The sequence below is a fragment of the Xenopus laevis genome, chromosome 4L (genome assembly GCF_017654675.1).
Source record: "Xenopus laevis strain J_2021 chromosome 4L, Xenopus_laevis_v10.1, whole genome shotgun sequence".
Lineage (NCBI taxonomy): Eukaryota > Metazoa > Chordata > Amphibia > Anura > Pipidae > Xenopus > Xenopus laevis.
Window position 1 is genome coordinate 153,761,117 of NC_054377.1, and position 144,179 is coordinate 153,905,295.

A 144,179-nucleotide genomic window follows, 5' to 3' on the forward strand; every position below is an offset into this window, starting at 1 on the left:
TAATATAGGTTCACAGCTTGATGGAATATTAGCTGTTTTATCTGTGCTGATCCTTTATGGGAAAGGCTCCTAATGGCAAGGAGTCTGGTGCACTAATTGCCTCTGGAATGTAAATGAGCTTTCGGGAGCGTTGCAGGTGTATGAGCTGATGGAGCAAATTGACAGCTATACCAACAAAAGCATTTAGAACTGTTGCGGGTAGGGTTATTTAACCAAACCCATGGGATATACAAAGTATTGTTACTTTTTCAACACAGTGTTTCCCAACAATATGGCTACTAAACCGGTTACTTGTTGTGGTTAGTAGGAAATGGTTGGTAAATTACCACATGAGACTCAGATTTCACCATGAAGGAGTGAGTATTTCAGGAATCATTCAATTCTCAGGCGGAGGTTCTTGCCTGCAAATTTATCTTGTGTTTAAAATGTTTGTTCATTCCTGAATTACAATGTCTACCATTCAGCAAAAAGCAAAAGCTGCCGAGTGAGTAACTTTGCACTTTGAAAAAATAAGAACCTCCAGGGTGTTCTGCTTATTATACATTCTCTTACACGTTTAAGTGTCTCTGCTCCTTCTGAAGAGCCCAGTAAAAGTGGGTAAGTGAGATTCAGAAGCATTTCTGCAATGAAGGGCATAGGATTTCTAATACCTTTTCATTGAATATCTTTCTAAGAAGGTGAATTGTTTCACATTATGCAGCCATTCCTTCCACCTCCTTGCCAGATCAGGAGTCTTTAATTAAGAGAGCAGTATTCCAAACTCTTAAAGAGACAGTGCTTCTGCTAAAGATCTCTCTGTGGGGCAAATTCACTAAGCGCCGAACGCTAGCGTTAGTTCGCTAGTGTTACTTCGCTAGTGTTATTTCGCTAGTGTTACTTCGCACCCTTACGCCAGGCGAATTTTCGCTAGCGACGTAACTACACAAATTCACTAACTTGCGCAGTGTACTGAACGCTACCTTTTACGCCAGATTTCCTTCGCTACCTCGGACCTGGCGAAGCGCAATAGAGTAGATAGGGATTGTTTATATAAAGTCAAAATTTTTTCTAAGTCCCAAAAAACGCTGGCGTGTTTTCTACATGATGGGTGATAGGCTGAAAAAGATCGAAAATTTTTTTGGGGCTCCCCTCCTTCCCCCCTACATTTCCTGACTCATGGCAACTTACCTAGACAGTGGGCACATGTGTAGGGCAAAATAAAAAATTTTATTTGCTGATTTGAAGGTTTTCTAGGCATTTGTAGTGCTGATACGTATTCCTCCATTGAAATTTGAATTTGGCGCCGTATGCAAATTAGCCTTCGCTAGCGTAACTTCGCTTTACATAGCGAATCAACGCTAGCGCAACTTCGCAACCTTACGCTACCCCTGAGCGGAACTTCGGATTTTAGTGAATTTGCGGAGCGCTGGCGAAACTACGCCTGGCGAAGTGCGGCGAAGTTGCGCCTGGCGCAACTTTGCATCTTAGTGAATTTGCCCCTGTGCCTATCAAGGTTTTCTCTTATCTAGGAAATTTCCATTAATAAAGGGCCAGCGGCTAAGCTCAGTGACATGGTCAGCTATTCAAGAAACCTACAGCTGTAACTCATTTGCCTTGTAGAAAAATCAAAGAAGCACCTTTTATACAGCTTAAGAAGGGGGGCTGAGAGAGAGATCTCGCTATTTGACCAAAAGCTTTTAATCCCCTTATTAAGACTATTAGATGTACCCTCAACCTGGAGGAGTTTGACCAACTAACCACTTCTCTTCTTTTTCCAAGGGCTCAGACCTTGTGGCACAGCGCCTGGTTTACGGCTGTGGAGCTTTGAGATCGAATACCGGCTGTGATCCTTTGATGAATACTTAAGTGCCAGATTTTATTCAGGCAGAGTAGTTTAAAATCTCCAAAAGAGTTCTGGTTGAGAGATAAGTGTAAGAGCTGTATCATTTTTTTCAGATGAGACGAGTGGATCTGATGGCAGACTCCAATGGTTAGATTAGCTAAGAAGGCGGCTTTGCCAATAGATGACATTTCAGCACTGAAACATCCCAGGAATTAAAGAAATGTTATATGTCTTCTGGATGGCCTGTAAGCCTACTATAGCTCTGGTGGCAGCTACAAAGGCCCTTTCTATGTGGGCAAAGAATCTGGAACAAGCCGTTGAGGATAAAGTTCCCAGAAAAAAAAAAAATTAAAAAGGTCTGGATGATTTCAGAATAAGTCTCTCTAGAGCTTGTCCAACTGTCAGCTTGCTCTTTGTCATTGAAGTTGCAGCGCAGAGCCCTTTGGGTTAAAACATGGTTTTGCAGATACTGGCTCCAGGAATTTCTTTGCAAGATGCCTTTTGAAGGGAAAGGATTATTTGGGAAATACTTAGATGACATGGTCTCCAAGTCTTCAGGGGGAAGAGTACTTTTTTTTCCCAAGCAAGGCAGTTCCATGACAATTCCAGGAACGTTTGTAGGTCTTCTCCAGAAGAAGGCAGGACTCCAGAAATTTCCAATCTGGGGAATAATTTAGATTTTCATCTTGGCGATCAGGACAAGGTTCTTTCAGGTCCAGAGTTGGAGTCCCAAGATCTCCCAAACCTTCCTCAAAAGCTCACCTACGGTCACTCCGTCCAGCCTACCCCAGGTTGTTTACCTTTCAGGAAGTCTCGGCCAGAAAGGCTCAAGATTCATGGGTGAAAACTTTCAATTATATGTTCCCAGTGTCCCGCTGGCCCAGTCGGACACTGATTCTCTACTATTTGCTCCTGGAGACTTATGTCCCATATTAGACCTTGAGGAATAACAGATTCCCGAAGAGCCAAACTTTTAATGGAGACCCTTGCTACTATAAAGTTTGTAGTTTGTCCAAGAGATTGGCTAGCCTCTTTAGATTAAAGATGTTTATTTGCATGTGTCCATTGCTTTAGAACTTCACAGATTTCTACAATTTTGTCTCCAAGACCAACATTACCAATTTTGCTGTCTTCCCATTGATCTTGCTACTTCTCCCAGGACTTTTACCTAAGTTCTTGTAATAATAGCCAAGCTAAAAGGCAGGAGAAAATAGAGATCTACCATTACCTGGATGATTTACTTTACGGGGTGAGTGATCCAGCCACATCATCATCCAATCTCATACAAATGAGGTTTTAGAGAAGTTTGGCTGGATCATAAGGATAGCCAAAAGTCAGATGATACCATGCCAGAAAATGGCATACCCTGGAGCTCAAATTGACACCATTTTGGTAAAAATTTTCTTATTGTCCTTCAGGTAACGCAATTTTGGGAGAGGTCATTCACATCTGCGAAGCAATTTGTGATTATTCTGGGCCTTCTTATTTCAACTATAAACTTGGTGAAATTGACCAAATGGAGGATGAGGCCTATTCAGTTATTTTTCTCAGGCAGTAGGAACCTATATCTTGAAAACAACACATAGTGCAAGAGACATCTAGCCTGGTGGAAAATACCCAGCAATCCCTCTGCATTGGAGAAGAGAAGGTTGAGAGATCCATTAATGTATACGTTTTTCCAATCAAAAATCAAAATTCGTCCACCGACTAGGTCTATTTGTCCAACCTGGGGTTCTCCTCTTCTGAGACCCCTCTCTACTGCACGACTGAGCATTTAGATCAAGTTCTTTGTGGTTGCTTACTCTGAAAACTTGTTGACGTCAGCCCTTTGAGGGCCAGGCCCATCAATAGATGCTCCTTACAGGATGTTCCATGAGGAGAAAGTATTTCTCAGACCAATCAGTATCCTGTCTTAAGTTGTTTCTAAGTTCCACATTAATTAACCAATTGTATTGCTGTACTTGGAGCCTCCAGCATTCTCTCGGGAGGAGGATTCAAATATAGATATAGTCATACAATGTTTTGAGATTTATTTCAGAAGAAGAGAAGACTTCAGAAAGTCTAGAATACTGTTTGCTGTGCCAGCAGGAAGGAGAAAAGGGGAACCTGCCTCCAAGTCTACTCTTTCTTGGATAGTCAAGACCATATTGAGGGCTTGTAAATAGCAGGGCAACTATTTGCCTAGGGAGTAAGGTACATTAGACACTTGGTGTGGCAGCCTCATGGGCATCAGAGGCAGGAGTGTCTTCCGAAATGATCTGCAGTTACTCTACAGATTCAAGGTTATGTCTTCATCTCAGGTCCAGTTTGGACAATCAGTTAACAGACTGATGTGAGCCAGGAGGGGGTGGGCTTTATGGGTTCTTAAAATTAACTTCTGTCCAGGCTGGGAGTAGCAGATTAACCCATTAGTGAATTTTCATGTTGACGGGGAGGATGGCCAGGAAAAGAAAATTCCGGTAAGTATGATATTCATTTTCTTTTATCTTGACTAAGCTCAATAGCCAAGTATATCAACACTAAGGGGCACATTTACTAAGCTCGAGTGAAGGATTCGAAGTAAAAAAAAGTTTTTTTTGGGGTACTTCGACCATCGAATAGGCTACTACGACCTTCGACTATGACTTCGTCTCGAACGATTCGAACTAAAAATCGTTCTACTATTCGATAGTCGAAGTACTGTCTCTTTAAAAAAAACTTAGACTACCTACTTCGCCACTTTAAACCTACCGAGCTACAATGTTAGTCTATGGGGACCCCATAAGCTTTCTATGCTTTTTTTGATGGAAGGAAAATCGTTCGATCGAGGGATTAAAATCCTTTGAATCGTTCGAACGATTTTTCCTTCGATCTAAGTATTTGCGGTAAATCCTTCGACTTCGATATTTGAAGGATTTTACTTCGAGGGTCGAATATCGAGGGTTAATTAACCCTTGATATTCGACCCATAGTAAATGTGCCCCTAACTGTACTATGGATGCAGGTTTTGGCAGGTTATCTGTTAATAACAAAATATATGGATACTAGATAGATTGTGCTGTGTCTTATTCTAATGATACAACTACCCAGTTGTACGTGACTAGCTTTAAGTGACTTTAAGTGACATATACTGTACTTTTAATAATGTTCTAGATAATCGGTTATTAATATAATGTAGTTATAATCCCTATAATGGGGCTTCTCAGCATGCGAGGTATAGGGTGTAGAGTCGCAGCTAGTGGTACCTTGTCCATTACGCAGTATTCATTTTATACGACACTGTGTCCACCATCATTATATTATGACCTTGCAGAGAACTAAGGCTGATGTATTCAGGAAACTTTGAATTATCATCTATATTACAAAGGTATAGGGGTTGCAAATATATTTATATTTTGACGGTATTGCATCTGCAGTCACCATTTCAAATGAGTGCTTAGAACTCTATTATAACGTGCTATTCAAATGATTGCAATTCATTATTGGGGCTACAATTCCTAGGCTGTCCTGCATTCTATTATCTCTACCAGTATAAGACTAGTACTAGCCAGGGAGTATCACTGATACCACATGACAGCAATGCAGCATTTAAATGCGGGCATGCAAAATATGGTGAGTATGAGGAGTTTAAGCAATTTCCAGGAAACTCGGAGATGCAGAAAGCTATTCATGTAGCAAATATGTTTCATCGCGTTAATACGTATAAAAATAATGCATTCTGGGTAGGGATGGTCGAATTTTTTCGCCTCGTTTCGCCAAAAAAATGACACCCATAGACTTGTATGGTGGTGTGCGTCAAAAAAAAAAGACGCGCGTCAAAACAATTTCGCCCATAGACTTCAATGGCTGTCTGCGACATTTCGCCGGCGGCGAATTTTTGGCGAAACGAAACGGGTCAAATTCGCCCATCCCTAATTCTGGGGCATTCTGGCAGGATCTCCACCACAGGTACCCGTGTCCATTCTCTGCTTGGTCTCCTTCCATGTGCAATGTCTAACATATATTCAGCAGATTTATCAAAGGTTGAAGTTAAAAAAACGTTGAACTTCGAATTCAAAAAGACCAACCAAATGGCGGTCGAAGTTTCTTGGGGTCGAAGTGGGAATACTTCGAATCGTACGATTCGAAGTAGCGCTACTTCGATACAAAGATTTTTTTAACTTCGACCTTTGAAACTCCCTCAATTGCCTCCATACTGGTTCTAGGAGGTCCCCCATAGGCTAAAACAACACTTCGGCAGCTTTTAGGTGGCGAATAGTCGAAGTTTTAAAGAGACAGTAGATAATAAATTCCGATATTCGAATTTCGAAGTTTTTTTTCAACTTCGAATCGAAGTTGGACTATTCGATGGTCGAAGTACCCAAAAATTACTTCGAAATTCAACGTTTTTAACTTCGAACCTTCGATAAATCTGCCCCTAAGTTTTTCAATTTGCAATGTCATTCTCCAGCGATAACTGTAATATCAGTATGGTACTATTGCTTTACTTTGGGGTAACTCTGCCTACTATAGAGACGTTTGTATATTAATAAATTATAGAGATAGTGCATTACTGTTATTGGATGACTTAATCTAAGGCTCATACTACATAATCCTGCCATAGGATTTATCCGTTACATATTGGGCTTCTGCATGAACTTATTAGACTATTGAACTAATAATCAATCTTTATAACAGGTTTAACCTCTCAAACTGTAAGTATATAAATGTATTATCCATAAGACGGAGCCCTATAGTACTACAAATATAAGTGGAGAGTATGCTACAAGGTGGAGTGACGCTCTATGGCAGGGATCCCCAACCTTTTTTTTACCTGCAAACACAAATATATCAAGGGTTGGGGAGCAACACAAGCATGAAAAAGTCCCTTGGGGTGCCAAATAAGTTCTTTGATTGGCTATTTGGTAGCCCCTATGTCGACTGGCAGCTACAGGAGTCTCTACTTAGCACTATACTTAGTTTTTATGCAATGAAAACTTGCTTCCAAGCCTGGAATTAAAAAATATGCACCTACTTTGAGGCCACTGGGAGCAACATCCAAGGGGTTGGAGAGCAACATGTTGCTCACGAGCTACTGGTTGGGGATCACTGCTCTATGTGTCATCATATCATGTAACTGTATTGCTATGTCACTTTTCCATGTTTAATTTCTCATAGGGAAAACTTCTATTAATGCTTCTGCAACTGCATGGTGGTCTCTATTCTAGGGAATATTGTTGTATTAATTGCCTTCGGTCAATATATTATTTACCTGCAGTCACAGCTATCCACCGTACCAAAGCTGCTCTATGAAATAAATACTCTAGTTGGAGGGAGCAGCGGCCTGTATATCCGGAGCTCTCTAGGTTATACCCTCCCTATCTATGATGCTTTTGTACGTCCCATTATTACCCACTGCCATGCGACGGAACATGTGAAAATCATATACTTACCAACATTTTCCTGGACTGTAACATGGCAGTGGGTATGGCTCCCCAACACAATTGGGGAGAGCTCTCTGTTTAAGTCAATGAGATGGATGCTTGGGGGTGGGGAGCCTAATTTATTGATTGCTAATTTAGGTCACGTGACAGGGACGTAACCCATTGTTGCCCACTGCCATGCTACAGTCCAGAAAAGGAAACTCTCGTTAAGTATTTGATATTCACTTATTCTATGTGCCACTTCTGTGCCCAGTCCATTCCAGTGTCGCACAAGCCTATACTCCCTGTAGGCAGAGATGTTTCTGGGTCAGTCTTACAACAGAGCTCAAAGTAACCCTTTAGTGGCAGTTCTATAAAGCATAATGTATAAAGAGCAGAAGGAACTCCCCAAACGTGATTAAGATACACACGGGCTTTGTATGTTCAGCGTAATGAAGAGGATAACTAGGAATAGAAAGACATGGTTACCCGTTTTGGATTGGGCAGAATAAATGGTTACCTGGCATAAGCCTACTGTTCCACAATATTTTGGCTTTGGAATATAAAGTATTCTGCTTTAGTGTTAAAACTCTAGTTTACTGCTGCAAAGTTTTATTTCTTCTATAGAAGTCAAAAATCTCTTTAAGACATAATACATCTGGTATTGGCACGTTTGAGAAACATGGATTTCAAATTCCACCGCTCCAGTATTCAATACCAGCAGCAGTGATATTGTCCTGATTAGATCTATGGAGTCCCAGTCCTGCTTGTGTGATCATCTCTCCTGTATTGGACTTAAAGCTTTATCAGCCTTTACATATGGGAGAGGTGGGGTGTTTAAATATCAGCCGTTACATATGGGAGAGGTGGGGAGTTTAAATATCAGCCGTTACATATGGGAGGTGGGGTGTTTAAATATCAGCCGTTACATATGGGAGGTGGGGTGTTTAAATATCAGCCGTTACATATGGGGTTGGGTGTATGTGCCAGCTTAAGTCTTTACTTTGCTTATTAAAACCCAAACACAGGGCCCCACACTTACAGTCCAGGTGCATAGTACAGAGGTAGTAGCTACATTAGCCATTTAGTACCGGTAGCATTTCCAAACAGGAAGTGCAGCAGGAGGCAGTTTGCAATTGGTCCTATTCTAATACAGGGTTTTTACTATTGGGCCACGCAATGTCCTATGTTTAGCACCAGCCAATCCCACACAGACTAGGCTAGAACTGGATTCTTTCTATTTGGTCTCACATTTAAACTTCCAATCAATCATTCAGCCCCCACTGCCTGGTTTGTAGGGTAAGCCGAACCCTAGCAACCAGATCCATTCAGAAATAAATATCCGGGTTTGCCGGATATTACAGTAAAGGAAAGAATTTCAGGCGGATTCCCCTTCCTCCTCCAGCTTTATTGATAGTTTAAAATTACATTTCTATGTTCTAGGACTTAAGTTTCTTTTACCTCCCGACTTTAAAAACTGATTACAAGCAAAGTAAACTCAAACAGTTGCCTAAAGTGATATCGTATACAAAAATAACATCTTGATTCTGTGAAAACATCATTTCTCTGCAGCTCCCGAACAGCTTCTACGTTTGGCTTCACTCTCTCCGTGATGCACCTTCCGCCTTTTCCATCTCACTCCCACGAAAGAAAAAAAAAAAAAATCTCGTTCAGATTCTTCCACCCGAATCTCAAATACTAACCCAGTGGCCAAATTTCTGCTTCGGCAGAGTGAGCTGCGATGGGGCCACTGGCTGATGTTGACGTGTTGCCCCCCCATACACTTATGAAGAGCCGAGGTCGGCCAATGAGACCGGCTAAAAAGATCAATTGGTGGAAGTTGTGCAGAAACTTCCAGCCACTTTTCCATGTGGAGCAGGTGCTCTGCCAAATTCCTGCTCCCCTTGGGGGGTCCTACTGACCTGACTCTTCCCATTGAAATCCCTAGTACCAGTGGTCCGGAAAGGGGGTTCTTGAACAAAGCATTATACATTACACCTCTACCAAACTAAACATAAACATTTTTTTTTGTTAAATGCAGAAAGTCATTTTTTTGTTTCCACCCCTTTCCTCCTTTTACACGTCAAGTAAAGCTCACGGCCTGGGAATAGCTCTATCTGCCAACCTTTGGCAAGTGAAGAGGACTCAGAGAAAAGAATACAACCATCAATCAGAAAAAGGAGGGGCGACGAAGGATATTTAAGCGGTGGCTTCAATGGTGCATTCCCGTGCCAGGTGGCCCGACTCTCCGCAGCGGTAACAGTTGACTTCACTGGTTTTGCTGCAGTTGATGGCCACGTGGCCAGTATCCCCACACCTGAAAATGGAAAGCAGGATTAGTGACTGCTCACACTGGGGGCTCAGCCAAGCTTTACTGTTGTATATACCTGTGCAAGACCCGCCCACAGCTCACCTGTAACATTTCACTTTGGTGCAGTCCTTCTGGATGTGTCCAAACTCTCCACAAGAATAGCACTTCTGTTCATCAGCGTGCTCACAGTCACGGGCAAGGTGGCCCGGCTTCCCACAGTTATAGCAGCACTGCTCCCTCTCTTTCCTGGGCTCCTTACAGTCCTTGGCAATATGCCCGCCTCTGCCACAGTTATAGCAAGCTGGGGGAACACACAGGCAACAACACAATTCAACAATTTCCTCCAATGGGCAGCTACATACAGTTATACATGGGCAATTCATCTACCTTTCATAGTACCCCCTACTCTAAAAGATAAGATATAAAGGCACAAGACTGCAGGCTGGTTGTTCTGTGACCATATAAAGACACAAGGCTGCAGGCTGAGTTATACAGGGAACTCTGAGTATCACTCATGTATTATAAGGGATAATGTACCCCCTACTGTAAATGATAAGGATATTAGAAGTCACTGAGGGGTTGTTCTGTGACCATATAAAGACACAAGGCTGCAGGCTGAGTTATACAGGGAATTCTGAGTATCACTCATGTATTATAAGGGATAATGTACCCCCTACTGTAAATGATAAGGATATTAGAAGTCACTGAGGGGTTGTTCTGTGACCATATAAAGACACAAGGCTGCAGGCTGAGTTATACAGGGAACTCTGAGTATCACTCATGTATTATAAGGGATAATGTACCCCCTACTGTAAATGATAAGGATATTAGAAGTCACTGAGGGGTTGTTCTGTGACCATATAAAGACACAAGGCTGCAGGCTGAGTTATACAGGGAACTCTGAGTATCACTCATGTATTATAAGGGATAATGTACCCCCTACTGTAAATGATAAGGATATTAGAAGTCACTGAGGGGTTGTTCTGTGACCATATAAAGGCACAAGGCTGCAGGCTGAGTTATACAGGGAACTCTGAGTATCACTCATGTATTATAAGGGATAATGTACCCCCTACTGTAAATGATAAGGATATTAGAAGTCACTGAGGGGTTGTTCTGTGACCATATAAAGGCACAAGGCTGCAGGCTGAGTTATACAGGGAACTCCGAGTATCACTTGTGTATTATAAGGGATAATGTACCCCCTACTGTAAATGATAAGGATAATAGATATGAACACCCATTCTCACAGCATCCGTGAGTGGGCTTCTATTGTATTACCATAAGAAACAAGGCGGCTGGGAAATGTTATGCAGTGTGGGTGCAAATCGTGGCCCCTGCCGTTGGTCCTTCAACCTCTTCTGGCCGCTATAGCCCCTACTGAGTGTATGAAGGGCTGTAGGAACAAGCTTGCCTCTCACCCACCTTGGCTGATATTGGTGAAAGATTGCTATGGGGCAGTAACCCTAAGCAACCAATAAGCTTTTAAACAGGGGACCAGAAAATATTTCCTGCTGATTGGTTGCTATGGGTTATTGCACCTGGGCAAACTAAGTGTCTTTGATTACATAAGCTCAAGTACATCTAGAATCCCCACCCATGGCAATTTATTAAGTTTCTGTTGAAGAAAGTCACTTAAATGAGAATTCAACCTGTGGGGGGAAAAAACCTGATCGGCAATTTCCGTGTAATTCCAGTAAGCTTACAGAGGACGCAGAAGATGGATGCGTGAAACTCTGCTGGAAGAATCTGTGCCATGGGGTAAGTATGGGGCATTTCCCGGAGGGGTAGGGGTTTTCCCCCCACAGGTTGAATTCTCCTTTAAAACCAAAGCCTAGTTTCCATTATTTACAGGGTCTGGGGCAGATCCTGAAGCTTAGATATCTAACCCCCTGCACTCACCATCCTCCTGCAGATCACAATCCTTAGCAAGGTGGCCAGACTCCCCACAGCGGTAGCAGATGTCTGGAAGAGATGAAGAAATGAATTGGAAACCTAATTTGTAGGAACGAAAAAAAGGAACGAAAAAAAAAAAAAAAAAAAAAGAAAAACGGTGCATTAATGACATGGTCAGAACATGGTGTGTGCGTTTGTGTGTGTGTGTTAGTGTGTGCTGCTGAATAACCATGAGCTGCTCTTACCTCTAGACGAGCTGAAGCCCCCACGACCTCTGCCTCTCCCCCCCCCACGGCCACGTCCTCCTCCAGTTGGGCACTCTCTTGCCCAATGACCAGTGCGGCCGCACTTGAAGCACTCGTTGCTGCTCATGGTTTCAGAGAAGTTTTCTAGAAGAAAAGAAAAGACTTTAATGAAGCAGTGAAGTCAGAGATCATGTGGCCCTGGTATATGTATCAGCAGGATTACGAGTGGCTATAACTATTATATAACTATAGTTGCCTGCTGAGCAGTATAAACCCCAGTGCTACTGTACACAAGCCTGTGCTGAGGAGCTGCTTATATAATAATAATAATAATAATAATAATAAAGAAGCACAAAACTGGAAATACAGCGACTCTTGGGTGGTGCCACCAAGCTGTAAATTTAGCCTGTACTATTAACCGGAGCTTGGGGAGGTGCCACCCGCTTATAGGCTGAGTATTGTGTGTGTCTGTGTACAGCAGAAGGCTTGACAAATGGTTACACGAGTCCTACTGGGGCTTTGGCTGGACCCAGTTCTGTATCGGGGGTCTCCTCAATAAGCAGAGGGGCCACAAGTACAATAATGCACTATTACCCTGAATATAACTGTAATGCATATAGCGCACACACACACATATATATATATATATATATATATATATATATATATATATATATATATATATATATATATATATATATATATATATATATATATATATATTCAGGGTAATAGTGCATTATTGTACATTGTGTATGTATGTATGTATATATATATATATATATATATATATATATATATATATATATATATATATATATATATATATATATATATATATATATATATATATATATATATATATATATATATATATGTTATAAATGGTGAGTAGTGAAGTAATTTCTGTCACATGACTCACTGAAACTTGTGTATTATAATAAATAAAGTACCCCCTGTTATAAAATATGAGGATATTAGAAGTTACCTCGGAGTTCCATGACCTGTATAAAAACACTCGAACTTTTATATGGTCATGAAACTCCTCGGCAACTTATAATATCCTTATATTTTACAAAAGGGGGCACTTTATTCATATATATATTTGAGCCATTGTAAATACTAATACATAGCTCTGCACCAGTATACGTGCTGTGCCGGCATTTCTAGAAACATGTCAGGTGTGTATGTATGTATGTATGTATGTATGTATGTATGTATGTATGTATGTATGTATGTATGTATGTATGTATGTATGTATGTATGTATATATATATATATATATATATATATATATATATAGTAGCACGCACACCGTATCTTCTTTACTCCAAAGGATTTATTTAGAATACAAAAAGCATTTACATCGGTTATACATCGACGTTTTGGTTGTGTTCTGCAATCTTTATCAAGATGTGTTACTTAATCAATGTATAATTTAAAATGAGCAGTAAAATTTAAAGACTGTGAAGCCCTGCCCAATCTGTGACATCACTACCTCTACGTGTACCTAACTTACACAGGTGAATTGGTTCAAGTTACACAGGATTAGCTGAAAAGATTAGTACTCCTGTGCTACAAAAAATTGTATCACTATATGTATACATTGTATCATGACAATAAAGATAGTTACAAAAATTCAAAATGAAAAGATACATATAAAACAAAAGTAGCAGTCTATCGCAGTTCAAGGAAGCAGCTGTAGGAACAATGTTCATTTAACCCTGCGGGTGTCAAAGTGCCTAAAGTTTTTATCCAAAAAGTTTCCAGCTGTAGTAAAAGACATGATCTGTCACCGCCTCGTTTGGGCATTGGGATATGATCAATTGCCACATATTTGAACATAGGTAACCTATGTCCAGCTTCCAAGAAGTGCTTTGCAACAGGTTTAGTACTCTTTAGATCCCTGTATGCTGTATTGATAGCTGAACGGTGGGCGTCCATACGTAATCTTAACATAAGATCTGTCTTGCCGACATATGACAAGCCACACTGGCAAGTAATTAGATAAATAACATGGGTAGTTGTACAAGTAATGTGATGACGAATCTTAAATCTATGTCCTGTTCTCGGGTGTACAAAGCTGTCTGTGGGAGTCATATATTGGCAAGACAGACAGGATGGACATTTAAAGCATCCCAACTTTTTAGTTGCAGATAGCCAAGACGTCTCCTGTTTTTCTTTCTTATAAGCTTTAACGGGATCAGTATGGACAAGGAGATCCCTAAGATTAGAGCCCCTTGGATACCCAACCATTGCCGGTCTAGGGCATAGCTGTCTCAAACGGTCATCAGCCATAATTATATTCCAATTTGATCTAAGGCAGAGGTCCCCAACCTTTTTTACCTGTGAGCCACATTCAAATGTAAAAAGAGTTGGAGAGTAACACAAGCATAAAAAAGTCCCTTGGGGTGCCAAATAAGGGCTGTGATTGGCTATTTGGTAGCCCCTATGTGGACTGGTAGCCTACAGGAGTCTCTACTTGGCACTATACTCAGTTTTTATGCTACCAAAACTTGCTTTCAAGCTTGGAATTCAAAAATACGCACCTGCTTTAAGGACCCTGAGAGCAACATCCAAGGGGTTGGAGAGCAACATGTTACTTGCGGGCTACTGGTTGGGGACCACTGATCTAAGGGCTCTAGCAATAGGTTTTGAAAGACTGTTGAAGCAGGTTGATAAAATTAGGGGGTTCGTGGATCTATCCACTGTGGTAGGGGATTGAACCTTCTGTTTAGCTTTCTCTAATGTAGCGTCAAGTAAATCAGCCTTATAACCTCTCTGTAAAAAGCGTTCCCTCATTTGGGACAATTGTGTTTCACAGGTGGATATGTGAGTTGTTCCTCAACACCCTGCAGAACTGTGACATTGGAAGAGAATTTTTTAACATCGGAGCATGGCAACTATTGGCATGTAACAATGTGATACGATCAGTCGTCTTACGATATAAGGAAAAATCTAATTTTGTATTAGCCAATTTAAGATGAAGATCCAAAAAATCTATTTCGATGCAACAGTTAAATGTGAACTTAATATGATCAGAGCATTGATTCAATGACCCCACCATATATGTAAAGCTTGTTTCATCCCCACACCAAACCAGGATGACATCATCGATGAACCGTTTGTAGAGAATTATATTTTGTGAATATTGGGACAGAATGTGTTGCCTCATATATATGCTGTGTGGCCAAGGGAGCAGCCAATTAAAGAGAAATAGGCAGATAAAAGACATGTAGGATACAATGGGTTTAGTTCTTACACTGACAGATATATATCTATACTGGACTATAGAATGAAACCCTCTTACAAAGCACCTGCTGCTAAGAATGTTTATCTGTAGGTGCTGGATAATCATTTACAAACTTTACATGTAAATATATATATATTTATGTTTTTGAAGGGTCAGCACACTCTAATTTGTGAATATATGCTCTTATTATCGGCACTCTCCATATTATAAATCAAATCCCGGGTGCTCCTCATTGTTGCAGGTAATATACAATATTAGGAGGACTTTACATTTCAGTACTAGAAAAAGTTATAAATGGAGAAAATAGAGAATAGTAATTAGGAAATGTTTATTTCTGGTGAAGTATCTGAAAGCAAGTGAAAGAAGTGTTATTAATAAGCCACTATCAGGCATTACTGGGACAGCAGAGAAATAAAAGTAGAGTTAAAGTGACGGCAGCGCAGGACTTGGGGAAACAAGAGAAACACAGGCAGGTCCCGACAACAACTGATAAAATCCCATAATAAAGTACAGGGGAAACTTGCCATACAGCAATTCCATTATGAATAAATATTAACGAAACACTAGTAAATAAATATTAACGAAACACTAGTAAATAAAAATAATAATTAAATATAAAGAAACACTAGTGAAGCTGTTGGGTTTGTGAGAGAGCAGCAGAGGAATGTAACGAGACCTAAAAAGGAAGAGATTGGGGCAGAGACACGTGCCCAGACCTCACACACGGGGGCAGCAATGTTATTAATAGGACAGTAATGTGGCCCAGCCATGAATAGATCAGGAGGTGCAGGATCCCTGGTCACAATATCAACCCCAAACACAAGACAGGGATTCAGCGACACTGACGTAACATCTGTACAAACACACTATCCCCCTGGCACTATACAGACTGGCTGTACAATTGTATAGTCAATAGTAGAGGATACAGGGAGTTCTACAGGAGAATGTATATATAAGACACAGGGAGTTATACAGGAGTATATATAAGATACAGGAGAATATAGGAGTACAGATAAGATACAGGAGTATATACAGAAGTATATAAGATACAGGGAGATATACAGACGTATATATAGGAGTATATATAAGATAAAGGAGTGTATACAGGAATATATGAGTATACAAGATACAAGGCATTATACAGGAATATAGAAGAGTATAAATAGGAATATACAGGAGTATATAAGATACAGGAGTATATACAGAAGTATATAGGAGTACAGATACAGATATATAGGAGTATATATATAAGATACAGGAGTATATATATATGTACTTTCCCTTGTTTGTTATATATATATATATATATATATATATATATATATATATATATATATATATATATATATAAACCATAGAATTCTTAATGAATCAAATGAAAATTGAGCATAGGACTGGCCAGATATGGGATGACTTTGACGTAGTTGGCCAGCTTAAATATATTGCAATATATGGACAAACAATCCCTGTTTTGTTTAAAGGGTAAGGCATTTTTCAGTAGCAGTAGCACAAAATGTCTCTGTCTTAAATATATTGATAATGGGTTGAGTGCAGAGGACCTCTTGTAGTTGACTATATGTATTTTGTGGTCACACCCTCATTGCCCCCCCGCCTAATGGTTTTTAAAAAATAGTGGTGAGCACAACTTTCCCTTGTTTGTTATAGTTATACAGGAGCAGTGACCAGCTCTATGTTGTAGCTCCCACCCCTCCCAGCTATAGTCAGGTGATCCCACTGGTGTCTAATAAAAGGGCAGCCAAGTATGGGAGTTTTACTTTGAAAGCAGCTAGTATGTTGCAGGTAAAACTTAGTCCCTTTGTAAAATGTATAAGCAATTGAATTCTTAATGAATCAGATGAAAATTAAGCGTAGGACTGGCCAGATATGGGATGACTTTGACGTAGTTGTTCAGCTTAAATATATTGCAATATATGGACAAACAATCCCTGTGTTATTTAAAGGGTAAGGCATTTTTCAGTAGCAGTAGCACAAAATGTCTCTGTCTTAAATATATTGATAATGGGTTGAGTGCAGAGGACTCTTGTAGTTGTCTATATGTATTTTGTGGTCACAGCCTCATTGCCCCCCCGCCTAATGGTTTTATAAATTAGTGGTGAGTACAACTTTCCCTTGTTTGTTATATATATATATATATATATATATATATATATATACACACACACACACACAGGAGTATATAAGAGTATATAAAAGATAAAGTAATATACATATATATATAGGAGTATATATATAAGATACAGGAGTATATAAGATACAAATAAATAAATACACACACACACACACAGGAGAACAGAGAAGAGATTTTAGGCTGAAAGTGAAGGAGGAATAATAAGGGGCGCGTGTGGGATTGGGGGGGGGAGGCTCAGGCCTGTGTTTAGGAGTTGGGGCCCAGGAGGAGTGAGAAGACAAGAGAGGGGGGTCGGCAGTAGCAGAAGGGGTCGGCAGTTGTGAGTAAGCGGGTGGGTTGGTCTCCAGTCCCTCACACAAGTATCAGTCCGAGGCCTAAGGGAAGACCAGTGAATAACACGAGGAGCCGCCAATAATCGCCGCTCGGTCCCAGAATGAGACGAGGGCCCCACGCGCTCCAGAGTCCGGCCGCGCCCCCCACGTGGCCCAGAGACATTTGGAGGAACAGTCGGTGGAGGAGGCGGATTGGGATCACCCACGTGTCCACTATTTACTAATCCCGCTCCCAGACATGTACGAGTTCTCCCCCTGCACCCAAAGCCCAAGTCTCACCGTCCCGGTCTCCGTTCTCCTGCGCTGCGCCACACGCGGTTTGCACACGGCCTCAACGCACTCGACTGTATGCGCACGGCGCCTCGACGGGTCACCCAATCAGATCAGTAACCCAGCGTCCCGCCTCACGGTGAGCCAATAAGCACGCGCGCTTTCACTAGCTTAGGCTGCCCCTGTCAATCACGCAGATACTGCACGAAAACGAGGCACGTGCAGAGTTATTTCCGGCGCCTGACGCCACTATATCACGTGACCAAGCAGGATAGAAAACGGAAGTGAGGTTCATTACGCAGGAAGTGAAGACTGGCGGTTTTTTTTTTTTTAACAAATGCTTACGGATATTGTTTCTGGGTTAACTCTGTGTGTCACGGACAGCCCATGCAGGCTCCACTGACTCTTTCAGGGTGTATATGCTGCCAGGCGCCACGAAATAGGTACGAGAAGCCGCTTGCAGCTGTAACTAGAACCGTCCCTTCATAAAATAATCCATTAACTGTGGAAACGTGTCCTGAGCCCCCTGTGAATCCAATGCTGCTTGGTTGCTATGGCAACATCACTGGTAATGTTTCACTGTACTGGGAGAAACCACTAAGAGGAGAGGGGGGATAATGAGGGAGACAGGTTTGTTATAATGAGGGGGAGGGGCAGCATGTAATGTAGTGAGGCAAATCCATAATAGGGAATTACTTGTCAATGGTGACGACTTGCCGGGTCTTGAATTAAAAGAAAAAGTTGTGAGGTTTGTAAAAAGTGTCACAGGGATAATGCGAACACTGCAAACCCTTGTTTATTTATTGTGTGATGTGTCACGTGTCCTGTGTCAGTCTATTGCTTTCTTACTGCCCATGTAACAAATTCCTCCTTCACTGTCGTCCACCGAGGAGCGACTCTTTCCTATTCCCTTCACATGGCAGTGGACACTTTAGGGTTAATCCCTCCTGTCTGTGGACGGAACAGGAATTAGTAGCAAATAAAAGGAGGCCCCTCCCCTCTGCCGCCATCTTTTTTTCTTCCTGCAAACTCCCCCCTTACGTGCCAGTGCAGAAAGCATCTCATGTACTGAAGCTCCGGGACCGAGCTGTCGCTTGTGGGAGTCTCCGGAGGGACTGGCGAGTCCTTGGCCATCCGTTGCCTATCAGCGTGGTAAGCCGCAATGCCGGACACAACCGGCGCATGCGCAGTAAATTCGCTGACGGACCCTTCCAAAATGGCGGAAAGGTAATGCGCATGCGCAAGATTCAAATAAATGCGGAAGCGGGGAAAAAACGCCTGCGATTCTTCGCTCAGCGTTCGTTCTCCCCTCGTTTTGCTGCCACACAGTGTTAGTGCCTGCTGTTCTGTGAGAGGGTGCAATCTGTAAGTATTATACTTCTATTCTATACACGCTGAGCCTAAAGGACGGAACCTTTTCTAAAAGCTTCACTTTTTTTTGCAGTGACTGGTGTAATGAGCTTAAGACGCTCTCATTCAGGCTCCAGGGGGTGAGTCCTGTATCATTTTTTCTTCAATCTGCAATGAGGAAAAGAGAGATGCATTTACAAATGGAAACTTTTTCTTTTTCTACAGAAGTTCCCCAAATAGACTGGAGCAAAGGAGGAAATCTCACAGAACGGAATGCATCTACTGTGAAGATCCTGTTGTGCCAAACAAGAAAGTATGCAGAAAATGCATGGATGAAGCAACAGGTGTCAATTCTAAACAATTCACAGACCTAATGGATTGGATGAAGGAATCCTTTAACAACTCCATGTCCAACATGGTTTCCGAAGTAACCAACAAAGTCCTTACCAACATCAACTCTGAACAAGACAGTGCCAGTGGGAGAGTCAGCTCCAAACAGACCAGAGAAAGAGAACATTCCACATCAGAAGGTGAACTCTCGGATACGGAAACGGAGGAAGAGGAATGTGAAATGCCTTTGGATATGGTTGAACCACTTATCAAAGCAATCAGGAAGACTTTAAACCTTAGAGATGATCCCATTCCCTCTAATAAAGACAAGATGTTTAAATCCTCATCGAAAAGAAACCACCTTTTTCCCATACATGAAGTCATCAAAAACAGTATGGAATCTGAATGGGAAACGCCAGACAAAAAACTGACACTCCCAAGGAAAATTAAGAAGTTATTCCCCTTCGCGGAACAAGATTCAAAAATATGGGACAATGTCCCGAAAGTAGACGCAGCCATCACCAGAGTTGCAAGAAGAACCACTCTACCAGTGGACGAGGGGGTGTCTCTAAAAGACACTATGGAAAGGCGTCAGGACTCCACACTCAAAAAACTTTACCTGGCTAATGGAACCATCTGCAAAGCGGAAGTAGCTAATACTACGGTTGCCAGAGCCAATAAAATCTGGATAAACGAATTGGAACATGCCATAAAATCGGGTGTGGAAAGAAACAAACTCTTAGAAATGATCCACGACATAAAAGTGGCCAACGATTACTCCGCTGAAGTTTCCTTAACAAATGTGAAACTAGCAGCCAGAACTATGGGTTTGGCCGTCTCAGCAAGAAGATCCCTGTGGCTCAGACACTGGAATGCAGACTCGCAGTCAAAACACAACTTGTGTTCATTGCCCTTCAAAGGAGATCTACTATTCGGTACCAAACTGGATCAAATCATCTCCAAAGCCTCGGCGGGGAAATCTGCCTTTCTTCCACAAGAGAGAAGAGAGAGAAAATTTCAAAACAGGAATCAAAAAAATTCCTTTCGGGACGCCAGACAATACAGACCGGGGAAATATAATACCAGACAATGGAAAACCAGGAGCCAAAACTTCCAAAACCCCCAAGGTTTCAAAAGAGACCTCAAAACTGATAAAAATAAAGCATGAAGGTGCGAGAGTCCAACTGTCTTATATAGGCGGGAGACTAAAAGATTTCAAGGCAGTTTGGGCTCAAGAAATCCAAGACGAATGGGCAAAAGATATAGTATCAAAAGGATACCTTCTAGAATTTGCAAAAAAACCCAAGTCCTCTTTCACCTCATCAGACAGACCAAGATCAAAGGAGGCAACTACACAACTAAAATCCATCATAAAAAAGTTACTACAAAACAAAATAATCTCCAAAGTACCACCAAACCAAAGATTCAAAGGTATTTACTCCCACCTTTTCCTCAAAAGAAAGGCGAATGGGGAGTTCAGAGTAATTCTAAACCTAAAACATCTAAACAAACATCTCAAAGTCCCAACTTTCAGGATGGAAACCTTAAAGTCAATTGCACTATCCCTTTCCACAAAGGATTGGATGATAAAACTAGACCTACAAGATGCCTACCTACACATCCCCATCCACTCAGATCACACAAAATACTTCAGATTCAAGACCTTGGGGGAACATTTCCAATATACAGCCATGCCATTCGGACTGGCCACAGCCCCAAGGATATTTACAAAAATCCTAGCACCTGTCTTGGCGAATCTAAGAATAATGGGGATACAAATCTACGCCTATCTAGACGACATCCTCCTGAAAGCTCAATCAAAACCTCTATTGCTGGCTCACCTCACCACTACAACCCATTACCTGTCAAAATTAGGCTGGATCATAAACTGGGGAAAATCCATGATAATCCCATGTCAGAGGATAGAATACCTGGGCACGATCTTAGACACCAGGGAAATGACCCTCAGCTTGCCAAAGACAAGGGCAAAGGACTTAAAGAAAAATATACAACAACTCATTCTTCATCCCATTACGACAGTCAAGATCTGCCAAAGCACAATAGGGAAAATGGTCTCCACCATAGATTGTGTCAGATGGTCGAGGATACACACTCGGAGTCTCCACTTCAATTTCCTATCTCAATGGAACAAGAACCCCAAAACACAAAACCAACTAATATTTCTCACAGAAAAGACCCTACAAAGCTTGAGATGGTGGTTACAAGAGAAGAACCTTCGAATACCTATGCCACTACAGATAGACTCATGGACCACAATCACCACAGACGCCAGCAGTCTGGGATGGGGAGCTCACATGGGGGTCCACAAAACCCTAGGGTGGTGGAACACAGAAGAGAGTCAAAGATCCTCAAACTGGAGAGAATTAAAGGCAATTCACCTAAGCTTACTGGCATTCAGCCCTCTCATTCAGGGAAAAGCGGTCTGGATCAAATCAGACAACACTACAGCAGTGAGGTACATCATGAAACAAGGGGGCACAAGATTTTGGAATCTGTTAGCCTTGACCACAACTATTCTAACTTGGGCAGAAACAACCTCTTTCTCCTCAAAGCTTCCCACATAGCGGGAAAAGACAATGTGATCGCAGACAAACTAAGCAGAACTCTCCCCAAGGGAGGGGAATGGGAACTGAGCCAAAAAATCTTCAAAATGATTTGGAAAAAATGGGGACCCTTCAAAATAGACCTAATGGCCTCCAGATCCAACACAAAGATGGAGAATTTCTGCTCTTGGAAAAGAGACCCGAAAGCCTCACTGACAGACGCTTTTTCAATAAAATGGAATTGGGGCCCCCTTTACATCTTTCCCCCGTTCGCATTGATTCAGAAGGTAATTACAAAAATCACTCAAGACCAAGCAAATGTGATCCTGATTGCCCCTTGGTGGCCGAGACGAGTTTGGTTCCCTCAACTTCTCCACCTATCCAAGGGGAATTATTGGAAACTTCCAAACCATCAAGACCTTCTAACACTGAAATCTGTGAACTACCCTCATCAGGAGAAGCTAGCTCTAACGGCATGGCGCTTGAAAGGGACAAACTAAAATCCCTAGGACTGTCAGAAGGTGCCATAAACACCCTACTAGCTGCCAAAAAATCAGCTACCACAGAAAAATATTTCAAAACCTGGGAAAAGTTCTCAGAATGGTGCAGGAACAACAATTCTTCTCCCATGTCCAACTCAGAAACTCAAGTGGTAGAGTTCCTTCAAAAGGGTGTAGACCTAAGCCTAAGCAATTCCACCCTTAAAGGACAAATTACTGCAATCTCCCACTTCTCGGGAATCCGCTGGAGTTCCAATCCTCTCATCAAAAGATACTTCCAAGCGCTTAAAAGAATCAGGCCGGCAACTAAAACAAGAGTTCCCCCTTGGGACCTCAATCTAGTACTAAAGGCCTTGACCTCTACTCCATTTGAACCCATGGACAAAGCACCCCTAAAAATTGTCAATTTAAAAATGACATTTCTGATAGCTATCGCTTCAGCCAGAAGAGTCAGTGAGATACATGCTCTCTCAATGGGAGAGGACAAAATCACATTCTCTCAAGATAAGGTCATACTAAGAACTCGTGAAGGATTCACCCCAAAGGTAATTTCCAAATTCCACACGACTCAGGATATTATCCTGCCAACATTCTTTGAGAATCCTAACTCAGAGGAAGAAGAAAAATGGCATACGCTAGATGTGGTGAGATGTTTAAAAATCTATCTCGACAGAACCAAAGAGATAAGAAAAACTGACTCTTTACTGGTTATAACTCAAGGCACGAGAATCGGTAACCAACCTTCCAAAAACACTGTGGCCAATTGGATAAAAGAATGTATCCATATGACATACTCAAACCAGTCATCTTCAGTACCCTCTAAAGTTAAGGCACACTCAACCAGAGGTACAGCGACATCCTGGGCACTCAGGGCCCAGGTACCATCAGAGGACATATGCAAAGCAGCAGTATGGAGTTCTTGGAACACATTCGTCAAACACTACAAATTTGACCTTTACTCAAAAAGTCTTTCCAACTTTGGATCCTCAGTACTTAACAGTGTATTAAATGAGTAAAATTGCATTCCCACCCTCATTGTTGTTTGCTTTTTTACGTCCCTAAAGTGTCCACTGCCATGTGAAGGGAATAGGAAAACGGAAAATCAAATCATACTTACCGAGATTTTCTTTTCCTAGACCTGAACATGGCAGTGGACAAGGCTTCCCAACCCTCTATGGGGGAGTTACAGAAAAGTCCAAAAGATGGCGGCAGAGGGGAGGGGCCTCCTTTTATTTGCTACTAATTCCTGTTCCGTCCACAGACAGGAGGGATTAACCCTAAAGTGTCCACTGCCATGTTCAGGTCTAGGAAAAGAAAATCTCGGTAAGTATGATTTGATTTTCCGTTTTCTTCCTACTCTACTACACCTGCCATGTATTTATGTATTCATGTATTTATGTATTCATGTCTCAGGACTGGTTTTGGCAAAGTGAAACAGGACAGATTCAACCATCACTATGTGTAGATAATAAACTTGTCTGTAGCAAGTAATGCCAGTCAGCAGCATCAAGGGCAAATAAGGTCTTGACTTGTATTAAATGGGGCAGAGAGTCACGGGAGGAGGGGGTCCACTGTATAGAGCACTGGTAAGGCCCCATCTAGAATATGCCCTACAGTTTGGTCTCCATCACTCAAAACAGGACATTATTGTATTAGAGAGGGGACAGAGAAGGGCAACTAAGCTGGTAAAGGGAAAATCTTAGCTATGAGGAAAGACTGGCCAAATTGGGGATGTTCACGCTGGAGAAGAGGCGCTTAAGGGGAGATATGATCACTATGTATAAATATATAAGGGGGATATGATCACTATATATAAATATATAAGGGGAATATGATCACTATATATAAATATATAAGGGGATATGATCACTATATATAAATATATAAGGGGATATGATCACTATATATAAATATATAAGGGGGATATGATCACTATATATAAATATATAAGGGGATATGATCACTATATATAAATATATAAGGGGATATGATCACTATATATAAATATATAAGGGGAATATGATCACTATATATAAATATATAAGGGGGATATGATCACTATATATAAATATATAAGGGGATATGATCACTATATATAAATATATAAGGGGATATGATCACTATATATAAATATATAAGGGGGATATGATCACTATATATAAATATATAAGGGGGATATGATCACTATATATAAATATATAAGGGGATATGATCACTATATATAAATATATAAGGGGGATATGATCACTATATATAATATATAAGGGGATATGATCACTATATATAAATATATAAGGGGATATGATCACTATATAAAATATATAAGGGGATATGATCACTATATATAAATATATAAGGGGGATATGATCACTATATATAAATATATAAGGGGGATATGATCACTATATATAAATATATAAGGGGATATGATCACTATATATAAATATATAAGGGGGATATAAATATATAAGGGATATGATCACTATATATAATATATAAGGGGATATGATCACTATATATAAATATATAAGGGGGATATGATCACTATATATAATATATAGGGGATATGATCACTATATATAAATATATAGGGGGATATGATGACTATATATAAATATATAAGGGGAATATGATCACTATATATAAATATATAAGGGGAATATGATCACTATATATACTGCACACTATCTGTCTATTCTTTGCAGTCTCTGTGTCACACATAGGGTTGCCTCCTTTTCTGGAAAAAAAGACACAGCTGCCTACTACACAGAATTAGTCCTGAATGTGACTTTTTGAAAGCTGCCACACTGATTGCTTTGAGATCTCGGTGTAAAAAATGTTTGTCATCAACTTCATTAAACCTGGCATCAAGTGGGTAAAAATCATTGCCTTCTGGGCTGTATTAATCACTTACAGTTGAACAATGAACCAGTAAAACATGAGCATAGCATGGTTTTTCTCAATAAGAAAATATTTTAGGGTTGTGGCTGGTGGACTCTTGGTGTCCTGGTCTGACACTGATTGCAGTGTTGAAACCCAGAAAAACAAGATTTCTGGCACTGATACCAACATCTCAGAGGCAGATTCTATGAGCTGTGGCAGCAGTGAAAGGGTTAATGGGCTAATCTGTGCAGTTACTAATGTTACTTAATCTCCCTTTCGTTCCTCTGTTACTCCCTTTTAATGGCATTTACTCATGAAACATTCCAGTACAGAGAGAGGGAAAGGCAGAATATACTTTATTCCAATATGTACATTGAGTGGATTCATCACTCTGTGATAAAGTTACAGTTCCTCGTGATCCATCCTTTCACGAGAGGAGACCCAGCGGCTCACAATTAATTCCTATAATGAAAATAGAACATAGTGTTACTATGGCATAAACATTAACCTAATGACAGGACTGCAAAAACACGTTTGTGTGGTGTGACACAATAATAAGGAAGAAACCCACCCCCAAAAAGAAAAATATTGTGGCTTTTGTGTTTTATATTAATGTCACCATTACATGGTTTATATAATATGGATGCATATATGATGGAATTGCTGTAAGTATATATCAAGTCAAAAATTATGCTATCACTCGTGCATAAAGATCCACATACTGCAAATAAGAATGCATAAATACATAACATTTCTTTTGTATCCAACTGAGGATACGGAATTATCATTTTTAATATGCTTAATTTACAGTAGGGGGGTACATTATCCCTTATAATAAATGAGTGATACTCAGAGTTCCCTGTATAACTCAGCCTGCAGCCTTGTGTCTTTATATGGTCACAGAACAACCCCTCACTGACTTCTAATATCCTTATCATTTACAGTAGGGGGTACATTATTCTAAATGATATCTACTGCTCATTGAGTAGAAAACAAAGCACAGTGCCACTATGAGAACTTACTTGAACCTTTATCCTGTGTATACAAGCTGGAGATATGAAGTCAGAGTCAGTGAAGCCGGCAGGTTTTATTAAATAGCAGAAAAGAAGTTCCTGTTGGAGAATGATCTGATGTTACTATCAGACTGACAGCTGGTACAGTGGAGTTACATTTCTTACTGCCACAGAGCAAAAGGATCCAACCAATAGAATCCATAATTGTTCTATGGGCAGTTTTGGCAGGACAGAGGCTTTCCCTCCTGTATGTGCATTATAGGCACAAATGCATTTGCCTCAGTTATAAGTAGAGATGCACTGAATGCTCCACAAAGGACTCAGCAGAATAATGAATACAAACCCTAATTTAGTTATTCAGATTTGAGAAAACTTAAAAAGCATGTATAATTTAGCCTTTAGTCACCCAAAGATTTAAAGTGATTTAGTGTACAGCCGAGCCATTTATTTTTGTCAGGTCAGAAAGTGTTTATGCACCTTTTCTATGTAAACCGCAACTGAATGAGCTCATGTCAGAGAGGGGGAATAGTTTCCCTTGAAATCTTTTATACAGTGTTGCCACCTGATGGACACGTCATACTGTTCCACTCCATAAATTATCTATAGAATCCAGCAATATGTTTTGTAAATGGACTGGTTGTATGGATTGTCAATAGAAAAATTATACAGGCTGGCACAAGACTGGAAGAACAAAGAAGTGGTGTATTTAAAAAAAACGTGTTTATTTAAAGGAAAACCATTAAGAAGTAGCCTTACGCATTTCCTGCCTAAAGGGCACTAAATCATAGGCTAGAGAAAATCAGAGTTGGCACAATATTTAATGGGGTTGTTCACCTTCCAAACACTTTTTTTCAATTGTTTAAAGATTGTTCCCCAGAAATAAAAACTTTAAATTATTTTCCATTTTTTTTATTTTTGACAGTTTTTCCAAAATCCAAGTTTAATGTCCCTGTCTCTGGTGTTTGAGTCTGACAGCTCTGTTACAATTTCGCAACATTTAGTCGATCCATTTCTCATCTCTGGAGTATTAGTAACTATTGTATCAAGTCTAACAGCTGCCTGTAATGAAACTCAGGGATTCTGCTCAGCAGGGACAAAGATAACAAAGGTATCAACTAAACGTATCAACTTAGAACAGTTTACAGGGTCAGCGACCCCCCCTCCCAGAGCTGCTTTAGAAGGTGAAAAATTAAACTTGAACTGTCTGAAACCAACTGAACCAAAAGAAGTGTTGAAAAGTGAACAACCTCTTTAAAGGTAAAATTAGCAATCACTTTACAGACACACACATCCAATGAAATGTAGTTAACCAATCATCTAACAGAATAAACACAATTAAAGCATCTTAACACTTCTTCAGAAAAAAATGGAGTGTGTGTGTGTGTGTGTTCGTTCGTTCGTTCCATGGAGTCCTACCCTTATTATGATTACATATGAATACATTCTACCTTTACATATTGTGCCAGCTCTGATTTTCTGTAGCCTATGATTAAGTGCCCTTTAGGCATGAAACGCGTAGGGCCACTTTTTGTTTAATTCTTTTCTTTAAATAAACACTTTTTAAATACACCACTTCTTTGTTAGTCCAGTCTTGTGCCAGCCTGTATCATTTTTCTAAAGACATTTCACTAAACCTTTCTCTGGCTAAGGGTCTCAAGGTGCTCCTGGCCATTACATTTTTTTTTGAGAAGTTCTGTTCGCCTTATTTACCGATTTTTGGAAATCTTTGCTTTAAATTTGGTTGTGTGGAACCCTAAAAGGGAATGTAATAAGGAGTGCAAAGTTGCAGATCTGTTCCATGTAGCCATCGGATGTTGTAAATGCAGTAAATGTTGACTGGTTAGAGTAATGGTGGCCATACACAGGCAGATCCACTCGTTTGGCGATGTCGCCAAACGAGTGTATCTCTCCCCGATATGCCCACATTGAAGTGGGCGATATTGGGCTGATCTAATCGTGGGCCCAACGATTGGATCAGAACGGAGGCCGAACGGGCGGTCGGATCGCAGGACCTCATCAACAAAAAGATGCAGCTGCGGGGGCTCTACACACGGGCCATTAAGTCGGCAGCTTTTATCGGCCTTTACACACGGGCCTTTAGCCTGTTATTTCCCTGACTGTCACTTTAAGACTTTTACTTACCTTGGAGACATTAGCAGTTGTCCTGTGCAGCCCAGCCAGGGATCTCCAGCTCAGGGGTCTCAGTGGGGTGCCCTCACCCTTGTCATTGACTAATTCCACAATGACAGAATAGCTACAGATAAAGCAGCAAAGAGAGAGAGGGGGTAAAACTGTGGTCCTGTTAGCTTCAATCCAGCAGTGACACCCAGTTTCCATTCAAACCAATGACTGCACTGCGGGGTACCATTTCATACAAATACAAAATCACAGCCCTATGAGTGCTGGTATCAGCTTCACTGGGGTCATTGAAACCAAGGCACAAGGTCACTTACCTTGCATGGTAGAAAGGGGGGCCTTTACGATACAGTACTGGAAGAAAGAAATGTGAATAAATATATAGCACACACACACACTATACCCATTTCATCAGGATTTTAGGCTGGTTAATAAATTCTATATCAATAGCAGGAGATCTATGCAGAGGCCTCTGTAGTTAAGGTACAACTTGGCAGCCATGCCTGGGATGCTGGGGTTTGTAGTACAGAGCAGACGTGTGATTACTTCAGTATTTGGTGCTTATTCAAATCTTAGTGGCACCAGAAATTTCTACTTACAGAGGTCAGTGCCGTATTTCAGGCCCACTTTGGGCACCCAGCCTTTGCTGCGGAAGTGATGGTAGGCCAGATACTTGGTGCTGAAACTTGGCTGCGCAGCGCAGAACACTTCCCACAGCTTCTGGATTGTCAGCGGCTCCTGTTGAAATGAAATGTTTCATTGGTTGTAATGCTGCGCTGCAGGGTTCCCTCACTTTACACGCAGCCCCTTCAACTAGAGCTTTAGAGAACTCTACCCCAAAACGATGCGACACCTGGGCAGTATCTATGTGAGAAGGGTGGATTATATATGGGAGGATTGTACACCACAGGGGTAAATATACTCAGTAGAATAGGTTCTGCTTGGCTGAGCAGCGGGAAGGGATACACCGAATGCACTATTTTGGATTGGGCCGAACCCCCGAATCCTTCACAAAAGATTTGGCCGAATACTGAACCAAATCTGCATATGGAAATTAGGGTTGGAAGGGGAAAACATTTTTTACTTCTTTGTTTTGTGACAAAAAGTCACACGATTTCCCTCTCCGCCTCTTTGCATATGCAAATTAGGATTCGGTTCTGCCGGGAGAAGGATTCGGTAGAATCTGAACAACTGAAAAAGGCCAAATCCCAAATTCGGTGCATCCCTATTAGTGGCTAAGTGCAGTATGGTAGAAGGCTGGGGTAAATAATATAAGCGGGGGGGGGGGGGGGGGGGGGGGGGGTGTGTGGGGGGGGGGGGGGGTGTGTGTGTGTGTGTGTGTGTGTGTGTGTGTGTGTGTGTGTGTGTGTGTGTGTGTGTGTGTGTGTGTGTGTGTGTGTGTGTGTGTGTGTGTGTGTGTGTGTGTGTGTGTGTGTGTGTGTGTGTGTGTGTGTGTGTGTGTGTGTGTGTGTGTGTGTGTGTGTGTGTGTGTGTGTGTGTGTAGTCCCATCACGTGTACTTGTCTCAGAACTAGAACCCAAATGAATTCTCATATGGGGCTAAATCCATTAGTATCCAGTTAGTGCTCCAGAAAGAGACACTTACCTTCTTATAACTGATGGTGAGGCAGCCCAGAGCATACACCAAGAAAAAAGCCTAATAGCACAAGAGAAAGGGTTAATACATTACTGAGAAAGTGAAACCGTATCCAATTATAAAGGCGCACAGGCAGATTAGGACTGAGACCGAGTTTATATAATTGCCTATGGGCAGCTTTACTCCCAGTCCCAATAATTAAGGGCCACTGCTAAAACCTCTGTACACTTTTCCCCTTAGATTTGTGCCTGTATGTTATCCACCCGCTTAGATTGTAAGCTCTTCTGGGCAGGGACTTCCCTTCCAATTGTGTCTTTAGCGCACAGCACTTAATCTCTGTATATTTATACTTATTCTATGCTTCTCCTCCATGTTGCACTTAATAAATAAAGCTATACACACATGAACTCAGCAAGGGTCCCGTTTATATCACAAGAGATGGGGGGTGCTAGGAGTACATGCAATTCCCAGAGACACTTACCTCTTCTCGACTCAGTTGCAAATATTCAAAGATTCTAAAAGGATTCCGGCGACAGACTAACCTTCCTCTCCCCCTGGCCTGAAAGAGACATCTCAGTAATCAAGGGCAACAGCAATATTATAAACCCCAAGATATAAACCAATCACATGCATCTGTGTGCCCCTCCCCCTGCAAGCAGCCATGATATAAACCAATCACATGCGTCTGGGTGCCCCTCCCCCTGCAAGCAGCCATGATATAAACCAATCACATGCGTCTGTGTGCCCCTCCCCTTGCAAGCAGCCATGATATAAACCAATCACTTTCATGTCTTTGGCAGATCATCTGTCTGATACATTAGGAGGGGCATCACTGCACAGAGACATTATATAAAATCAGACCTCCTGCCCCTTCCACTGTAAACGGACATCATTATTCTAGTCCCACCCACTGCCCAGGTTACAGACCTGCCCCAAACACTACAAGCAGCCATTAAAGCGATCTAGTTCCACCCACTGCTTAAGTCACAGACTCCCTACTTCAGGCTAAAGAGAAATAAGAGAGGAAATGGTCCTTACTCCTTTATTCTCTTCTGTTCCTTCTGGGCCCAAATCCACATTCTCTTGCACTTCTTCCACCAGCAAATACTCCATGTGAGGCCTGGCCGGGGAATCCAATTCATTCTGTAGGGTCTCCCTCCTGGGTTTGCAGCCGCAGTGTAGAATGAAATCATCGTGTTTGGGACAATGAACTTTTTCCAGTTTATTTCTGTCCGGCTCTTCCTCGGCTCTTTCCTCCTGCAGAACCTCGGGTCCATATTTAGCCAGAGGATCATACTCTGGGTTTCCTTCCAGAAACACTTTACCTTCACTTTCTTTCCCAGGGTTGGAATCTGAGCTCTGTGATTTAGTTCCATTTTCTGGATCCAAGTCCATTCTGGATTCTGCAGGGGGATTTTCTTCTACTACATCACCTTCTGCTGAAATATCAACTTCCCTTGTGTAATCTGCCAGGATCTTATTAATGGACTCGGTGCCTAAACCTTGTTCTTCAAGGAGATTCTTTGCCCATTCCAGATGGAGCTTATATCTGTGATTTTGGAAAAGAATGTGTATACAGAACCAGAACATGCAACATGAAAGGTGCTAGATCACTTGTGGGAGAGCTGTAAATGGAATTCCAGCAATCGAAAAGGGAAAACTAGCTCTGCCTGCAAAATACAGACCTGTAAGTCTGACTGCTACAGCAAGTGCCATATCTGGAGGTTTGCAAAGCTATCATATTCAGGGATAGGATATTTATACTAATAAGGCAGATATATCAAACACAGTGGGGATCATTTATAAACACTGGGCACATTTGCACCAGGGCAGTAACCCATGGCAACAAATGATTGTTTTCAGTGATCATCCTGCAACTGGCTGAAAAAAAGCTAACCACTGATTGGTTGCTATGACCCAGTCCCTTTACAATGGCAAAGCTGTAAGCAACTACTTAGAAGGGGTGAAATGTTTCTCTTAAAGGAACAGAAACATCAAAAAATGCAAGTGTTTTTAAGTAATGAATAACGTAGAGTTGCCCTGCACTGGTAAAACTGATGTGTTTGCGTCAGAAACACTACTATAGTTTATATAAATAAGCTGCTGTGTTGCCATGGGGGGCAGCCATTCAAGCACAGGATACACAGTAGATAACAGATAAGTACTACTATAGTTTATATAAACAAGCTGCTGTGTAGCCATGGGGGCAGCCATTCAAGCACAGGATACACAGTAGATAACAGATAAGTACTACTATAGTTTATATAAAGAAGCTGCTGTGTAGCCATGGGGGCAGCCATTCAAGCACAGGATACACAGTAGATAACAGATAAGTACTACTATAGTTTATATAAACAAGCTGCTGTGTAGTCATGGGGTCAGTCATTCAAGCACTGGACACACAGTAGGTAACAGATAAGTACTACTATAGTTTATATAAAGAAGCTGCTGTGTAGCCATGGGGGCAGCCATTCAAGCACAGGATACACAGTAGATAACAGATAAGTACTACTATAGTTTATATAAACAAGCTGCTGTGTAGTCATGGGGTCAGTCATTCAAGCACTGGACACACAGTAGGTAACCTGTGTCTTTTCTCCTTTTTCAGCCTTGAATGGCTGCCCCCACGAATACACAGCAGCTTGTTTATATAAAACTAAATTATAATTTTGGAAGCAAACACACCAGTTTTACCAGTGTATGGCAACAGTACATTATATTTTAATTACTTTAAAACACGTTAATTTTCTGGTGTTCCTTTAAGAGAAACTACAGACCTGTAAGTCTGACACTGGTAGGGAGGAGTATACATGTGGGTTTGCTGAGAAAACATGGAAACTAATGAAATAAGAGGGAAATGCACAGGAATAGAGGAAGAAAAAGCAGGACCCCCATTTGTAGGGGGGGGGGACAGGTGGGAGCATCAGGGGCCCAGTCCATGTGAGGGCCTAAACTGCACTGAAAGTTAGGGGAGACTTGGTGAGTAATGGGTGGGATTTCAGTGTGATCAGCGCAGATAGGACTCTGTGATTACTGACGGCAGCTGTGATGGTATGGGAATGCTAGAAGGGTTAATGAAGAATAAATTAGGGGCAGCTGCAGTGAGTAATAAAGTGCAAGTAATAGTAAGGGTATCGCGTGTGTGTGTTGCACTGAAATGAAGTATAAAACCTGGGACCGGAGTTCAGCCAAACAGTGAGACTGTTACAAGCCTGTGCCATTGTTATAGGCATAATAGAGGGATTAGCAGGGTTTAACTGTGCTGGGTGTTCCCCCAAAATATTAACTCTTGTGCTTTCCAGAAATGGAGCAATGAGAGCCAACAACAAGAACGCCTGTCCTGTTCCAAGTAATCTGACTATATCCAGCACTTGTACTTACCTCCTGGAGGAAATGATTGGCAGGTTCACTTTTATGTCTGGAAAATAAAGCAAATTCAGTGGTGGGTGCAAAGACCACAGACTGCTCTAAATATTTCTCTTTTTAGTGATAAAGTGCCCAATAATAAATACCTGGGCTTTAGTATTTACCTGGACAGCACATGCCATTCACAACTCTCTACAGAACTGGATTAAATCATACAGACAATAGGACACGTGTTACATTTGTTATTTAATTCTACTTTATACCTACACCGGATACAGAACTTACCTTTCCATTTGGACTGGAGCTGCTGCTCGGCGATACTGTGCTGGGGGCGACTCCGGGACAAAATGCCCTTCCCAAAGTATCCCTGGGGGGGGGGGAATAAAGCAGACAAAGCTCACAGGCCCCCGCCTGATTCAAATATATCATCACAGGAGCAGTTGTATGTACTGCAGATACATTACCCAGCTTCAAGGAAGGGACGGATGCCCTCAGAGCAGGGAGAAAGTTACTGATATTCATAGTAAATAGGCTGATCCAGCGACTGTTCCAATTGCTGCTTTGACCTCTTTATTATAACCCCTTTTGGGACAGAGTCACACAGAAATGACTGCTATTAGTATCCGTAGCAACTGTCAGGAAAGTGGGAATGTTAGGAAACTGGCCCCCGAGTGTCTGTGACTGGTGCATTATATCAGATTATAGTTTTAATCCCTAGTGCTAATCATCTGTAATAATCTCAGGAGACAAAACACAGGATTCTTTAAAGGACAAGGGGTCGGTGGAATTATCAAGCAGAAAGTGGGGTCAGACCGGACACTGATGTTACAGGGCTGATGATGAATACATTCTGATGCAGACTGCACTGATTTATATGCTGCCATGTCATGTGAATCTGAATTAATTATTAATCAGCTTTGTATTATGTTTGTTATATTGCACAGAATACACAAGAGCCATGAATATACTGTAAATTATATCTTTATAAATGGTGCTAAGTGAGGCCATCAGCTTAGTGATGTAATTTGTCACATGACTCAATGAAATGTGTGTAATATAATAATAAAACACCTAATAATAAGGCATTCTTCTTTGTACTTTTATATGGTCACTGAACTCCTGAGTGACTCTGTATACTTCTATTTTACAATAATGGGTACGTTATTTGCTATATATACTGTATATTTTGAGTGGCTCCCTAAGCTCAGTAAGTGACAGCAGCACAGAGCATGTGAATCAGTGAATCAGCAGAAAAGAAGATGGGGAGCTACTGGGGCATCTTTGGAGACACAGATCTTTACTGATAAAGGGCTGTGGTTGCCTTGGGCTGGGACAGAAGTTTCGAGCTGCTACTTTAGTTAGGCTTTAGTTCTCCTTTAAGAATGAAATAAAGAGGTTCCGCAGAGACCTGATGGTGAGCTTCAGAGAGTGGCACAAGTCACTGGCACACACAGCTCTAATAATTAGGGTACATAAGAGAAAGGGGAAATACAAAATATGGGCATATGAGTTGGGAACAAAGACTCACAAACAATTCCCCCATTAGCTGATCCAGAGGAAGGTAAAAAAAAACACGAATCCAACTCCAATTTGCCTCAGATGGAGAAATAAACCCCTCCTGACTTCAAAATGGCATTTGTACCAGTCCCTGGACTAACTTTGTACCAGGAGTATTTATCCCAGTAACCCTGTATTTACTTTATCTGCTGTAACACCGCTTTCCTTCCTCTAATCTGATTGTATGGCCCTTTATATATTTATAATACACAAAAGCCATGAATATCCTGTAAATTATATCCTTATAAACGGTGAGTAGTGATGTCATCAGTTATAAACGGTGAGTAGTGATGTCATCAGTTATAAACGGTGAGTAGTGATGTAATTTCTGTCACATGACTCACTAAAATTTGTGTATTATAATTAATAAACTACCCCCAGTTGTAAAATATGAGGATATTAGAAGTTACCTCGGAGTTCCATGACCTGTATAAAAACACTCGGCCTTCGGCCTCGTACTTTTATATGGTCATGTAACTCCTCGGTAACTTATAATATCCTTATATTTTACAAGAGGGGGTACTTTATTCACTATATATTTCCCTTTATCAGCTTAGTCTGTACTTTCTCTATTTCATTACTGTCCCTTATATATTTATATATAGTGATCATATCCCCTTATATATTTATATATAGTGATCATATCCCCTTATATATTTATACATAGTGATCATATCCCCTTATATATTTATATATAGTGATCATATCCCCTTATATATTTATATATAGTGATCATATCCCCCTTATATATTTACATATATTGATCATATCGCCTTATATATTTACATATATTGATCATATCCCCTTATATATTTATATATAGTGATCATATCCCCCTTATATATTTATATATAGTGATCATATCCCTCTTATATATTTATATATAGTGATCATATCCCCCTTATATATTTACATATAGTGATCATATCCCCCTTATATATTTACATATAGTGATCATATCCCTCTTATATATTTATATACAGTGATCATATCCCTCTTATATATTTATATATAGTGATCATATCCCTCATATATTTATATATAGTGATCATACCCCCTTATATATTTATATATAGTGATCATACCCCCTTATAAATTTATATATAGTGATCATACCCCCTTATATATTTATATATAGAGATCATATCCCCATATATATTTATATATAGAGATCATATCCCCTTATATATTTTATATAGTGATCATATCCCCTTATATATTTATATATAGTGATCATATCCCCCTTATATATTTATATATAGTGATCATATCCCCTTATATATTTATATATAGTGATCATATCCCCTTATATATTTATAGATAGTGATCATATCCCCTTATATATTTATAGATAGTGATCATATCCCCTTATATATTTATAGATCGTGATCATATCCCCTTATATATTTATATATAGTGATCATATCCCCTTATATAGTGACCATATCCCCCTTATATATTTATATATAGTGATCATATCCCCTTATATATGTATATATAGTGATCATATCCCCTTATATATGTATATATAGTGATCATATCCCCTTATATATTTATAGATAATGATCATATCCCCTTATATATTTATATATAGTGATCATATCCCCTTATATATTTATATATAGTGACCATATCCCCCTTATATATTTATATATAGTGATCATATCCCCTTATATATTTATAGATAGTGATCATATCCCCTTATATATTTATAGATAGTGATCATATCCCCTTATATATTTATATATACTGATCATATTCCCCTTATATATTTATATATAGTGATCATATCCCCCTTATATATTTATATAGTGATCATATCCCCCTTATATATTTATATTTAGTGATCATATCCCCTTATATATTTATATATAGTGATCATATCCCTCTTATATATTTATATATAGTGATCATAATTAACTGTCTCTTCTCCAGTGTAACCAATGACAACGTGCCCAGCCAGCAGACTTACCTTCCCATACAGCAGTTCGATGTCCTCAGTGGATCTCACAATCACATGATTATTCAGAATCTCAGCCTGGCAGATGTGGAAATCCCTAGAGGAATGATCGTGGGCCAGTGGAATAGGAAACGGGGACTCGTAGGATTCGTAGACTTTTCTTTTCCGCTTTGGGGCATGAAATGTGGCCTTGGACATGATCTCTGTCTTCTATTGACTGCAGAAAAGTAAAAACGTGTTACAGAGTAACCAACAGGGGCAATTGTTACGTCTCGGAGGGGATTTTGTCTGGCTTCTCCCTGCGTGACTAATTCACTGCCAGTCTGATAGGCTTATTCTCAATTCATTCTCACTGATAATAAAACTTGCTCACATTCCAATTGGCTCGTTATAATAAGTGCACAGGAAACAGTTGTGTTGAAAGGATAGTTCCCCTTTAAATTAACTGTTAGTAGGATGTAGAGAGGAACATTCTGAGACAATTTGCAATTGGTTTTCATTTTTTATTATTTGTGGTTTTTGACTTATTTAGTTTTTTTATTCAGCAACTCTCCAGTTTGTAATTTCAGACATCTGGTTGCTAGGGTCCAAATTCCCCTAGCAACCATGTACTGATGTGAATAAGAGACTGGAATATGAATAGGAGAGGCCTGAATAGAAAGAGGAGGAATAAAAAGTAACAATAACAATACATTTGTAGCCTTACAGAGCGTTTGTACTTTAGATGGGGTCAGTGATCCTCATTTGAAAGACTCAGAAGAAAAAGGGAAATCATGTAAAAAGTATAAAAAAGAAATAAAGAAGACCAATAAAAAAGTTGCTGAGAACGAGCCATTGTGTAATACAGTAAAAGCTTAATTACAATTCAGCAGATCTCTGGGGACTCCCCACAACACGCTGTTCCCACACTCCCAGACTCATTATTACCCAGCAGTCAGTGCGGCGCACAGCGCTCAGGTCACACTGTCACGTGTCAGCTCAGTACCGTAACGCGCGGCATTCACAACTAGTGCCGCTCAGTCCTACCGTAATGCTTACAAGAAAGCAGCCATTTTCCGTACAGCCCATAGAGAAAATACAAGTTATTACCGTGCGGCTCGAAGAGAGGCAGAAGCCTGTGCGACGGGGCTCCTATCCATCACATTGGACCGCCCACCACAAACCCTCCTTCTCTCGTCTAATTGGGTAGATGCAGTTCGATCAAGACACCACGTGACATTTAAAAGTAGGAAAAGCCTTAACAGTGGAACTAAACAGTTTCCTAGGTAACAGCATGCACTGATTGGTCACATGGTTGCACATCACTTCCTGTTATTCCTGTTTAGTATTTCCTCTGCCACTACTTAGGGTTTGACGTCATCAAAATCACTGATCGCTGAAGGCGTCATCACTCGTTGTCTTCCCTGTCACAGACCAGCGGAGAATGCAGCCCCCCGGCCCCACAGCTCAAGCCAGCCCCCCGGGAGACTTCACCTTCGTCTCTTCCTCTGGGGCTGAAGGTGAGAACTGGCACTTGTCTTATATTTATACTTATATACTGTATACAGGGAACTCTGAGTATCACTCATGTATTATAAGGGATAATGTACCCCCTACTGTAAATGATAAGGATATTAGAAGTCACTGAGGGGTTGTTCTGTGACCATATAAAGGCACAAGGCTGCAGGCTGAGTTATACAGGGAACTCTGAGTATCACTCATGTATTATAAGGATAATGTACCCCCTACTGTAAATGATAAGGATATTAGAAGTCACTGAGGGGTTGTTCTGTGACCATATAAAGGCACAAGGCTGCAGGCTGAGTTATACAGGGAACTCTGAGTATCACTCATGTATTATAAGGGATAATGTACCCCCTACTGTAAATGATAAGGATATTAGAAGTCACTGAGGGCTTGTTCTGTGACCATATAAAGACACAAGGCTGCAGGCTGACTTATACAGGGAACTCTGAGTATCACTCATGTATTATAAGGGATAATGTACCCCCTACTGTAAATGATAAGGATATTAGAAGTCACTGAGGGGTTGTTCTGTGACCATATAAAGGCACAAGGCTGCAGGCTGAGTTATACAGGGAACTCTGAGTATCACTCATGTATTATAAGGGATAATGTACCCCCTACTGTAAATGATAAGGATATTAGAAGTCACTGAGGGGGTGTGACCATATAAAGGCTCAAGGCTGCATTTATAACTTTGAGTTCCCCCTACTGTAGCAATGTATTATTATTTGTAAATAAGTCTCTGGTTGCAGATGTTTATGGTTGGCACTACATATAGACAGTGGTAATTACTGGCACCACACTGGTACTTAGGATTCCCAATATTAATTAGTATTTGTACTGTAAGGGATTTTTCAGGCACAGTGTGGAAAGTTCTGCATCATTGGGTGATAATAAATATTGGGGCAATGCAGAATTGTATCACAGTTTTGTGTACGAGTTGGTTGCGACTGCTTTAAATTTGAAGAGCACAAAACAGCTTGAAGTGAAGCCCCAAATATTGTTTTTGCCTCAAGCGAAAATCGACCTGTCGGGCCGTAACGGCTCAGATGTGGAAGTCGGGACCAAGGAGGGAGCCAAAAGGTTAACAAATCCAAATGAGGTATTTGAAGGGTTTAACAAAACGTGTGGTCTTTATCCAGACAGAGGGTTAATACAGGCAGCAAGACTCGTAGTCAGAAGAAAAGCCGAGGGCAAGATCAGGAAACAGTCTGAAAATAGTCAAATAAACCCACCCAGGAACGTACAGATCCTATTCACACGCAGTCATTCTAGTCTGTGCCGGCTTTTAAGATTTGAATTTGGCGACACTGAGATGCATGTTGATGTGTGCGTTGCGTGCCGGCATAATGACGTCACCGTGCTGTGGCGTCTTCTTTCCCTGGGTGCCGCCATCTTGCGAGAAGCACAGAAGAGAAGAGCCATCGGACGCTCCTCGCACTACCCCTCCTTCAACTTTATATTCATTCCTCAGTCTCACTGGGTTTATAGGAACTGTTGTAACAGAAGTCAGTTCCCTTCTGGGACAGTTTATTGGTTGACATCTGCTACATTGTTTCAGGAGTCAGAGCTGGCAGTGCAGAGAATACAAATAGTGGAGAATTATAAAAAGTGGATATGGTTATCAGTAGTAATTACATCTCTTACATCTTGGGTGACTGCAAATTCCCTGAGTTAATGCAGTTTTTCATTCTTTTTCATTACTTTGAGTGTGACTTGTTTTCTTGCTCATGTATGTCACTGTGTATATATCATACGTGTGTCAGTGTGTAAATGTCAGTACATGTGTGTGTTGGTGTCAGACCTCCTGCTCCCCCACCTCTGTGCTGGCAGTTGCTGAGCTGGCAGTTGTGGCTCATGGCATGAAAGAAGCTTTTAGTAAATTCACATTGTTGCAGCTACCGAGCAGTCCGTGTGTCCTATCCCTCAGCATGTCAGTCCTGCTGCTTTTGTTTAGGTTAAGCTGCTCACACGCACACATTATATATACACATACATACATACATACATACATATATATACAACTGACCGCACTCAAAAAGGAGTATGGGTATATATATATATATATATGTATGTATGTATGTATATATAGATAGATATCTCTTCAGGCCCTGGCACAGTTTTCAGCACAGAGAATGGAGACTGACATCACCTTTAAGTTAAATGCAGCTTTGCTGACTTTTATGTGGCACAAACACAAATCTTCAGCCCACAGGCTTCACATTGGGGATAACATTCGCGTCACATAAGGATTAACAGTCCTAATTCACTCCCTCGCTGGTGTTAACTGTAACTCATGGTTTACTTAGCCCTCACTGGCTTTTGGTGAACTGAAAAACCCAAACATACTTGTCTCCTGGGAGGGGGGTCTCTCTCTCTCTCCTTTAACTACATCTCACCTGTAGCTTAATTAGTTAACTGACTCTATCTTGGCAGCTGAAAACCCTTAGATCAGTGATCCCCAACCAGTAGCTCGTGAGTAACATGTTGCTCTCCAACCCCTTGGATGTTGCTCCCAGTGGCCTCAAAGCAGGAGCTTATTTTTGAATTCCAGGCTTGGAAGCAAGTTTTAATTGCATAAAAACTAAGTATAGTGCCAAGTAGAGCCTCTGGTAGGCTGCCAGTCCACATAGGGGCTACCAAATAGCCAATCACAGCCCTTATTTGGCACCCTAAGGGACCTTTTCCTGCTTGTGTTGCTCCCCCAACTCTTTTTACATTTGAATGTGGCTCACGGGTAAAAAAAGGTTGGGGACCCCTGCCTTAGATGAAGCAAGGAATGAAGCCCACCCTGCTCTCTTCCATTCACTCCAGGGACCCATAATCCAGTTTTTCCCCAAGCCAGAATAGTATTAAACAGCGTTACTTGCTGCAGCCACACAGACTTTTCCCTGGAGTTTATCCTTCACCAGCCTAATGCTGCTAAAATACACACAATATTGGGCCCTTTTGACACCCATATCCTACATAATAAATATATATATACATATAGACAAATACAAGAGTCCTCTGCACTCAACCCATTATCAATATATTTAAGACAGGGACTGGCCAGATATGGGATGACTTTGACGTAGTTGTTCAGCTTAAATATATTGTAATATATGGACAAACAATCCCTGTTTTGTTTAAAGGGTAAGGCATTTTTCAGTAGCAGTCTGTCTTAAGGGATCCTGTCATAGGAAAAAATGTATTTTCAAAATGAATCTGTTAATAGTGCTGCTCCAGCAGAATTCTGCACTGAAATCCATTTCTCAAAAGAGCAAACAGATTCTTTGATATTCAATTTTGAAATCTGACATGGGGCTAGACATTTTGTCAATTTCCCAGCTGCCCCCGGTCATGTGACTTGTGCCTGCACTTTAGGAGAGAAATGCTTTCTGGCAGGCTGCTGTTTTTCCTTCTCAATGTAACTGAATGTGTCTCATTGGGACCTGGATTTTACTATTGAGTGTTGTTCTTAGATCTACCAGGCAGCTGTTATCTTGTGTTAGGGAGCTGCTATCTGGTTACCTTCCCATTGTTCTTTTGTTTGGCTGCTGGGGGGGAAAGGGAGGGGGTGATATTACTCCAACTTGCAGTACAGCAGTAAAGAGTGATTGAAGTTTATCAGAGCACAAGTCACATGACTTGGGGCAGCTGGGAAATTGACAAAATGTCTAGCCCCATGTCAGATTTCAAAATTGAATATAAAAAAATCTGTTTGCTCTTTTGAGAAATGGATTTCAGGCAATGTATTAAAAAAGAGCTTAATTGGTCCATAATTGCAACGACGCGTTTTTGATCGTCATCAGGATCCTTCCCTCTGGAATTCTATCCTTGAATTCCTCCGTAAGGAATCCTCTCTTAACGTCTATTTAACTCCCACATCACCAATCCCTGTGTGTTGCTAATTAATGCATCATCAATTCAGTGCCCGTGCTAATCCACCATGATATTAACACTCTTAGAATATAAAATAGAAATAGAAAACTGTGTCCTGCAATTTAAAACAAACTAAACACACACTGCTTCATATAAAACCAACCAAGATGGTAGTGAATGTTTATATGTCAGAAAGTGTCTAGCTAAGGGAATTTCAGTTTTACCCGTTGAGAACACCAGGCGTATTGAGGATCTATGATTTATTCATCCGGATACGAAAATGGGTTACACATTTCTCCACGTAATATATAAGCCTCATGTACAAACTATACAATATATCACATTGTCTCATGTGCAAGTTAGTCTATGGCGGATCTCCAGTCTCCTACCATTGTGAGAGTGGGGGAAAGTCCCACCTGTCAATAATATATATATAATACACAAAAGCCATGAATATCCTGTAAATTATATCCTTATAAACGGTGAGTTCTGATGTCATCAGTTCTGCTTGGGGTTTGACCTTATAACAAATGGGCTGGATGGGTTTATTCTCATGGTTATGTCCCCAAAATGGTGCAGGCTACTGGTGCCGGACTCAAGTGGAAACCCACAGCTCCCACATTTTCCTGCATTTAATGGTATTTCCTCCACCAGTACAAGTCCCGTAGGCACAACAAGTCCCGTAGGCACAACAAGTCCCGTAGGCACAACAAGTCCCGTAGGCACAACAAGTCCCGTAGGCACAACAAGTCCCGTAGGCACAACAAGTCCCGTAGGCACAACAAGTCCCGTAGGCACAACAAGTCCCGTAGGCACAACTACTATAAGCTGCCGCCCATCAGAGTCCTGGACTACTTTATACAGCCTCTGACCCTTCTGTGTTGGACCAAGTAAAATGGCACGGGGTATCTTAAAGGGGAAGCATCTGGTTTTAATTCTGCTTCCTGTTCTCTTCCCTAGATCTGAGCGGCTCTATAGCGCCCCCCGATGTCAAGTTAAATCTTGGGGGCGACTTCACCAAGGAATCGACAGCGACCACCTTCCTGCGGCAGAGAGGCTACGGGTGGCTCCTGGAGGTTGAAGAGAACGACCCCGAGGACAACAAGCCCCTATTGTAGGTCCCTGTACAACATATAAGGCTTCTTTCTAAAAGGGGCAGCGTCCTATTTTTTTGTATTGGTGCCCGATGCGAATATAGCCCCAAAACTTTTCCACATGAATATCTTACTATCCCTATAATCCTTGCCTCTTATTCTTTATTTGTATGCCGGGTATAAGGCACAGTCAGTGAGACCTCTGAATGGGGCACCTCATCTGTGCAATCCCAAATAATCAGTTACTGGTTTATCTTTTTCATTTGTGTACCTTTATTCAGCTTGGGCAGTGACTGCTACTGCCTATCCTGTTGCTGGGCTCAGGACCCCTTAGCAACCAGTTTGCAACAGCCCCTTTCTCTCTCAGTGTGTGTGTATCATTCTTCCATATTTACAAAAGTGCCTTCTGTTCCTGCTTACTCCTGGGAGTGGCCCAATTGAAAAGTTGCTCAGAACTGGCCATTCTATAACATACTAAACATAAAGGCGAAGCACCCCTTTAATAATGCACTGGGAATATTTGCACCTGGGATGTAGGGTGTTTGGAGCACCCAATCTGAGATGTAAACAAAGTGAATGACACAGGCTTGGGGTACACTGGGGTTCATGATATTTCATTTACTCTGTTCTTATTCTCAGTGTATTACAAGAATAGGCAGTGGCTTTTATTATTATTATTAACATGTATTTATATAGCGCCAACATATTGCGTAGCACTGTAGATTAAATGTGATTATACAACTAAATCACATGAATTCTATACATAGAACATATGGAGTTACATACATCACAATCAATACAGGTACAAGAAGGTGAGGAAGGCCCTATGCAAAAGAGCTTACACTCTAAAGGGAAGGTAATACACATACACAAGGTGTGGGAGTGGGCAAGATCGAATTAAGTGGGTGAGAAATGTGGTACTGTATGTGGTGTTGCGTTTGGTAGTTAAGCAGAGTGAGGGGAGGCTTCTCGAAAGAAGTGCGTTTTCAGAGATTTTTTGAAAGCAGAAAGGTTGGGAGAAAGTCGGACAGACCCTGGGAGAGAGTTCCAGAGGAGGGAGCAGCCCTTGCAAAGTCTTGAATGTGAGCATGTGAGGAGGTAATGAGAGAAGAGTTGAGGAGCAGGTCAGTAGAGGAGAGTAGTAAGCGAGTGGGTGAGTATATAGAGATGAGTTCAGAGATGTAGGGTGGGGCAGAGTTATGAAGTGCTTTGAAAGTGAGTGTCATTAATTTGAATTTGATTCTGAAAGGTAGTGGAAGCCAGTGCAGGGATTGACAGAATGGCGAGGCAGAGGAGGAGCGGTTGCTGAGGTGTATGAGCCTCGCAGCAGTGTTCATTATGGACTGGAGAGGTGATAGAAAACGGCTTCAGCTGTTTTCACTGCAGGTCCCTGCGCAGGGGGAGTTATAGTTCTGCAGTGCCTTAACTACTACACACAGTGTATCTATTCTAAGGTTGTCGTCACAATTGATATTTCTGAGCTGTAGAAAATATATTGACCATGATTTGGTGTGATTTGTGCTAATTAAGGGTTAATTGCAAGGGAGGGGCCCTCCTGTTTCTCACTTGTGCATTTATATCTGTAAAAATGACATCCCCCCATTCAAGTTATTTGGTTTATCCCTTAAATATATTGACTTACTGCACAGAAGCTGACATTCGGTGCTCTCACGCTGGCAGACTGTAAGACAAGTAATCTCAGCATCTTAAAGGGGCAGCTCACCTTCTGGTGGTATTATCATGACAGAGCAAGGTGCATGCTGGGAGCAGCTTTGAGCAGGGACTGAGCATGTGCAGTGGTTTTTTTCTGTGCTGAATGCAAGTGTATCTGTTTTACATGAGCAGTGGCCAGACCCAGTGGATACTCTGTCACTCACTATAGGTGGGAATGTGGGTGAGATGATTGACAGGCCGGCTCCTCCCCTGACAGTCTCCTTTTGCCCAATCACAGGGAGGAACTGGACATCGACCTTAAAGACATTTACTATAAAATCCGCTGCGTTCTGATGCCCATGCCGTCCCTCGGGTTCAACAGACAGGTGGTACGAGACAACCCTGATTTCTGGGGACCCCTAGCGGTCGTTCTCTTCTTCTCCATGATTTCCTTGTACGGGCAGTTCAGAGTAAGTACAACTACAATGTGGCACTAGGGTCAGTATATTACACATGAACAGCCGGTTCTCCTACAGACTTGTTCTGAGCTGTGTGTTTCTGGTCAGGTGGTGTCCTGGATCATCACTATTTGGATTTTCGGATCACTCACCATTTTCCTGCTGGCGAGGGTGTTGTCTGGAGAGGTAAGTGGCTCACAATATCATTTCTATGTGCATTAGTCATGCACAGCAGTGCACTCCTTGTATAAGCCCCTCCCATTTCATTCAACTCTCACTGCAACTCACTTATTTCAGATGATTTTCGGTTTGTTACTTTATTGCTGTTTCTTTAGGTCTCGTATGGGCAGGTGCTGGGAGTTATAGGCTACTCCCTGCTACCTTTGATTGTCGTTGCGCCTGCACTGCTGCTGCTTCGCCCCTTTGAAATTGTCTCCACTGTAATTAAGGTGAGTATTTTTAGTAATCTTATACAGTGTGTACCCCCATAAATCCTATACATAAATCACATATATAAATCCTATAGAGAAATCCTATAGAGAAATCCTATGCAGAAATCACATGCAGAAATCACATGCAGAAATCACATGCAGAAATCCTATACATACAGTCATATGAAAACGTTTGGGAATCCCTCTTAATTCTTTGGAGTTTTGTTTCTCATTGGCTGAGCTTTTAAAGTAGCAACTTCCTTTTAATATATAACTTTCCTTATGGAAACAGTAGTATTTCAGCAGTGACAAAGTTTATTGTATTAACAGAAAATATACAATATGCATCATAACGAAATTAGACAGGTGCATAAATTTGGGCACCCCAACAGAGATATTCCATCAATACTTAGTTACAAATGTAACAGCCTCTAGACGCCTCCTATAGCCTTTGATGAGTGTCTGGATTGTGGATGTGGCTATTTGTGACCATTGGTCCATATAAAATCTCTCCAGTTCAATTAAATGTGATGGCTGCCGAGCATGGACAGTCTGCTTCAGATCATCCCATAGATTTTCCATGATATTCAAGTCGGGGGACTCCAGAATATTGGACTTGTCCCTCTGCATAAATGTCTTTGTAGATTTCCAACTGTGTTAAAGGAACAGTTCAGTGTGAAAATAAAAACTGGGTAAATAGACTGTACAAAATAAAACATGTATCTAATATAGTTAGTGAGGCAAAAATGTAATGTATAAAGGCTGGAGTGAGTGGATGTGTAACATAATAGCCAGAACACTACTTCCTGCTTTTCAGCTCTCTAACTCTGAGTTAGTCAGTGACTATAAGGGGGGCCACATGGGACATAACTGTTCAGTGAGTTTGTAATTGATCCTCAGCATTCAGCTCAGATTCAAAAGCAACAGTTATGTCCCATGTGCCCCCCCTCAAGTCTCTGATTGGTTACTGCCTGGTAACCAATCAGTGTAAAGCAAGAGCTGAAAAGCAGGAAGTAGTGTTCTGGCTATTATGTTACACATCCACTCACTCCAGTCTTTATACATTACAATGCCTTTAAGGGTCATTGTCTTGTTGGAATATCCAACCCCTGCAGCGTAACTTCAACTTTGTGACTGATGCCTGAACATTATCCTGAAGAATTTGTTGATATTGGGTTGAATTAATCCAACCCTGGACTTTAACAAGGGCCCCAGTAGTCCCTGAACTAGCCACACAGCCCCACAGCATGATGGGACCTCCACCAAATGTGACAGTCGGTAGCAGGTGTTTTTCTTGGAATGTCGTGTTCTTCTTCCACCATGTAAAGCGCTTTTTGTTATGAGCAAATAAGTCAATTTGTGTCTCCTCAGTCCAAAGCTCTTTGTTCCCAAATGACTGTGTCTTGTGTAAATGATCTTTTCCATACAACAAGCGAGTGTGTTTGTGTGAGTGCAGAAAGGGCTTCTCATCCCCCTGCCATACACATGTTCTTTGTGCAAATTGTGCTGAATTGTAGAACGATGTACAGATACACCTGCATCTGCAGCAAGATCTTCTTGCAGGTCTTTGGAGATGATCTTTGGCTTGTCTGTAACATTCTCACAATCCTCCGCATATGTCGCTCCTGGATTTTTCTTGGCCTGTCAGACCTGGGTTTTACAGCAACTGTGCCTGTGGCCTTCCATTTCCTCATTCCATTCCTTACAGTTGGAACTGACAGTTTAAACCTCTGAGATGCTTTTTGTAGCCTTCCCCTAAACCCTGATACTGAACAATCTTTGTTTTCAGATCTTTTGAGAGTTGCTTTGAGGATCCCACGCTGTCACTCTTCAGAGGAGAGTCAAACAGAAACTTGCAATTGGTCACCTTAAATACCTTTTCTCATGATTGGACACACCTGCCTATGAAGTTCAAGGCTTAATGAGCTAATCCAACCAATTAGGTGTTGCCAGTAATCAGTATTGAGCAGTTACCTGCATTCAAATGAGCACAATTACAAGGGTACCCACATTTTTGCACAGCCAGTTTTTCACATTTGATTTAATTTCATACAACTGAATACTGATTCACTAAATAGCTTTGTTCAGAAAACACCCCAGTACTCCTGGGAAATGAAAGACATACCACTGTTCTCTTTTTTGTTGAAAGTGGAGTAAATTCTTATGCAGGCTGAGAGGGGTTCCCAAACTTTTTCATATGACTGTAAATCCTATACATAATTCCTATACACCAACTCATTTTATTCAGAACTCTGAAAGTGTTTAATGTATTTGTTTGTCACTTAAAGGTAAAGATCTCCATTAAGCAAATGTTTGTGTGTGTTCTACTAATGGCCTACTCTTAGCAGCTTTTCAGTTGGTCTTCTGTTTCTTTTCAATTGTGTTTATTAGCATTTTCAAATAAACAGCATCAGCAAAAAGAACAACAAAAATTACGTTACTAACGTTTTCTTTTTGTCTTTAGCTCTTCGGAGTGTTCTGGGCTGCGTATAGCGCCGCTTCTTTATTGGTGGGGGAGGAGTTTAAGAGCAAGAAGCCGCTGCTGATTTACCCCATCTTCCTGTTGTACATCTACTTCCTGTCTCTCTACACCGGCGTGTGATTGGCTGAGCTGCTGAAATCCTTTGTATATGTCACATGACTCCTGGATAAAACTCACTTGTGGGTGACACAGACGTGTAAATAATGTTTAACCCCCAATTGATGTCTCGGGGGGCCCTACTGCATATTGTGCTCCTGGGATTTTAAAGGGATCTACAGCTTGAAAGTTTTTATATGAAAAGAAATGGAAAAAGTCACTTTGTCTTGTGTTCAGCAGCTGATCAGTATAATGTTAGGGTTGAGCCTTATAGAGAAGTGCTGCGTATAAATGCAGCCAGTGCAGGAGGGCCGCTAATTCATGTAAATAATAAATGTATAATTCTATTCCTGTCTTGCTGCTTCCTCCTGCATTTTCACTCTCGCCTTAGTGACCATTGTCTCTGCCTCCTATTGTTTTATAATGGCAAGAATATCTCACACCAAGGACAGACTTATTGCAGGGGCGCCTGATTGTGAGCCGTGGCCCCACGTGTGCCCAGCATTTCATCCCATGCACTAAGCACAAGTCACTACAGTGGAATAAATATTAGAAAGCAGAATATAAGTGTAAGTGATATGGCAGCACCCGTGTGTCTGAGACTAGTGACGTGTGCTGCTGTGATACAATGTGTGTATATCACTAACGAGCATCTCTGGAATAAAAGTGCAATTCACGGGGTTAAGGAACGAGATTACTTTATTTAATATTAAACCTTTCCTGTAGAAATGGTACATCCCCTATTTATGTCACTCTCTCTCTCTCTGTAGTCAGAACCCACTGTTTCCGGTCTCAGGATTTGGGGGTTTGATCTTTATCTGTTCTTTCTGATCTAATGGAAATAATAATAATAAACTACAGGAAACCAGGATTTGTGTGTCTCTTCATTAACATGTTAGTTGCCTTATCAGTATGAGGTTGGGTGCCAGGGACTGACGGTAGAGTGGGATGGCTGGGTGATTGGCAGCAGGGTGGGGTGGCTGGGTGCAAGGGACTGGCAGTAGGGTGGGGTGGCTGGGTGACTGGTAGTAGGGTGGGATGGTTGGGTGACTGGCAGCAGGGTGGGGTGGCTGAGGGACTGGCAGTAGGGTGGGATGGCTGGGTGACTGCAGTAGGTTGGGATGGTTGGGTGACTGGCAGCAGGGTGCCATACCTCCCAACTGTCCCATTTTGAGCAGGACAGTCCCGATTTTGACAACTCAACCCGCAGTCCCGGATTTGTACTATGTCCCGAGTTTCTCTTTGATCTGCTGCACTGAACAGCCAGAAAAAGATACAAAGTGTGTAACTTAATTGGCTCTTGGCAGAGAGCCCAGAATAGATACGCAACATACTTGTGTAACAGTTTTAGATAAGAATTTACACAGCTTAAAGGGCAATTCATCTTCATTAGCAAAACTGTCATAACACATAAAAACCACAGAAATGAGTTCAAACTTTTATAACCTGCCAAATTTTGTAAAATATGTATAGAAAACGGATCCGCACACACACTGGTTAATGCAGTCGGGGAGTATCCCCTTTTATTCAGCCACCAAACATTCAACGTTTCGGGGGGGAACACCCACGACTGCATTAACCAGTGTGTGTGCGGATCCGTTTTCTATACACATTGGTTGCTAAGGGACCCGGCCGGGTCAACGGAAGGAACGCACCACCAGTTGCAGGATTGGTGAACTACAGGTGCGCGGTAGAAACTACATTGTAAATTTTCTAAAATGAACATTAGGGGTAACTAGGGGGTGTGGCCACAAACATGGGCGTGGTCAAAACATTTCAGCGTGCTGCAAATCTTTTTGTCCCTCTTTGTGTTTCCCACATGTTGGGAGGTTAATCCTAAACCTGAACTCTCTCTTCTCTGTATTCCCAGCATTCCAGTGTCGCAGCAGCCACTAGGGGAAGCACTGTTACTGACTGGCCACTAGGGGGCAGTGTCACAATACGAGTAGTGAGGGAAGCAGTGTTACTGACTGGCCACTAGGGGGCAGTCACAATACGAGTAGTGAGGGAAGCAGTGTTACTGACTGGCCACTAGGGGGCAGTGTCTCAATACAAGTAGTGAGGGAAGCAGTGTTACTGACTGGCCACTAGGGGGCAGTCACAATACGAGTAGTGAGGGAAGCAGTGTTACTGACTGGCCACTAGGGGGCAGTGTCTCAATACAAGTAGTGTGGGGAAGCAATGTTAGACTGGCCACTAGGGGGCAGTGTCACAATACGAGTAGTGGGGGAAACGGAAGAGCAAGAGGGCGGGGACGAGCTCGGCCGCACAGATGACGATCCGCCTCTCTTCTTATCTGAGCCTACAAATTCCCGCCTTCTGTCCCAGAGCACGTATGGCTCCGCCCCCAGGCTGCCGCTGGCCCCTCCCCCTCTCGGAATGAAGCACATGGCGCGAACAGGCTGACGGGAAGGGACGGAGAGAGAGCGGCAGAGCGAGCGCTGGAGCGGAAGTGGTTTCTGTAGCGGAGAGAATGGCCGCACCTGTCAGCAGAGTCTGGGGGGCCCCAGTGGCCCCGGGAGCTGTTTGGCTCCTCCTCGTGTCATTACTGAGTCTCTCAGCGGCTTCTAAACTGAATATCCCCAAAGTGCTTCTCCCCTACACCCGCGCCGCCCGAATTAACTTCACTCTGGGGGTCACTGAGGGCTGTTACACCTGGTGAGTAACGGGGACTGGTCACGTGCTCTCAGACTGGCACCTCATTGGCTCGTGTGTGTGTGTGGGGACAGACTTATACGGGGTGCAGGGGGGATACGGACTGTTACTCCTGTTTGTGGGTACAGGGGCCTCATCACTGGCTATGGGGGGCTGGGCAGAGACTAAAGGGGACAGAGTGTATAAGGGCCCATGTCTGGGGGGCTCAGTTTTAGAGGGTACATTTCAGGGCTGCTGGGAGTTGTAGGTGTGTGAGGAGGGGATGCTGGGAGTTGTAGTTCTCTGCGAGGAGGGGCTGTGGGGAGTTGTAGTTCTCTGCGAGGAGGGGCTGTGGGGAGTTGTAGTTCTCTGCGAGGAGGGGCTGCGGGGAGTTGTAGTTCTCTGTGAGAAGGGGCTGCGGGGAGTTGTAGTTCTCTGAGGAGGGGCTGCGGGGAGTTGTAGCTGTGTGTGGAGGGGCTGCGGGGAGTTGTAGCTGTGTGTGGAGGGGCTGCGGGGAGTTTAGTTAGCAGGGGCTGCTGTATAAATGTTACATAGAGAAGTGATTGTGAATTTAAAGGGGAAGTTTACTCGTAGTTCTTTTTGCTTGTCCCAAAGACAGTTTTGAGTGAGTGGAATCGGTAACTGTTGGGGGGGATTGTTGTGTTTCCATGACGACGGTGAGTGAGACACAAGTGCAAGAAGCCACTTCCTGTTGGCGACACAGAAGCGCCGCCCCCGAGTGACTTTAGGAAACACTTTGTTCTGATGAATCTGTTTTATGTGCCGCGTGGTTTGGGGGGAACGGATTCTATTCGAGGGAATCTGCACCCCAATACTTTTTCTGACTCCTTTTTTGCATGACTGAAGCCACAGGTTAAAGGGCAAGTAAAGGCCCTAGTGAATGTAATACTGCTTAGAGAAAGATCAGAGAAGTTACCCAGCATGCTTTGTGCCGCACCCCACACTTACTCATGGGTCAGCACCACTGGAACATGATGGGTCCATTGTTACTTAGCTCTAGGGTGTTGACTTCTATATACAGTGGGTCCTGGCTCCCAAGCCCTACCCAGAGCCTGGCCAGAATGGTGCTGGAAATCAGCATTGACATGGACTTACTTGCCCTTTAAATGCCCCTGCACCTAACTGGATTGAGGTCCAACTGTATAGGCATAATCCATTGTAATAATATCATTTATATTAAGAGCTGTGTAGTATTAAAGGGGAAATTAACAGCTTTATACTGTAATCTCATGCATTTGCCATAGACTGCCCCCTGCTGATATCAGTCCTTCCACTAAAATCTGAAATTACTGACGCAGGAGGCGTCTCTTGACGTTTCTCTGCTGGACTGGAGCAATAGAACCAACCAAAGACCCTTCCTGCATCAGTAACATGTTTTGAGTGCAGAATTAAAATGTTTTGTCCCCTTTTTATATATAGGAAATGTGTCCCTTTAATTTCACAAGAAATAACATTTAATATTTGGTTAAAGAGCTGTCACTCATTCACTTGCTTCATGGCAGTTGTGCCTGTTGCTCCAGTCCATGGCGCTGCCCGTGGTACTGAAATGAGTGGAACATAAATCGTGTGGATAATGAGCTGCCCGGGCACAGACAATGCTGCGCCCCAAATGACTCAGGCTCCTCCCCCCTAATAATCCTCTGCGTTGCTGTTTGGCAGCTCCCCAACTCTCACTCTTCTATGAGCTGCTTTCGTTTTTCCATTTTGGCGCTTTTGTGTAGTTGCGGCTAAATGTCAGTTTAACCATTGATGCACCCGAGTGGAAGTTGGCGCAGATTCTGGAGGTGTCTCACTCCCATGTGCAGAAGATACGATGAGTTTTGTGCTCCTATAGAAATGTATGGGGGCTGCCATATCACTTGCCTTGCTGCTTCCTATACAGAGAGATTGTACATGAGCGGAGGCTGCCATACTGCATCATACAGCAATAGAATATTCTATGTATGCAGACTGTCCCATGATCGTTTGTTGCAGTTGGTCAGGGCAAGATGCCATCCTGCTGATACGAATGTACTACAACTCCCAGCACCCTCACTGACAGAATAAAGATTTAGCATGACACAGCCCTGGCTAAGAACGAGGTGCATGGAGTTAATATATATGAAGTTATTTAGTGTCGCCTATAGACATTAATCTACATGCAGCTCTGCTGGGGAGGAATAAAGACTCACACCCGCAAGTTTAACCCTTTACTCACATCCTTCCTTACGAAAATTTAGCAGGAGAAAAGGGAAAAATTCATAACATTTTTTCCATCTGCTCCAAAAGGGGAAAAGTTCCCACCTGACTGTAGAAAAGTAGTTGGACCAGTCCAAGGGGTACTCACTGCATGCAGTTCCTTTCAAAAACGGAATTAAAAGTTTATTTTGCCAAAATCACATCAATGTGTTTTGATCCACAAGGGAAAGTCATCAGGAAAGTGAAACCCCCATTTATAGTGTTTATTACCAATCGGCTCACTGCACTAATTATTACATTATACACTTTCTACTGTCGGGCATATTGGTACTTTTGGTATTTTCCTCTGTTTCCCAGGCATTTCTGAGGTTAATTTGATTGTTTTAGAAGATTGTAAACTTTCTATGAATTGCGAATACATTGGCTTTGCTTTTAAAGGGGAAGTTCATCCTCCAAACACTTTTTTCAGTTGTTTTCAGTCTGTTCCCCAGAAATAAAGACTTTTTTCATTTACTTTCCATTATTTATTTTTTATTGTTTTTCCCAAATCTAAGTGTAAAGTTGAATGTTCCTGTGTCTGGTGTTTGAGTGACAGCTCAGTAATTCAGGTGCAGATTCTGTTACAATTTTACAACGTTGAGTTGATACATTTCTCATCTCTGGAGTTTCAGTGAAACTATTGTATCAAGTCTCACAGCCGCCTGTAATGAAACTCAGGGATTCTGCTCAGCAGGGACAACAATAACAAATGTATCAGTTTAGAACAGTTTACAGGGTCGGTGACCCCCCCTTCCCAGAGCTGCTTTAGAAGCTGAAAAATGACACTTCGCGCTTCACTAGTAGAAAATGAGTGCAGTGAGCTGATGGTAATAAGGGCTATAAATGGGTGTTTCACTTTTCCTACACTATCCTGATGACGATCGTTTGTGGATCGAAACGCATTGATGTGATTTTGCCAAAATAAACTTCTAGTTACATTTTTACAAATACAAGAGTCCTGTGCACTCAACCCATTATCAATATATTTAAGACAGAGACATTTTGTGCTACTGCTACTGAAAAATGCCTTACCCTTTAAATAACACAGGGATTGTTTGTCCATATATTGCAATATATTTAAGCTGAACAACTACGTCACAGTCATCCCATATCTGGCCAGTCCTACGCTCAATTTTCATCTGATTCATTAAGAATTCCATTGCTTCATTATACATTTTACACAGGGACTAAGTTTTACCTGCAACTTACTTGCTGCTTTCAAAGTAAAACTCCCAAACTTGGCTGCCCTTTTATTAGACACCAGTGAGATCACCTGACTATAGTTGGAGGGGTGAGAGCTACAACATGGAGCTGGTCACTGCTCCTGTAGAACTAGAACAAACAAGGGAAACTTGTGCTCACCACTAATTAAACTTTGAAAGCAGCAAGTAAGTTGCAGGTAAAACTTAGTCCCTGTGTAAAATGTATAATGAAGCAATAGAATTCTTAATGAATCAGATGAAAATTGAGCGTAGGACTGGCCAGATATGGGATGACGTAGTTGTTCAGCTTAAATATATTGCAATATATGGACAAACAATCCCTGTGTTGTTTAAAGGGTAAGGCATTTTTCAGTAGCAGTAGCAAAAAAATGTCTCTGTCTTAAATATATTGATAATGGGTTGAGTGCAGGTTTGTCTATATGTATTTTGTGGTCACAGCCTCATTGCACCCCCACCTAATGGTTTTAAAAATTAGTGGTGAGTACAACTTTCCCTTGTTTTTTATATATAGATATATAGATATATATATATCTATCTATATAGATATATATATATCTATCTATATAGATATCTATATCTATATATATCTATATCTATATATATATATATATATATATATATATATATATATATATATATATATATATATATATATCTAGCTATATATCTATATATCTATAAATAAATAAATCTATTACAAAGTGAGAAAGGCCTTGGAGTAGGCTGAAACGTTAGTCCTAAGCTGTTTCAACAATAAAACTTTTGCATAGTTTTAAGACCTGAGAGTGCTGATCTTTATTGGATGGAGATAATTTGTTGAACGTGCACCCAGGCAAACGAACAATTTTTTTTCGAGATGGTGCTATATATGCTGGATGGTTTGGGTGGTTCTGGTTCTATGAATGGTTCTGGTTAGTTATGGGATGTGATACTTTCTTTCAGGTCGTCGTCGAGGCCAGAAGTGGCCAGTATAGAGCCAGTGGTAGTGGACGAGCGTCAGTGCTCACAGAAGGCAGTGGTACAAGCACGTGCAACACACCCCACTCGGCTCACCAGTATCATCTTTGCTGAGGACGTCTGTGAGTAGCAGCATGGCTGTGCATGGGTTAATGGGAAAACAAATCTTCTCTATATTATTGCTCCGGTCCCAACAAACTGGTTCTGTTATAAAGAGAAATGATAACGGGGGGTTAGTTCAGCCTGTGTATGATGAACCATCAGCAGCGTCTCACGGGTTTCTATGCTCTTCCCTTAGTTACGGGGCAGGTGCTTCGATGTGATGCGATTGTCGATTTAATTCATGACATTCAGATTGTCTCCACCACGAGGGAACTGTACCTGGAGGACTCCCCCCTGGAACTGAAGATCCAAGCCCTCGACTCTGAAGGTAAAAGAGGCCCATTCCGCTCTACGGTCTACCCCGTGTCCCTTAACTGGTCCTTATTTAGGAGCCCCCCCCCCACTCCATCAATTGACTGTTATAAATCCTGTATAGGCCTGCATGGGGTCGCCAAACTAGAGACTCTTTACTGTTCATTTCTTAAAGTTTGGTTAAAGGGGTGGTTCACCTTTAAATTAGCTTTTAGCATGTTATAGAATGGCTAATTCTAAGCAACTTTTCAGTCGGTCTTCATTTTTACTTAGTTTTTGAATTATTTGCCTTCTTCTGACTCCAGCTTTCAAATGGGGGTCACTGACCCCATCTAAAAAACCCTAGCAACCAGATGGCTGAAATTACTAACTGGAGAGCTGCTGAATTAAAAGCTAAATAAGTCAAAAATCACAAATAATATAAAATGAAAACCAATTGCAAATTGTTTCAGAACATCCCTCTCTACATCATACTAACAGTTAATTTCAAGGTGAACAACCCCTTTAATATGTCACAGAATGTTCTATCCCTATCAACTTTGCAATTGGTTTTTATTATTTATTTCTTATAGGTTTTTAATGATTTGCCTTCCCCTTCTACATCTTTTCAGCTTAAAAATGTGGGTCTCTGACCCCAACAGGTAACAAATGATTGCGCTGTCAGCTTACCATTTTATTATTATTATTTTTATTATCTTTTATTCCTTAGCTTTAAATTCAGACCCTCTGCTATTCATATTCCAGTCTCTCATTCCAACTACTGCCTGGTTACTAAGGCACACAACACCCTAGCAACCAGATGGCTGGAATTGCAATCTGGAGAGCTGCTAAATAACTGAAAATCCACACATAATAAAAAATGAAATCCAATTGCAAATTGTCTCAGAATGTCCGTATCTGATTGCTCGGATTCTTAAAGGAATGAGCTGCTGGCTGTGTGGTGCTTTATATTACATGCACAAAAGTGAGGGGACTCTGCACCCCAAGAACTAACATTGCTTATGTCCAATCAGGAAACACGTTCAGCACGTTAGCCGGATTGACTTTTGACTGGGCGGTGGTTAAAGACTCTGACTCGGATGGATTCTCTGATTCCCATAATACACTGCGGTAAGGAGACACTGCTACTCTCTGGTTTTGTCTTAATTTATGCCCGGTCCCTTTAAATATATTGTTCATTGGGTGACTGTACTGGATGAAGCTCCATAATATGTGATGATATTTATTAAAATATGCGTCAACCAATCCTGTGCCTTGTTTTGTGTCCTCCAAATTCTGAGCAACTCTGCACTGTACATTCATTACAAATACTCTCTGGTTTATAAGTTATGCGTATATTTATTGCTACTGAAAGCACGGTCTACCCATTTCTATGCACTGCTGGTTCAGACAAAGCAGCTGATTAACAGACCTGGCTTTGCTGCTGGGGAACCAAGACTTTTGCAACATTGTATAAAAAGTAACAATCAGGAGTTAAGTAAATGCTGCTTTCAATAGCAATCGTTTTTATTAATAACTTTAAAAGCACCGACATGTTAAATAAATATATATTGGAAAGTTGCTTAGAATTAGGTTTTTTTTTTATTAGGCAGTTTTATTTTGGGCTTCACTTGCCCTTTAAAAAAAACTTTTAGTAGCTTATATAATAGCTAATTTTACACGTTGTCTCAGAATATCACTACTAGTGATGTGTTGGCCTGAAACTTGTGGCACCTGGGTGGGTCTTGGTTGAGCTCTTTTCCTGCTCTCCCCACCCCTAACCTAGCAATGCCAGTCTCCGGCCCCTAAATTTATAGACTTGCCCCGCCCCTTTTTTGACATCAAAAACAAAATGTTGCATGTATTCTGACCTGCGCACACAAGTTTAAAATGTGCGCACAAAAGAATTCAAAGCCGAGAAGGAATTATAAGGAACATTGTTTTGCATGGATTTGGACATTGCCCCCCCCCATTCAATGAATGTGTCACGTTATTATTTGTATTTATTCTCTATTAGCCGTTTGCTAGGAAGATTTATTGCCCAGTATTTGCCTTTATAGCAGAGGTTGAAATTTGTGCAAAATGAGTGTATTTTTCCAGAATTCTCAAGTTTCTGGAGTCCACGTATGTGCCGCCGGCCTACATTACAGAGATGGAGAAGGTGGCCAAACAGGGAGATACCGTTCTGGTTTCCGGGCTGAAAACAGGAAGTTCCAAACTTAGAGCTAAAATGCTGGAGCCTGTGTATGAGGTGAGTCCTGGTCTCACGCGCTGATCCATTGGATACATGTCCAGAGAGTTTTTTTTAACCCCTTATGTGATCTACATTGCTGCTGTTCTGCCATTTTGCAGCCTTTCCATTATGCTTGACCTCCCCAACCAATTCATTTTCAAAATGTGCATTTTGTTTTTTTACATTTATACTGGACTGAGCATTTCACTCAGAGCCATTACCCAATTGTTTCTAAAGACCTGCCGACCCACTGCTTGGATTAGACTCTTAGCCCCTCCCACTGTAAGATTCCATAATAGTAGTCTAGTCCCACCCACAGCGTAAGTCGCAGACTTTCGGCCCTTCCTCCTGTAAGTTGCTGTGTTCTAGTCCCACCCACTGTTTGAGTCACGGACTCCCTGACCCTCCTACTGTAAGCCGCCATCGTATTGTTCTAGTCGGGCTTATTTCTTACTCGGGCTCCCTGCCCTTTCCATTGGAGGCTGACATTGTTAGCCCCACCCACTGCCTGAGTTTCAGCCCTAATTACTAATCTACGGGTTCCAAATCTTTGTTCCCAGAAAGTGACCCCGGCTCAGGTGCGGCTGCTGATTTTGGAGAACATCCTTCTCAATCCGGCATCGGATATTTACCTGCTGGTGGGATCCTCCATACACTACCGGGTGCAGAAGATCAAACAGGGAAAGATCACTGGTGAGTTGTGGGGAATATGTTGTGCCCCCCATTCCTACCCCACACTGGATACCATCATGCCACTGCTGGGAAAGGGAAACCTTCCTCATTTAAGTTTAGGTCTTTATATTCTATAGCCAGAAATGAATGAATCAAGGGATAGTGTAATTGCTCCTGAAGTGACCCCATTGTAGTAAGGAACATGAGGAGGGACAAGAATAAATATAAATGAAGAGAAGTGGAAATGAATGAGAAGAAAAAGCCCAAAAGATGAGAATATCACTGTGCATGCCTCTCCCACTATTTCCTTCTCGCTCTTCTCCAGATCTCGTGATGCCCTCGGATCAATACGCCTTCCAGCTTCAGAACCATGTGGTGGTACAGGGAGGAGTCCAACATGAACCCGTCACTAGACTGGAGCAAAGAACTTCCACTGTCACTGCCCTACAGTTGGGCCACTCCAACATTGTGCTGCTCCATAAAAATATCCTTTGTCTGTGGGGGGCAATCAAGGTTCATCTCAATTATGTTCTTTGTATTTGGGATTTTTTTTTGCTTCCCTCTTCTTTTTCAGATTTCCCAGAACTTTAATTCCTTAACAAGAGCATCAGATCTCCGCATCCAGGGCGCTTCTCGCTTGCCAAATGGTACCATCTATGTGGTGGAGCCAGGATATTTAGGTGGGTAGTGGTTTGTTCCTGTAGAGGGTGTTGCATGGAGTTGCATTTATACCCGGGGAACCCATATTAGTCTTCTGTGGCCTAGATACACGGTGCATGGCAAGCACCACAATTGTATAGTCACCCTGATAAGCTGCAAAGTAGCAGATCTTTCATGTGCAGCCATGGGCATCACTTTCTAAGTCTGTTAAACCTCTGCAGCCAGAAAACCGGAATCTCAATGATTTGAGCCAGGACCGACTCCAGCCCATTGTGCTTTGGTATTTTTGGTGTCTTGGGGGGGCAACCGGAACAATTTATCAGCACCTTCAATTCCTTTTACTCTTTGTTCCCCGAGGCAGTGCGACTGCTGAATCTCTATTGGCATGTGATAACCATCAGTGACTGAGCAGCAGGGCGTGTTCGTATTGCTTTGTTCTGCGCTGCATGGGGACTGACAGCAACTATTTATTATCTGTATTTATTATCTGTCTCACTTCTTGCTGCTTTCTGACTCCCGAGGCGGTGCACTTGTACTCGGCGAGTGTGCGTTTGGCTTTTCAATATTCCCACAGAGGAAAGAAGGGTGGTGCAATCTTCATTGCTGTGTGGGTGTGGCCTAAACCTGTTCTGAACTTTCCAATCCGTGCACAGTGCAGTGCAAGGGTTAACAATGGCTTATTGGCCCTATTCCCTCCCAGTTTGGTAATTTAATTAGCCCCCCTAGAAATATACCATGCAGCAAATCTATAATCCCCCCCCCTTAAGAAGCATACAGTGAATGTGATAGGGCTCTTAGATTGTAAACTCACTGGCATAGGGACTAATGGGAATGTCATAGGGCCCCTAGATTGTAAGCTCAATGGAACAGGGACTGATGGGAATGTGATAAGGACCTTAGATTGAAAGCTCAATGGGACAATGACTGATGGGAATGTGATAAGGACATTAGATTGTAAGCTCAATAGGACAGGGACTGATGGAAATGATGTATACATTCTGTATAGTGCTATATATCAATAAAGTACAATAGTAACTACACCTTGGACGTGGGTCACATGTCGAACAATGCAGACTTCTAGTGCAATTGTTCCCTAATTATAGGGCTGCATCATTAGTGGGGATGAAATCAGGGGAACTGGGGGAAGGATCCAGCCTGAAGGTTATTTAGGGTAAGATTTAGGGTAAATTCCTCTGTCCTGTTCCAACAGACCCAGTGTGAGGGGCAGTTAGTGAGACTGGGGTTGACTCTCCTGCTACCAGATCACATCATGTACATGTATAACCTTGTTATTCCTAATGTTGGAGGGCAGAGTGGCGGCACAGGAAAGCATGAATCCCACTGTTGGGAAGCGGCACCAGAGCAATGGTCTCCAATGAGGAATGGTTTGAATTTCAAAACATAGGGGTCCATCTATCTGTCTGTGACTCCCAGCACCACTGTTGTACTAATGTGAGGAATATATTTCTCTATATTTCTTGCTACATGTCTCCCTCTGCAGGATTCACTGTTCATCCTGGGGACAGGTGGGTGCTGGAGACGGGGAGACTCTATGACATCACCATCGATGTGTACGACAAATCCAGCAACAAAGTCTATTTATCTGATGTAAGTTCTTGGCTTCCAGTTTTTGGTCAGTTGAAATGAGCCCAGGTTCTGCTGAGACTCACAAGCGGGTCCCTATCCTGCAAAACCATCAGCCCTTCTCTTGTTCCTTTCAGAACATTCGCATCGAAGCCAAGATTCCCAAAGACTACTTTGAGGTTCTGGAGACGTCTCTGAATGGCTCTTATCACAAAGTGAAAGCCATAAAAAGCGGCCAGACCATTATAGATGCCGCCTTAACCTGCATGGTGGACCAGGTAGTGACACTTTAATGGCACTTTGTGTTGGGAGTTGCAGTTCATCCGTGTGAGCTGCTGATGTCTTGGGAAAGGGGTTGCAATCAGATTAGGTGTTACTGTTGGGACTCTCTTCTTTTCCCTTCTGCAGGATGGTGGGGTACATGTTCTGCCGAATCCCATCAGGAACCAACAGGAAGTGGAAATTTATACTCCAATCACTCTCTCCCCAAAAATTCTCACCTTCCCATGGCAGCCGAAACCCGGCGCCTATCAGTACACCATCCAGGTAAGTGTGTTCTCTCTCTTCCTATAAATATTAACTGTACGGCAAAGAAAGAAACGCCGGGCACCTTCCAATAAGTGATCCTCAATCTCTGGTGACTCTCAATAACCATCATTCCAGTCTCGCTTTATGGCAGGGATTCTAGATATACACTGCTGCTCAACAGTCTTGAAGAGACATGGCAGGGTAATTTCTCTGATCTGATAGGTTCATTTACAGGACTTCTAAATGGAGGCGCCTGTGACTGATATATCTGGGAGAAGTGGGATGAATAAATTTAGCAGAGAAAAAGCAAACAAACCACTTTTAAAATACAAAGCAATTAAATCTGAATTTCCAGGAACTGTTAAATCATGTGCAAAAGATTAAATGGAATAAGGAATAGGGGTGATCCTATGATACTGCGTCATAGGGTCACAGAGCAAAAATCCATCAACAATGTGTTACTGGGTGCAGATACTGTGCATCTGGGAGGTGGAAGCTTGTAGCACAAATGGCTTATTGTGCAATCTGGGACAATTCTGCTATAGACAAATATTTGTTGCTGTTTTCAAGGTACAAGGGGGGAGCGGTAACTTTACTTGGTCGTCATCCAACAACCCAGTGGCTACAGTGACCGTGAAGGGGTTAATGACCACTGGCGATGATATTGGTGTGAGTGTTATCCGCGCCCGGGATGTGCAGAATCGCCTGCATTTTGGAGATATGAAGGTGAGAAACATAAAAAAAAGCTTCATTTTCATATTTGTAACCTTCTGTAACCCACCTAAACAGCCCCCACATGAGCATTACCCCCATCCCACTGAAACTTCCCTCTCCCTACAGACAGGCATCGCTAATCTGCCTCTTTATTCTTTAACCTATTTTAGGGACAGATATCTGTGAGTATGGGGTTGTTTGTACAGGGCTCATTGCCTTTGTTGCATTTCATAGGGACGTCTTTTAAAGGGGTTGTTCACCTTCAAACAACTAGTTGGTTTCAGATAGATCACCAGAAATAACGACTTTTTCCAATGACTTTCTATTTTCTATGTGTGACGGTTTTTTGAATATTGAAGTGTAAATTGTTATTTCTCTCCTTCTGAAGCAGCTCTGGGAGGGGGGGTCGCAGATCCTGTAAACTGTTCTAAATTGATACATTTAGTTGATCCATTTCTTATGTTTGTCCCTGCTGAGCAGAATCTCTGGGTGTCATTACAGGCAGCTGTTAGACTTGATACAATAGTTGCTGATACTCAAGAGATGCTGCTGAGAAATGGATCAACTAAATGTTGCAAAATTGTAACAGTTCAGAGTCTGCACCTGAATTACTGAGCTGTCACTCAAACACCAGAGACACCAACATTCAACTTTACATTTAGATTTTGGAAAAAACGTAGAAAATAAATAATGGAAAGTATTTGAAAAAAGTCTTTATTTCTGGGGAACAATCTAAAAACAACTGAATTGAAAAAACTGTTTGGAAGGTGAACAACCCCTTTAAGTTCTAACTTTTACTGATAAATCCCCATCTCAAACTGTCCATTAATTAACTTAGATTAGAAAGGGGGAAACTGTTACTTGTCGGCTCAGAAATGTCATTTGGAACCGTCTGCCCCCCAACTGCTACATTTGTCTGTTACAGTTAGAGATGTGTATTCAAAATAGGATATAGAGCCTCCCCCTGCTGCCCAATCCCTGGTGCTTCTCTTACTTATCTGCCAATGACTCTGCTCAGGTGTATGTGATCGAGCCCCATGGCATGGAGTTTATCCCGTCGGCGGTGGAGACACGAGTTGGAAACAGACTGGAGCTGCCCCTGCGGATATTCGGAATCATGAATGCCGACGATAATGAAGTCGTTACCCTGAGCGATTGCTCCAACTTTGATTTGGCTGTTGAAATGGAAACTCTGAATATATTCAAGCTCCTGCCAGGTAAGAAAGGACTGATGGGTGATGTATGTGCTGTCATCTAGTGGAGCAATACAGTAATGCACAGGCTGTATCATGTATAACAAAAACACATTCTGTTGTTAAATACACAACTTCCTGAAAATGATTATTAAAATGAAAGTGCAAGATTAGGGGGGCATCAAAATCATATATATATATATATATATATATATATCTCCATTTATCGGCACGCACCACTCTATGCAATAATTACCGGGTGCTCACCAAAATCCTCATACTCCACCAGATGAAAGCACTCACGGGTCAGTCATATGAGTACAAGTAGCAAAACTTTATTCCAACAACCACATATCTACGCGTTTCGATCCCACTGGATCGTCATCAGGACAGCCAAGTCTCAATGTTTATGCTTTATGCCAGTAAACTCTATATAGATAATGGGACCCTAATATTGGCTTTGCTCATATAAGAGCATTAATAATAAATTTTACCCAACTACACTTTACAAAAAGTCACCATCATCATGCAGATGTATAATCATAGAAATCAATATATGTAAAATATACGGCTAAGGATTTTCACCCTTCCCTTGTTTGTTCTCTGCCCCCTCCACCCAGGACGACTCCCTCCCGGCAGGGATTACTGCAGTGGAATCACGGTACAAGCGGAAGCTCCAGGCTACACCACTGTATATGTCAGCTACACTCATGGCCACGTTCATCTCAAATCCAAAATCGTCATAGCCGCTTATCTGCCATTGAGGGTGAGTGCAAACCCTGTCCCCTTAACTTAATTTGTCTGCATTTAAGGCCGGTTGTGACTAAAGTGGGGTCTCTGTAAGAGGAAGAAGCTTGTAGGTCTGGGGAGGGGGGGGGGGGCTAGCTCAGAATTCAATACTAGCAAAGACAAGCACCCACTGGCTAATCTCTTGTATCTGTAGAATAACTTCCATTTTCTACTTGTTTTCTGAAGTCCTTATAACCCTTAAATGACTGTCCCTGTGCCCTTTCTCATTCTATGAGGAGGGGGAGGAACACAAGGACTAAAATTTCCCACTGATTATTAACCCCTTTGAATAAAATAATCATTCTTGTTTCTGACCAAGGCTTCACTTAGGAACTTCAACATTTAAATTTGTCTGAATATCTCTTTTTCTAGACCATCGACCCATCTTCCCTTGCACTGGTCACGCTGGGATCCTCTAAAGACATGTTGTTTGAAGGGGGGCCCAAGCCGTGGGTGCTGGAGCCGGCCAAGTTCTTCAGGAATCTTTCATCAGACAAGGAGGAGAGCAGCAGCCTGGCTCTGGTGGAACCGGCCATTTCCCGTGGTCACTTTCAGCACTGGGTCCGAGCCACGTGCCGAGACCTTGGGGAGCAGGTGAGTGGAATGTCTGCCCCTTAAAGGAATTGTTCAGTGTAAAAATAAAAACTGGGTAAATAAACAGTCTGTGCTAAATAAAAAATGTATCTAATTTAATATAGTTAGTTAGGCAAAAATATAATGTATAAACGCTGGAGTGACTGGATGTGTAACATAATAACCAGAACACTACTTCCTGCTTTTCAGCTCTCTTGCTTTCCACTGACTGGTTACCAGACAGTAACCAATCAGAGACTTGAGGGGAGGCCACATAGGTCATATACAGTATGTTGCTTTTGAATCTGAGCTGAATGCTGAGGATCAATTGCAAACTCACTGAACAGTTATGTCCCATGTGGGTCCCCTTAGTCACTGACTAACTCAGAGTTAGAGAGCTGAAAAGCAGGAAGTAGTGTTTTGGCTATTATGTTACACATCCACTTACTCCAGCCTTTATACATTACATTTTTGGCTAACTAACTAATTATATAAGAAACATGTTTTCTCTGTCGTCTTTAGGGGGAAACAGGGAACGATGGGGTTAAACTCCATCCTCCATGAGGCAGGACACTTGAAGTAATTAAGGGGCGTGCCAGGTTAGGCTTAACCCCACACACTGTATACTGAATTCAGTTTTTCAAGTGTCCTGCTACCGGGAGGATGGACAACTACCTCTTAGAGAAATCTACGGTCGCCTAATAGGCTGACACCAGGGGTGAAACCAAAAGCAGGACTACCTGCCTTTTATGTGGTTAGCCCCCTACGAGGTGAATTCCACCGGGGTCAAATTCTGGCTTGGCAGCTACAGTATAATGATCACCCAGACGTCTACCTGTCCTATGGTCTAGTACTGAGGGTCTGGCCGGTGTGTGGGGGGTAAGTGGCATTTTAATTCTTATGCCCCATATGTCTGCAGTATTCCCTATGTCACTGGGTTTCAAGACATGCCATACCCCTCTGTCCTCAGTCACTCCCTCCCCCACAGTCAGGTGAGGACACAGTACAAGGTACTTCTCAGGACCCCAAAGAAGTAAAGGGACCGGGGCCATCAGCAGAACCACCCCCTCTCTGGGCAGTCCAATTATCACAGTTGCTGGCTTCACTACAGGGCCTGCCGGCCATTGCAGATAACTTAGGTGAATCATTAGCTAAGTTTCATCTCAAGTCCAGCACTAAGCGAAGATGCTTAGAGGATGATAAAGGGGACTCTGTCGCTCAGGCACTATCTGAGGAGTCGGTATCTGAACAAGTATCGTCTCATTCAGAGGGGGAAATTCCCTCATCTGATGCGTCCTCTGAGGACGAGGAACAAGAGCAGAGTGAGGCTAGGGAGAAGGACACCCTGCACGATGTGGAAGGCATCATAAAAGGAGTACTTGAGGTCCTAAACGTGTCATCAAAGACAAAGAAGCAAGGGGAAGCACAAAGTCTCTTCAAGAGACAGGATAAGACTGCAGTATTTTTTCCAGAGCATGAACAGCTATTTGGTATTCAAGAGAAGTGGGACTTTCCTGAACAGAAATTTCAAGCAACAAAGAAATTCACAAAGTCTTATCCCTTCCCTAAAGAGCTTGTCGATAAATGGTCAAATCTCCCGGCGGTTGAAGCCCTGGTGTCCAGACTCTCTAAATCTACCACACTGACGCAGCAGCATTTAAGGACCCCTCAGACAGAAATTCCAATTTATTCATCTGCGGGATCTACACTTCGGCCTTGCCTAGCCTCAGCATGGGTGTTGAGAGCCATTCAGGCTTGGTCCGAGTTGCTTATCAAGGACATCCAGGAGGGTGTCCCTTGAACAGAGCTACTATCTTCTGCACAAGCTATTGCAGAGGCATCAAGCTATCTCTGACACCTCATTAGACACTTCTCAACTTACCTCACATACTTCTGCTCTATCTGTAGCAGCTCGAAGAACAATGTGGCTTAAAAATTGGTCGGCTCTTAGCTCCAAGAAATCCTTAAAGGGGACTAGGTTTCCTTCCCCTTTAACCTCCCTCCCGTTCAAAGGCCAACGGTTATTCTGTGAGGAATTATCTCTCAAGCAACAGGTAGAAAAAGCACCTTTCTCCCACAGGCCAAGAGTAGAGCAGCTTCCGCCAACAGACGGGGGATCAAATTTTTGCTCCAAAACGAATGACAAGAACCACCCTCCATGGAAAAGCAACAGAACCCACAACAAACCATCAGCTGACAAACCCATGTCCGCATGACGGGGCACTCCCTCAGGAATCGTTATATTGGATCGGGTGGAAAAATACTAAGATTCCGGAAGGAATGGATCCATCAATCCTTCAGATGCCTGGGTCAAAGAGAGAGTGTCGGAGGGTTACCATTATCTAGCTGCAAATCCACCAAGGAGATTTATCATGTCCAGGGTGCCCTCCAATCCCTCAAAAGAAAAAGCCTTCTTAGAGTGCATAGAAAAGATGGAGCAATCTGGAGTGATCACACCAGTGCCACGGCCAGAGAGATTTTACGGTTTTTACTCAAACCTCTTTACAGTCCCAAAGAAGGATGGCACCATCAGACCAGTACTCGACCTCAAACGAATGAACAAATACATTCGACCAGTGCGCTTCAGGATGAAGACACTGCGGTCTGTGATACGCGGCATGGAACAAAGCCAGCTAATGCCAATATGGCCCCCCTCACCATCGCTACCTCCACTTTTCCTTCATGAACAGGCATTACCAGTTTGTAGCCCTACCCTTCGGCCTATCATCAGCCCCCAGGGTATTTACCAAGCTAATGGCAGTAACGGCGGCCACTCTGAGGTAACAAGAAATTTCTGTGACACCCTATCTGGATGACCTTCTCCTTAGGACCGGATCACACGAAAAGGCCAAGTAGGATCTCCACAAAGCAATTTCACTCCTCCAGAACTTTGGATGGACCATCAACTGGTCGAAATCCAACCTTATTCCGAACCATCAGATGACATTCCTGGGTCTGGAATTCAATACCCTAACAGCGACTGTAAGTCTGCCCTGGGACAAGCAGACCAGAATCGGGGAACAAGTACAGTCACTACTATCCAGTGAGATAATAGTCCACAGGGCAATGCAAGTGCTGGGAACAATGGTATCTGCCAAAGAAGCAGTCCCATTTGCACAAATCCATCTTCGCCCCCTTCAGACCAGTATCCTTTCCACCTGAAAAGGGGACTCGTTGATGCGACCGCTCCGTTTGACACCAGCAACGATAGAGGCTCTTGAGTGGTGGCTGGTCCCAAAGAACTTAGCACTCGGACAGTCCTGGGCGACACCGGAATGGAAGGTGATCGCCATGGATGCCAGTCTTCAGGGCTGGGGAGCAACATGGGAGAACCATTCTGCACAGGGTCGTTGGTCTCCAGTGGAGTCCAGACTACCCAACAACATTCTAGAACAGAGCAGTCAAGTTAGCACTCAGCCAGTAGTCACTTACTTCAGCAACAGTCAGTACTAGGGATGCTCCGAATCCACTATTTTGGATTCGGCCGAATCCTTTGTGAAAGATTCGGCCGAATACCGAAATGAATTCGAACCCTATTTTGCACATGCAAATTAAGGGTGGGAAGGGGGGAAAAATTACTTCCTTGTTTTGTGACAAACAGTCACTCAATTTCCCTCCCCACCACTAATTTGCATATTCAAATTAGGGTTCTTATTCAGTTCGGCCGGCAGAGGGATTCAGCCGAATCCGGCTGAAAAGGCCGAATCCTGTATTCAGTGTATCCCTAGTCGGTACGTTTCCAAAGCGACAACGTCACCACAGTGGCCTACATCAACAGACAGGGAGGAACTGGCAGAAGCCAAAGAGATCTTACATTGGGCAGAACACAACTCTGTCAAGCTGTCAGCCATTCACATTACGGGTGTGATCAATACAAAGGCGGACTTCCTTAGCCGAAACCACCTCGACCCAGGGGAGTGGGAACTTCACCCAGAGGCGTTCGATCAACTCGTATCAAACTGGGGAAGGCCAAGCATAGACCTCATGGCGTCCAGAATAAATTGCAAAGTTCCAACATTCTTTGCACCTTACGGAGACCCCTTAGCGGTGGGGGTAGATGCCATGACTCAGCGCTGGCAGTTCAAACTGGCATATGTATTCCCTCCACTTCCAATGCTGCCACGTGTGCTCAAAAAGATCAACCAGTCCAGAATCACAGTGATAGTAGTAGCTCCCTTCTGGCTGAGGAGAACTTGGTTCTCCGACCTTCTGGAGATGTCAGGGGCACGGCCAGTCCGGCTGGAATGCAGACCAGACCTTCTACAGCAAGGATCAATGGTTCATCACAAACCGGGTCTGTTCGCTTTGATGGGATGGCTGTTGAAGCATCCATCTGGCGGGATTATTTCCACAATGCTCAAAGCTCGAAAACCATCATCATCCAAGTCTTATCATAGAGTTTGGCACTCTTCCTTCAAGTCTTGCAACGATTCAGGTTTTCCATTCATAGAACTCAACATCCCACGAATCCTATCATTTCTCCAACGAGTCCTACAAGGCCTTAAACTCAGTTCTCTAAAAGTTCAAGTATCTGCTCTTTCTATTCTATTTCAAAGTCGGTTGGCGAATGTAGAGACATTACGCACCTTTCTTCAGGGAGTCGCTCACATAGCCCCTCCATACCGACCTCCTACGGCTGGTTGGGATCTCAATATAGTGCTGGAAGCCTTACTGGATCCTCCTTTCGAACCGCTGGGTTCAATTTCAGACACATGGATGACCTGGAAAGTAGTCTTTTTGATGGCAATATCTTCTACCAGAAGAGTATGAGCTCTGTCTTGTGAGTCTCCATTCTTAATTTTCACAGAGACAAGCCATCTTGGATTTCACTGGCTCCTCCTACCTATATCTTCCCAGCCAACTGTAGCTCTGAAATCTCTCACATGCTCAGTTGAAATTCCTTCTAAACTATTTTCAAATCAGCCAAACCTGTGTGTCAGCTGCTGTTCAGTAGTGCTGCCTCCTGCTGGAAGTTAGTGTGTACCCATCACCAGCAGGGGACAAGATAGGGAAATCTCGTGATACTTCTAGTGGAGGAGTTTACTAAAACAAGGCATTCTGGGTAGAATACTCAAGGCAATGCTACAATCTGAGCATGCTCCTGATATTTGCATGTTATGGTCACTGTTATAGTCTTAGTATGGACTCCCTCCGTGAAAGAACCCATTTGACAAAGTAAGGGATTATTTAAAACTTGCAGTTTTTCCCAAAAAAATATATATGTAGGTTGATTAAACGTGTTTAGCTTGTACTGGTCAGATTGTTAATATGTGGTAGGTGCCCTTTAAGGGTAAATAAAGTGTATTTGTTATTTTTATTCAGCGGTTACAGTGATGCAGATTAGCCCCAGGCGTGTGCAGGGGATTCACATAGAGATCTTCCCACCCATTTGCCTTTGTGATCGCACAGGCCTGTCTCTCACACAGTTCTTTTTCTTTCTGCAGGTGATTTCAGTAACTGTGGGAAACAAACCCACCGAGACCAATCCCTTTCCTGCCGTGGAACCCATCTCTGTGCGGCTGATCTGCGCTCCCCCCTCCAGATTTGCCTTGATCCCTGTGTATAAACACTCCCATCTGGATCTCGTGTGCCCCCTCATGCAGCAGAACAAGCAAGTGGTACGTATGGGATTAGTGCACATGTAAATAAGCCGTGTCCTCGTGCTGTTTAGGGAAACAATATGGCACCTCCTATTTATATTTGTGAATGCAAGGGTTTACCCTTTATTGCTCCCAGTGTTTCAAGTAAGAATTCGGATTAAACCATCCCTCTGTCTGTCTGTTCGTCACTTACAGATCCCGGTTTCCAACTATCGCGACCAGTTACTGGAGCTAGCAGCCTTCGACCACCAGGGGCGCAAGTTTGATAATTTTAGCTCCCTCGCTGTTACCTGGGAATCCTCACGGTCGGCCTTGGCAAGTTTCGATTTGGCGCAACCAATGGAACTGGTTCAGAAGGAGGATGGGAGTGGCCAGAGGAAAGTGCACGGTGTGTGACTATAACACTCTCCGTTTTGAGTCCACTTTGTGTCTCTAGTGCACTAGTTCTGGTTCTTGTCAGTTCTATATGTTTGGTGCTACTTCTACCAGTCTTCATTCTTTCTTTCTGGTTCTTGCTGTTCTGCTCATCATTTCTTAATACACCGTATTGGGGGGGGATGAGTCTCAGTGCATTTTGGGGTTACAGTTGTATGTTTGGTGTGTTGGCTTTCATTATATTGCATGGCCGGGGAGTCCTTTGTGAGTCTTTTAGAGAAACATTAAAGGGATTCTCAGAGTTTGGGCGGATATACCCGAGAGTATGCCTTTAACAGACTGAACAGACCCATAGCTTCATAGGCTTTTCTTGCGCTCAGGGACGCTGCACTTGGTGACAACCTACATTAAACAATACAATTCAGACCCAGTATGCTGTTGCTTTAATTGGTATTGAGCACACGCTAATTACATAGGAACACACACAAACCTACAGCCGCAGGGAACCAAATACATATATGTGCCACGGGATGTTCTGTATTTTTGTCTAATTCTCAATGTTTTCTGTTAGGGTTAAACACAGTTTATGTTCACCAAGTATCTGGGACGACGGTGATTACTGCTAAGGCAGAGCAGTACCAGGAGACCCATCTCCAGGCTGCTAAAGTGACAACACGGGTATGTAAGAAAGTGAATCCCTGCTCATATGTGTAACACCATGCTCATGAGACATAAATCACTGTTAGTGTGTCATCCAATCAAAAGCTCTGCAGAACCATAACCAAGAATCTCTGGAGATTGAAAGGATTCAAATCAATATCTGTGTGTGTGGCACAAATCCAGCAATCCCCACACCTCCTTGGCCCATTGCCACCCCTTCTTGGCCTGTGGCCACCCCTCCTTGGCTCTTTGGCCCATTGCCTCCCCCTCTTTGGCCCATTTTTGACCCATTGTCTCCCCCCTCCTTGGCCCATTGTCGCCTCTCCAGGTCCAACACATTCATATTCCATATTGTGTGTTTTTTGTTTTTTTTCTAATGTGAAACCATTAATTAAAGAGAATTAATTTGTGTTTGTTTTGAAATGCTCATTGCCTCCTTCAATCTGCCCCATTCCAGTATGAAGCGTTTGCCCCGGTCTCTACGAGTCTTGACCTGCTGCTGGTGGAAGACGTGCAAGTGAATCCCAGAGCCATTTCTGTGTATAATCACCCGGACGTTAGAGTAAGGAATTCCTACTCACTACCTCGTGCTCATTTAGTTGTCTGTAACCACAAATAAATAAAACTCACAGCTCTCTGTGTATAAGGGTGAGGGTACAAAAAAATTATACCCCTATGTCTGTTTATCTGCACCCCCAGTGAATCGAGTGGCACAATAATCCTTCTGAATTCCAGAGCGCCCCCAAGTGGTTATTCCTGTGTGCAACCTCATGTTGTATCTGTTCCTTTATATTCACCAGTGTCTCATTTCAGGCTGAATTCACCATCTCAGAAGGGTCCGGCTATTTCTTCATTAATAAGAGCGCAGCACATATTGCCAGTACAAAGTTTGAGGAGTCCAGCGGAGTTGTAGTGGTGAGTGAGTTGCAGTTGTCACTAGGCTGTTACGTCCTTGTGTATACTTGTTCCTTAATCCTGCAATGTTCTACAGGTGTCACCCCTGCACCCTGGGGCATTAACTGTCACGGTTTATGATCTGTGTTTGACCTTCCCGGCTCCTGCGACTGTCGGCGTCCATGTGTCGGACATTTATCAAGTGGATGTCAGAGTTGTGGATAAGGTTGGTCTGTTCAGAGTCATAGACACCAATTTGCTGTAAGAATTGCATTGACACAGTGGTTCTGACTAAATACAAACAATACACTCGGGGTGGGTGTTGCAGCAATCTGCCTGTCTCAAGGTGGAATCAGGGCAGCCAACAGGGGGGGGACAGGGTGGGAGAGTTGTAGGGGGCCTGAGGGTAAGGGGGGCCCGGCCACGCAACACGTACTTGATTAGCTGGACCCCCCTGCTTTCTGAGAGCTGCTGACTTCGTCAAGGCATGGATGTTTAAGGGGGCCCTGGCTACCAGTTTTTTCATAATGTGTGTGGGGTAGGCCTGGCCACCAATGTTTTTTTATGGGGGGCCCTGACCACCAATATCTTTTTATTTTTACTAACATGTGGGAACCCTAGCCACCAATTTTTTTTTTTTTTTTAACTGTGGGGTGGGGAGGGCGGGCCTGTAGGTGGGGCTTGTGGTGGGTGCAGCCCAGGGCGCCCAGGAAATTTTGTCTTATCAGGCCCTGCGATTTCTGATGGCGGCCCTGTCAGGAATGATCCATGTTAGCTAGGGGTAAGCACTGGAGCAATCCATGTTAGCTAGGGTTGTGTGTTAGAGTAGCTTGCGGTACTCAGGGAGGAGCTTTGGAGCAGTTCATAGTAACCAAAGAATTTGTTTTGCAGGTAGAAATTGGGAAATCTGTAAAAGCCTATGTTCGGGTTCTGGATTCTTCCAAGAAGCCATTTCTTGCTAAATACTTGGAATATATGGATCTGGAATTGGGCTCATCATCTCAAATTGTCTCCATAAAGTAAGTTTGGGCTGGGGGGCGGGGTTCGAGGTCAGTGTTATGGGGTTAAAAGGTAAAAGGCGGTCTCCCATCCAGGTACTAACACATAAAATTTTATGTGAAAGTGGGCAGGGGTGTGTGTGTATGGGGCTGGGTTTTCATTTGGAGGGGTTCAACTTGATGGACTTTGTCTTTTTTCAACCCGATTTAACTATGTAACTATGTACTAACTATGTAACTATGTATATAACTGAGGGGGGGTAAGTTTACCGGATTGTCTCCATACAGTGGTAGTTGACTGGGGTTGATACTAGTGGATGGAGGGTAACTGCAATTTCTCAGTGTTTTTTAACACTCTGATTGTGTAACCGCTCCCAGAAACAATGGAATTAATCCCATAACTGGCTATATAAATAAATATAATTCTTTAACCAGTTAAATATGACTTTCAGGATCCTTTAAGTACTCCACTCATGAGACTGGGCAGTTATGCCAGAGCTGATCATGCACAGGGCAATTACTGCTCACAGTGATAAAGGGCCATTATGTTTGCTCTGATTTTGATTGGTTTCCCTCAGACCCCTGCGGCAGAAGGTGGATGACTTCACGGTTGTATTCTCCGTACACGGCATTGCCATTGGCCAGACCAGTCTCGTGGCTGCGACCACTGACCGAGCCGGGAGCAGGATTGACTCAGTACCACGGGCCCTTGAGGTACAAGACTACTATTTGTAACCCCCAAACCACAGCAGCACCCAGATACTGCTCCACAATTAGCGCTGTTTGTATGTTGCACCTTAGTCCCTGTAACCCCAGGCATTTGGGTTAGGCACATATTCATGTAAATGTAAAACAGCAGAGATCAAACACTTGTTCACATTTTGGGCTTCCACTGATAAACCCTTTAAAGTAATAGTGGCTGTGCTGTACAATATGTAGTCCCCAGTTTTAGTTTGGTCAGTGCCTACAGTTCACTTCCATCAGGTCCATGCTCCCATAGACAAGAATGGTCAGCTTGTTATTGGGCCCCAGACCCCACAGGATCCCTAAATGTCACTCATTCCCATTAGTGTTGCAGCCAATACTGACTAAACTAAATCCTTCTCTCCGCAGGTTTTCCCTCCATTCCGCCTGTTGCCAAGGAAGATCACGCTCATTATTGGTGCAACAATGCAGGTAGGGAGTAGCTGGAGTAGGAACTGGCAGTGACATGTGCAGTTCATGAGAATGTTTCACTGACCGGGCAGAACATTTACATTTACAAAAGTGCTTGGAAGAACCAGGAATATGGAGAATGAAAGTTGTTCCAGAAAAGAAGAGCATTCCTGGCTGCAACATGAGTTCAGAATAAAGGGAATGTCTGTTCAACATAATCCCCAGTCATTAATGTCACATAATGCCCTTTATTTATCTTACGTTTAATGGCCAAACTCTTTGTTCCCCAGATCACTTCCGAGGGGGGGCCACAGCCTCAGTCTAACATCTTATTCTCCATCACTGATGAGACGATTGCCTCCGTCAGCAGCAATGGCTTTGTCAAAGGAGTGATGATCGGAAACGGGACGGTGACTGGGGTGGTTCAGGCTGTCGATGCCGAATCCGGGAAAGTTGTGATTGTGTCTGAGGTAACGTGATATTCTGATCTCCAAGCTCTCAGCTTTGTCTCTTATTGAATGACAAATGGGTGTTTATTACCACTGGCCTGACCTGAGAGGAATTATTATTTGAGGTATTGTGGCATTAAAGGAAAACTATACCCCCCAAACAATGTAGGTCTCTATAAAAAGATATTGCATAAAACGGCTCATATGTAAAACCCTGCTTCATGTAAATAAACCATTTTCATAATAATATACTTTTCTAGTAGTATGTGCCATTGGGTAATCATAAATAGAAAACTGCCATTTTAAAAAAATAAGGGCCGTCCCGATCAATTGTACGATTCACTGTGCACACAAACTTAGCAAACAAACTATACTTGTTAGGTCACATGAGCCAATTAACAGACACAGTTTTGTCTTTTGCTTCAACACTTCTTCCTGTTACAGTTAGAGCTGCAGTATTTCTGGTCAGGTGATCTCTTCCTGTTAGAGTTGAAGTATTTCTGGTCAGGTGATCTCTGAGACAGCACAGAGACCATCACGAAATGATGGCTCAAGGCAAGAGATGTAAAAGGGCAAGATTTACTTAAATATATATTCCAGTTTGGTAAGATTCTTTTCTCCTTGTCGGCTTGGGGGACACAGGAGACAGTGGGTATAGCTAATGCCACTAGGAGGCAGGACACAACAGAATAAGAAATGTGACTCCTCCTCCGCTGGCTATACCCTCAGCAGTAGGCGGAGCCGGAATCAGTTTTTGTTGTGTCCTAAGGAGGTTAGGACTATCTCTCTACAACACCTTCTACACTGGAGAGTCTGAGTCACCTGCACTGAGCTGTGTGTCATTCTGACTTCTCCCAACGTGGATTCTGTCCCTGGTGTCATTAAGGCTAACTGCAGCTCTGACCATCCAGCCTATTCGACTTCTTCTTACTGCAGAAGGATTGTCGGCTGGCCAGGTGACAAGGAAGAGTTCTGTGCCCTGGGGTAGGTGAGTACACTTTTCCCCTCCCCTCTCCACCCTTCCCATGTCCCACCTGCCATCAGCAGCCCCCACACAGGCTTATGCTGTACCTGGCTATGGTGACTAAGAGTACATTGGGCACTGGCTACACAGGGCGCTCCTAAACACAGCCCCTGATCAGCCCTCTTCCTCCCTCAGCCACACTCCCCTCCATTTGGCAGAGCGTGTCTGACACTTTTCACAGGGGCCATTACTGCGGGCAGGCACGGTGCGCATTGAGGCAGTGCTTGCTTATCAGCAGCGCCTCCCTCACTCCCTTCAGTTCACGCACTTTTTCTCGCGCCTTCGCGCGCCGTGACGTCACTTCCGGCCTTCGCCTCCCGCACTGCGAGACAAGCGCTCGGTGCGCATTCTCTCTCAGACCTCCCTGCTGCACGGGGGACACAGGCTTCAGTGGGCTCTATATCTCACTGCGTTCCTGTCATCAGCGCCACCCTCTCTCCCTGGCTATACAACAGCAGGGGCATACACAGCAAGTATTATTTATACCTTGAGTTAGGGGGCAATATGTCTGAGGGTGCCAGTGAGGGCATTTTCACCAGGGGATCCACTGCCTCTGTCAGATATCTGGCCTGCACCAAATGTCGCAAAAAGCTGCCAGGGGGTCATAAGGAACCTTTCTGTTCAAAATGTAAACCTGCCGCACAGTTTTCTGATCCCCCAAGCCCTGCTCCCCCCCAAGTGGACCAGGCTTCTCAAAGGGCCTCACCTCCACACCAGTCAGAGGCCGCAGCCTCAGGGCCACCGGCCATCTCAGATTGGGCCTCCCATCTTGCCACGGGGATCCCTAAATTGGCCCTTTCCCTGGACAAGCTCCTTTCCCGCTTGGAAAATCCTACACAAAGGGTCCCAAAGCGTAGAGCCCCTTCCCCCTCAGACGAGGAAAGCGGCACTAACTCCCCAGGTTTCTCCTCACCTCCTCCAGAACCTGACGGGGACTTCTCTCTTTCTGATGGTGAGCTTTCTCACACCTCAGATCAACCAGAGGACGATTCTCCAAAATTCTCTTCTGAAGCAGTTGACTCCCTAATAGCCTCTGTCATTGAAACACTCCACCTTCAAGAGACAGAGGAGAACCCCAAGGCTGCCAAAGCCCTTTTCAAGAGAAACAGTAGAATATCGCCCACCTTCCCAGCTCATTCCCAACTTGAACAGCTTATCCAACAGGAATGGGACAAGCCTGAGAGGCGTTTCCAGCCAAACCGCAGATTCCTCAAGCTGTACCCCTTTCCATCAGACTCGACTGACAAGTGGTCCTCTCCACCATCAGTGGACGCTCCTGTATCACGTCTCTCCAAAAATACTGCCCTACCAGTTCCTGACGCATCTTCTTTTAAAGATCATATGGACAAGAAATTAGAAGGTCTACTGCGTTCCCAATTTTCAGCATCAGGTACTTCCCTTCGGCCAGTGCTAGCCACTGCCTGGGTTAGCAGAGCTATCCAGTCCTGGTCTGACACTCTACTTCAAGGGATCTCTTCGGGAGCCCCACGCCACCAGCTAGCACAATGGGCATCCCAAATAAAAGAGGCAAATGACTACATCTGTGAAGCTTCTCTAGATGCAGCACAAATCATTGGCAGAACCTCCGCCTTGTCTGTTGCGGCACGCAGATGCCTCTGGTTAAAATTGTGGACAGCGGACCTTTCTTCGAAGAAGTCTCTTACCTCGCTTCCATTCAAAGGAAAACTTCTCTTCGGCCCCGACCTTGACAAGATCATCAGTCAAGCGACTGGAGGCAAGAGCACCTTACTTCCACAACCAAAGCCTCGCTCTTCTTTTCGCAGAAGTAGGTCCTTTCGTCCCTCCCAAAGCAAAGGCATTAGGTCATCTCCGCCACGTCACACTCCCTCCAATAGAGGGAGGTTCGGGGGTAAACCCAGGTCCTCCTGGCAGAGCCGCAAGCCCTCTTCCAGACCTGCAGACAAATCATCCTCTGCATGACGGGGTCTCTCCCCCGTCTCACCAGGTACCTCTAGGCGGAAGGCTTCAACATTTTGCGGATACCTGGATCTCCTCTACTCAGGATTCTTGGATACACGAGGTAGTGTCTCAAGGCTACCATCTCGAATTTTCTCGGCCCCCTCAGAGGTTCTTTATGTCAAGACTCCCTCGGGAACAAGACAAGCAAAGAGCTTTTCGTCTGGTGATTTCGAACCTCATTCAAACAGAAGTCATCTCACCAGTTCCCATAGGGGAAAGATTCAAAGGTTATTACTCAAACCTGTTCGTCGTCCCCAAGAAAGACGGGTCCGTACGACCCATTCTAGACCTCAAGGGCCTCAACCGGTTCATCCGACCTCGAAGATTCAAGATGGAATCCCTCAGGTCCATCATAGCTGCCATGACCGAAGGCCAATTCCTGACATCCCTCGACATCAAGGATGCCTACCTGCACATTCCAATTTTCCCTCCCCATCGGAAATACTTACGATTTGCCTTCCAAAACCTACACTACCAATTCACGGCTCTCCCCTTCGGCCTCACCTCAGCCCCACGAGTCTTCACGAAGATCATGGCGGCCGCCACAGCTCTGATCCGGAACGAGGGCGTATCCATTACTCCCTACCTCGACGATCTATTGATCAAAGCTCCTTCCTTCCCGGCTGCACAAAACTGCCTACAGATCTCCATTTCCAAGCTTCAACAGCTCGGATGGTGCATCAACCGGGAAAAGTCATCCCTGGTTCCCAGTCAATCCATGATTTTCCTGGGCATGCAGTTCAACACCAGGACCAACCGAGTCTCCCTCCCACCAGACAAGATTGTGAGACTCCAGGCTCTGGCGAACACACTGCTGGTCAAACCCACTCACTCAGCCAGACATTGCATGAAAGTCCTGGGGGTCATGGTATCGACCATAGAAGCCGTCCCCTTTGCTCAACATCATCTCAGGGAGCTGCAGTGGAACATACTAGCTGCATGGAACGGAAATCTCTCCTACAACAGATCCGTCTCTCCCACAAGACCCAAGCGTCTCTTCGTTGGTGGTTAAGCCCCCAACATTTGTCCATAGGAAGACATCTGGGAGAACCCCTATGGCGCCTACTAACAACGGACGCAAGTCTGTTCGGATGGGGAGCAGTGCTGGACGGACGCTCAGCACAGGGCAGGTGGTCCCGGGAGGAACAGGTCCTACCTATCAACCTGTTGGAGATCCGAGCCATTCGATTGGGTCTCATCCATTGGCAACACGACCTGTCAGGCCAAGCGATAAAGGTCCAGTCAGACAACGCCACGGCAGTCGCCTACATCAATCATCAGGGCGGCACAAGAAGCCGAAGAGCCCAAACCGAAGCCAGCCTCATTCTCCAATGGGCAGAGGATCACCATGCCCAACTGTCAGCAAATTACATTCCGGGCCTCCTAAACTGGGAGGCGGACTTCCTCAGTCGTCAGACCCTGGATCCAGGGGAATGGTCGTTAAACGAGGACGTCTTCCTCGAGATAACCGATCACTGGGGCACTCCAGAGGTCGATCTCATGGCAACACGGCAGAATCGAAAGGTTCCAACCTTCCTAGCCCGCTACCGGGACCCACTGGCTCTGGAGGCGGACGCCCTCACAGCGCCTTGGAACTTCGGTCTAACCTACGCCTTCCCTCCACTTCCTCTAATCCCCAGAACGATCAGGAAGCTGCAGAGGGAGCACACGACCCTGATCCTAATCGCCCCAAGGTGGCCTCGACGCACCTGGTACTCGGACCTCCTCAATCTCTCCATTGCGGAACCCCGCACCCTTCCCCTTCGGCCGGACCTACTCCTGCAAGGGCCAATCCGGCATCCAAATCCAGCTTATCTCAGTTTGACTGCGTGGCTTTTGAGACCAAAATCCTGAAAAAGAAAGGCTTCTCCGATGCAGTCATCCGCACCATGCGGGCTGCACGAAAACCAGTATCTGCTAGAACCTACCACAGAGTTTGGTCCACCTACCGAGCCTGGTGCCATAGTCACAAGAAGTCCTTCGAGGTTTTCTCCGTCCCGGATCTGCTGGAGTTCCTTCAAGAGGGCCTTGCCTTGGGCCTCTCCCTCGGCTCCCTGAAGTCCCAGATTTCGGCCCTCTCTGTCCTTTTTCAAAGAAGACTCGCATTCCTTCCTGACGTCAAGACTTTTCTACAGGGGGTGGCGCACATTGCTCCCCCAGTTCGACCTCCGGCTCCCCCATGGGACCTGACGCTGGTGCTGCAGGCATTACAAACGCCACCATTCGAGCCGATGGCCTCTATTCCTCTTCAGTGGCTAACCTGGAAGACCGTTTTTCTCCTGGCGATAGCCTCCGCCAGGCGTGTTTCAGAACTCACCGCCTTGTCCTGCAAGTCACCTTTCCTCATTTTTCACCATGACAGAGCGGTACTCCGCACGGTTCCCTCCTTCCTCCCGAAGGTGGTGTCAGATTTTCACTTAAATCAAGAGATCACCATTCCAACCTTTTGCCCGTCGCCCTCCAATCCCAAGGAGGCGGCTCTACACACCCTGGACCCTGTCAGAGCCCTCAAATTCTACCTACACAGAGTTCAGGACTTCCGCCAATCAGATGCACTGTTTGTCCTTCCCTCAGGTCCTCGTAAAGGTCTACCTGCGGCCAAATCTTCTGTCTCCAGATGGATCAAGCAAGCCATTCAGCGTGCTTACACGGCACGGGGTCGAGTTCCTCCCGTCAAGGTCAAGGCTCACTCCACCAGGGGGATGAGCACGTCTTGGGCTTTCAGAAACCAGGCATCAGCTGATCAGCTATGCAAAGCGGCCACGTGGTCTTCCATCCACTCTTTCACAAAATTTTACCACTTTGACACTTTTGCGGCATCTGATGCACGTTTCGGCAGGAGAGTTCTCCAAGCCGCAGTGGTTACTTCCTCTTAGGGCCTATCCTTCCCGCCCTGAGGATAGGGGACAGCTTTGGTACGTCCCCACTGTCTCCTGTGTCCCCCAAGCCGACAAGGAGAAAAGGAGATTTTGTGAGTACTCACCGTTAAATCTCTTTCTCTTCGGTCGCTTGGGGGACACAGGACTTCCCTCCCCAGATGGAGGCCTTCTCTGTCCGTCAGACATATTACTCCCTGTTGTCAATATGTTCCTGTTACTAGTTGTTGGTTATTGTTTCTCTACTTAGTACTACTTTGGTACAAACTGATTCCGGCTCCGCCTACTGCTGAGGGTATAGCCAGCGGAGGAGGAGTCACATTTCTTATTCTGTTGTGTCCTGCCTCCTAGTGGCATTAGCTATACCCACTGTCTCCTGTGTCCCCCAAGCGACCGAAGAGAGAGAGATTTAACGGTGAGTACTCACAAAATCTCCTTTAATTTGCCACTTAATATGATATGAACTATCTGTTGCTTAAGTGTTCATTTTGGGGGTATAGTTTTCCTTTAAGGAAAAACTTTCTCACTGGTGAAAAAAAATAAAAAAAATAAAACATCCTCAAGGTCCTATTGAGGATAATTCTCAAAGATAAAGAATTCTTAAAAGCTGGCGGCCAGGAAACACAATAAATAGATCAATTAATTAATACAATTACATAAAAACAATTCTAAAGTTACTCCAGGTGGGTAGTCACTCGTTTAAATTTTAATAATACAATATGTACTCCTTGGTTATGGAGTATTATTAAAATTTAAACAAGCGACTACCCACGTGGAGCAACTTGATGATTGTTTTTATGTAATTTTATTGATCTATTTATTGTGTTTTCTGGCTGGCCAGCTTTTAAGAATTCTGTTTGATAAATAAATTATACTTTTTTGAATACATTGGTCTAAAATACACCTTTAATTTATTTCTCTGACTCGAGATGAAGAAACTGCCTCTATAATATATAGAAATCCCCCCTCCCCAGTCTCTCTACTACCTGAATGCGACCAAGTGAGAAGCAGAGGGTTCGTTTGGGAATGTGCATGCCGGGCCCCTTATTTTTGCATAGGGGCACCTAACTGACTGGTTAGTTAAGCCGCTGTTTATAACCTGCTAGTGGTGTAACTAGATATTACTGGGCCCCACAGCAAATTATTTCTGCTTCCTGTACAGTTTCACCCCTGTAACCTGCAGTTATAATGTCGGTGGTTTAGGAATAGGCAGTTGTGACTGACACTTGCACTCTCTCTGCAGGATACAGTGGAAGTTGAAGTTGTCCAGCTGAGAGCGCTGCGGATTCATGCGCCAATAACTAGGATGAAGGTGGGGACACAGGTAAGTGTTTTGAGAATGAAATGTATAATTGGATGTCTCCCATATTGAGTGTGTCTGTGCTCTCCGTGGCTATAACATGATGGATCCTTTGCAGATGCCGGTGTATGTGATGGGAATAACGAGCAGCCAGACGCCATTTTCATTTGCTAATGCTGTGCCGGGTTTAACCTTCCATTGGGCTGTGATGAAAAGAGATTTCATTGATACTCGAAGCCGACACAGTGAGGTACTGAATCAAATTGGAAAATATCAGGTGTGATTTGGCTATAGATGCTTTTCTCCTTCCTGTGTACATCTTTGCACACACACCTTACCCCCCCCCCCCCAAAAAACACACACATAAGTCCATTCTCATATTAATATCTGAGAAATAAAGATCCACTTGGTTGAAGAGAAGGGGAGTGGGGAAGCAGGAATAGAGCAGTCAAGACACAGGGTGATGGCAAAAAGGAAAGGAGAATGAAACGTTTTAACATGAGAGAAGGGGAAGATATAATGTGTGAAAGGGAAGAGAACAGTAACATAAGAAACTAAAAACTATAAAGGACTGCTATCCAGAAACCCACCGCCCTGCAGTCCTACACCAAGTATCTGCCCAAGAGTCTGTCTACTATCTGCTCTACCCAATAATGCTCTATGTGCTCATTGCAGGCATCCGTAGAGCTTCCAGTGCAGTATAACTTTGCTATGAATGTCTATGCCAAAATGAAAGGCAAAACAGGGCTGAAAGTGACGGTGAGAGTAACGGATCCTGCAGCGAAGCAGTTGTACAGCCTGGCGCAGGAACTGTCTGACGAGATCCAGATACAGGTACAGGGGGCAGCTGCTGCTCAATACTGGAGGGAACCCCTCTTTTCTGTGTGCCATATCCTTGCTCTGTACCAGTTGTAACAAGAAACCGTTTTTTTATTACAGGTGTATGACAGGCTGCATCTAGTCACTCCTACTATTGACACTGAGCAAATCCTAATGTCTCCCAATTCCTTCCTGAGGCTTCAGACCAACAGGTAAGGGGTTGCTGAAAGCATTTCATACAATTAGGCTTCCTCTTACTCCCACATATGCTGTGGGGGGGGGGAGTATACAGAGTTTTATTTGGGAACAGTGAAGAGCCCAGTCTAGTGTCAGACTGGGTGTTTAGGGCCCACTATCTGTCCCCACGGAAAGAAAGAAGTGGTAGTGCATCTAGTCACTCCTACCACTGGAAACCAATATCTGTCCCACAGAAAGAAAGAAGTGGTAGTGGGTAGTGCATTTAGTCACTCCTACTTTTGACACTGAGCAAATCCTAATGTCTCCCAATTCCTTCCTGAGGCTTCAGACCAACAGGTAAGGGGGTGCTGAAAGCATTTCATACAATTAGGCTTCCTCTTACTCCCATATATGCTGGGGGGGGGGGGGGAAGTATACAGAGTTTTATTTGGGAACAGTGAAGAGCCCAGTCTAGTGTCAGACTGGGTGTTTGGGGCCCACCGGGGCTGCCACTTCAAGGGCCCCCAACTCCAGTCATGAACTTTTCCACTGGCACCAGCCTACCACCCCCTCCCACAAATGCATCACGTACCTTCTACTTCCTTAGGGGAGGAGGCCGACACCCAACGGGTTTTTCTTGGTCCTGACATCCCAGTCCTACACTGGGCACTTGCTTGGAAACCACTATCTGTCCCACAGAAAGAAAGAAGTGGTAGTGGGAAGTTCTGTTTATGGCAATAGGGTGGAACAGCGGGAAGGTTCTGCTGTCATACCAGGGTTCTGTTGTTGGGGTCTTTTCAACTGTGCAATATAATGTAATGTAACAACAATAAGAAACACAATAATAACATATAATCAAATTTGTTCAGTCTGTTCTTTATTCATGAACTAAAATTTTATTTCAGGGATCGTTTCGCCTCTGTGAGTTACCGAATACTAAATGGACCCCAAGAAGCCCCCGTGGTGCACGTGGATGATAAAGGGCTGCTTACAGCTGGATCCCAAACAGGGGTGTCTACCATGGAAATCAATTCCCTGGAGCATTTCGGAATCAATCAAACCATTATTGTTTCTGTGAAGGTAACTCTCTCTAGTTCCCAATATCCAAGGAGAACAGGAACATTAAATGGCTGCTTGTTCTACAGAGATCACTGTGTCCATCTTGTTTGGCAGGTCAAATATCTATGGCCCCAGTGCTTGTGTGTAGGGATGGTGTGCTCCTGCTTGTTGGGAAAATCTCCTAATCTCTGGCTCGCAGTTCATGCTGGGAAACTTGTCCTGCATAGTTAGGAGGAGGGAGAGAGTCAGGGGTTAATATGAAATTTCCTGTAGAAGTGACACAGTGAGGTGTTTGTTACTGACCTTCTACGATGACAAGGTCCAATCTCTGTGTCGCTGGGCAATTGCCTCATTTAATGCGTTAAATCCGAATTCTTTACGGGTCACACATTGAGCTGAACCTTAAATAAGAAGTAAATGAGCTGCACAGAAGGGTTTCTACTGAGTGTAAATGACCTCTGGATTTCTGCCTCGGGGGCTTTATTCTGCCGTGTGCTGCTTTATTTTTATTTGGGGGGTGTAAAAAGTTGAAGAAAAAAAGCTTTTAGAGCATCATTTTAAGATAAAACTAATAATCCCAATTTTTATTACACAGATATGGAATCTAGTGTCAAGAATGTTTGGGTCATGGAGTTTTCCGTATAGGGGGTCTTTCCATTTGTGCTCTCTCCTTTTAATGCTACTAAAACACATTTTAAGATTAGAAATTGCAATTGGTGGGTTTTGTCACTTGAATGTATGCGGACCCATCAAGTGCAGCGTTCTATCACAGAGGGAGAGCAAATCAGTGGGAAATGCACTCTGGGGGGGATATGTAATAACTGATCCCATACCTGTGATACTAATTCCGTTTTTTACACCATTTCAATGGTTTTAAAAGTTATTAGTAAATTTAATTGCTATTGACATCAGTATCTCTCTTGCTGTATATACTTTATGCGCTGCTGGTTCTGAGTCCTGAAACCGTATAGCAGCAGCAGCCATGTGGCCTGGAGGAGACCCGACTGCTCCTACATTGTTGTCAGACTCAGAACAGAAAGGGATAAAACACACACCTTTTCACCCCCAAAAGCACTGCATCAATATTAATAAGCATTTCACATAAAGGGGAATTGAGTCTGTGTATTCCAATCCTAAGAGTATGTCTAGAACCCTTGCCATAAAGCAAGGCAGGCCTGAGGTTTTTGCCAGAAAGGAATTGGTCATGTGAGCTGCAGAAAATGAATTCCCTGGTGCAAACATTAAAGGTCAAGTAAAATGTTTTCTTCCAGTAATACTCTTCTTTATACAATTAGGTAAAAGACAGGACTTTTTTTCTGACAGCTGTATCTCTTAATTTTTCTCTGACTCTCTTGTAAATATAAATAATATGATAATGCGAATCCCCTGCTCTCCTTTATTCCAGGTGGCCCCTGTATCCTACCTGCACATTGTCACAAGTCCAACCCTCCGGACGGCAACTGGGAACCTGCTGCCTGCAATACCCCTGGGCTTAACATTGACATTTTCTATCCAATTACATGACAACACGGGTGATCTCTTCCATTCCCACAATTCACTTCTCAGCTTTGCAACCAACAGGTGGGTGACCTCCCTGCTGTGAAATGAGATTTAATATGGAAATGATCCATGGGGGCCTTACACATGCTTCTCAATGTATTCCTTTAGTCTAAACACAATCCGGTGCCTGTAACTACATTGTGTGTGCTCTATATATTTAACTGTGCTGCCTGCGCTCATTCTTCTCTGTGTTCTTTAGCATGTTGGGGCATTCTTCTTGTATTTAGACCAGATAAACTACTGGAAATGGAAATAGATAAATATAGGAAGCATGTGAATGTTCTTTGTATGTTCTGTGTATAAACACGTATTCAATTTCTCCTCCCCAGGGACGATTTTGTCCATGTGGCCAAAGGAGCCAATAATAACACATTCATTGTGCGCACTGAGAACGTGGGGCTCACCATATTTAGTGTGTGGGACCCGGAGGCCCCTGGAATCGTAGACTACGTGCCTCTCCCTGTGCAGTACAGCATTGCCCCCAGTCTGAGCGATGATGCTGTGGTTGGAGACATCATTTGTTTTACTTGTCCTATCACAGGCCCAGAAGGTAAGTGGGGTAGACAGAGGCCTAATTGGTTGTTTGGGTTTGGGAATATTGAGGTGGGGGGGGTTCTAATTGGAGAGGCTCAGCTATTGACCTATGTACTTAGATTTACTTAGATGAGCTGTTGGTCAGAGCTTGGGGAGTCTGCTACATTGATTTCCTTGTTTTTGGACAGGACTAATCGGAGTTTGGAGCTCTTCATCCAACTCTGTTCTCCAGATTGATCCTAAATTTGGAGTTGCTGTGGCCAAGGAAGTTGGACTTGTCACCATCTACTATGAAATCCCTGGACTGTTGAAGACTTATAGAGAGGTAATAAGATTATTATTCACACCATCCCCCCAACACTTGAACACTCTGATCTGCTGTGCCACCAACCCCTGCCTATGTTCCATTGAGATATAAAGTTCTTCCTACAGCTTCTGCCCTAAGTCTTTAAATAGGCACTTGTATAACCCACGATGCGTTCTAATAATAAAAGGATAGTTATCTTGTCAGCCAATAATGTACATCTGCTTCACGGAAAAGCACCCATTCATTTTGCCTGGGACTGCATAATGCACGGGGCACTGAAAGCCAGGACATGGTTCCGATTTCTCTGGGTATATTGGACCAATCCAACAAGGGGAACAACTGAAACTCTCCCCGTTAATGTGGATTAATCTGAAATAGACAGAAAGCACCTGTGCACAATTATTAGGAAATAATCCTACATGAGCAGGGACCCAGCAATGGAAATTGATTGGCTAAATAGAATATCTATAGAATATGTAAAATAACAGGTCACAGTTCTTCATTGATGGCTGTTTCATTTGGTTTATGACATTGCTCCCTGTATTTGGAGCCAGTTTATAGAAGAGTTTGTCCCTTCCTGCAGGTGGCTGTGCGCATGCCCCAGATAATGAGAGTGGTTTATGCCAATGGGGAGAAAATTAATCTGCATGCCGCAAATCCCCATACGTTTCATGTGGAAATAGATGAGAAAAGCCACAGTCTGACAGGTAAGTGGAACAGCCCTAGTTTTTTTTAGATACTTGGGCTGCATTAATAACATATGATACCTCTGTGGGGCAGTTACCCTGTATGTAATGACCAAGTGCTGAGATTGCACCTTGCACTCTAAGCGAGCGCTGTGTAGGGGTTCCATAGGGAGATTAAATTGTGGTGTTGCCATGACCCTTACAGATCTTAATTAGGAGTACAATTGCTTCCAATCCATGTGAAAACATATAAAGTCCCAGATGAACGCAGTCTCTGTGGAAATGTCTACGGAATGATTGCCAGGATTTCTTCGACATTATGACAGAAAAATATGGATAGTTGTGTATTTGTATTTTATAGGCTTTCGCTGCTTTGGTTTTCAGGTCAGTGTTCAGCCAATCAGATTGAAGCAATCAAGGAGCTTCATCCAGAGAATGTTATTAATTGCCACTTAAAATTTACTGACCACAAAGTGGAAGTTGCACCCTCGGATATATTTGCTGTGGCTCCCAGTTTCAGTGTGGAGGCAGGTGAGTGTTTGTGGCTGTGTATCAGGTTGCTGCTCCATGCACATTGAATGCTCTCATAGGGAAAAATATATAACCTGTCACTGGTTCTTAGATATTGTCCCCCCTTTCTGTTAAATAATTTCCCCAAACTTCCCTTTCCTGTTGTACAGCATTTCCATGGAATCACTTTACATGATCCCAATCGATTAATTGATGTTCTGGTATCAGTCGGGTTGTCATTGGCAGCTGATTATCCAGCCTGACTGCTTTGCTTCTGTTTAGGCCAATACATGTGCTTAGTGGCCCAGCAGGAGCTGTCGGAGGGTCAGCTGAAGCATCTCAGTATGGGGGACACGTCTCTCACAGTCACTGCCTCAGTGCCAGGGAACCAACTGTACAAAGAGCAGACTGGGGCCCAAGTGCCAATTTACCCCGGGATTTTTATTGAACAGAAGGAAATCATTCTAAGCACACATTACACATCATCCGACCTCAAAATCTACGGAGCCCCCGACATGCTGAACAGCCTGGATGTGAGTATTGGGTGGCAGCAGTCTCCATTGTATTTGCTTTGATCTTTTTGACCTATAATAAAGCTTTTACACCATTGTGATGTTTGTCCCAGAGCATCATTGTCAGGAGGCAGGAGAATAAAGACCACATTTATTATTCCAGGTAAAAGTCGGATCAGCGGCAGTGAGCCTGTATCTGAAGGATCGTTCCTATGGCACCCCAAGCTTTTTGCTCTATGAAGTCAGTATAAGCGATGGCAGAGTTTTAAGCCAGGGATCCCTGTCTACTGCCCTGACTGTGTCCTGCCACCTCTCCCATCAAACCCTCACAGTTCCGCTCAGTCTCGTCTCCGTTAAAGGACCGGCAAGTGGTAAGTAAAGATCCACTTCAGACAAATTAGAAGCATAGCAGTTTGTTGTACCCCAACACAGTCCCTAGAGTTTTACCAGAAGTGACAGTAATGCTCCCCTGTATCTTATCTCTTTTAGTGTCTTCCACTGAGAGCGCCGGATTCTTTCAACACTTTATTGAGTCCTATCAGATGATTTTCTTCACTCTCTTTGCACTGTTGGCCGGGGCAGCAATAACCATAATCAGTAAGTATGCTGTGCCTTTAATCTTGTATCTGTTTCTCTTGCACCAGGGAATAACCTGTTTGATTTTGCCTCACAGTTATGTCACCCAGAGAGACCAACGTTCCCCCTGCCGTGTTCCTAAAGACCTCTCCTAAGTCTGTGAATAACAGTAAGTACCTACTAAATGCCTAAATATATGCACAATGTATCTCACTAGGTGTAGATATTCCTAAGGCACAGGGAGAATCCTTGCCCTGTGCTGAGATGCCTGGCACACATTAGAGAGGCTTCAGAAGTTTTTGTTGCCATGCTCTGGTTATATACAGACCTAAAAGGTTGAACTTGATGGATGTGTAATTTTTCAAGCCAAGTTATTATGTTATTCCAGTGTTTACTTTTGCGGTCACTACTACTGTACCAATTGGTGGGCAGTGCTGCCCTGTGAGACTCATTTCTTGATTCCAGGACTGAGTGATGGGTGTTGCTGCCTCCCATCTAAATTGGAGGGGTGGTTCCTGTATTTGGAAAGGTTCATATTGGGGGTGGGGTTAATAATTTCTCTAGACCGGCCTTTCCTGTCAGTGTAGACACCGTTGGGTTAAGTATCCACCTCCGGAGGCAGGACAGAAGAAAAAAATAGGATCTCAACTCCTCCCTCTCCATATAAACTCCTGCTCCTCCTGATTCCTCTCAGTTTTTTTTCTTCTGTCCTACTTGGAGGTTAGGACAGCAATATTTTATTCTTTCTTTTTCTTTGTTTTTTATCATTTTACATCCTAAAGAAGAAGCTATCTACCGTAAGAGCAGGAGGCATCCTAGCTCAGATCACACAGGTTTTCTGTGCGAAAATCCTCAGCCTCATACCACTCCTCAGGACTGTGCTGGCTGCATGGTGGAATGGTTACCTATGGGGCACAGCCCCTCTCTTTCAAGTGTTGCTGCTGTTGCGCTGGATCAGGCGCAATATAAGGAACATGCAGTGTAAGGAGCCCACTTCCAGGTTCTGAAGCCCTTGTCACCAAAAAGCAGCTTATACGCGTGTGCACCTTACAAGTGATGCGCTTGCAGGCGACATCTTGTTTCTTACTGCGCACCGGAGCACAGCTACAAGCAGCAGTGGAGACCGTGCAAGGTAGGAAATTAATTCAGCACAAGGGTATTAACCCAGGCTGTTTTCCCTTTGGTGGCTAATATGCTAAAAAGCCTTTAGGCTCCTGGGTTTAGCGACTGCATTTCCCAGTACTAATGCCTGCAGGGCAGTGGGACGCGCTTACATGCGCCATCTTGGTTTTCCTCACTGCGCACGGAGCAGTGGTGGAACGAGAGAACCGCAGAGGATAACTGCTGACACACAAGCCCAGATTAATAAACCACAGCACAAGGGTTTTAACCCAAGCTGTATGTTATGGGGAAAAGGCATTTTACAGCCCTTCGGCTTCTAGTACATTCATTACACAAGGTAGCAAAATTATTCACAGACTGTAGGCTGCTGTTTCTTGGGATTATGTCTCCCCAGTAATTAACTTATGGCCATAAGATACCTATAGGGCAGACAAGGCCAGTCCTTACTGATGGCTGTGGTTTTTACACTATGGATACAGACACGGCTCTAGAGGAGCTTAGGAGGTATATGAAACCCAAGGCAAGGAAGGCAAATAGAAGATCCACAACCAAAAATAAAAATTCAAGTTTGTAAACACACACTACACATAGGGGAACAAGGAGTTAGCATAGAAGCAGCAGATTCAGCACCAACCTTATCATCACAACCAATTCCTTTGCAACAGGCATGTAAGTCATACAGAGGGCAGCCCTCCCCGCCTTAGAAACACAACAGCCTTTTACATCTAAACTTCCTCAATTGGAGAAATTATTTGATTGGATTAAATCCACCATTCAATCTTCCGTCACTTAACCTTCTAAGCATAGTAAGAAACAGAAGGCACATACCATTTTAGATACAAATTCATCTGATTCTGAGGAGGCTAGTGTTCAGGATAGTGATATTGAGCCTGGAGAAATCTCTGCCAGTGAGAGCTCCTCTGATGACTCGGACACAGAGCGCCAGTATCGCTCAATTGCGGGGCCAGAAACCAAACGATCACTTCGGGAAATGCTAGCTACGTTACATATTAAAGACGAAATAACAGCTCATCAAAGGCTGACAAAGTATTGGCCTTCCCTAGATTTAAAACCGTATCTCAGGTTATAGAGCACGAATCATCCAAATCTGAAACCGACTTTCCCAAGCGCAACGGTTCCTTAACACTTACCCTGTTCCAGAAGAAGGGGTTACACCCATGCCACAGCGATTCTCAGACCAGCAGGGGCATCTGCGTCTTTAACATGCACGGGCAGTTTCTGGTGCCAAGAGTTACAGAAAACCCCACTTCATGGAGGAATTACAGCGTCTTAGCTCAGCTTTAGCCATGGACAGAACGCGGCTAGCAGCCAAGAGCAGGGTTGACACAGTGATGGCAAGACAAGTACTCTGGTTACACCATTGGTCTGGTGATACAGCGTCCAAGACCCAACTCATGAATCCAAAATTTACGGTAGACACTCTTTTGGGACCTGACTTTAAGCAAATTATTAATGAAGTCACAGGTGGTAAGAGCACATTTTTACCTTCTGGCAAAAAACCCAGATTAGACCAACCTAATCCATTTTACAATAGACTGTGGAGTTCCCAGGGCTGTCCATTTCGCTATTTCCGGAATACCACATTTCGTCCTTCACAGCAAATGGGGACACAAAAAAGGGTAGTCCAACCTGGTCCAAACAACAACGACTGACCAGGAAACCAGGTTTTTCCAAAAAACCAACTCAGCCTGAATTAAGGCTAAGCGCAAGGAGAATAGGAGGTCGTCTTCAACAGTTTTTCCCAGTGTGGCAGGACCACATACAGGACAATTGGGTTCTCTCAATCATAGCAGAGGGATACCGCATTCCTTTCGATAGTCTACCCCCTCGCACTTTCAAAACGCTCGACCACACCAAAAGACAAGCTGTATTACAGATTGTCAACAATCTACGACACAACAATGTCATTGCACCAGTGCCACACAAAGAAAGCTACAAAGGGTTTTACTCAAATCTTACTTGGTCTTAAAGAAAGAGGGCACTTTCAGACCGGTACTAAACCTAAAATCACTAAACAAATTGGTGTCCAAACAAAAGTTCCGAATGGAGTCAATTCGTTCAGTGGTGATGTCCATTACACACCATTGCTATATTACCAAAGTGGATCTTCAGGACGCATACTTGCACGTACCCATCAGAAAGCAATCTCCGCAGTATCTAAGATTCACTGTGCTGGAAGAACATACCAATTCCAGGCACTTCCTTTCGGCCTTTTCCACAGTGACCAGAGTTTTCACAAAGATACTCAGTCCTCTCATTGCACATCTCGAGCGTCTAGGGATATCAATAACTCCTTATCTAGATGACCTGCTCATCAGATCCCTATCCTATGACCAATGTCACAAGGACACTCAAACTTGTGGCACGACACTTCAACAGTATGGGTGGATCGTGACCTACAGGAAGGGTCACCTCACTCCCACTCAACAAATTCAATTCTTCTGAATGTTGTCAGACTCAGTCCTTCAAACCATTTCACTACCTTCAGAATTATTGGACTACATGGTAGAAGCACTGGAGGCACTACCTTCAGGCAGGTTTCACGTGAGAGTTCTAGAACCACTTTCTCAGCCAAATCCTCATCTGGGCAGAACTACGCCAGCCATCTCTGCAGTTTTCTTTCCCACAGTGCTAAACTGGGAGGTGGATTACCACAGCGGATAGACCAAGGAGAATGGTCACTTCACACAGAGGTTTTCCAACAGCTGGTAACCACATGGAGCCTGCCAGACATAAACATGCTAGTGTCCAGACTCCAGGATGCCCATGTACTGCGCCAGGTCGCAGGACCCAAGGGCAGCATATGTAGACGTGTTCGTCAAACCTTGGACAGAGTTTTACACCTTTCTCCCTCTAGCTCTCTTACCAAGAGTGATACGCAAAATTCAACAAGAAGGGGTGGAGACGATTCTAATCGCTCCAGATAGCTGAGGGGAGCATGGTTTTCAGACATCATGCAGCTCCACCATGGCGGCTGCCTCTTCAACCAGACTTACCCACTCAAGGACTAATCAAACAAAACAATCTGCCAAGGTTGCATTTAACGGCCTGGCTCTTGAGACCGACATTGGCACTCAAAAGGGTTTTCAGGAATGGCCACCAACATATTCTTGAAGGCCAGAAAACAGTCCACAACAAAGGTCTATCATAGACTATGGAAGACTTTCATACATTGGTGTGAGTCGATACAGGTTCAGTGGCAACAAGTGACAGTTTCAGACAATTGTCAAATTCCTCACACAAGGGTTCCATTTAGGTCTTTCATTAGCCACTCTGAAAGGACAAATATCAGCCCTTTTCCTTACTACTCCAACATCAGTAGGCTAGAGAGCCAGACCTTATTCAGTTATGCAAGGGGTGGGCAAAGTCAGACCACCGTTCAGGGATCCAACACCTACCTGGGATCTTACCATGGTCCTCAGTGTCTTACAAGGACCCCATTGAACCTTTAGTGACTTGTCCACTAAAATTCCTTACCTGGAAAAGGATTTTCCTTTTGGCCATTACGTCAGCAACAAGAGTATCAGACATGGCAGCCTTATCTCACAAGGAGCCTTGGCTCATACTACACCAAGATAGAACAGTTTTCAGGTCTATACCTTCTTTTTCTCCAAAAGTAATATCAGCTTTCCACATTAATGAGGAAATCAACCTTCCTTCCCTATGCCCTAAGCCCTCTAACGCTAAAGAGAAGCTCTACTTAACTTGGATGTAGTTAGGCCAATACGTTACTATCTAGACAGATCCAAAACTTATACGAAGTCCTATGCTTTTTTGGTTACTTGTGGCATCAATAAGGGATCGCCTGCTTCAAAGCGTACAATAGCCAGATGGCTTGTAGAGACAATAAATTGTACTTATGACATTTGTCACAAAACTAGACCCTTCAAGGTCAGAGCACGTTCTATGAGGGCACAAAGTACGTCCTGCATAATTAAGCTACTCCAGAACAAATTTCTAAGGCAGCCACTTGGGCATCACTATCTATCTAGAATTGCAAAATTTTATAGACTACACATATTCACCCAGCCCCTGCAGCATTTGCTAGAAAAGTACTTCAAGCTGCAGTGAGGCAACAGTAACTCTTAGACCCAACCCTAGAAATGGGACAGTTTGGGACATCCCCACGGTGTCTGCACTGACAGGAAGGGCCGGTCTAGAGAAATAAGGATTTTCAACTTAACGGAAAATCTTTTTCTAGACGGCCCGGACGGTCAGTGCATTAAGTCCCACCGTGGAGTTAGTCATGATATTATGTTGTTGTGAATCTCTTCTCGCTCTTTCTCTGCTTTCCTTCTATTCTCCTAACTGAGCTGACAGACTAAACTGAGGGGAATCGGGAGGAGCAGGAGCTTATATGGAGAGCGAGGAGTCGAGATTCTATTTTTTTTTCTTCTGTCCTGCCTCCGGAGGTGGATACTTAACCCCACGGTGTCTGCGCTGACAGTCCGGGCCGTCTAGAAAAAGATACAATACATTGTACAATAAATTGAAAATACTTATTTATTGTGCATGAGATTATACGGCTCTGTACGTTAATACTAACAATATAGACCTGTTTTCCTAGTCTTGTGGTGCCCTTTATATCCATCATAACCCTTTGTTTTGGCATTGCAGGCTTCCTTCCGCTCTCACCTGGAATTTATTCAAACCACAGCTCTCCAAACAGGAGGAACCAATCCCAGGGGAGGATATTGTGGAGTCCAGACTATGCTTCCAATTAGAAAGCAGCCAATCACCGACAGTCGTCTTCATTGGCCACTGGCGCCTTTTAGCGAGTGTGTTGCTGAGATTTTACGGCATGTGCAGTGTGACTATTTGTGTGCGCTACTTTTATTTCGCTTCGACTGAAAGAAATCTGAAAGTTTGGTTTTTCTCCTTGTTTTTGCTCCAATAGGGACGTTACGCTGTGTGAGTTCTGACAGCAAGTTTGGATTCTGTTGTTTGTGCTGGAGCTGCGCACACAATGTTTTATGGAGCCTGTATGTTCCTCAGGGGAGGGACTTAATGAATCTGCAGCTCTGCCATTTCTTTTCTTAAAGGGCATTTTGTGAAGCCAATAGAATCCTCTGAGTTTCCTTTTTTTTTTTTTTTTACACTTAAGTTTTCCAGTAGGTGCCATTGCGCCAGTCAGTGAAATGCCCACCTACATGACTCTTCTCCCTGTAACTTACAGGCTCCATATCTCACCCGTACGGAGTGTCTGCCCCGGGGCTGTGACTGTGAGTAGAACCCGTGTGGCCTCACAAGCTTCTTCCACTGTGACTCCGGTGCCTCCTAGTGCCATTGTTTTTGATTATGTAGCATTTAATTGCAAGCTCTTGGTAACGAGAGACTTTTCATTTCCTCATGTCCCGCAATATGATTTCAGTTTAACTCAGGAAAATTCTGTTGCCTTATAATGTGACCCCGAGCCGCCTGGAATAGGGGGAACCCAGATTTTCTGGCTTTATGCTTCCATGTGGGCCCTGGGGGCAGGAATCTGTGCTCTCATTGGCTTAAATTCTATTATAATGTGTGTGGGGGGGGGGGTTCTCTGCTCAGGAAACCGCTATTGAATTTATTTGTCCTTCTGTGCAGCTTTCAGAAACGCTTTGTTTTTTTCCCAGTTGTTCAGTTTTGTTATCCGATAGAAACCACTGATTGCTTCCCTTGCCCCCCACCCCTGATGGCTGTTGTCGTTCATTTCCACGTGACAGTAAGTTTTACACATTCCCATAAGCCTCTGTGCAGGTGAGTGCTGCCATACTGTGACACATTCCAGCCCACTGGCACCGCCCCCTCACAGAACCAATCATAATCCGTCCCTACACACCCCAACAACAATGGATACTGGAAAGGTCACTTCCCCTTGTTTCAATGGCAGTGGGGAAAGGTGCAGAATTGAGGGCCACAGCATCCAGGGGGCCCCATGATTCTACTGCCACCAAATCACTCACAATTGCTGCCCCTATGGCAATCGCTTGAAATGCACTTGAGCAAATACTTGTGATAGTGTTTGTGGTTTGGAGACAGAACCCATTCTCATTGCTGGAGCAGCACTTGATATGTTTTTATTTTATCCACTTGTTTCTTTGTGCAGCTGGGAGTGAATAGTGTACTGGGCCCCTGTGGCTGGAGGGCCGGCTATTGTGCTAGTGAGCGGGGCAGGTGGGCCACAGGCTGAGAGTCCCGCCCACTAGTGATCACAAGTACCGCCCTTCATAGCATGGGGGATGCCTTTAACTGTAATAATGTGAGAGTGTCGAATGAGACAAAATGTGACATTTCACTGTATCTTTAACTAAATACCTCAAATTCTGCTGTTCCGGTTCTGTCTGACCCCGTGGATGTGGACGGTCCAGTCTCTGGGGTGTCCATTTCTTTGTGCCTTACTGCCAGCCCAGCGTTTGTGTGTGTATATAATAAATAATGTTCTGAGGAACGAAAGTCTGGTGTCTCTTTATTAACCTGCTGCGCAAGCTCCGCGCCAAAGGAGTCTAGTAACCCATAGCAACCAATCAGCAAGTAGCAGTAACTGGTCTGCTGTTTTGAAAAAGTTTAGTTTGTGATTGCAGTCAATTACGCAAGTAGAGTAGTAGAAATTGTGTGTGTGCTGAAACCACTTTGTATAACCTTGTGGGTTGGGGGCAAAGGAGAGCGAAAACCCTTGCGAGGGGTTACATAGACATAGGCGAAAAAAATACTGCTGTGGCACCTCTTTGTTGGGAAAAGTTGAAATTATTACAACCAGGTAACATTTCAGGCTTAGTCTTGCCCTTTCTCAAGGATTTTTTGTAACAGAGGTACTGCGGCGGTATTTTTTCTCATATAATTATGTATGAACATATAACACAGGCAATGTGCACACGTGTCACTCACATGTAATGACCGGACTTCTGCTTAGTGGCACTGCTGCAATTACTTCCTTATTGTGGCTCATTCTGCCCATAAATACGTCCCTGTTGTCCTATTTCTGCAGAATTATTGGTCCAGCTCATTAAGTTTTTTTGGTTACTTGTTAAATGGTTTCCACATGGATAGGAAACTGGCTACAGGATCGGGTACAGAGGGTGGTTGTTAATGGGACATTCTCTACTTGGAGTAAGGTTCTTAGTGGGGTCCCTCAGGGCTCAGTATTGGGGCCACTTTTATTTAACTTGTTCATTAATGACTATGGGGAGGGTGTTGTAAGTAATGTATCAGTGTTTGCAGATGAGACAAAACTATCAGCCCAATTAATTCCATCCAGGATGTGGCACTTGCAACAGGATCTTGACTAACTGGCAATCTGGGCAGCTAAGTGGCAAATGAGATTCAATGTTGATAAATGTAAAGTCCTGCACCTGGGATGTAACAATATCCACTTATACCCTTAATGGGACTGCACTAGGCAAATCCATAATGGAGACGGAGCTTGGAGTCCTTGTAGATAATAAACTTGTCTGTAGCAAGTAATGCCAGTCAGCAGCATCAAGGGCAAATAAGGTCTTGAGTTGTATTAAATGGGGCAGAGAGTCACGGGAGGAGGGGGTCCCACTGTATAGAGCACTGGTAAGGCCCCATCTAGAATATGCCCTACAGTTTTGGTCTCCATCACTCAAACAGGACATTATTGTATTAGAGAGGGGACAGAGAAGGGCAACTAAGCTGGTAAAGGGAAAATCTTAGCTATGAGGAAAGACTGGCCAAATTGGGGATGTTCACTCTGGAGAAGAGGCGCTTAAGGGGTGATATGATGACTATGTATAAATATATAAGGGGATCATATAATAATCTCTCTAATGATTTATTTACCAGTAGGTCTTTCCAGCTGACACAAGGTCACCCATTCCGATTAGAAGAAAAGAGGTTCCAGCTAAATATTGGGAAGGGGTTTGTTACAGTGAATTGTCTCCCTGAATCAGTGGTACAGGCTGATACATTAGATAGGTACAAGGAAGGGTCGGATGCTTTATTCACCAGTAGCTCCTCCCAGCAGACAGAAGGGAGCCAATGAGATTAGAGGAGGGAAAGGGGTGTTACAGGGAGAGCTGGGAAGTGAATCAGTGGTACAGGCTGATACATTAGATAGGTACAAGGAAGGGTCGGATGCTTTATTCACCAGTAGCTCCTCCCAGCAGACAGGAGGGAGCCAATGAGATTAGAGGAGGGAAAGGGGTGTTACAGGGAGAGCTGGGAAGTGAATCAGGGGTACAGGCTGATACATTAGATAGGTACAAGGAAGGGTCGGATGCTTTATTCACCAGTAGCTCCTCCCAGCAGACAGGAGGGAGCCAAATGAGATTAGAGGAGGGAAAGGGGTGTTACAGGGAGAGCTGGGAAGTGAATCAGGGGTACAGGCTGATACATTAGATAGGTACAAGGAAGGGTCGGATGCTTTATTCACCAGTAGCTCCTCCCAGCAGACAGGAGGGAGCCAATGAGATTAGAGGAGGGAAAGGGGTGTTACAGGGAGAGCTGGGAAGTGAATCAGGGGTACAGGCTGATACATTAGATAGGTACAAGGAAGGGTCGGATGCTTTATTCACCAGTAGCTCCTCCCAGCAGACAGGAGGGAGCCAATGAGATTAGAGGAGGGAAAGGGGTGTTACAGGGAGAGCTGGGAAGTGAATCAGTGGTACAGGCTGATACATTAGATAGGTATAAGGAAGGGTCGGATGCTTTATTCACCAGTAGCTCCTCCCAGCAGACAGGAGGGAGCCAATGAGATTAGAGGAGGGAAAGGGGTGTTACAGGGAGAGCTGGGAAGTGAATCAGGGGTACAGGCTGATACATTAGATAGGTACAAGGAAGGGTCGGATGCTTTATTCACCAGTAGCTCCTCCCAGCAGACAGGAGGGAGCCAATGAGATTAGAGGAGGGAAAGGGGTGTTACAGGGAGAGCTGGGAAGTGAATCAGGGGTACAGGCTGATACATTAGATAGGTATAAGAAGGGGTTGGATGGTGTTTAGCAAGTGAGGGAATACAGGGATATGGGAGAGAGCTCATAGTACAAGTTGATCCAGGGACTGGTCCCATTTTGGAGTCAGGAAGGAATTTGTCCCCCTCTGAGGCAAATTGGAGAGGCTTGAAATGGTTTTTTTTGCCTTCCTCTGGATCAAATAGCAGTTAGGCAGGTTATAGATAGACTTAAAGTTGAACTTGATGGACGTGTGTCTTTTACAACCTTTACTGTTACTATGGTGATTAACATTCCAGTTCCTAATAAAATAGACTTGTCCATTAAAGGGGCAGATTAAGCTGATTATAATAATTACATGGGGTGAGCCTTGTGGAAAGAGAGTTTATTCAGTGAAACTGCTGGAGCCATTGGGCAGGAGTTAATGAAGGTGAAGCCTCCTCACAGCAAATCCCAAGTACAACATCTTCTCTGGCCTCACACCTTGATCTCTCTGCTGCCGCCACGTTGTTATGGGCGGGGCATCAAGCACAGTGACAAAACGTCCCTCATTGGGCAACTATTCAGGAAGTAAAATCCGATTGGGGGAATTACAGGTGGGCGGGGTCAAGAGGAGGAAGTAGTGCAGGAGCGGCAGGAAGTGTCTGTGAGGGAACAGTGTTACTTGTGTGAGAGACAAAACAGCTCAGTGTGATCTCTCCTGTATGTGCAGGTCAGAACTGTCAGGGAATAAAATGTCTGCAGCAGTCTCACTACCACTGAGTAGCACAAAGCAAGAGAGATACAGTTCAGTCACCTGTTGTATTTAATCCAATGGCAGCCCCAGTGTGTGCGGTTACATGTGCCTTGTGTTTTACTGTGATGGACAGACTCCTATTCTGAGGCAATGTTGCTTATTATTTATTGTTTGTGACTTATTTAGCTTTTTATTCAGCAGCTCTCCAGTTTATCATTTCACCAATCTGGTTGCTAGGGTCCAAATTCCCCTAGCAACCATGCACTGATTTGAATAAGAGACTGGAATATGAATAGGAGAGGCCTGGATAGAAAGAGGAGGAATAAAAAGTAACAATAACAATACATTTGTAGCCTTACAGAGAATTTGTTTTTAGATGGGGTCAGTGACCCCCATTTGGAAGCTGAAGACCAATTGAAAGGTTGCTTAGAATTAGCCATTCGATAACATAATGTACATTATCCTGACAGCGACTCTTAGTGGGTTTATAGAATATGAGGGTTTGCTCTGTCCCTACTTTGTGTCTGTATTCGAGTTGTGGGAGCAGCAGTGCAGAACTATAAATATCAGCTTTATACTGACACTGCATCTAATGGACTCGCCCCCTGGAGTCACTGGTTACTGCTCGTTCTTCAAATAAAGAAATCTCTACTACTCTGTATTTACATCACTCTGGACTCCTTCAAACACAACGTTAGTGTAGAATTGTAAGTGGTTGTAAAATTAATAAAATGAACCTTCCCAAATGCTAAAAGTTGGGGATCCACAGACGTCACTCTGCTCCTCACTATTTCCCCTTTAATTTGTCGGGAAACCAGAGCCAATGTGATTGATCCTGATGAATGGAGAGGCCCCTCCCACCAAACCTGCAGCCCCTCCTCTAGAGCTGACCTATAGGAGCCCACAATGTAGTTGCATATGGAATGGGTTTAGTAAGACATTAGTTATCCCAATCTATAGTTTCCCATAGTGATCTATTAATGTGATCTGTTCTGTTACTGCCTGTGATCTACATTAGATTAATCCCCACAATCTGCCATCATTTATATGTTTCACACTTGCACCACTGCCATCACTGTGTTCCTAGTCCCACCCACTGCTTGACTTCTGGCCCCTCCCCCTGTAACCTGTTATCTCTGTGTTCCTAGTCCCACCCACTGCTTGACTTCTGGCCCCTCCCCCTGTAGCCTGTTATCTCTGTGTTCCTAGTCCCACCCACGGCTTGACTTCTGGCCCCTCCCCCTGTAACCTGTTATCTCTGTGCTCCTAGTCCCACCCACTGCTTGACTTCTGGCCCCTCCCCCTGTAACCTGTTATCTCTGTGTTCCTAGTCCCACCCACTGCTTGACTTCTGGCCCCTCCCCCTGTAACCTGTTATCTCTGTGCTCCTAGTCCAACCCACTGCTTGACTTCTGGCCCCTCCCCTGTAACCTATCTCTGTGCTCCTAGTCCCACCCACTGCTTGACTTCTGGCCCCTCCCCTGTAACCTGTTATCTCTGTGTTCCTAGTCCCACCCACTGCTTGACTTCTGGCCCCTCCCCCTGTAACCTGTTATCTCTGTGTTCCTAGTCCCACCCACGGCTTGACTTCTGGCCCCTCCCCCTGTGACCTCTTATCTCTGTGCTCCTAGTCCCACCCACTGCTTGACTTCTGGCCCCTCCCCCTGTAACCTGTTATCTCTGTGTTCCTAGTCCCACCCACTGCTTGACTTCTGGCCCCTCCCCCTGTAACCTGTTATCTCTGTGTTCCTAGTCCCACCCACGGCTTGACTTCTGGCCCCTCCCCCTGTGACCTCTTATCTCTGTGCTCCTAGTCCCACCCACTGCTTGACTTCTGGCCCCTCCCCGTAACCTGTTATCTCTGTGTTCCTAGTCCCACCCACTGCTTGACTTCTGGCCCCTCCCCTGTAACCTGTTAACTCTGTGTTCCTAGTCCCACCCACTGCTTGACTTCTGGCCCCTCCCCCTGTAACCTGTTATCTCTGTGTTCCTAGTCCCACCCACTGCTTGACTTCTGGCCCCTCCCCTGTAACCTATCTCTGTGTTCCTAGTCCCACCCACTGCTTGACTTCTGGCCCCTCCCCTGTAACCTGTTATCTCTGTGTTCCTAGTCCCACCTACTGCTTGACTTCTGGCACCTCCCCTGTAACCTGTTATCTCTGTGTTCCTAGTCCCACCCACTGCTTGACTTCTGGCCCCTCCCCTGTAACCTGTTATCTCTGTGTTCCTAGTCCCACCCACTGCTTGACTTCTGGCCCCTCCCCCTGTAACCTGTTATCTCTGTGTTCCTAGTCCCCACCCACTGCTTGACTTCTGGCCCCTCCCCTGTAACCTGTTATCTCTGTGTTCCTAGTCCCACCCACGGCTTGACTTCTGGCCCCTCCCCCTGTGACCTCTTATCTCTGTGCTCCTAGTCCCACCCACTGCTTGACTTCTGGCCCCTCCCCCTGTAACCTGTTATCTCTGTGTTCCTAGTCCCACCCACTGCTTGACTTCTGGCCCCTCCCCCTGTAACCTGTTATCTCTGTGTTCCTAGTCCCACCCACTGCTTGACTTCTGGCCCCTCCCCCTGTAACCTGTTATCTCTGTGTTCCTAGTCCCACCCACTGCTTGACTTCTGGCCCCTCCCCGTAACCTGTTATCTCTGTGTTCTAGTCCCACCCACTGCTTGACTTCTGGCCCCTCCCCTGTAACCTGTTATCTCTGTGTTCCTAGTCCCACCCACTGCTTGACTTCTGGCCCCTCCCCCTGTAACCTGTTATCTCTGTGTTCCTAGTCCCACCCACGGCTTGACTTCTGGCCCCTCCCCCTGTGACCTCTTATCTCTGTGCTCCTAGTCCCACCCACTGCTTGACTTCTGGCCCCTCCCCCTGTAACCTGTTATCTCTGTGTTCCTAGTCCCACCCACTGCTTGACTTCTGGCCCCTCCCCCTGTAACCTGTTATCTCTGTGTTCCTAGTCCACCCACGGCTTGACTTCTGGCCCCTCCCCCTGTGACCTCTTATCTCTGTGCTCCTAGTCCCACCCACTGCTTGACTTCTGGCCCCTCCCCGTAACCTGTTATCTCTGTGTTCCTAGTCCACCCACTGCTTGACTTCTGGCCCCTCCCCTGTAACCTGTTAACTCTGTGTTCCTAGTCCCACCCACTGCTTGACTTCTGGCCCCTCCCCCCTGGTTAACCTGTTATCCTCTGTGTTCCTAGTCCCCACCCACTGCTTGACTTCTGGCCCCTCCCCCTGTAACCAGTTATCTCTGTGTTCCTAGTCCCACCCACTGCTTGACTTCTGGCCCCTCCCCTGTAACCAGTTATCTCTGTGTTCCTAGTCCCACCTACTGCTTGACTTCTGGCACCTCCCCTGTAACCTGTTATCTCTGTGTTCCTAGTCCCACCCACTGCTTGACTTCTGGCCCCTCCCCTGTAACCTGTTATCTCTGTGTTCCTAGTCCCACCCACTGCTTGACTTCTGGCCCCTCCCCCTGTAACCTGTTATCTCTGTGTTCCTAGTCCCACCCACTGCTTGACTTCTGCCCCTCCCCTGTAACCTATCTCTGTGTTCCTAGTTCCCACCCACTGCTTGACTTCTGGCCCCTCCCCTGTAACCTGTTATCTCTGTGTTCCTAGTCCCACCCACTGCTTGACTTCTGGCCCCCTCCCCCTGTAACCTGTTATCTCTGTGGCTCCTAGTCCCACCCACTGCTTGACTTCTGGCCCCTCCCCCTGTAACCTGTTATCTCTGTGTTCCTAGTCCCGCCCACTGCTTGACTTCTGGCCCCTCCCCTGTAACCTGTTATCTCTGTGTTCCTAGTCCCATCCACTGCTTGACTTCTGGCCCCTCCCCTGTAACCTGTTATCTCTGTGTTCCTAGTCCCACCCACTGCTTGACTTCTGGCCCCTCCCCTGTAACCTGTTATCTCTGTGTTCCTAGTCCCACCCACTGCTTGACTTCTGGCCCCTCCCCTGTAACCTGTTATCTCTGTGTTCCTAGTCCCACCCACTGCTTCACTTCTGGCCCCTCCCCCTGTAACTTGTTATCTCTGTGTTCCTAGTCCCACCCACTGCTTGACTTCTGGCACCTCCCCTGTAACCTGTTATCTCTGTGTTCCTAGTCCCACCCACTGCTTGACTTCTGGCACCTCCCCTGTAACCTGTTATCTCTGTGTTCCTAGTCCCACCCACTGCTTCACTTCTGGCCCCTCCCCTGTAACCTGTTATCTCTGTGTTCCTAGTCCCACCCACTGCTTCACTTCTGGCACCTCCCCTGTAACCTGTTATCTCTGTGTTCCTAGTCCCACCCACTGCTTGACTTCTGGCCCCTCCCCCTGTAACCTGTTATCTCTGTGTTCCTAGTCCCACCCACTGCTTGACTTCTGGCACCTCCCCTGTAACCTGTTATCTCTGTGTTCCTAGTCCCACCCACTGCTTGACTTCTGGCACCTCCCCTATAACCTGTTATCTCTGTGTTCCTAGTCCCACCCACTGCTTGACTTCTGGCCCCTCCCCTGTAACCTGTTATCTCTGTGTTCCTAGTCCCACCCACTGCTTCACTTCTGGCCCCTCCCCTGTAACCTGTTATCTCTGTGTTCCTAGTGCCACCCACTGCTTGACTTCTGGCCCCTCCCCCTGTAACCTGTTATCTCTGTGTTCCTAGTCCCACCCACTGCTTGACTTCTGGCCCCTCCCCTGTAACCTTTTATCTCTGTGTTCCTAGTCCCACCCACTGCTTGACTTCTGGCACCTCCCCTGTAACCTGTTATCTCTGTGTTCCTAGTCCCACCCACTGCTTCACTTCTGGCTCCTCCCCCTGTAACCTGTTATCTCTGTGTTCCTAGTCCCACCCACTGCTTGACTTCTGGCACCTCCCCTGTAACCTGTTATCTCTGTGTTCCTAGTCCCACCCACTGCTTGACTTCTGGCCCCTCCCCTGTAACCTGTTATCTCTGTGTTCCTAGTCCCACCCACTGCTTGACTTCTGGCCCCTCCCCTGTAACCTGTTATCTCTGTGTTCCTAGTCCCACCCACTGCTTCACTTCTGGCCCCTCCCCTGTAACCTGTTAGCTCTGTGTTCCTAGTCCCACCCACTGCTTGACTTCTGGCCCCTCCCCCTGTAACCTGTTATCTCTGTGTTCCTAGTCCCACCCACTGCTTGACTTCTGGCCCCTCCCCCTGTAACCATGTTATCTCTGTGTTCCTAGTCCCACCCACTGCTTGATTTCTGGCCCCCTCCCCTGTAACCTGTTATCTCTGTGTTCCTAGTCCCACCCCACTGCTTGGACTTCTGGCACCTCCCCTATAACCTGTTATTCTCTGTGTTCCTAGTCCCACCCACTGCTTGACTTCTGGCCCCTCCCCTGTAACCTGTTATCTCTGTGTTCCTAGTCCCCACCCACTGCTTCACTTCTGGCCCCTTCCCCTGTAACTGTTATCTCTGTGTTCCTAGTGCCACCCACTGCTTGACTTCTGGCCCCTCCCCCTGTAACCTGTTATCTCTGTGTTCCTAGTTCCCACCCACTGCTTCACTTCTGGCCCCTCCCCTGTAACCTGTTAGCTTCTGTGTTCCTAGTCCCACCCACTGCTTGACTTCTGGCCCCTCCCCCTGTAACCTGTTATCTCTGTGTTCCTAGTCCCACCCACTGCTTGACTTCTGGCCCCTCCCCCTGTAACCTGTTATCTCTGTGTTCTAGTTCCCACCCACTGCTTGACTTCTGTCCCCTGTAACCTTTATCTCCTAAGTCCCACCCACTGCTTGACTTCTGGCCCTCCCCTGTAACCTGTTATCTCTGATGTCCTAGTCCCACCCACTGCTTGACTTCTGGCCCCTCCCCCTGTAACCTGTTATCTCTGTGTTCCTAGTCCCACCCACTGCTTGACTTCTGGCCCCTCCCCTGTAACCTGTTATCTCTGTGTTCCTAGTCCCACCCACTGCTTCACTTCTGGCCCCTCCCCTGTAACCTTCCATCACTACATGAATCAGACACTCCGTCCCTCTGTGTATAACAGGACAGTCCCTCTGTGTATAACAGGACTGAGTATCCGTCCCTCTGTGTATAACAGGACAGTCCCTCTGTGTATAACAGGACTGAGTATCCGTCCCTCTGTGTATAACAGGACTGAGTATCCGTCCCTCTGTGTATAACAGGACTGAGTCTCCGTCCCTCTGTGTATAACAGGACTGAGTCTCCGTCACTCTGTGTATAACAGGACTGTCCCTCTGTGTATAACAGGACTGAGTATCCGTCCCTCTGTGTATAACAGGACTGAGTATCCGTCCCTCTGTGTATAACAGGACTGAGTCTCCGTCCCTCTGTGTATAACAGGACTGAGTCTCCGTCACTCTGTGTATAACAGGACTGTCCCTCTGTGTATAACAGGACTGAGTATCCGTCCCTCTGTGTATAACAGGACTGAGTATCCGTCCCTCTGTGTATAACAGGACTGTCCCTCTGTGTATAACAGGACTGAGTCTCCGTCACTTTGTGTATAACAGGACTGTCCCTCTGTGTATAACAGGACTGAGTATCCGTCCCTCTGTGTATAACAGGACTGAGTATCCGTCCCTCTGTGTATAACAGGACTGAGTATCCGTCCCTCTGTGTATAACAGGACTGAGTATCCGTCCCTCTGTGTATAACAGGACTGTCCCTCTGTGTATAACAGGACTCAGTATCCGTCCCTCTGTGTATAACAGGACTGAGTATCCGTCCCTCTGTGTATAACAGGACTGTCCCTCTGTGTATAACAGGACTGAGTCTCCGTCCCTCTGTGTATAACAGGACTGAGTCTCCGTCCCTCTGTGTATAACAGGACTGAGTATCCGTCCCTCTGTGTATAACAGGACTGTCCCTCTGTGTATAACAGGACTGAGTCTCCGTCCCTCTGTGTATAACAGGACTGAGTCTCCGTCCCTCTGTGTATAACAGGACTGAGTATCCGTCCCTCTGTGTATAACAGGACTGTCCCTCTGTGTATAACAGGACTGAGTATCCGTCCCTCTGTGTATAACAGGACTGTCCCTCTGTGTATAACAGGACTGAGTCTCCGTCCCTCTGTGTATAACAGGACTGAGTCTCCGTCCCTCTGTGTATAACAGGACTGAGTATCCGTCCCTCTGTGTAAACAGACTCTGTTCCCTCTTGTATAACAGGACTGTAATCCGTCCCTCTGTGTATAACAGGACTGTCCCTCTGTATCCGTCCCCTCTGTGTATAACAGGACTGAGTATCCGTCCCTCTGTGTATAACAGGACTGTCCCTCTGTGTATAACAGGACTGAGTCTCCGTCCCTCTGTGATAACAGGACTGAGTCTCCGCTCCCTCTGTGTATAACAGGACTGAGTATCCGTTCCCTCTTAGGTTGTGTATAACAGGACTGTCCTCTGTGTATAACAGGACTGAGTCTCCGTCCCCTCTGTGTATAACAGGACTGAGTCTCCGTCCCTCTGTGTATAACAGGACTGAGTATCCGTCCCTCTGTGTATAACAGGACTGTCCCTCTGTGTATAACAGGACTGAGTATCCGTCCTTCTGTGTATAACAGGACTGTCCCTCTGTGTATAACAGGACTGAGTCTCCGTCCCTCTGTGTATAACAGGACTGAGTCTCCGTCCCTCTGTGTATAACAGGACTAGATCCGTCCCTCTGTGTATAACAGGCTGAGTCTCCGTCCCCTCTGTGGTATAACAGGACAGTCCCTCTGTGTATAACAGGGGACTGAGTCTCCTCCCTCTGTGTATAACAGGACAGTCCCTCTGTGGTATAACAGGACTGAGGTCTCCGTCCCTCGTGTATAACAGGACAGTCCCTCGTGATAACAGGACTGAGTATCCGTCCTCTGTGTATAACAGGACAGTCCCTCTGTGTATAACAGGACTGAGTCCGTCCCTGTGTATATAACAAGGACTGAGTCTCCGTCCCTCTGTGTATAACAGGACAGTCCCTCTGTGTATAACAGGACTGAGTCTCCGTCCCTCTGTGTATAACAGGACTGAGTATGTCCCTCTGTGTATAACAGGACTCTGAGTAGTGATATAAACAGGACTGTCCCTCTGTGTATAACAGGACTGAGTCTCCGTCCCTCTGGTATAACAGGAATGAGTATCCGTCCCTCTGTGTATAACGACATCCGTCCCCCTCTGTGTATAACAGGACTGATCCCTCTGTGTATAACAGGGACTGAGTCTCCGTCCTCCCTCTGTGTATAACAGGACTGAGTATCCGTCCCCTCTGTGTATAACAGGACTGAGTATCCGTCCCCTCTGTGTATAACAGGACTGAGTCTCCGTCCCTCTGTGTATAACAGGGACTGTCCCTCTGTGTATAACAGGACTGAGTAATCCGTCCTCTGTGTATAACAGGACTGAGTATCCGTCCTCATGTTAATGATTATAAACAGGACTGTCCCTCTTGTATAACAGGACTGAGTACTCGCGTCCGCTCTGTGTATAACAGGACTGGAGTATCGTCCCTCTGTTATAACAGGACTGTCCCTCTGTGTTATAAACAGGACTGAGGTCTGCGTCCTCTGTGATACAGGACTGAGTATCCGTCCCTCTGTGTAATAACAGGACTGTCACTCTGTGATAACAGGACTGAGTATCCGTCCCTCTGTGGTTTATAAACAGGACTGCAGTATCGTCCCTCTGTGGTATAACAGGACTGTCCCCTGTGTATAACAGGACTGAGTATCCGTCCCTTCTGTGTATAACAGACAGTCCCTCTGTGTTATAACAGGACTGAGTCTCCGTTCCCTCTGGTATAACCAGCGGACTGAGTATTCCGTCCCCCTCTTGTGTATAACGGACAGTCCCTCTGTGTATAACAGGGACTGAGTCTCCGTCCCTCTGTGTATAACAGGACTGAGTCTCCGTCCCTCTGTGTATACAGGACGTCCCTCTGTGTAATAACAGGGACTGAGTCTCCGTCCCTCTGTGTTATAACAGGACAGTCCCTCTGTTGTATAACAGGACTGAGTCTCGTCCCTCTATTTGTATAACAGGACTGAGTCTCCGTGGTCCCTCTGTGTATAACAGGACAGTCCCTCTGTGTTATAACAGGACTGATATCCGTCCCTCTGTGCTTATAACAGCGACAGTCCCTCTGTGTATAACAGGGACTGAGTATCCGTCCTTGTGTATTAAACGGACAGTCCCTCGGATGTATAACAGGGAACTGAGTTATCCGTCCCTCTGTGTCTGTGTATAACAGGACAGTCCCTCTGTGTTAACAGGACCTGAGTATCCCGTCCCCTGTGTATAACAGGGACAGTCCCTCTGTGTATAACAGGACTGAGTATCCGTTCCCCTCTGTGTATAACAAGGACAGTCCCTCTGTGTATAAAGGACTGAGTATCCGTCCCTCTGCTGTAATAACAGGACAGTCCTCTGGTTGTATAACAGGGACTGAGTCTCCGTCCCTCTGTGTATAACAGGACTGAGTCTCCGTCCCTCTGTGTATAACAGGACAGCCCTCTGTGGTATAACAGGACTGAGTAATCCGTCCCTTCTGTGTATATAACAGGAATCCCTCTTGTATAACAGGACTGAGTATCCGTCCCTCTGGTGTTATAACAGGACCCCAGTCCCTCTGTGATTATAACAGGACTGAGTATCGTCCCTCTGTGATAACAGGGACCAGTCCCTCTGTGTATAACAGGATGAGCTATCCGTCCCTCTGTGTATAACAGGACCAGGGTCCCTCTGTGTTATAACAGGACTGAGTCTCCGTCCCTCTGTGTATACAGGACTAGTCTCCGTCCCTCGTGTATAACAGGACAGTCCCTCTGTGTATAAAACAGACTGAGTAATCCGTCCCTCTGTTGTATAACGGACAGTTCCCTCTTGTGTATAACAGGGGACTGAGTATCCGTCCCTCTGCTGTATAACAGGACAGTCCCGCTGTGTATAAACAGGACTGAGTATCCGTTCCCTCATGTGTATAAACAGGACTGAGGTTAATCTGTCCTTGTGTATAACAGACATCCTCTGTTGGTATAACAGGACTGAGGTCTCCGTCCCTCTGTGTATACAGGGACAGTCCCTCTAGTGTATAACAGGACTGAGTCTCCGTCCCTCTGTGTATAACAGGACTGGAGTCTCCGTCCCTCTGTGTAATAACAGGACAGTCCCTCTGTGTATAAAAGGACCAGTCCTCTGTGTATACAGATGAGTCTCCGTCCCTCTGTGTATAACAGGACTGAGTATCGTCCCTCTGTGATATAACAGGAACGTCCCTCTGTGTATAACAGGACTGAGTATCCGCTCCCTCTGATGTTATAACAGGACTGAGTACTCTGTCCCTCTGTGGTATAAACAGCGACAGTCCCTTCTGTGGTATTAACAGGACTGAGTCTCCGTCCCTCTGTGTATAACAGACAGTCCCTCATGTGTATAACAGTGACTGAGTCTCCGTCCCTCTGTGTATAAAACAGACTGAGTCTCCGTCACCTCTGTGTATAACAGGGACAGTGCCCTCTAGTGATAACAGGACAGTCCCTCTGTGTATAACAGGACTGATGTCTCCGTCCCTCTGTGTATAACAGGACTGAGTACTCTGCCTCTGTGTATAACAGGGACTGGTCCCTCTGTGTATAACAGGACTGAGTATCCGTCCCTCTGTGTTATAACAGGACTTGATATCTGTCCCTCTGTGTATAACAGGACAGTCCCTCTGTGTATAACAGGACTGAGTCTCCGTCCCTCTGTGTATAACAGGACAGTCCCTCTGTGTATAACAGGACTGAGTCTCCGTCCCTCTGTGTATAACAGGACTGAGTCTCCGTCCCTCTGTGTATAACAGGACAGTCCCTCTGTGTATAACAGGACAGTCCCTCTGTGTATAACAGGACTGAGTCTCCGTCCCTCTGTGTATAACAGGACTGAGTATCTGTCCCTCTGTGTATAACAGGACTGTCCCTCTGTGTATAACAGGACTGAGTATCCGTCCCTCTGTGTTATAACAGGACTGAGTATCTGTCCCTCTGTGTATAACAGGACAGTCCCTCTGTGTATAACAGGACTGAGTCTCCGTCCCTCTGTGTATAACAGGACAGTCCCTCTGTGTATAACAGGACTGAGTCTCCGTCCCTCTGTGTATAACAGGACTGAGTCTCCGTCCCTCTGTGTATAACAGGACAGTCCCTCTGTGTATAACAGGACAGTCCCTCTGTGTATAACAGGACTGAGTCTCCGTCCCTCTGTGTATAACAGGACTGAGTATCTGTCCCTCTCGTGGTATAAGCAGGACTGTCCGCTCTGTGGTGGATAACAGGACTGGAGTATCCGTCCCTCTGTGTATAACGAGGACTGAGTATCTTCCCTCTGTGTATTAACAGGACAGTCCCTCTGTGTATAACAGGACTGAGTCTCGCGTCCCTCTGTGTTATAACAGGACAGTCCCTCTGTGTATAACAGGGACTGAGTCTCCGTCCCTCTGTGTTATGAACAGGACTGAGTCTCCGTCCCTCTGTGTATAGACAGGACGTCCCTCTGTGTATAACAGGACAGTCCCTCTGTGTATAACAGGACTGAGTCTCCGTCCCTCTGTGTATAACAGGACTGAGTATCTGTCCCTCTGTGTATAACAGGACTGTCCCTCTGTGTATAACAGGACTGAGTATCTGTGCATAACAGAGCTGATTTCTTTTCCTGCAGACGTTGTGTTTTCCAGGCTGAGATTCCCTGCCCTGCCAGCAGGTGTCATTGGAAGACAAGATTTCTACTACACAGGTGGCAAACTGATATTAAAGGAACAGGAATACGCAGTAGATAACAGTTAATTATAGTTTATATAAACAAGCTGCTGTGTAGCCATGGGGGCAGCCATTCAAGCACAGGATACACAGTAGATAACAGATAAGTACTACCATAGTTTATATAAACAAGCTGCTGTGTAGCCATGGGGGCAGCCATTCAAGCACAGGATACACAGTAGATAACAGATAAGTACTACTATAGTTTATATAAACAAGCTGCTGTGTAGCCATGGGGGCAGCCATTCAAGCACAGGATACACAGTAGATAACAGATAAGTACTACTATAGTTTATATAAACAAGCTGCTGTGTAGCCATGGGGGCAGCCATTCAAGCACAGGATACACAGTAGATAACAGATGAGTACTACTATAGTTTATATAAACAAGCTGCTGTGTAGCCATGGGGGCAGCCATTCAAGCACAGGATACACAGTAGATAACAGATGAGTACTACTATAGTTTATATAAACAAGCTGCTGTGTAGCCATGGGGATAACAGGTGCCTCTGCACAATACCATTGTATTCCATTACAGAGCTTATCTGTTATCTACTGTGTATCCTGTGCTTGAATGGCTGCCCTCATGGCTACACAGCAGCTTGTTTATATAAACTATAGTAGTACTTATCTGTTATCTACTTTGTATCCTGTGCTTGAATGGCTACCCTCATGGCTACACAGCAGCTTGTTTATATAAACTATAGTAGTACTTATCTGTTATTTACTGTGTATCCTGTGCTTGAATGGCTGCCCCCATGGCTACACAGCAGCTTGTTTATATAAACTATAGTAGTACTTATCTATTATCTACTGTGTATACTGTGCTTGAATGGCTGCCCCCAACCTCTCACTCACTCCCACACTCATAGGGTCCAAACCTCTCACTCACTCCCACACTCGTAGGGTCCCAACCTCTCACTCAGTCTCTCACTCATAGGGTCCCAACCTCTCACTCACTCTCTCACTCATAGGGTCCCAACCTCTCACTCAGTCCCACACTCATAGTGTCCCAACCTCTCACTCAGTCCCACACTCATAGGGTCCCAACCTCTCACTCAGTCTCTCACTCATAGGGTCCCAACCTCTCACTCAGTCCCACACTCATAGGGTCCCAACCTCTCACTCAGTCTCTCACTCATAGGGTCCCAACCTCTCACTCAGTCTCTCACTCATAGAGTCCCAACCTCTCACTCAGTCCCACACTCATAGGGTCCCACACTCTCACTCAGTCTCTCACTCATAGAGTCCCAACCTCTCACTCACTCCTACACTCATAGGGTCCCAACCTCTCACTCAGTCTCTCACTCATAGGGTCCCAACCTCTCACTCAGTCCCAACTCATAGGGTCCCACACTCTCACTCACTCCCACACTCATAGGGTCCCAACCTCTTACTCAGTCCCACACTCATAGGGTCCCAACCTCTCACTCAGTCTCTCACTCATAGGGTCCCACACTCTCAGTCAGTCCCAACTCATAGGGTCCCCCACTCTCACTCAGTCCCAACTCATAGGGTCCCACATTCTCACTCATAGGGTCCTAACCTCTCACTCAGTCCCACACTCATAGGGTCCCAACTTCTCACTCAATCTCTCACTCATAGGGTCCCAACCTCTTACTCAGTCTTTCACTCATAGGGTCCCACACTCTCACTCAGTCTCAACTCATAGGGTCCCCCACTCTCACTCAGTCCCAACTCATAGGGTCCCACACTCTCACTCATAGGGTCCTAACCTCTCACTCAGTCCCACACTCATAGGGTCCCAAACTCTCACTCAGTCTTTCACTCATAGAGTCCCAACCTCTCACTCACTCCCACACTCATAGGGTCCCAACCTCTCACTCAGTCCCACACTCATAGGGTCCCAACCTCTCACTCAGTCTTTCACTCATAGGGTCCCACACTCTCACTCAGTCCCAACTCATAGGGTCCCAACCTCTCACTCATAGGGTCCTAACCTCTCTCTCAGTCCCACACTCAACGTCCCAACCTCTCACTCAGTCTTTCACTCATAGGGTCCCAACCTCTCACTCAGTCTCTCACTCATAGGGTCCCAACCTCTCACTCAGTCTCTCACTCATAGGGTCCCAACCTCTCACTCAGTCTCTCACTCATAGGGTCCCAACCTCTCACTCACTCTCTCACTCATAGGGTCCCAACCTCTCACTCAGTCCCACACTCATAGTGTCCCAACCTCTCACTCAGTCCCACACTCATAGGGTCCCAACCTCTCACTCAGTCCCACACTCATAGTGTCCCAACCTCTCACTCAGTCCCACACTCATAGGGTCCCAAACTCTCACTCACTCCCACACTCATAGGGTCCCAACCTCTCACTCAATCTCTCACTCATAGGGTCCCAACCTCTCACTCAGTCTTTCACTCACAGGGTCCCAACCTCTCACTCAGTCCCACACTCATAGTGTCCCAACCTCTCACTCAGTCCCACACTCATAGGGTCCCAAACTCTCACTCACTCCCACACTCATAGGGTCCCAACCTCTCACTCAATCTCTCACTCATAGGGTCCCAACCTCTCACTCAGTCTTTCACCCATAGGGTCCCACACTCTCACTCAGTCCCAACTCATAGGGTCCCAACCTCTCACTCATAGGGTCCTAACCTCTCTCTCAGTCCCACACTCAACGTCCCAACCTCTCACTCAGTCTCTCACTCATAGGGTCCCACACTCTCACTCAGTCTCTCACTCAGTCCCACACTCATAGGGTCCCAACCTCTCACTCAGTCTCTCACTCATAGGGTCCCACACTCTCACTCAGTCTCTCACTCAGTCCCACACTCATAGGGTCCCACACTCTCACTCAGTCTCTCACACTCATTCAGTCGCACACTCACACTCCTCTCTCCCCTGCTCCACTCACACTCAGTGAGCCCCTGGCCGGCTCTATTCAGTCCCACTCACACTCAGGGATCCCCTCCCCCAGCAGCCACTGATTCCTCCCTCTCAGCTCAGGCAGCGGCGGACTCGGCACAGGGAGAGGGAGGAGGTCGCGGCGGCGGCGGCGGCGGTTGTTTCGGGGAAGAAGAAGAAGCGGCGGCGGCGGAGGGGGATGGAGGCTGCGGAGCCGGAGAGCGGGGAGAGCCCGGACCGGGCGGCCGAGTATCTGCAGCAGCTGAACCGCATCATTGAGTCTCAGCGGGGACAACTGGAGAGACAGCGGGGGCGAATAGAGGAGCTGGAGGGGCAACTGGTTAAACTGGCGACTGATCATCAGCGGCACCTGAATAACTGCCCCCTGAGGTAACAACTGCCCCCCCCGGACTGACTCCCCAATACTCACAGCTGCACCCCCCACACTGACTCCCCAATACTCACAGCTGCACCCCCCACACTGACTCCCCAATACTCACAGCTGCACCCCCCGGACTGACTCCCCAATACTCACAGCTGCACCCCCACACTGGGGGACCCGGGGGCCAGCCTTAGGGAAGGGGGTCCCACTTCTGCCTCTTTCACTGGCAAAGAATCACATACCGGGGCAAAGCCTCCTGCCCCCACTGGGGTTTTATATATGGAGGGGCTTCTACCTGTGTGTGTATTACATGTGTGTGTGTGAGTATTACAGGTGTGTGTGAGTATTACAGGTGTGTGTGTGAGTATTACAGGTGTGTGTGAGTATTACAGGTGTGTGTGAGTATTACAGGTGTGTGTGTGAGTATTACAGGCGTGTGTGAGTATTATAGGTGTGTGATTATTACAGATGTGTGTGAGTATTACAGGTGTGTGTGTGTATTACAGGTGTGTGTGTGTGAGTATTACAGGTGTGTGTGAGTATTACAGGTGTGTGTGAGTATTACAGGTGTGTGTGAGTATTACAGGTGTGTGTGTGAGTATTACATGTGTGTGTGTGAGTATTACAGGTGTGTGTGTGTATTACAGGTGTGTGATTATTACAGGTGTGTGTGTGTGAGTATTACAGGTGTGTGTGAGTATTACAGGTGTGTGTGAGTATTACAGGTGTGTGTGTGAGTATTACAGGTGTGTGTGCGTATTACAGGTGTGTGTGTGAGTATTACAGGTGTGTGTGTGAGTATTACAGGTGTGTGTGTGAGTATTACAGGTGTGTGTGAGTATTACAGGTGTGTGTGTGAGTATTACAGGTGTGTGTGTGAGTATTACAGGTGTGTGTGTGAGTATTACAGGTGTGTGTGTGAGTATTACAGGTGTGTGTGAGTATTACAGGTGTGTGTGAGTATTACAGGTGTGTGTGTGAGTATTACAGGTGTGTGTGTGAGTATTACAGGGTGTGTGTGAGTATTACAGGGTGTGTGGGTGAGTATTACGGTGTGTGTGTGAGTATTACAGGTGGTGTGTGTGAGTATTACAGGTGGGTGTGTGTGAGTATTACAGGTGTGTGAGTATTACAGGTGTGTGTGAGTATTACAGGTGTGTGTGAGTATTACAGGTGTGTGTGTTGAGTATTACAGGTGTGTGGTGTGAGTATTACAGGTGTTGTGTGTGAGTATTACAGGTGTGTGTGTGAGTATTACAGGTGTGTGTGAGTATTACAGGTGTGTGTGTGAGTATTACAGGTGTGTGTGTGTGAGTATTACAGGTGTGTGTGAGTATTACAGGTGTGTGTGAGTATTACAGGTGTGTGTGTGAGTATTACAGGTGTGTGTGTGAGTATTACAGGTGTGTGTGAGTATTACAGGTGTGTGTGTGAGTATTACAGGTGTGTGTGTGAGTATTACAGGTGTGTGTGTGAGTATTACAGGTGTGTGTGTGAGTATTACAGGTGTGTGTGTGAGTATTACAGGTGTGTGTGAGTATTACAGGTGTGTGTGAGTATTACAGGTGTGTGTGTGAGTTATTACAGGTGTGGATTTGGGTGTGTGAGTATTACAGCGTGTGTGTGAGTATTTACAGGTGTGTGTGTGAGTATTACAGGTGTGTGTGAGGTATTACAGGTGTGTTGTGAGTATTACAGGGTGTGTGTGTGAGTATTACAGGTGTGTGTGTGAGTATTACAGGTGTGTGTGTGAGTATTACAGGTGTGTGTGTGAGTATTACAGGTGTGTGTGAGTATTACAGGTGTGTGTGAGTATTACAGGTATGTGTGAGTATTACAGGTGTGTGTGTGTGTGAGTATTACAGGTGTGTGTGAGTATTACAGGTGTGTGTGAGTATTACAGTTATGTGTGAGTATTACAGGTGTGTGTGTGGGTATTACAGGTGTGTGTGTGAGTATTACAGGTATGTGGGCACCAGATGTAAATATGGCAGATTTATGCCACAGCCTCAGTTTGCAGTAATGTCCCTTCATATTGGTATTTATCCCACTGTCACTGTGTCCCCCACACCTGATCTATATATTTTATATGTCCTGTATATGGGGGCACCTCATCTCCTCACCCAGCCCCCCACACTAACCCAACACAACTACCCAGCGCTCCCCCAACTCCCCCATTATCCCCCCGTGTCACTAGGCTGCCCATGGTCCCTGGATCCCGGTACTTACTGATCCTGCCCACGACCCCCTCCCTTATCTATTAGTGCCCCCGACCCTCTCCCTCCTGGGCTTTATACACTGCTGGGGGAGCAATCTCATTTTCTTACAGCAGCTCTTTATTTGCCCTTTAATAACTCCATTATTATCTATATTGTATCACATGGTTAATGCTCCAAATCTCTTGTGTGTTGTGTGTGTAATTGTGTATATAGTAGAACAACATATATCATGGGATGGGATGTACTATTGCTCTTTCATGTTGTTTCCATTTATTTATTGCTATTTCTTACTAGTGTTATTATTCACCTTTCTGTTCCACTCGTCTCCATGGCGACAGGTAAAATAACCACAGAAACTAGAAGGAAATCTGATTAATTGCCGTTTTTGATATTTCACTTCCCATTCACTAATGTCAGGCAGAGTGGCCCCAGGGCCCAATCATATTTGCTGCAAGAATTATACCTGCGTCACAATGATCAAAGCTAATTGCTGATTGGCTGCCACAGTGAGAGGAACAGAAATGTCTCACAGCGGGATTGTTACATCTACTACTGGGTCCCTTCTTATTAATCACATTCATTTCATTTATATATGTGTCATACTAATGATGGTAAACTACAACTCCCATGCTGCTATGACAGACTATGAGCAAATTTAGGGACTGTTCCTGCTGAATTGTGCTTAGTACAGGGAATACCTATGTACCATAGTTTTATGGGATCTCTCTGTACAGACTATGAGCAAACTTAGGGACTGTTCCTGCTGAATTGTGCTTAGTACAGGGAATACCTATGCTGCCATAGTTTTATGGGATCTCTCTGTACAGACTATGAGCAAACTTAGGGACTGTTCCTGCTGAATTGTGCTTAGTACAGGGAATACCTATGCTGCCATAGTTTTATGGGATCTCTCTGTACAGACTATGAGCAAACTTAGGGGACTGTTCCTGCTGAATTGTTCTTAGTATAGGGAATACCTATGCTGCCATAGTTTTATGGGATCTCTCTGTACAGACTATGAGCAAACTTAGGGACTGTTCCTGCTGAATTGTGCTTAGTACAGGGAATACCTATGCTGCCATAGTTTTATGGGATCTCTCTGTACAGACTATGAGCAAACTTAGGGACTGTTCCTGCTGAATTGTGCTTAGTACAGGGAATACCTATGCTGCCATAGTTTTATGGGATCTCTCTGTACAGACTATGAGCAAACTTAGGGACTGTTCCTGCTGAATTGTGCTTAGTACAGGGAATACCTATGCTGCCATAGTTTTATGGGATCTCTCTGTACAGACTATGAGCAAACTTAGGGACTGTTCCTGCTGAATTGTGCTTAGTACAGGGAATACCTATGCTGCCATAGTTTTATGGGATCTCTCTGTACAGACTATGAACAAACTTAGGGACTGTTTCCTGCTGAATTGTGCTTAGTACAGGGAATACCTATGCTGCCATAGTTTTATGGGATCTCTCTGTACAGACTATGAACAAACTTAGGGACTGTTCCTGCTGAATTGTGCTTAGTACAGGGAATACCTATGCTGCCATAGTTTTATGGGATCTCTCTGTACAGACTATGAGCAAACTTAGGGACTGTTCCTGCTGAATTGTGCTTAGTACAGGGAATACCTATGCTGCCATAGTTTTATGGGATCTCTCTGTACAGACTATGAGCAAACTTAGGGACTGTTCCTGCTGAATTGTGCTTAGTACAGGGAATACCTATGCTGCCATAGTTTTATGGGATCTCTCTGTACAGACTATGAGCAAACTTAGGGACTGTTCCTGCTGAATTGTGCTTAGTACAGGGAATACCTATGCTGCCATAGTTTTATGGGATCTCTCTGTACAGACTATGAGCAAACTTAGGGACTGTTCCTGCTGAATTGTGCTTAGTACAGGGAATACCTATGCTGCCATAGTTTTATGGGATCTCTCTGTACAGACTATGAGCAAACTTAGGGGACTGTTCCTGCTGAATTGTTCTTAGTATAGGGAATACCTATGCTGCCATAGTTTTATGGGATCTCTCTGTACAGACTATGAGCAAACTTAGGGACTGTTCCTGCTGAATTGTGCTTAGTACAGGGAATACCTATGCTGCCATAGTTTTATGGGATCTCTCTGTACAGACTATGAGCAAACTTAGGGACTGTTCCTGCTGAATTGTGCTTAGTACAGGGAATACCTATGCTGCCATAGTTTTATGGGATCTCTCTGTACAGACTATGAGCAAACTTAGGGACTGTTCCTGCTGAATTGTGCTTAGTACAGGGAATACCTATGCTGCCATAGTTTTATGGGATCTCTCTGTACAGACTATGAACAAACTTAGGGGCTGTTCCTGCTGAATTGTGCTTAGTACAGGGAATACCTATGTACCATAGTTTTATGGGATCTCTCTGTACAGACTATGAGCAAACTTAGGGACTGTTCCTGCTGAATTGTGCTTAGTACAGGGAATACCTATGCTGCCATAGTTTTATGGGATCTCTCTGTACAGACTATGAGCAATTTTAGGGGACTGTTCCTGCTGAATTGTGCTTAGTACAGGGAATACCTATATGCTGCCATAGTTTTATGGGATCTCTCTGTACAGACTATGAGCAAACTTAGGGACTGTTCCTGCCGAATTGTGCTTAGTACAGGGAATACCTATGCTGCCATAGTTTTATGGGATCTCTCTGTACAGACTATGAGCAAACTTAGGGGACTGTTCCTGCTGAATTGTGCTTAGTACAGGGAATACCTATGCTGCCATAGTTGTGATTCCTGGATGGAAGGGGAAGAAGGGAGTAGTTGGGTTATGGGACAGTCATACCCCAGGTAAGAAGCTGCTGATGTCTGTTATTTTTAGGGAATTGGCTCTGAGTTTGGTGGGGATGTGCGATTGTGTGGCCCCTGGCTGTGCATTTAGTGCTTAGGGCCAATGTCATAGGTGGGAGCTGTTGTCATGGAGAGTGTGGGGTAAAGATAAAAGAGACTCTTGCCCCACTTATAGGTAATGGGTCAGTTGGTACTTGGCACTGAGCTTTACCAGTCGCTGCTCCATGTACATCCCGTGTGGCCCTTTCCATTCAATTACATGTGCACTGGCTGTTGTGACTGCTGCAGTTTTGTGCCAGAATACCCTGTGCACCGTAGGTAGTAGTGCTTGTGGCACAGATACAAATTGTAAGCAGGGCAGGAAAGGGTCAGAGGTTCAGGGAATCCTGCGGATAATTACTAACGAGGGGGCGGGGCTGTTACTAGTTGGGGTCAGAGGGCAGGGATTACGAGGTTCCTGTGTCTTACTGATAATTAGGGAGATGAGGAAGAAGAGTGATGGGAGTTTCCTCGTAACAAATATTTGTGTTTGCCCCCGGCCCGGGAGTCTTTACCCCATTCTTTAACCCCCATTGAGTGAGATCCTCTGGGCAGTTAGAGGGTTAATATATCAGTAAAGGGACGTTTCAAATGGCAGAACCTCAGAGCAGTCACCAAAGTCACGTCTGGTAAATCCTATAAGTGGATTTGGGCTGATAATTAATCTGGGATATTTATGGCCTGGAACTGCCATGGGGCCCCGGGGACACACAACACATTACACACTCGGAATCTCCATCGGGAAAATTCCTTGCAGGGAAGTGCTTGTGTGATTGGCTCATCACCTTACACTTGCCTTTCATGATTATTTCCTAGTTGCTAGGGGAATTAACCCCTAGCAACACTGCTGAATAAAGCTTCCTACATTGCCTGAATCATTTGGGGATCCCCCGTAAGAATTCTGCCTGTCCCCAAAGTGCTCCTGGTACCCAGCTCTCTGTACATGTGATCGGCATTTCATAGAGAAAATGAAGAGACCAATAATTTGGATAATTCACCCATCAAAGTGTTTGTTTATGAGAAGGTCCCAGCGGCCACGGGAGGATCAATACTCAGATCAATACTCTGGGCCTAAGAAATGAATGTAAAATCTAATGGAACATAAAAAGGAAATTAATTTCATAATAAACAAAGGGGGGGGGCAGTGTTTGATCCCCAGTATTATTCCCTGCTGTCTCTCGTTTCTATTACTGTTGACATGGAATGGGTTTCTCTCTAACGATGGAGCGTAATTAGCACAGTATTATGTCTATTGTATCCCTGGAAATAGAAATCTGCTCAAACATCGGCCCTGACAGACTCACTTTCCCTTTAACTTTCTCATTATGTGAAATTTCCTGGAACTGAGATGAATGAGACTCTGCTCAACGGATTCTTCTCCCTCCCAAGGTCAGAAATGAAAGCCCCCCGAACCAGCAGCAGCTCTCGGGCTGATATATATATATATATACATACATATATATATATACACGATATTCCTCCTTCTCTCCGGCCCATAAGGAAGAATCTTTCAAAAGAAAATCTCTTCCTGGCTCATCAGCAGGGGGCTATGAACACTTGGGCAAATGGCACAGCAGCACCAATAGCCACAGATTCTCTGATTTAGACCCCAAGCTTGCTGCCCGAACCCTCACCCTAATATACTGCCTGCCCCTCACCCTAATATACTGCCTGCCCCTCACCCTAATATACTGCCTGCCCCTCACCCTAACCTTTATACACCAACCCTAATACAATAACCCTAGTACAATAACCTTTATACAATAACCTTTATACACCAACTAGGGATGCAGCGAATCCAGGATTCGGCCTTTTTCAGCAGGATTCGGATTCGGCCGAATTCTTCTGCCCGGCTGAACCGAATCCAAATCCTGATTTGCATATGCAAATTAGGAGTGGGGAGGGAGATTGTGTGACTTTTTGTCACAAAACAAGGAAGTAAAAAATATTTTCCCCTTCCCAACCCTAATTTGCATATGCAAATTAGGATTCGGTTCGTATTCGGGAGAATCTTTCGCAAAGGATTCGGGGGTTCGGTCGAATCCAAAATAGTGGATTCGGTGCATCCCTAACACCAACCCTAATACAATAACCTTTATACACCAACCCTAACACACTAACCCTTATCCAATAACCTTATACACCAACACTAACCTATATACACTAACCTTTATACAATAAACCCTAATACACTAACCCTAATCCACAAACCCTTATACACAAATCCTAACCCTTATACACTAACAAATGAAAAATATGATATTTTTTCAAAAACAATGAACCAAAAAGAATACAGGTGAAGGCCTAACGGGGTCCGTGCCTAGTGGGGCACTTACTAACAGCCTATGAGTAAGTGCCCCAATAGGTACGAGATGCGTTAGGCCTTCACCTGTATTGTCCTAATAAATGGATTTGAACTTTTAACCATTTTTTTCTGACCCGCCCAAGGTTTTAACCCCAAACTTTTGACCCAAAGAAGCCATTGCACAGAGTCCTTTAGCAATGCCCATCCACCACCAGATCATCCTTGTGGAAAAATCATAGATAAAAACACAAAGGACATACAATATTATGTATCAATTGTCTCTTCCTCATATACAGATGTCCAGACTTAGAGTGTAAGCTCAACTGGCTCAGGGGCAGCAACATCTGTTTGCATAGAGTAATAAAGCTCATGCCATGGAGTAAGCAGCCCAATACCATGTGCAGCCAATAGAGAGTTCTGTGGGTCCCCCTATGAATGAGGCCATTGAGATTCAGAAAGATCCCCCCGAACTCCCCGAGTCATACAAACTTCCCCGGGCTGAAAGGGTTAAAGGCAGGACCATTTGCAGCCAAATGACTTGTCTCAGGATCAATACAGAGATCAATAACTGTCAGTATAGAATACATGGAGCGGAGTACAGTAGGGGATGGGGGTAAGTGGAGGTGTTGGGGTACAAGCCCTGATTTACTTCCCTGCACTCTGTGATAAATTGAGATTTCCATTGTCATCAATATTGACTCACCCATGTGCCATGTTGTAGGGGGAACCAGTGCCAAGTTCTGGTACCACATCCATTCTGTGCTGAATACAGGAAAATGGACTGGGGGTCAGTGTGTAGCATGAATGTGCAGAGTGAATGTGCAGCATGAGCACCAGTTGCTTCCACTCAGCAGCCGTACCATGCACCCCCAGTCTGTGCACCCCCAGTCTGTGCACCCCCTGTGCATATAACCAGTACCTGCCCATAATTACAATTGCTAATTAACAGCATTGGAATAAATGCTCTGCAAGCTGAATGGAGTGACTGGGAGATCATTAATACTCCACTCCTCGGATAATATCATTCTACCCATATTGTGCCCCAGTATTTGCCCTTCCCCCATGGATGAAGACCCAAGACAAGCGCTTGCACTTGATTATCACTTATATGAACAAGGGAAACTAGGGAAATCCAAAATCACTAATCCTATTAATCCAAAACCATGTTTTGTGGCGCTGCTGATACACATCAATAACCAGATAAGTCCCCAGTGTAACCCATAATAACCAATTCCAATAATCGCTATTCCAGTCCAACATCTGATTGGGAGTCATAAAGATTATTAAGGAATCCATAAACTCACCCTGTCCTGTAATTCAACTGGCTGCCAAATGCAGAGATAAGAGATATGATTAAACTACCCCAGTCCTACTAATCGTGTACCCCAATATCAGGGTCCTTGTACCCAATCATAAGTCTCCACTGTAATGCTAGGCTTCATTTACTTACACATTGGTACATATATCCTCTATGTACAGTTACACATCCCACTCATTCTGCATCTGTGTAATACTGTAGCATGAACCCAGGTTACAGATATATTGGGGTGACAGTCTCCCCCTTACTGACCTTCAGACTGGGCCCCCTTAGCTTATAACAAGGTTACAGATATATAGAAACATTAGGGTAACAGTCACCCTGCTATAGTTCCAGGGGTACCCAGGGTACAAATAAGCACTCACCCCAAATCTCCCCGTAACTGACCTTCAGACTGGGCCCCCTTAGCTCATAACAAGGTTACAGATATATAGAAACATTGGGGTGTCACCCTGCTATAGTTCCAGGGGTACCCAGGGCACAAATAAACACTCACCCCAAATCTCCCCGTAACTGACCTTCAGACTGGGCCCCCTTAGCTCATAACAAGGTTACAGATATATAGAAACATTGGGGTGTCACCCTGCTATAGTTCCAGGGGTACCCAGGGTACAAATAAGCACTCACCCCAAATCTCCTCCTAACTGACCTTCAGACTGGGCCCCCTTAGCTTATAACAAGGTTACAGATATATAGAAACATTGGGGTAACAGTCACCCTGCTATAGTTCCAGGGGTACCCAGGGTACAAATAATCACTCACCCCAAATCTCCCCCTAACTGACCTTCAGACTGGGCCCCCTTAGCTTATAACAAGGTTACAGATATATAGAAACATTGGGGTAACAGTCACCCTGCTATAGTTCCAGGGGTACCCAGGGTACAAATAATAATAATAATAATAATAATAATAATAATAATAATAATAATAATAATAATAATAATAATGCAAATTGTCTCAGAATATCCCTCTCTACATCATGCTAACTTAATTTAAAGGGGAACAACCCGATTTAAATCCTTATGCCTCCTCTTCCCCTGTGGATAACACAGTAACTCCCAGCACATAATAAAACACCTTAGGGACCCCTAAAAACAATGTTACCAAACCCCCACCAGGTTTAACCCCCGTAGGTAGAGCAGGGCAGGCAGATTATGGCACAATCAGACAGGGGAAAGCAGGCGGAGTATGACAGGAGACAGGGAGACCTATCAGGGTCAAGCATGTAATTAATAATGATCATTATAAGATGAACACTATGTACAGTACTACATACAATGACTCCTATAGTCTGGAACAGGTGAGCAAGGCACACGCAGTCTAAGGTGTGAACAATACAGGGTGTTAGAGGTCAGGGACTTACAGGTGTGAACAATGCAGGGATTTGTATGTTTGAACAAACAGGGCCGTATAGGTGTGCACACTACATGGTATTATAGGTTTTATCAATACAGGGCCTATTATGTGTGATGAATGTGGGAATGTGTGAACAATACACTACATTACAGGTGTGAGCAATACAAGGCCTTACAGGTGTGATCCCAGTGGGTGCAGGTTATAAATCCCAGGTATATGATATATACACATATTCATAGGTATATCCCACATCTATATCCCACATCATTTTCTGCCTGATCCTTTTCTTTGTGCAACAGCCGCATTCATTGGTTCAGTCGTAAATATTCCCACAGAAACTGTCACAACAATGTCATATTAATATAGGATTGAATGCTTTATGTCCTCCTGTCTGTCTGTCTGTCTGTCTGTCTGTAGGACAATGGAATGCTGGGAGTTTAAAAGCAGATGGGAATTAGGCTGATTATATCATAGTAGTTATGCATCAAATCCCAGATAAGGTTTTGGATTCTGATCTAAATCTGAGTCTTTCAGCAGCGTTCAGTTTCAGCCAAATCCAATTGCCTGGCCAAACCCTTAAAGGGGAACTATCGAGAAAATAAACATTTAATCTAAGCTTCATCTCACTGAAATAAATCACTTTCTAAATACAATCAATTACACATTCTGTACCGTTTAAGAAACAATCGAGTTACCCTTTAGTATCTCACTCTCCACAACCTGTCTCTCTTCATGCTGAGGTCTGGCCCAGAGTCTGATTGACAGGTAGGTCTAATATGTCTTTTAGGGGGGCTCCCTTTATTAGCAGAATAACTCAAATAACCAACACAAACAAAAGGTAACAAAACAGCAGACTCCGCACACAGAGAAACAGCATTTCCATCAGAGCCGGATATTTTTAAAGAATAAGCTCCGGGGTTAAGGGTTCATCTTCCTGCAAAGGATGTATTAGATCTAACTGTCAATCAAAAACTGACTCCACCCACTGCATGACGACAGAATGAAGAAAGAGAGGCTGCTCAGAGGGGGAGAGTGAAGAGTAACTTGATTATGTTATAAATGATACAGAATATTTAATTGATTATATTTAGAAAGTTTCTTATTTCAGCAAGATGATGCTTATATTAAATTTTCACATTAGCTCCTAATCCTGACTATAGGTCACATGATTAAGGAAACTCCTCCTCTTTTTAGTTTACAGCTTTCTACCCCCTTCCATACCCTAATGCTCCCGACAGACTGAGTCAGCAGCTAATTGGCCTGTATATGGGGCCCTCCGATTGGTTTCCCAGATCCATCTCTGGCCAAAAGTCAGCCCATATTCCTTTCATTATGATCTGATCGTTGGGCCCTAGGGCTCACGGTCGGATCAGCCCAATATCGCCCACCTAGGGTTCGGATTTGGTACTTTCTTTTGGATTTTTTCTAAATACAGCTTCAATGGAAAGCACCAATTCTGCTCCAGCAGAATTCTGCCCTGAAATCCATTTCTCAAAAGAGCAAACAGATTTTTTTATTTTCAATTTTGAAATCTGACATGGGGCTAGACATATTGTCAATTTCCCAGCTGCCCCAAGTCATGTGACTTGTGCTCTGATAAACTTCAATCACTCTTTACTGCTGTACTGCAAGTTGGAGTGATATCACCCCCCTCCCTTTTCCCCCCAGCAGCCTAACAACAGAACAATGGGAAGGTAACCAGATAGCAGCTCCCTAACACAAGATAACAGCTGTCTGGTAGATCTAAGAACAACACTCAATAGTAAAATCCAAGTCCCACTGAGACACATTCAGTTACATTGAGAAGGAAAAACAGCAGCCTGCCAAAAAGCATTTCTCTCCTAAAGTGCAGGCACAAGTCACATGACCAGGGACAGCTGGGAAACTGACAATATGTCTAGCCCCATGTCAGATTTCAAGACTGAATATAAAAAAATCTGTTTGCTCTTTTGAGAAATGGATTTCAGTGCAGAATTCTGCTGGAGTAGCACTATTAACTGATGTGTTTTGAATAAAACATGTTTTACGATGACAGGATCCCTTTAAAGGGCATGTAAAGGCAAAAATATTAAATCCCATTTTTACTTTCTTTAATGAAAAAGAAACCTATCTCCAATATATTTTAATTAAAAAATGTCTACTGTTTTTATAATAAACCTGACTGTATGCAGTGAAATTCCCCCTTCTTTTACTGCTGTTGAATTGAATTGTCAGATGGTCCCCAACTGCTGTGCAGGTAAACGATCATACTTTCAAATTGCAGGGGGTCCCCCCACCTTACTTCCCAGAACTCGAGCAGCATTGTTGGATTCCCTGTAGAGATTTGTATCCAGAGACTCAGTGCATTCTTTATATTCTGATTATTAATCAGTCTTGCTGTATTGGCTTCTATGGCAGATATTATTTGACTTGTGCTGTTTTGATAATTTATGACGATCCCTAAGCTTAACCTCCCAACTGAAGCCCAGACCACACTGAGCATGTGCGAGTCTTGATATTGCAGAAATGTTTAACAAAGTTACAAGATGACAGCCCCCTGCGCCAACTTTGAAAGCATAAATCATTTGTCTTATTAGGCTACTGGTGCAGTAAGTTCATGTATATATTTAGTATGCAAAATACAGCATTTCTAACATTATTCTATTTTAGACTTTAGTTGCCCTTTAAGGTTATTCTCAGGTTATTGTCAGCACAGCAAGCAGCTAAGTGCTGAACCTCTGCCCTGTACTATGATTCATCGTTGTTCCTGACGAGTCCAATCACCGCGGTGTCACCCGCAAACTTGACGATGAAGTTGGATCCCTACATGAGCTTGCAGTCATGAGTGAAGAGGGAGGAACGGGCTCAGCACACAGCCCTGTGGCGCCCCAGTGTTGAGTGTAATGGTGGTGGAGATGTTGTGACCAGACTTAACAAGCTGGGGTCTGTTGGTCAGAAAGTCCCACGTCCAGGACCAGCAGCCTTACGTGCGTTGATTCGGCTCAGTGCGTTATGAACGTCTATGGGTGTGAGGATCTGGTGGTCAGGAGAGTGTTCCGTTCTAGCAGCCTTCTCCAAGTTGTAAGGCGTAAAAGTAATTTAGCTCCTCCAGGAAAGACAGATCCATGACTATTGATGTTGAATTGCTGGACTTATAATGCTCTCCTTCGGATAGTAGTCTCTGGGGGATGTTTGCCTCCCAGAGATAATAGACTCCTGGGGTAGAGGTCTCCTGGCAATAGTAGTCTCCTAGGGATCATTGTCTCCCAGGAATCATAGTTTCATGGGGATCATGGTCTCCAGTTAGAGTGGTCTTGTGTGGGTAATGGTCTCCTCCTGAGGATGTTTGCCTCCTAGGTATAATGGCCTCCTTCGTATAATGGCCTCCTAGGGATAATGGCCTCCTGGGGATAATGGCCTCCTGGGGATAATGGCCTCCTAGGTATAATGGCCTCCTTGGTATAATGGCCTCCTTGGTATAATGGCCTCCTAGGTATAATGGCCTCCTTGGTATAATGGCCTCCTAGGTATAATGGCCTCCTTGGTATAATGACCTCCTAGGTATAATGGCCTCCTTGGTATAATGGCCTCCTTGGTATAATGGCTTCCTAGGTATAATGGCCTCCTTGGTATAATGGTCTCCTTGGTATAATGGCCTCCTAGGTATAATGGCCTCCTTGGTATAATGGTCTCCTTGGTATAATGGCCTCCTAGGTATAATGGCCTCCTTGGTATAATGGTCTCCTTGGTATAATGGCCTCCTAGGTATAATGGCCTCCTTGGTATAATGGTCTCCTTGGTATAATGGCATCCTGGGGATAATGGTCTCCTTGGTATAATGGCCTCCTTGGTATAATGGTCTCCTTGGTATAATGGCCTCCTAGGTATAATGGCCTCCTAGGTATAATGGCCTCCTAGGTATAATGGCATCCTGGGGATAATGGTCTCCTTGGTATAATGGCCTCCTAGGTATAATGGCTTCCTAGGTATAATGGCCTCCTAGGTATAATGGCCTCCTTGGTATAATGGCCTCCTTGGTATAATGGCCTCTTTGGTATAATGGCCTCCTTGGTATAATGGCCTCCTAGGTATAATGGCCTCCTTGGTATAATGGCCTCCTAGGTATAATGGCCTCCTTGGTATAATGACCTCCTAGGTATAATGGCCTCCTTGGTATAATGGCCTCCTTGGTATAATGGCTTCCTAGGTATAATGGCCTCCTTGGTATAATGGTCTCCTTGGTATAATGGCCTCCTAGGTATAATGGCCTCCTTGGTATAATGGTCTCCTTGGTATAATGGCCTCCTAGGTATAATGGCCTCCTTGGTATAATGGTCTCCTTGGTATAATGGCCTCCTAGGTATAATGGCCTCCTTGGTATAATGGCCTCCTTGGTATAATGGTCTCCTTGGTATAATGGCCTCCTAAGTATAATGGCCTCCTAGGTATAATGGCATCCTGGGGATAATGGTCTCCTTGGTATAATGGCCTCCTAGGTATAATGGCCTCCTTGGTATAATGGCCTCCTTGGTATAATGGCCTCCTTGGTATAATGGCCTCCTTGGTATAATGGTCTCCTAGGTATAATGGTCTCCTTGGTATAATGACCTCCTAGGTATAATGGCATCCTGGGGATAATGGTCTCATTGGGACAGTGGTTTCCTGGGGATCTTAGTTTTCTGGGGATAGTGGTCTCCTGAGGGTCTTTGTTTTATACTACTCCTGGACTTTTCATATATGTTTAATGTAAAGCAGCAGGTAAGTCTTATTTGTGAGATGATTTATTTTAATTGTAATTCCTTGAGTGGGGCAACATCTCCTTTATAATTGTTTTATACCCAGCTAATTAAAAGTCAAGTCAAGTACAAATTCACTGTGGGTGCCAATATGTTACGCAACCCCTTCCCTAGTGAATATAATCACTTACCTTAGACCTATGTCTGGTGATCCTATTCACTGAAAAGTGTCCCAGCCCAGAGGACAATCATTGTGACCCCATCTCTGCTGATGTCTCTGCTGATGTCTCTGCTGATATCTCTGCTGATGTCTCTGCTGATGTCTCTGCTGATGTCTCTGCTGATGTCTCTGCTGATATCTCTGCTGATGTCTCTGCTGATGTCTCTGCTGATGTCTCTGCTGATGTTGTGATTAGAATAAAATTCTCCACTTTGGATTTTTACACTACTGCACACGTGAGTTTTCTTACTGGGACCTCAGTAGAAATTGTGGTGCTTTAGGGATTGTACCCTGTGCCAGTGCCCTTTACAGAAACAGAAAGACTAACGTAAGTGATTATAAACACTCACACATTGGCACCCCCAGTATTTCACTTGTCCTTTAATCTCTTCCTATTTACATGGCGATGTGCATCCCCAGCGGGTAAGCAGTTCCTGAATGGGTTAATTAGAAGTGTTTCTTGTAACCGCCTGCTGCGTTGTCTGTTAGTGATCCCCCAGTGGGGCTCTTCAGTTTTATCAGGGTTTTGCCCCAGGGTAATGTGCACATATCACAGATTCATTTACTCATGTGATCAAACAAGAGCAGCCATTCGATTTATTCATTAAAGTAATGTCACTGCTTCTGCTGTTAGAATATTCACAGGGAATCTACATTTGCCCAGTTATTAGCCTGGGATATTAGCCAGGGATCTTCCATAAAATCATATTCCGCATTGCTTTATGGAGATTTTACGTCAGTCCCTGACACAGTTGAGCTTACAATCTAATCTATCACATTCACACACACTATGGTCATCAGGAGCCAATACCCTGACTGTTTGTTTTTGGAGTGTGATAGGAAACCGAAGTATCCCCTCTTATTTACTCCTTTTCTGTATTTTGCCTGCTTCTCTTCTTTATGTGTTTCTCTCCATTCTCCCATTTTCTATTCTTCCTGTCTCCCCCCCATCCTCCCTCTTCTCTCCCCTTCTTTATTTATCCCCCCATTTGTCTCTCTACTCCCTAACCCCCTTTCCCTTCTCTCCTTCTGTCTCTCATCCCCTCTCCTTTCCTTTTCTCCCCCAACTGTTTGGCCTTACCCTCCCCCATCCTCCCTCTTCTCTCCCCTTCTATATTTCTCTTCTCCCCCATTTGTCTCTCTACTCCCTAACCCCCTTTCCCTTCTCTCCTTCTCTCTCTCATCCCCTCTCCTTTCCTTTTCTCCCCCAACTGTTTGGCCTTACTCTCCCCCATCCTCCCTCTTCTCTCCCCTTCTATATTTCTCCTCTCCCCCATTTGTCTCTCTACTCCCTAACCCCCTTTCCCTTCTCTCCTCTGTCTCTCATCCACTTTCCCTTTCTCCAGCGGAGTAACTACAGCTAACTGGGCCCCCCTGCAAAAAAATCTTCAGGGGCCCCGGCTTAGCTGCACGCACGCATGTACACCTGCATGTGCATACACGCATCCGCTGACCTCCTTCAGCGCTCGCACATTGAGCTCTCCTGTCCCTTCGGAAAGCCTCAGATCTGCCCCGCCGCTAAATTACTTGTGGCAAGCAGCAATCTTGGTCGCCGCACACAGTGTGCAAAGAATTTCAGTTCAGCAGACCCCTTCAGCGGGCCCCTTTGTCCCCCTGGGCCCCCCCGCAACCGCGGCATCTGCTGTATTATAGTTACGCCACTGCCTTTCTCCCCCACTGTTTGGCCTTACTCTCCCCCATCCTCTCTCTTCTCTCCCCTTCTATATTTCTCCTCTCCCCCATTTGTCTCTCTACTCTATAACCCCCTTTCCCTTCTCTCCTTCTGTCTCTCATCCCCTCTCCTTTCCTTTCCTCCCCCAACTGTTTGGCCTTACTCTCCCCCATCCTCCCTCTTCTCTCCCCTTCTATATTTCTCCTCTCCCCCATTTGTCTCTCTACTCCCTAACCCCCTTTCCCTTCTCTCTCTCTCTCATCCCCTCTCCTTTCCTTTTCTCCCCCAACTGTTTGGCCTTACTCTCCCCCATCCTCCCTCTTCTCTCCCCTTCTATATTTCTCATATTCTCTGTACTCCCTATCCCGTTTACCTTTATTTTTTCTCCTTTACTTTTTCTTTATTTTTTTCTCCCATTCCTTCTTCTCTCTTCTTTTATCTCTTTATTCATATTTTCAACCCCCAGCCCCAAACTTACTGCTCCACATAAGAGCAAAGTCACCGGTTCTTCTCATCTCGGTAGAAGCAATGGGGCAAGGGAATAATCTTTTGGTGCTTATTAGGGAAAACGTTGGGTTTGACTGTAGAATGATGACGCAGCAGTAGATTAAGTCTCCAAGGTGATAATAATGAGATAAAAAACAAAATAACAAGGACTTTTGCCTGAAAATAAGGTCTAAGGCTTTTTCTATCCGAAAGCAATTTCCTTTGCTCCAGGAACAAGACTCTCCCTCTGGGTTTATTAACCAAACGGCACAGATATTGGAATGAAAGGAGATAACGGGAGTCTCTGCACCACTTTCCATGTTACAGATGTGAGAGTCAGAGGATAAAAGTGTTTGACTCTTATGTATTTCACTTGTGCGGCACATTCCAGCTTTATCGTGGCAGATAAATGTCAGTACATGGAATTGGGGCTAAATGAATCCTCTGTGGGTCTGTCTGTGCCTTCTCTGCACATCACAGTTGGGGAGTTACAGTTGTCCGGCAGCTTCACTGATTATAACGATGGGAAATTGTAACGGACAATCTCAATCTGTTTCATAAATAAATTCTATTCTGTCGTTGCAGCATTTTTTGACAGAACTCCAGCTTTTCTGACCACTTATTGGCCTAAATGAAGCTTGAATTCCAGCAGTTCCTTAATAAAGGTGATGTTCTTGGGCCCATTACTGGACGCAAGCAGTTCCTTAAAGGGGACCTGTCACCCTAAGAAATAATTCCCAATGCTATTTAGTTAGTTATATTAAGTCAAGCAAAATAAACTTCACTTATGCTAAATGCTTTACATCATGCCAAAGTCTTGTTTATGCACCACAATGGGATCCTGATGCCTGTGCCCAATTGGATGGGGAGGAGGGAGGGGGAAATTGAGGGGAGGGCAGTGGAAAGTGGGAGTAAGGGGAGGGGCAGGCATCATATGACTGACAGCTGAGACTTTTATATGAGCCTATTACAGGTATGGATATTTAATTAAAAAAAAGGATTTGGGCTTCATGTTTAATTTGAGAAGGACTTTTATTCTGCAGCTTTTTATGTTTGAGTGACAGGTCCCCTTTAATAAAGGTGTCGGCGTTGGGTCCATTGCTATATAATACAATACAGGGTGCATATATACAATAGATCAGCAGATCACTGGCTCAGAACACAGATATTTGGGAGGGGGTTGAGTGCATTTCTGGGTCGATGAGCGATGGAGCTTTCATTCAGTCGTAACATAACAATATCAGTGGTTTCTCAGTTTGATTGATCCGGTCGCTGCTCAGGTTGGGGCCCCTGGGCGTCGCTTCTCGACATATTACTTTCACTCTTCCATTTCCTCCTGGTCAGGATTCCTGAAATTATTATTTTTTTATTCTCAACGAGAGAGAGAGAACAAGCCATAGACACAGACTGGCATTCACTGAAGGCCTGTACCACAGAGCATGCAATCTGATTCCTTCATGCTGCCCATCCGATTGGTCTGTCAGTACACAGCTCATTTAAAGAATTCCAGCCAATAGTGTGACATTGTGTCTAGTTGTCAGGGCAACACTGCTTCCATGGGGCAATTACTGGCGAGGGGTCAGTGTGGGATTCTGGGAATAAGGTTCTAACTTCCACTGGCATTTGGGGGGGGGGTAGTTCAGCAAGAGCCGGTCAGGCACCATTGCAGATGATTTAAAGGCGTATGTATCCACTGAGCGTATGTAACTAATTAAGATAGTAAATCAGAAGGACGCCTCTTGCACCCAAAGCCACGTTGGCTATTGAGTTTCCATTCATTGATTTCACTGTCATGTCTGGGGGGGCAGTAGAACTATAACAACTCCATATAGAGAACATTATTAATATTATTAATCTGCATTTGCTCAGAGGGAACCAATGGCAATAAATCAGCAATAACAGATAATGTAATAACAATGATAAGTCATTTACTGCCAATAACTGCCTCTTAGCAAACTCCCAGGAACATTTACTACTTCTATTGATCCTGCCCAAACGACCAACCGCAATTATTTCTTTTCTTTTCCCTCAGCCGCCGGCTCTACAACTCTGTCTGCTTCATCTTCCACCTCCTGCCACTTCTCCCGTCCTCAACAGTCTGTTCTTACCCGATACTGGATACCAGTACTACCAGCTCTTCTGTCCTACTGTCCTACTCTGCTGGGTACCAGTACTCACCCTCCTCTATTCTGTCCTAATCTGCTGAGTACCAGTACTACCAGCTCTTCTGTCCTACTCTGCTGGGTACCAGTACTCAGCCTCTTCAACTCACATGCTTTGCACAATCGAGCACCTGCTCATAAATCCTAATGTCCCAAGGGAATATTGGCGAGTGCCTGTGGGCAGAATATTAAAGGCATCAGTCACTGGAGTCTAATTCTCAGTCTCACGTTTATTTCCTCCCGTCTGGCCTTTATTAGGTGCGATTGCTCAAAAACCAGAGAATTCCAGAGATAATATCATTTCATTGGGTCCTGCAGGGAGTTGGAGGAAATCAAATGTACCTTCCTCTTATATGAAATAGAATTTGTCTCATTTGTTGAACTTGTTTGTGCTGATCCAGAAGGAAAAGTCTTGGTGATATTGTTGAGGGGGAACAGAATTCCCCTTTCTAAAGAGTGGGAAGTGCAAAACAGATAGAAATATCCTCATATTCTGAGCATTTGGGGAGAATAGTGTTACTTTATCATTTTGGAATGTGACTGGTGGAGTGAGTGTGACATGGAATTCCCTGGCCGTACACTCACACTCACACTCACACTCAGTCTCCTTTTAGAGCAGATCAGTGTTTGAATGAATTGTCGGTGGATGTGTTTTGAAGTGCAAGCCTCACGCCCTCTGAGTGTTTGTATTGGTGGGGATGAAATAACTCAATGGTTTGGCAACATCCCTGTGTTCTGAGTTCCACCCCAATGTGACTGGCACTGCCCAGGGCATGAAAGCAACTCCTGTGCTTTTCAACTTGTTTATTAATGACCTGGAGGTGGCCATTGAAAGTACTGTTTCTATTTGTGCAGATGAGACTAAATTGTGCAGAACTATAGGTTCCATGCAGGATGCTGCCACTTTGCACAGTGATTTGTCTAAACTGGAAAACTGGGCAGCAAACTGGAAAATGAGGTTCAATGTTGATAAATGCAGGTTATGCACTTTGGCAAAAATAATATAAATGCAAGTTATACACTAAATGGCAGTGTGTTGGGAGTTTCCTTAAATGAGAAGGATCTAGGGGTCTTTGTAGATAACAAGTTGTCTAATTCTGGGCAGTGTCATTCTGTGGCTACTAAAGCAAATAAAGTTCTTGTATAAAAAAGGGCATTAACTCAAGGGATGAAACATAATTGTGTCTCTTTATAGGTCCCTGGTGAGGCCTCATCTGGAGTATGGGGGCAGTTTTGGACTCCAGTCCTTAAGAGGGATATAAATGAGCTGGAGAGAGTGCAGAGACTAAGTGCAACTAAACTGGTTAGAGGGAGGGAAGAGTTAAATTATGAGGGGAGACTGACAAGGTTGGGGTTGTTTTCTCTGGGGGAAAAAAGGCGCTTGTGAGGGGACATGATTAGACTTTACAAGTACATTAGAGGACATTATAGACAAATAGCAGGGGACCTTTTTACCCATAAAGAGAATCACGTACCAGAGGCCTCCCCTTCAGACTAGAGGAAAAGAAGTTTCATTTAAAGGAACAGAGTAGGGGGTTCATCACAGTGAGGACAGTGAGGTTGGGGAATGCACTGCCGGGTGATGATTCAGTTAATGACTATAAGAGGGACTTGGATGATTTCTTGGACAGACATAATACAAAGGCTATTGTGATACTAAACTCTATAGTTAGTATAGATATGGGGATATATCATTTATGTGACAGTAGGGAGGGGTTGGACTTGATGGATTTTGTTTTTTTCAATCCGATTTAACGATGTAACTATGTAACTATGTAACTAACTATATGTAACTAACTATATGTAACTAACTATATGTAACTAACTATATGTAACTAACTATATGTAACTAACTATATGTAACTAACTATATGTAAGTAACTATATGTAACTAACTATATGTAAGTAACTATATGTAACTAACTATATGTAAGTAACTATATGTAACTAACTATATGTAAGTAAGCAAATAATGATCACTTGCTCCTGTGCCACATGATACTCATATATTAACATGTACATTACTGTACGGTAGTGTCCTGCGCGGGTCCATTTTTTGGAACCCGTACCTGACCAATACCCGCAACCTGCAATCCACAACCCGGACCTGCAACCCACATTCTTACCTGCTTGGACCCGCTACCCGACCCGCAAGTACCTTATCCTCAACCCAGACACACGACCCGCTGACCATCAAGAATCAGGAAGTGCTGTCGTAAACTGGGAATGACATCATTGGAAGTAGGCGTGATCAGAAAAAAGAAGACCCGCGGCCAGAGCCGTGACCCGCAGAACCGACAACCCGCGTCTATACCTGCACCCAGAACTTCTACCCGCAACTAGCAGGGTACCGCAGGTTTTTGCTGGTACCTGTGGGTACTCGACCCGCTGCAGGACTCTACTGTTTGGCCCCCAAAATCTGATTCCTATCCCAAGGGGATTAAAATGAAGTTGCCTCAGACAGGCGGCAGAGTTGTCAGGAATGTGATTGGACCCAGTGCAATGGGACTGTGAATGGAAACAGAGGATTTATCTGGGAGATGAATAAAGAGGGGAACCCTGGAGACTTTGTTATATATTTATGGTTACAAACAAACTGGCAATTTCTAAATATGTTAAAGGGGATGTAAACCCCCCAAATTAGCGGCAGGTAAAACCAGCCAATCTACATTTCTTTCATGCAGTGACTGGGTCATTGTTGGGCTGTGACATAAAGTACAGTAAACGAGTGCAATTAGCCCTGAAATTGGAGACGTCTTAAGCCTTAAAAATCACAGAGATGTCCCATAGTCAATTGTGATCATTTACTGTGAGAAGCAACGTGTCCTCTTTAACCCTCACACTCCCAGAGTAGAGAAGCAAAGCCACTCGCCCTTGTGGTATCATTTACAGCACTGACAGCAGGAGATTTAACTGGGAAGGTGAGGAGAGAGGGAAATCCTCACAATATTTACTGTGTATAAATTCAGGTGCCGCTGTTTAATTGTTTCAACAATTCCTTCATTTCATTGCAAACTTCTCCAGTCTAACGATTCTGCTAAATTGATACATTTAGGGGGAATTAACCCCTGCGGTTGGAAAGGCAATGTTGCTAATAATAATTAAGCAGGCGGGTCCCACTCTGGGCACACTTGGCCGCCATGTTAGTAATTATACTGTGCCGTGTATGTGGCTCAGAGCTGTTTGCGGAAGGTGGAGGCATTTACACTACTCAGCTAATTGGAAATGTTCTGTTAAATAAGCCGTAGGCAGGAGCAGCAGTGCAGCCGACGGCAGAGTAATTGCACAAAGTGCTGCCCCTCCGACAGCCCCCGCTGTGTCACTATTAGATCACATACGTCTGCCCATTAAAGTGCATTACTTGCTCACAGTGGGCTTCTCGCTCTCTCCCACTGGTAATTGGACTGTATATTGAGCAGAACTGTGGGGTAAATACACCTTGAACCTAAACCTTACAGAGGAACTGCCAGACAAATATATATATATACTCTATATACTGTATATTCTGTTTCTAGCATCAGTATTCATGGGTTAATATCAATCCCTTCCTCTTGCTTTGGTTCCCCTTTACTTCTTAAAAGGTGCAACTTGCTCAGATCATCAGTCTTGCTTGAGCCTCCATTATTCCCTGACTATCTGTTTACAGCCTTTCCAATCCCATACATCCTCTGCGGTTTTGCCACGTAATTATTCCAGCATAGGGATTTCTCTGTACTAGGCACAGTTCAGCAGGAACAGCCCACAGCACAAGGCATGTGGTGTGTATTTGCAAACTGCAATTGAACACCACATACCATGTGCTGGGGGCTGTTCCTGCTGAATTGTGACTGGTAAAGGGGAACTGCAATTGCACAACACATCCCTTGTGCTGGGGCTGTTCCTGCTGAATTGTGCCAACTGCAGGGGGATACCTGTGGATCAGCCCACTGTGGTCTTAGCCTAATAGAAATGGGCCCAGGTTTCACGGCAAATGAACTTGTACTTGTTGATAAAATGTCTCTAGTTTAATATAAGGAGGGTAATTGCTGTATAAACATTCCTTATAATTTGCACCACACCCACCAGTGAGTCACAGACACCCCCGTGTTATTCTATGGAACATTCTGGCGCAGTTCCTGGGTAGCAAATATTCGGCATAACAAAGGGCCAATGTGGAGAGACATTGATCTTCAGTCTGTTGGCAAATACTCACGTTATTGTTACTAATCGAGTGACTCACAGACACACACACTGTTTATTCAGAAGCAGCAGGAGGAATATTCATATTCATTCCCTCAGTCACATCCATTCTCCTCCCCCAACAAACCCACCCAATGGCACAAACCCCCAACTGCTCAATAATCAGCAGAAAAGATTAATTCTGGAGAGTTTTGTTTTGGGGGAAATAATGTTTCCTATTTCTAACAGAAATGATACAAAATGATATCAAGTGAGAAAACATGTTATTTTATTTGTATCTCTTCTATTTGTCATAAATGAGAACCTGGGAGTTTTGTGGCTGCTCAGGACCCTCTGTCTCTCACTGTATATAATGTACTGGGGGGTCAGTACTCACTGTCTCTCACTGTATATAATGTACTGGGGGTCAGGACCCTCTGTCTCTCACTGTATATAATGTACTGGGGGTCAGTACCCACTGTCTCTCACTGTATATAATGTACTGGGGGTCAGTACCACTGTCTCTCACTGTATATAATGTACTGGGGGTCAGTACCCACTGTCTCTCACTGTATATAATGTACTGGGGGTCAGTACCCACTGTCTCTCACTGTATATAATGTACTGGGGTCAGTACCCACTGTCTCTCACTGTATATAATGTACTGGGGGTCAGGACCCACTGTCTCTCACTGTATATAATGTACTTGGGGGTCAGTACCCACTGTCTCTCACTGTATATAATGTACTGGGGGGTCAGGACCCACTGTCTCTCACTGTATATAATGTACTGGGGGTCAGTACCCACTGTCTCTCACTGTATATAATGTACTGGGGCTCAGTACCCACTGTCTCTCACTGTATATAATGTACTGGGGGTCAGTACCCACTGTCTCTCACTGTATATAATGTACTGGGGGGGTCAGTACCCACTGTCTCTCACTGTATATAATGTACTGGGGGGTCATGACCCACTGTCTCTCACTGTATATAATGTACTGGGGGGTCAGTACCCACTGTCTCTCACTGTATATAATGTACTGGGGGGTCAGTACCCACTGTCTCTCACTGTATATAATGTACTGGGGGGTCAGTACCCACTGTCTCTCACTGTATATAATGTACTGGGGGGTCAGTACCCACTGTCTCTCACTGTATATAATGTACTGGGGGGTCAGTACCCACTGTCTCTCACTGTATATAATGTACTGGGGGGTCAGTACCCACTGTCTCTCACTGTATATAATGTACTGGGGGGTCAGTACCCTCTGTCTCTCACTGTATATAATGTACTGGGGGTCAGTACACTGTCTCTCACTGTATATAATGTACTGGGGGGTCAGTACCCACTGTCTCTCACTGTATATAATGTACTGGGGGCTCAGTACCCACTGTCTCTCACTGTATATAATGTACTGGGGGTCAGTACCACTGTCTCTCACTGTATATAATGTACTGGGGGGTCAGTGCCCACTGTCTCTCACTGTATATAATGTACTGGGGGTCAGTACCACTGTCTCTCACTGTATATAATGTACTGGGGGGTCAGTACCCACTGTCTCTCACTGTATATAATGTACTGGGGGTCAGTACCCACTGTCTCTCACTGTATATAATGTACTGGGGGGTCAGTACCCACTGTCTCTCACTGTATATAATGTACTGGGGGGTCAGTGCCCACTGTCTCTCACTGTATATAATGTACTGGGGGTCAGTACCACTGTCTCTCACTGTATATAATGTACTGGGGGGTCAGTACCCACTGTCTCTCACTGTATATAATGTACTGGGGGCTCAGTACCCACTGTCTCTCACTGTATATAATGTACTGGGGGTCAGTACCACTGTCTCTCACTGTATATAATGTACTGGGGGGTCAGTACCCACTGTCTCTCACTGTATTATAATGTACTGGGGGGTCAGTACCCACTGTCTCTCACTGTATATAATGTACTGGGGGCTCAGTACCCACTGTCTCTCACTGTATATAATGTACTGGGGGTCAGTACCACTGTCTCTCACTGTATATAATGTACTGGGGGGTCAGTACCCACTGTCTCTCACTGTAGATAATGTACTGGGGGGTCAGGACCCACTGTCTCTCACTGTATATAACGTACTGGGGGGTCAGGACCCACTGTCTCTCACTGTATATAATGTACTGGGGGCAGGGCCGCCATTAGAAATCACGGGGCCCCGTACAACAAAATTTTTGGGGCCCCCTGGGCCCCGCCCACACTGACGACCAAGCTCCGCCCCATATCCCGCCCACATCGCAGTTAAAAGACCACACAGACATCAGCGCTAAAAAGTAACCCCCCCCACACAAGTTGTAAAAAGCTATTGATGGTCAGGGCCCCCTTATAAAAAAAATTGGGGCCCCAAAAAAAAAAATTAAATTTTTTTTTTTTTTAAAAACATTGGTGGCAGGGGCCCCCTGTTAAAAAAAACTTGGGGCCCCAACAAAAAAAAATGTAAAAAAAACTAAAAAATAAACAAACATTGGTGGCAGGGGCCCCCTTCTCAGTTAAAAACAAATTGGGGCCCCAAAAAAAAATTTGAAAAAAAAATTAATTTTTTTTTGAAAAAAAAAAAAAACATTGGCGGCAGGGGCCCCCTTATATGTTAAAAACAAATTGGGGCCCCAAAAAAAAATTTGAAAAAAAATTAATTTTTTTTTGAAAAAAAAAAAAAAACATTGGCGGCAGGGGCCCCCTTATAAGTTAAAAACAAATTGGGGCCCCAAAAAAAAACATTTGGAGAAAAAAAATTTTTTTTGAAAAAAAAAAAAATGGTGGCAGGGGCCCCCTTACAAGTTAAAAACAAATTGGGGCCCCAAAAAAAATTTAAAAAAATAATAATTTTTTTTTGAAAAAAAAAACTGGTGGCAGGGGCCCCCTTACAAGTTAAAAAAATTTGGGGCCACCAAAAAGAAAATTAATTTTTTTTTTAAAAAAAAAACCCAAAAAAAAACAATGGTGGCAAGGGGCCCCTTACGAGTTAAAAAAAACAATTGTGGCCCCAAAAACAAAAGTTTTAAAAAAAAGATTGGTGGCAGGGGCCTATAGAATATTAAAATAATACATTGGTGGCCAGGGGATTAAAAAAAAACACAAACTGGTGTTCAGTAGAATTGAACTCATGGCTTCAGTACTTCAACTTCGCCTCCTTTCGTGACTTCGGGTCTTTGCGCTGCTTCAGGACTTCGGCTTCGGCTGTTTTCGTGACTTCGGGTCTTTTCGGCGCTTCGTGACTTCGTGACTTCGGCTTTTTCCGTGACTTCGGGTCTTTTCGTCGCATCGGCTTCGGCTTTTCGGCACTTCCGCATTCGGCACTGAAGAGGCAAGACGTACGGCTCGGGCGCTCGTAAGGGGGGCCCGGATCTTCAAAAAAATGCAGCGCTGCCGGGCCCCCCTTCATGCCCGGGCCCGGTACGCTTGTCCCCCCTGTCCCCCCCTGATGGCGGCCCTGACTGGGGGCTCAGTACCCACTGTCTCTCACTGTATATAATGTACTGGGGGTCAGTACTCACTGTCTCTCACTGTATATAATGTACTGGGGGTCAGTACCACTGTCTCTCACTGTATATAATGTACTGGGGGTCAGTACCACTGTCTCTCACTGTATATAATGTACTGGGGGGTCAGGACCCACTGTCTCTCACTGTATATAATGTACTGGGGGTCAGTACCACTGTCTCTCACTGTATATAATGTACTGGGGGTCAGTACCCACTGTCTCTCACTGTATATAATGTACTGGGGGTCAGTACCACTGTCTCTCACTGTATATAATGTACTGGGGGGTCAGTACCCACTGTCTCTCACTGTATATAATGTACTGGGGGTCAGTACCACTGTCTCTCACTGTATATAATGTACTGGGGGTCAGTACCCACTGTCTCTCACTGTATATAATGTACTGGGGGTCAGTACCCACTGTCTCTCACTGTATATAATGTACTGGGGGCTCAGTACCCACTGTCTCTCACTGTAGATAATGTACTGGGGGGTCAGGACCCACTGTCTCTCACTGTATATAATGTACTGGGGGGTCAGTACCCTCTGTCTCTCACTGTATATAATGTACTGGGGGTCAGTACCACTGTCTCTCACTGTATATAATGTACTGGGGGGTCAGTACCCACTGTCTCTCACTGTATATAATGTACTGGGGGGTCAGTACCCTCTGTCTCTCACTGTATATAATGTACTGGGGGTCAGTACCACTGTCTCTCACTGTATATAATGTACTGGGGGGTCAGTACCCTCTGTCTCTCACTGTATATAATGTACTGGGGGTCAGTACCACTGTCTCTCACTGTATATAATGTACTGGGGGGTCAGTACCCACTGTCTCTCACTGTATATAATGTACTGGGGGGTCAGTACCCACTGTCTCTCACTGTATATAATGTACTGGGGGGTCAGGACCCACTGTCTCTCACTGTATATAATGTACTGGGGGCAGGGCCGCCATTAGAAATCACGGGGCCCCGTACAACAAAATTTTTGGGGCCCCCTGGGCCCCGCCCACACTGACGACCAAGCTCCGCCCCATATCCCGCCCACATCGCAGTTAAAAGACCACACAGACATCAGCGCTAAAAAAGTAACCCCCCCCCACACAAGTTGTAAAAAGCTATTGATGGTCAGGGCCCCCTTATAAAAAAATTGGGGCCCCAAAAAAAAAAAAATTAAAAATTTTTTTTTTTTAAAAACATTGGTGGCAGGGGCCCCCTGTTAAAAAAAACTTGGGGCCCCAACAAAAAAAAATGTAAAAAAAACTAAAAAATAAACAAACATTGGTGGCAGGGGCCCCCTTCTCAGTTAAAAACAAATTGGGGCCCCAAAAAAAAATTTGAAAAAAAATTAATTTTTTTTTGAAAAAAAAAAAAAACATTGGCGGCAGGGGCCCCCTTATATGTTAAAAACAAATTGGGGCCCCAAAAAAAATTTGAAAAAAAATTAATTTTTTTTTGAAAAAAAAAAAAACATTGGCGGCAGGGGCCCCCTTATAAGTTAAAAACAAATTGGGGCCCCAAAAAAAAACATTTGGAGAAAAAAAAATTTTTTTGAAAAAAAAAAAAATGGTGGCAGGGGCCCCCTTACAAGTTAAAAACAAATTGGGGCCCCAAAAAAAATTTAAAAAAATAATAATTTTTTTTTGAAAAAAAAAACTGGTGGCAGGGGCCCCCTTACAAGTTAAAAAAATTTGGGGCCACCAAAAAGAAAATTAATTTTTTTTTTAAAAAAAAAACCCAAAAAAAAACAATGGTGGCAAGGGGCCCCTTACGAGTTAAAAAAAAAATTGTGGCCCCAAAAACAAAAGTTTTAAAAAAAAGATTGGTGGCAGGGGCCTATAGAATATTAAAATAATACATTGGTGGCCAGGGGATTAAAAAAAAACACAAACTGGTGTTCAGTAGAATTGAACTCATGGCTTCAGTACTTCAACTTCGCCTCCTTTCGTGACTTCGGGTCTTTGCGCTGCTTCAGGACTTCGGCTTCGGCTGTTTTCGTGACTTCGGGTCTTTTCGGCGCTTCGTGACTTCGTGACTTCGGCTTTTTCCGTGACTTCGGGTCTTTTCGTCGCATCGGCTTCGGCTTTTCGGCACTTCCGCATTCGGCACTGAAGAGGCAAGACGTACGGCTCGGGCGCTCGTAAGGGGGGCCCGGATCTTCAAAAAAATGCAGCGCTGCCGGGCCCCCCTTCATGCCCGGGCCCGGTACGCTTGTCCCCCCTGTCCCCCCCTGATGGCGGCCCTGACTGGGGGCTCAGTACCCACTGTCTCTCACTGTATATAATGTACTGGGGGTCAGTACCCACTGTCTCTCACTGTATATAATGTACTGGGGGGTCAGGACCCACTGTCTCTCACTGTATATAATGTACTGGGGGTCAGTACCACTGTCTCTCACTGTATATAATGTACTGGGGGGTCAGTACCCACTGTCTCTCACTGTATATAATGTACTGGGGGGTCAGTACCCACTGTCTCTC

General features: G+C 44.3%; 5 protein-coding genes across 19 annotated transcripts in view; 3 read left to right on the plus strand and 2 right to left on the minus strand.

Moving 5' to 3' along the window:
• Positions 1-8,596: 8,596 nt before the first annotated feature.
• On the minus strand, positions 8,597-17,836 carry cnbpb (cellular nucleic acid binding protein b). Of its 4 annotated transcripts, none has more exons than XM_041589102.1 (5): positions 17,669-17,836; positions 11,656-11,799; positions 11,417-11,509; positions 9,617-9,815; positions 8,597-9,520 (listed from the first exon to the last, which is right to left on the minus strand). In XM_041589102.1, the coding sequence occupies exons 2-5, from the start codon at positions 11,780-11,782 to the stop codon at positions 9,403-9,405; spliced, it is 537 nt and encodes a 178-aa protein (XP_041445036.1). In that variant the 5' UTR covers positions 11,783-11,799; positions 17,669-17,836; the 3' UTR covers positions 8,597-9,402.
• A 7,783-nt stretch (positions 17,837-25,619) lies between these two features.
• Positions 25,620-38,135, minus strand: tsen2.L (tRNA splicing endonuclease subunit 2 L homeolog). Of its 6 annotated transcripts, none has more exon segments than NM_001092236.1 (12): positions 25,620-25,748; positions 26,309-26,398; positions 28,442-28,553; positions 28,753-28,789; positions 29,035-29,173; positions 30,041-30,091; positions 30,513-30,590; positions 31,070-31,580; positions 33,413-33,449; positions 33,683-33,764; positions 36,927-37,131; positions 38,004-38,045. In NM_001092236.1, coding segments are annotated over 11 exon segments (1,383 nt in total). In that variant the 5' UTR covers positions 37,113-37,131; positions 38,004-38,045; the 3' UTR covers positions 25,620-25,688.
• LOC108704044 (protein YIPF4) lies at positions 38,041-49,367 on the plus strand. Of its 2 annotated transcripts, XM_018240414.2 has the most exons (7): positions 38,041-38,179; positions 38,262-38,413; positions 43,245-43,398; positions 45,330-45,501; positions 45,598-45,675; positions 45,825-45,938; positions 48,385-49,367. In XM_018240414.2, exons 2-7 carry the CDS (start codon positions 38,338-38,340, stop codon positions 48,520-48,522), a joined length of 732 nt encoding a protein of 243 aa, XP_018095903.1. In that variant the 5' UTR covers positions 38,041-38,179; positions 38,262-38,337; the 3' UTR covers positions 48,523-49,367. The 2 variants fall into 2 exon arrangements, with proteins under 2 accessions (XP_018095903.1, XP_018095902.1); XM_018240413.2 differs by lacking the exon at positions 38,041-38,179 and having other exon boundaries at positions 38,200-38,413.
• Positions 49,368-50,771: 1,404 nt separating this feature from the next.
• On the plus strand, positions 50,772-96,507 carry nup210.L (nucleoporin 210kDa L homeolog). Its single transcript, XM_018240416.2, has 40 exons — positions 50,772-51,156; positions 55,536-55,672; positions 55,849-55,980; positions 56,978-57,074; positions 58,044-58,194; positions 58,737-58,869; positions 59,174-59,332; positions 59,460-59,528; positions 61,010-61,116; positions 61,230-61,370; positions 61,501-61,638; positions 62,191-62,346; positions 63,353-63,551; positions 64,148-64,293; positions 64,689-64,910; positions 70,334-70,507; positions 70,685-70,877; positions 71,436-71,542; positions 71,982-72,086; positions 72,338-72,439; positions 72,516-72,644; positions 73,310-73,437; positions 73,995-74,130; positions 74,530-74,592; positions 74,862-75,041; positions 82,144-82,224; positions 82,319-82,450; positions 82,876-83,034; positions 83,140-83,231; positions 84,102-84,276; positions 85,661-85,836; positions 86,145-86,365; positions 86,538-86,674; positions 87,240-87,363; positions 87,727-87,873; positions 88,135-88,385; positions 88,528-88,735; positions 88,854-88,961; positions 89,038-89,109; positions 94,701-96,507. The coding sequence occupies exons 1-40, from the start codon at positions 50,972-50,974 to the stop codon at positions 94,805-94,807; spliced, it is 5,679 nt and encodes a 1,892-aa protein (XP_018095905.1). The 5' UTR covers positions 50,772-50,971; the 3' UTR covers positions 94,808-96,507.
• Positions 96,508-114,505: 17,998 nt separating this feature from the next.
• The window catches only part of LOC108704046 (IQ motif and SEC7 domain-containing protein 1), a 184,971-nt gene continuing 155,297 nt past the window's right edge, over positions 114,506-144,179 (plus strand). For 3 of the 6 annotated variants that reach the window (XM_041591008.1, XM_041591012.1, XM_041591017.1), the window contains exon 1: positions 114,506-114,709. In XM_041591008.1, coding sequence (XP_041446942.1) covers positions 114,519-114,709 — 191 coding nt within the window. In that variant the 5' untranslated portion in view covers positions 114,506-114,518. The remainder of the gene's footprint in view (positions 114,710-144,179) is intronic. The other 3 variants (XM_041591010.1, XM_041591009.1, XM_041591011.1) reach the window with 2 other exon arrangements.

Bases quoted from the DNA above. Each gene is read 5' to 3' on its own strand.
- tsen2.L (XM_018240351.2), bottom strand. From the start codon at position 37,112: ATGTCCAAGGCCACATTTCATGCCCCAAAGCGGAAAAGAAAAGTCTAC. The intron at 28,790-29,034 runs GTAAGTAGAAAT...TCTTTCTTCCAG, and splicing joins GAAATACGGCACTGACCTCT to TACTGTATCGTAAAGGCCCC. The intron at 28,554-28,752 runs GTAAGTGACCTT...CTTTATCTGTAG, and splicing joins CCCCCTTTCTACCATGCAAG to CTATTCTGTCATTGTGGAAT.
- cnbpb (XM_041589102.1), bottom strand. From the start codon at position 11,782: ATGAGCAGCAACGAGTGCTTCAAGTGCGGCCGCACTGGTCATTGGGCA. The intron at 11,510-11,655 runs GTAAGAGCAGCT...CCTACAAATTAG, and splicing joins GGGCTTCAGCTCGTCTAGAG to GTTTCCAATTCATTTCTTCA. The intron at 9,816-11,416 runs GTGAGTGCAGGG...GTGTTCCCCCAG, and splicing joins TTGTGATCTGCAGGAGGATG to CTTGCTATAACTGTGGCAGA.
- nup210.L (XM_018240416.2), top strand. From the start codon at position 50,972: ATGGCCGCACCTGTCAGCAGAGTCTGGGGGGCCCCAGTGGCCCCGGGA. The intron at 61,117-61,229 runs GTAAGTTCTTGG...TGTTCCTTTCAG, and splicing joins ACAAAGTCTATTTATCTGAT to AACATTCGCATCGAAGCCAA. The intron at 84,277-85,660 runs GTAACTCTCTCT...CCTTTATTCCAG, and splicing joins CCATTATTGTTTCTGTGAAG to GTGGCCCCTGTATCCTACCT.
- LOC108704044 (XM_018240414.2), top strand. From the start codon at position 38,338: ATGCAGCCCCCCGGCCCCACAGCTCAAGCCAGCCCCCCGGGAGACTTC. The intron at 38,414-43,244 runs GTGAGAACTGGC...TCTCTTCCCTAG, and splicing joins CTCTTCCTCTGGGGCTGAAG to ATCTGAGCGGCTCTATAGCG. The intron at 43,399-45,329 runs GTAGGTCCCTGT...GCCCAATCACAG, and splicing joins GAGGACAACAAGCCCCTATT to GGAGGAACTGGACATCGACC.